This window comes from Amphiura filiformis, chromosome 16, assembly GCF_039555335.1.
Source record: "Amphiura filiformis chromosome 16, Afil_fr2py, whole genome shotgun sequence".
Taxonomy (NCBI): domain Eukaryota; kingdom Metazoa; phylum Echinodermata; class Ophiuroidea; order Amphilepidida; family Amphiuridae; genus Amphiura; species Amphiura filiformis.
The window spans coordinates 43,508,255-43,652,433 of record NC_092643.1 but is presented as its reverse complement, the minus strand read 5'-3'; the positions used below and the strand labels follow the sequence as shown (position 1 = coordinate 43,652,433).

At 37.6% G+C, this 144,179-nt stretch overlaps 5 protein-coding genes and 1 long non-coding RNA gene across 6 annotated transcripts; all 6 read left to right on the top strand.

The window, feature by feature from the left end:
- Positions 1 to 18,407: 18,407 nt before the first annotated feature.
- On the top strand, positions 18,408 to 28,608 carry LOC140172668 (uncharacterized). The gene is made up of 5 exons (XM_072195801.1): positions 18,408 to 18,474; positions 20,714 to 20,754; positions 24,594 to 24,857; positions 28,091 to 28,310; positions 28,559 to 28,608. The coding sequence occupies exons 1-5, from the start codon at positions 18,408 to 18,410 to the stop codon at positions 28,606 to 28,608; spliced, it is 642 nt and encodes a 213-aa protein (XP_072051902.1).
- An 11,527-nt stretch (positions 28,609 to 40,135) lies between these two features.
- Positions 40,136 to 45,806, top strand: LOC140136615 (2-hydroxyacylsphingosine 1-beta-galactosyltransferase-like). The gene is made up of 4 exons (XM_072158300.1): positions 40,136 to 40,387; positions 42,011 to 42,230; positions 43,642 to 43,861; positions 45,057 to 45,806. Exons 1-4 carry the CDS (start codon positions 40,178 to 40,180, stop codon positions 45,340 to 45,342), a joined length of 936 nt encoding a protein of 311 aa, XP_072014401.1. The 5' UTR covers positions 40,136 to 40,177; the 3' UTR covers positions 45,343 to 45,806.
- A 13,548-nt stretch (positions 45,807 to 59,354) lies between these two features.
- Positions 59,355 to 88,791, top strand: LOC140172667 (sialate O-acetylesterase-like). The gene is made up of 9 exons (XM_072195800.1): positions 59,355 to 59,379; positions 67,689 to 67,879; positions 80,365 to 80,512; positions 81,057 to 81,264; positions 81,891 to 82,015; positions 83,033 to 83,166; positions 84,016 to 84,176; positions 84,884 to 85,091; positions 87,779 to 88,791. Exons 1-9 carry the CDS (start codon positions 59,355 to 59,357, stop codon positions 88,058 to 88,060), a joined length of 1,482 nt encoding a protein of 493 aa, XP_072051901.1. The 3' UTR covers positions 88,061 to 88,791.
- A 139-nt stretch (positions 88,792 to 88,930) lies between these two features.
- Positions 88,931 to 124,580, top strand: LOC140136042 (uncharacterized). The gene is made up of 2 exons (XR_011856606.1): positions 88,931 to 89,642; positions 124,002 to 124,580. It is a non-coding gene; the product is annotated as an uncharacterized lncRNA (long non-coding RNA).
- LOC140136041 (sialate O-acetylesterase-like) lies at positions 98,537 to 124,580 on the top strand. Its single transcript, XM_072157743.1, has 10 exons — positions 98,537 to 98,702; positions 110,171 to 110,320; positions 111,081 to 111,270; positions 114,830 to 114,977; positions 116,252 to 116,459; positions 117,045 to 117,169; positions 118,179 to 118,312; positions 118,865 to 119,025; positions 119,929 to 120,136; positions 122,586 to 124,580. Exons 3-10 carry the CDS (start codon positions 111,106 to 111,108, stop codon positions 122,925 to 122,927), a joined length of 1,491 nt encoding a protein of 496 aa, XP_072013844.1. The 5' UTR covers positions 98,537 to 98,702; positions 110,171 to 110,320; positions 111,081 to 111,105; the 3' UTR covers positions 122,928 to 124,580.
- A 2,798-nt stretch (positions 124,581 to 127,378) lies between these two features.
- Positions 127,379 to 143,653, top strand: LOC140136040 (sialate O-acetylesterase-like). The gene is made up of 10 exons (XM_072157742.1): positions 127,379 to 127,580; positions 130,550 to 130,696; positions 131,898 to 132,088; positions 135,120 to 135,267; positions 137,021 to 137,228; positions 138,537 to 138,661; positions 139,218 to 139,348; positions 139,672 to 139,850; positions 140,633 to 140,840; positions 142,227 to 143,653. The coding sequence occupies exons 1-10, from the start codon at positions 127,505 to 127,507 to the stop codon at positions 142,557 to 142,559; spliced, it is 1,746 nt and encodes a 581-aa protein (XP_072013843.1). The 5' UTR covers positions 127,379 to 127,504; the 3' UTR covers positions 142,560 to 143,653.
- Positions 143,654 to 144,179: the final 526 nt, after the last annotated feature.

The following is a 144,179-nucleotide window of genomic DNA, read 5'->3' as shown; positions in this document are numbered from 1 at the left end:
ATGCCGTTTTGGGGAATTTTGCTAGCTGAATGTTTTTGATGAAAGTCAATCTTTGACAAGATGTAACTTTGCTACGGAAAGTGCTATGGAAAAAAAGTTTTCAGTTTTGGCTTTGTTTACTCAAGAGCTTTAATTTGATATATAAAATGATGCAGTTTGATGGCAAATTTGAATTCACCTAGCATACCTGCTTGATGAGAGAGTAGTCCAACTGATTCTTGTTTTGGTATCGTACATGGGCGATTTCATAAACGTTGCATCACGCCCACAACATAAGTAGCAACAAACCATCCGGTAGATTCTTGGCAGCCTGTTACTATGTTGCCAGCGAACAGCCACCGGGGCTCTGGCCGTTATGTGGGGTCGATTTTCAGGGAACATCCCAATAGTCCGCGAAGGGTCACTAGTTCGAAAATAAAGTTAGGGTTTAAGAAATTTTATGAAACTGCCAAGCGGCCTGATATTACGATCCATTCAGCCATCACCAAACATGTAGGTTAATCATCATAGAATTGACAATACCATCGGAGGAGAACGAGCCTAGCCAATGCGTACAAAAAGGAAAAATTGTAAATACGAAGACCTGGTAGCAGAATGTGAAAACAGTGGATGGGGTGTGTTTACTTCCCAGTAGAAGTGGGAAGTAGATCACTAACCATGTGTTTAGCTGCCTTAGGAGTCCCAAAGGGGACAAGAAAATCAATCCTAGACACTGCCTCCAAAACAGCTCTGAGAGCTAGCTACATCATCTGGCTATGCAGCAATAGAAAGGCATTCCAACATATAGAGTTTATACCAACACCATCAATATGCACTGGGGGAATGGGGAAGGTTGAGCTCATAAACCGGTTAACCCGCCAAAGTCTGCCTTACATCACCCCGGGTGGACCGTTGCAACGGTGTGGCACTTGCTAGTGTAACAAGCTGATTTTGTGTGTTTGTTAGTTAGATTGCAAAAAGGTGATTTTTCCAATTTTGTCATCTTCCAAGAGAGAACTACACTAGGAGTGCTCTTCTTAAGAAGGGTGAAATTAGACTCCGAAGATGACCGCGCTGGTGGTCTACCAATGAACTACCCCTACTGTGCTGCTTTGGAGGATGCCCTCACTGATTTTTTAAAATTCATTTTTATTACACGATTATATTGTACTTTATTAAACCAATATACCCTGCAAAAATCAAGACTCTAGGTGCTGTAGTTTTTCGAATAATACGATGGAACCGGCGTTTTCTTATTACGATGGAATTATTAGTCGAACGCATACACGATGTTCATAACACACAGTACGTACACGGCGTGCGGGACGGTGATCTACACAACAAAGGGTCGTGCCATAACATGACCGAAGGAGTGGCACGTATTGGCGACATATGCGCTGGTAGTAAATTCCAATTTTCTTTGCTTTGCCGTAGTTGTTCGGTTCAAAAATAAAAGGGATATATCTGACAGTAAAACTAATATTTTATGGCAAAGAAATGCTAATCTATTTTGTATGAAAATGTTATAATATGGCTTTAAGAGTGGGTGACTGTCATTAGACAGGTCGGGTTATTGTCGGCTCAAGATTTAGCAAAGAACTCATCAAAACAAACGTGTCAGTATGTCGGCAACTTCGTGACATCTTTTGTTCGACAGAAAATTATTACAGGCTGGAGAGCACGGTGTTACGTAGCACAATGTTCAAAATTTAGCCGGCAAACGCGTTATATCAAAATAGCTCCAGAAATGGACAACATCGTCCACACCAGGTAAATATTATTTCGTACAGGCAGTAAACGAACTGGTCTATAAAATACCCCACCTGCTGCTGAGAGTAGCTGCTAGTTACAAAGTAAGCTAAATTTATTTTCCACGAGTGGAGACCGATTGGTATCTGACCAATAAGGTAGCTCTTCTCTCCCGTACTTCTCTCTCATTGGCTAAAAACTAATCGCTATAGCTTAGCGATGTAATAAATTCAGCTATGAGTTGTCTTTCAAAATATCCAGGCAAAATCCTATTGTTGAATGTCGGACAATAAAGCTTGTATTTACACTGTCTCTACTGAGAACTGAAAACTCAGTGACAATAAGAGCCCACCCTTAAGCACATAATTGAGTGACCGCCACTTGAAATCATTTCTGGTATATATGCCTAGCTATAAGAAACAAGGTCTTCGGAAAAAAAATGTTCTTGCTGGCCTATGGGATGCAGTTACTTTAATAGGGAACACGTTAACAACATAGATAGAAAGCATTGTAAACATGTTTACTCGCTCCCGTTTACTCAGCTAGTGGGGGCCCGCAGGATGCGCGGGCATCCTGCTAGTAATATAAGACATCAAAGTTGCTCTAAAGCACTTGGCTGATTCCAAAGCGGGGATATCGATTAAGTGTAAGCCGGGGAAGAATGTAAGTTGGGACAATATACCAAAAAAATCAGGTTTGGAACCGATGCATTATGGTTGAATCTGTCCTATGATTTGATATGTACGCATAAAGAAAAACATTGCAGGGAAGACAGTGGCAAAACAAACGTGTTGTATGGATATAACCAAATAATAATAAATGACCGGCACACACACACACCTACTTGTAAAACGTGTACATCGGGGGGGTGGGGGGTGCGTGTGAACGGGTTCGCACGTCTGGGACTATCCAACTGCGACTTCGATATGTCGCTGTGCATGTGTGGAAATGTCCCAACTTTGCCGGTAAAAATCACATTTGTGTATCCCCAGTTAGATAGCATGGAGTCAGATTGGGTGTATTCGTCCGATTCTGTACTACCCAATAGGGGAGCTCACCCCCCTATGTCTAACTAATGCATTTAACGCCCTCTGGGGGTTTATATAGCCCCACTTGCATTGTGAGAAAATCGAGGATATCCCCGTTTGCAGGTGTATCCCCAATTTATCGCAATTGTACGTGAATGTATCCCCGTTTTACACCTTTTACAAAAGCACACACCCCACACACACCCCACACCCACACCCATAGGCTTAACAGAACAAGAGAGAGAAAAAATCAAAACACTACGGCAGGGGTTCGAACCTTCAACCTATGGCACTAAAAGCCCAGGCGTTTTACCACTACACCGTCACAACCACATTATACTCGCACTTTTTGCGGTGTTATTTCTCATTCAGCGTCTCACTCACCAATATTTTTTTAAAACTTGCTTGTACTTCAATCAAACAATGTGATACTACTTTTTATTGACTTAAATATTTTGTAAGACAAGGCACACAGTGTCATCACCCCGATATCTTCATGGCAGAAATCACCATGGTAGGTTGAATCCACCGCCACGCATGGCCATTTTGTTCCGACCTGTTTAATAGTTTTGAGTCGCATAATGGGCCGAAGGACATCTGACTAAGGCTACTGACACTAGCCCGGTGACCATGGGTGACTGACCTCGCTAGTGTGTGAGTGACCATGGTACGCCGTATGTCATCTGCTTTTAGACTACCTCCACGATTGGCCTATACACTGCGCTATATAGTCGGCACATATAATATCAGAATTATTGTCAGTTTTTGAGTTCAAGACGCAAGCTTGTTTCTCAAGACGCTAGCTAACGACTATCATATCTATTCAAAACATATATTCAAGTGCAAGGAACCACATCTGGCTTCTTTAGACGAAATCATTTACGGGAGATATTCATCATTTTCTACCCCGGTATCCAAAGATTTTCGTCTCATATCAAACTCGTGCATAGCACATTCACGTGTATCGATCCCGGGTATTGATTTTAGTATCTCTGATGTCGGTGTGAGGCAGTATTTTGCATGAATATATAAACATCATTTGACACTGGTCACCAATGGTCACGCACGATTACCCACGATTTTTTTTCCACCAATCATTTTCGCTGAAAATGTAATATGAGCTGAAGTAAGTTAATGTCTACCATTATAGAAAAGCAGACGGCCGGCGTTTGCTCGCAGTTGAAGATATGACATATTTTGGTGATCGTGACATCTACCGAAGGCTACTTCGCGCACAATGAACATTAATTTTGTCCATAATCACTTTTACACGTTGCTGTAAAACATATTTTATCTATGGGCTCAATACGGTAATTAAACGGGAAATGACTCGTGTATTCCATTTTTTTTTAGAGTTTTACAAAAAACCGTGTTTGACGGCTTATTATCAACATTTTTAACGTAACAGCAGAGGTCACGACGGTAAAAATTGCCGGATGTGAGCAAAGTTGCCGTGGTAATGGTGTGTATACACGGTCAAACTAAAGACTTAATATCCAGGTTATCTTTATGATCTTCGTCTTTGACGTACAATACGCTTTTAATAGCCCCTCAGGGCATGACGAGTCATAAATTATAGCAAAGAACACTTGTCTGATTTTATCATTCTCATTTGGAATAACATATTGAATATTCACATATCAATCGATGCGATTGTTATCATGCACACCCGCAGGCATAAAATCATACATGCATGTTGAATATCGCTGTATTTAAACTTTTGTCTGTATTTAAAAACTTTCTGTGTTATTACAACCCCTTTCTGTTCAGTCCTTTAAATGACATATCAAAGTTTTGATATGCTGATGATGGTGTTTGATTAGTTGTGAAGATATTGTTGATGACGAACCGGCCATCATCATGGTGTATCATATGAGAAGGTTTGGCATACTGCAGTTACTGTCCGTTTTCCTATACACAATACACAGTGCTCTTACCATTGACGCGTAACCTCTACAAATAGCGTATGTTAGAAGTATGGGTAATTGCCTAGTTAACGTCGCTGTGTGAAAAATAACCGGCCAATATTAAAACAACTCTTCTAAAATTCTAGAAAATATAGTTTTGTAGCATGTCCTAAATTTTTAGCTAATTTAGATGTTTGGAAATATTCGTACTTTCGTATGCACCTAATCATTTCCTTTTAAAATAACCAGAGGCCAATACGTAACAAATAAATTCCAAGTCTAGAGATAAAACACTGTCAAATATTTTGTTCTAGAAAGACTCAAAATGAGTTACTGGGTCAATATAAAGTACTTCTATAAAAACACATGCACATAATATCCATAATTTGCTTGAAAAATAACCGGAGCCCAATACGTAACAAAAATGTATAGAGCCCAATACGTAACAAAACCACTACAGAGGGAGGGGGTATGAATAAAGTAATTTTAATTAAATTTTAGTTTTGTTACGTATTGGGCGGGATGATTTATTTTTTGCCACTTTTTGTTCTAGGTAGAAGAGGTTGAGCCCAATACGTATCAAATTGTTACGTACTGGGATTTTGTTACGTATTGGGCTCTTACAAACGTCGCTGTGTGAAAAATAACCGGCCAATATTAAAAGTACTCTTCTAAAATTCTAGAAAATATAGTTTTGTAACATGTCCTAAATTTTAAGCTAATTTAGGTGTTTGGAAATATTCGTACTTTGGTGTTTTAGGAAGGATATGTAAACGACGTATAAAGATCTGAAATGGGATACTCATATAAATCACACCATCTCTAAAGAATTCCTGCTGATATTTTTCTTTATGCATTCCTTTTCCGAGAGTTACATCCATAGTACTTGGATGACTTCCGTGTCTGTATTTAACTTAGTTATTTGTTTGCTTTTCTTATTGAATATGTGAATTATTTATAATAATCTAATATAATGAACGTGTGAAACTGTGCAATGAGTTTATGTAATACTTATATGTGAATGAAGGCATTTTGCGCGACATGCCATGCATACTTGTCAAACAATTAAACAAACATTGTAAGGGAATACCCTCATCAAAATCACTTTTTCTTTAATAAAGGTGCTATGATCACCAAATTTGGTCTGTAGGACCTTTGGGTCAATTCTGTCGGTCCAACATCCGGGCTATCTCTAGTCTTGGGCCCAAGCTTCACGTGGCTCACGGTTTGTAATGAACGACATAAACCGGCTGAGAAGGAGACTAGTCGCTCCAGACTGGAGTGACAACATCGTCAATTTCGGAAAAAACAACACTCGACCATGGACTTTAATTGTCGGTTTGTCATTATATAAAACGATAAATCAAGTAAGTAACTTCCACTCTGAAAACTTAAAAACTTGTTTGATTCCACTGACTATTTGCGAAATATACACAACACCAATGACAGAATTCATCAAGAAAAAAATCGAACCAAGGACTTGTTTTCACTGAAATTTTCCATATTTAATTGGCGGCCATCTTGGATTTGAAGGTGTCAAATTTCGGGGCAGGCTATGGACCCAGGGAAATGAGCTAGGAACTTGATTTTTTTAGATGAAAGAAAGAGGTCATACCTAGAAAATGTTGGAGTTAGATTTTTTTCTAATTTTTTTTTGGCCAAAAACTCAAAAAATTCAAAAAACCCCGCATTTTGGGCCCAAAAATGGGCTCAGATATCCAAATTGAAAAATTAAAGATCTAATTCCAATATGTTTTGGCAAATGACTTGACACACATTCTGTGCGAATTTTATAGAAATCCATTAAAAAATGGGGTCCACAGAGTGTACCGAAGGTTAAAAATTATCATTTTTGGACAAATGTGTTTATATCTAGAAACACCTTTTATTTTTTTTAATGCAAATTAGATGAAAATTTATTGCATGCAACATGTAAAAAAAGGAGGCACTTGATTTATTACAATAATACTGTGAAGATAACATGATAAAAAAGCTTATTTGGTTTTTTACTATAAAAATATTATATATCGCCACTTGAAAAACAATAAAAATACATAGTAAATATCACTGCTTGAAAAACAATGAAATACATAAATAATACATTTGATCGGGCAAAATGCTTCACTTCAAATTGCAATTTCTCGGGAACCGTAATTGCGATTTTTGTGGAATGAGGGTCTTCCCATAAAGTGACCTTGGTCAGGGCTCCAACCAAGGACCTCGTCATGCTCTATGTATGGTGTCTGCCAAGCGAGGACAGAACCGGAATCGTGTATGCTTTGTACGAGTATGCTAAAGTAATAAACGCATCCCAAAAAGAAAGTATCCAGTTTGATATTGGTCCTTTTACAAGTCAAAGATGGGGTCATAAATCACGACCTACCAAAAGTATGTTACAGATGACTTTATTCCGCACAGTTTGATACCTACTTGTCCACATTACTCGATGATGGTCGATAGACGTCCCAATAAATCGGTCAGTTCTACAGCATAGATATCCATGGCTAACGATGGTTAACTATGGAAACATGTTAAAGGACATCAAGAAAATTTTCTAAGTTATTTATTTTGAGCTCTTTCGAGACGAGTAATGGATATATTCTGTAGATTTAGGTTTTGTCTGTGACTGCTAATGTGAGGCCGTCGTAGGTCGTACGGGGCTCAAACTCGGTGGGTGGGTGTTGTTCTGTCCTGGCAAGAAGAAGTTTATGTTCGTTAAGTTATCCGACCCCGGGGCCCCCTCCCAGGGGTCATTTGAGGTAAAATGACTAAAAACTGTCATATGGGCATGAAACTAAGTCGTACGGGGCTCAAACTTGGTGGGTGGGTGTAGTTCTGTCCTGTCAAGAAGATGTTTATGTTCGTTTTAAAAGTCATCTGACACCGGGGTTCGCTCCCAGGGGTCATCTGAGGTCAAATTACTAAAAAGTGTCGTATGGGCATGAAACTTGGTAGGTACAGTCAACATTTAAAACAACATTTTTTGAAGGTCATTTTGGGGTCATCCAGGGTCACCACGGGTCATCTGAGGTCAAATTAGTAAAAACTCATATATGGGCATGAAACTTGGTGGGTACAGTCAACATTTAGAGTTATAAGTTTAGATCATTTTGGGGTCATCCAAGGTCACCCAGGGGTCATCTGAGGTCAAATTACTAAAACTGTCGTATGGGCATGAAACTTGGTGGGTACAGTTAACATTTAGAGCCAAATTTTGGAAGGTCATTTTGGGGTCGCCAGGGGTCATCTGAGGTCAAATTAGTAAAAACTGTCATATGGGCATGTCACCATCAGCCTGGTATACGCGCCCAGAACCGCCAAATATGGTAACCGCCTAGTCTATTTTAAAACTGATGCATCAATGACTATGTTCATCATGTCATTATTGTATCATTCTCACATACATTAGGAAATTAATTTGGAGAATAGAGGCCTTGCATGTGACATATCATCCCGTAAATATGGCGGACTACTCAAATGCATTCAACAAAAGTATGATTGCAATCAAATAGGTTGATGACAACATTATGGACTGCACTCCGCCATAACTACGGTGAAGGACACCGGCTCAAATCCTTTGTTTGGAGCCAATCGATAATTTCATGCAGGGCCTCTATACTTTCTGTTAATAAAATACTATGCTGACCTCACACTCCAGTAAATTCAGATCATTGAGCTCAGTAATACATCAAAGAATGTCTTCCAATTCATGAAAACAAATAGATAATCTGCATATCGGATTAAAAGCTTGAGGCATTTCAATTGCAAGGCTCATTACTTATACACCAACAACAACATAGGCCTACAAGTGTATATAATGTAGCATGTGCATACATTATCATGTTGTGGATGGTGAATCAAGCTGCAGTGCCTACCCATTCCCAAATAAATGCAGTGACCAACCGGTGTTCACTCATGATTGACGTACTGATCATTATGTATGATTTAAACTCATAGGTTTTGGCAATTTGGGATGGGGTGGGTTCACAATGACCCCATAGGATTATACGGGGGTAAAAATTTCAAATTGCTCAAATACCCCTTTCAAATATATCAAATTATTTAAATAAATAAATAAATAAATAAATAAATGAAAAAGAATCGAACAAATTGTAGCGTAGCATTAAAATCATAATAACCATTGCTGGCAGGCGGATTCGAACCAACGATATTGACATTACCAGTCTGATGCTCTAGCACTGAGCTATGCCATCATCTATTAACGAGGGTCGAGTTTTTAGCGTATACAGTGTTTGTCTGTGATAATGCCGCCTTGTGAAATAAATAAATATAAAATCTCAATTTTTAATTTAAATTTATTTGGTAATTTTCTAACCTATATTTTCTTTAGAGCAGGGACAAATATTTCCCTTTTATCCAATTTGGCCGCTAAATAAGAATCTACTTCTTTTATTACTGATTCAATTCCGCGATTTGTTCCATTCAGCAATATCAAAGATTAATGTCAAGCATCTCACGACAGATATTTAGTTGGCTTAGTGGTTTTGCACAGTGCTTTTTAACCGGGAGGTAACGAGATCGATTCCCACCTCTGCCTGCAATTTTTTTTTCAAGACTGGGAAATAATAAGCTGACATTCGTACTGCAGAAGCGGGGTTGTAACTTGTTAAACTTTGCTCCTTCCGTAAAAGGGTACATTATGTTGGCACTACATTATTTCTTTTTTTCCACATTGCTGTACTGTAAATGGTCATAATTGGCAGTCACTTAAAATCATCGCCAACTGAACGAGGTTCAGGAATGTCCTCTCATTGTTAATTGTTGGTTAACCCACCACTTGAACAGGATTTAACCAAAGCAAACAAAGACTTAAGCTTTTTTACGAATGCTATACATAAGTATAAGCTTATTATCCTCTTCAACAATAGGATTAAAGATTGGTGCTTGACTGGAATTACGTGCTAGTGTCATTGTTACGTGCTAGTGTCATATAATTTTGTTGGTGTGTGGGAGGCTCGTGGATGTGTTTACATCGGTGAGTCTCTTACACACTCTACACAGGCATCTCCATCCTTGGATGGAGATGGTTGTGTATAGTTTATTGTGTGCTTTCATAATATGTGTAGTTTCATAATATGTGGTTCAAAGTGCAATTTAAATTGTGCAGTAGTCTCTCACCTCAATAATGTTTGTTATCAATTTTGTGTGTGGTATTTATTTGATGAGAATTAATAATGTATTATTTACTTTGGTTATTTTATTACATTGGTATTTATTATTTATTGAAATTGCATTGATTATATATGTTCAAGGGGCATGGGAGGCCCATGGATTTGCTCTTTACGCTACATCGGTGGGTCTCTCATGCTTCTTACACAGATAGCCTTGTTTTGCCATGTATTATTCAAGTTGCTGCTGTATATATATTTTTGTTAGTGTGTGGGAGGCTCATGGATGTTTACATCGATGAGTCTCTTACACACCAGGCTCTCCACAGGCATCTCCATCTTTGGATGGAGATGGTTGTGTATAGTTTATTTTGGTTTCAGGGTGCTTTTGCTATATGATATTAATAGTGTCATTTATTTGTCATGTAAAATTGTAGTTTCAAAATGTGTGGTATTTTATTTGATGAGAATAATGTATTATTTAGTGTGGTCATAATATTACATTGGTTATTTGTTTTTTTTTTGCATTGATTATGTTCAAGGGGCATGGGAGGCCCACGGATTGGCTCTTATGCTACATCGGTGGGTCTCTCATGCTTCTTGCATAGACATCCCCGCCCATCCTTTGGATGGAGTAGGTTTTGTTTTTGCTTGAGTTTAGATTGGTTATGCCATGTATTTCTGCTGTTGAGTATAATTTTGTTTGTGTGTGGGAGGCTCATGGATGTGTTTACATCGATGAGTCTCTCACACAGATCTACTAGCATCTCCATCTTTGGATGGAGATGGTTGTGTACCTTTTTTTTGATTATTAGTGTCATTTTATTATGTTAAACTGTATTTTTATCTTGTATATTGATGTATTGATGATGCCGGGTGCACCGACAGTCCCCCTGGGGATTTTGTCGGTGGGCCTCTCACTGGTGTTATTCTTGCCATTCTATTGTTGTTTGCTTGCAGCTGGTCTGCTGTTTTATGCATATTATTATTTGTATAATTCTTAAGTTAAAATCATTTTTTGTAAATTAAGTTTGGTAGTTTTTAAATCTGTAAAGCGCATTGAGGAATCTGAGATTCACAATGCGCTATATAAATGCTGTTTTATTATTATTATTATTATTATTATTGTTAAAAGGCAATAAGGTGTGTAATTGCAATATTTCCTCTGAATAGGAAAGACTCTCTACATCGAACCATGGATGCTGGATGGCCCGATCCTGACTCCACTTTGCAGCGGTATGCGATGCTGCGATGCTTTTCAAACATCTCAGCATCCCGCGATGAAATTAAAATGTACAGGTGGAGTCAGTATCGGGCTTTAGGAGAATGTATCTTCCAAACCCAATTCGAAATGATGCGCTTGAGAATTCAACAATATAAATAATGGTAGCTCTATTATAATACACATTAATGATTTAAGCAGATAAAATTCCAAAATATAATACGTTTTCTGTCTTTGCTTGTCACGTGGTAGGCCTATGTTGTAGTTGCGATTATATTTTTAAATAAGTTTCAAATGAAAAACAACAAGACAAGTGGCCGAGTGGTTTAAGGCGCTAGGCTCATAGTCATAGAGTACTAAGCCGTGCGCCGTGAGTTCGAACCCCGCCGCTGCCAAACTTTAAAAGAAGTAAATTAAAATTTTACTTTAATTTTAATTTCATATTTGGGAAATATGACTGGGAGAATTTATGTATGGCGTGGAGTGGTGTGATAGGGCATGTACTTTAACTGGCCGGCGCGGTCCGGTGACCATGTCTTTATTGGGCGTTTTATCGTAGGTCAACGAGTAATGAAATCGATGAAGAATTGATGACACAATGACCTTATAAATGCAAACACCTCAAAGTTGCAGTAATACCTATTGACTGTTTGACTCACTTCATGTGTTTTATTCAATACATACACTCTTTTACTCGTTCCTCAATGGTTTGACCTTCACTCTTCCCAGTTAATATCTGGTATGTCCTCCTGCTGCATCAATGACTGCCAGACATCTGCGGCACACAGTGACATCGCCCCGATACCTTCATGGTAGAAATCGCCATGGTAGGTTGAATCCACAGCCACCCATGCCCATTTTATTCGGACCTTATGAGATGCATAATTACCGAAGTGACCTGAATAAGGCTACTGACAATAGACGGGGTAATTGATTTCTCGCTGTGTGAGCAAGCTTGTATACGACATTGCGGTCAATGGTTATGGTCTCCACTTGAATGAGTGCCGCTATAGCCTGCTGCGCGCTGTAGTCCATACAGGACCAACGCAATATAAAATTAAGAGTTTTGGTCAAATTTTGAGTTCAAAGCGCACGGCCAATTTTCAAAGCGCACGCTAACGACTATCATATCTGTTCAACACGTATTTTCAAGTGTATGAGACCACATCTGGTTTCTTGAGAAAAATTCATTTACGGGAGATATTCATCATTTTCTAACCCAGTGATCCGAAGATTTTCGTCTGATATCAAAATCGTGCATAGCAATTCACGTGTATCGATCCCGTGTATTCCTTTTTAATGTCTCTGCTGCACCAAATAATTATTAGCCAGGCGATGTCGGTGTGCGGCACATGCTCTCAGTGAGACGTCTGATGCGACCTGGCCTTGATCTATCGATGCCCATGAGCAGCAGGACCAAATCATTAGGAATTACTGCAACTTGAGGTGATTGTATTCATAAGGTCACCGTGTACACAATTTTGCATTGATTTGGACAAATGAGATATTAGTCGAGTAGATGCCTCTCTCCTTCTGTGTAAAGTTGCGTATGGCTAACATCTTGTTTAAAGTTGACAGGTGCCCAGTGGGCAGCCATGAGCAATAAAAGAAATCTCTCAACCGCGACGGGGGCCGATACAAGTTACCCAGAGTGTACGTCCGGGTTTTGGGGTCAAGTGTCCAAAAGGTCACTGATCCCAAACTTGGGTTGCCAGTCTCCAGATGAAGGTCAAAGTTGTGACCGAAAATTTGAGGTACGTCTTAATTTTGTGTTGAGATCATAAGTTTAAATTTACATTTATAATTAAGAAATATGAGGTTAAAGATTATACAGGGGTTAAAACTCAAAATTTCCGAATTTGGTTAAAACCCCTTTATATTCCGCAGGTCACAAGGATTCAAAAGAAGTTCGACCTACCTCGATCAATCAGTTTGGAGTTTATATTAGCAAAAAGGTCAAAGGTTGAAATTTGGATTCAACATGGGTCAAACACAGAAAATTTATCAGATTTTGATCAAAACGGTCTCAAAATGTTTTTCTTGTAATAATAATAATAATAAAAGAAAGAAAAATAGTTTTAACTATGTGCGACATTTCGTTACCTGCTAACGCGGGAAAATACCTCAACATCAATTGAACTCAATGGGCAATAACACTTTTTGCTGTGTTGCCATGCTAACGAAACATCGTATGTAGTACAAACTATTTCGTTTCTAAATTATTACAACAAGGCAAGCATCTGGACCCCCAATCCCCCATAGAGCTCAAATTTTGACATTTGATCTTTTTGCTAATAACTCCTGACTGATTAGTCGAGGTATGTCAAACTATTTATTTTCTGAATCCATGTAACCTGAGGAATATGTTTTAACCAAATAGGAACAATTTTGAATTTTGACCCCTGTGTAAACTTTGACCACGGATTTCTCAGAATGCTCAAGGGTGCCCATTGGGGATCTGTTATTTTCTTATTCTATACACCTCAGATATCAATATTAAAGCATTAAAGCAAAAATGTTAGTCATACATGACTTCACACTCACAAGGAAGTTCTATCCGACTATATCAAACTGTGCGAAATAAATTTATCTGAACATACTTCAAGTAGGTCATACTGCAGTTACTGTTCATTTTCCTATACACAATACACAGTACTCTCACCATTGACGCGTGACCTCTACAAACATTGTAAGTTATAGGTATAGGGCATTGCCTAGTTAACGTCATTGTGTGAAAAATAACTGGCCAATATTTCAACTACTCTCTGAAATTCTAGAAAATATAGTTTTGTAACATGTCCTAAATTTTTAGCTATATAATTTAGGTGCTTGGAAATATTCGAACTTTTGTGTTTTAGGAAGGAAGGGCACGGCACGGCCTGCAAAATTTTCTGTGTAAATCGAATGCATCTTTTACTGACTATCACTCACTCGTGTACCACTCTCTTGCGAAGGGCATTAGAGCTAAACCACTTGACTGATATTTTTTGTACTTGATGTCAATCACGAATAATGAATACAAAAAACACTAGTGGCAAATGGTGGTCATAGACCACAAACCTAGCTGGGCGTGTTGGTGTTGTGGAGGTATCTGACCCCTACAAAATGTTCCAAAAATGTTCCCCTGGTCATGAGGTTTGTTGTCACCGTGTTTCAGTGTCATACTCCTTACAGATGTCCAGAAAATGCAATTTCAAGATTTGACCCCAGATGACCTTTGACCTGACCCCTGCAATATGTTGCAAAAATGTTCGCCTGGTCATCAAGTTTGTTGTCAACGAGTTTGAGCCCGTATCCCTTACAGATGTCCAGAAAATACGTTTCTAAGATTTGACCTCTGCATGACCTTTGACCTGACCCCTGCAAAATGCTCCCCTGGTCATGAAATTTATTGTCACTGATTTTGAGCCCCATACCCCTTTCAGATATCCAGAAAATGAAATTATAAGATTTGACCCCAGATAACCTTTGACCTGACCCCTGCAAAGTGTACCAACATGTTCCCCTGATCATTAAGTTTGTTGTCACCAAGTTTGAGCCCCGTACCCCTTACAGATGTCCAGGAAATGCGTTTCTAAAATTTGACCTCTGCATGACCTTTGACCTGACCCCCGCAAAATGTTCCCTGGTCATGAGATTTATTGTATCGAGTTTGAGCCCCATACTCCTTACAGATGTCCAGATAATGCAATTGTAAGATTTTACCTTAATGACCTTTGACCCCAATTCTGTGTGCAAGGTATGGGCACTGGGTAAAGCCGATGCACATGTGTAAGTGACGTCATTGTGCTATGTAATATGTGGCAGAAGAAGCATTTTGAAGGTGTTTGGTTATATACCGAAAATTCCCCTTTAATGACCTTTGATCCCAATTCTGTTTGCACCCTATGGGCACTGGATATAGCCGATACATATGTGCAAGTTACGTAATTATAGGGTGTAACATGTAGGAGGAGAAGCATTTTGAAATTACCTAGTTTTTGTTGCCAGAAGAAAGCAGAATCGGATAGCATTAGAATACCTAGCTGGGGGGTGTAAACCCCCCAGCTAGGTAAAGAAAGAGGAATAGGATAGAAAAACAGTACCTAGCTGGGGGTTGTGAACCCCCCAGCAAGGTAAAAAAACTGAGTAGGTTGGGCATCTGCAAATGGTCGGACCTCCCTGATATGTAAATGACAGATAACACAAAAAAATGAAGAATTTATTTCCAAACCGTGTTAAGTCTACAACCATTATGTTTCTCATTTTCAAGAATGCTGGTTAACAACATGCAGACTATTGTCTCATTTGGGAATCAAAGGCCCACACAGTATTGTTACCTTGCGTTTGCTTTATAATCGTTCACCCAACTGAAACTATAATACCAGCTCATTGCAATATCGCACAGGTAAAACAGAAACATGTGTAGCGTGGATTTAACCAGAGAAGATAGTTGAGATGTTTTCAATGAGTGTTATCTTGGTTTAAGAGCTTTTAATGGGGTTCAAGTCTTGCAAAGGTCGTGGTAAATTCTACTGTAGACATAACTGCATCATGTCTTGATTTTAGAGACCCCATCTTTAACGTATGGACCAAAATCAAAGTGGATACTTTCTTTTTTAGGATGCGTTTATATTATCGAAAGTGTTTTGGTAAGAAATGAAGGTGTTTTGGTATACTTCTTTGTACAACAATAACAGCAGCAACAACAACCAGCGGCACACAGTGGACCCTAATCGCCTCAAAGTGTGCCAAAATTATAAACGGACAATCAAAGGCATACAAACATGGTAAATTACTATATGAGGGTTTTTTGAGGCTGCAGAATTCAACGGAGGCATTTAAAAAAATGTATGAACGGTGATTGGTCGATTTTTTTTACATCAGTATTTCAAATGACATATTTTAAAATTGTACTTGAAAAAGCAAAATAGGGGTTCCAAGGGGTGCGAAATTCAATGATAACATTTTGGAAAGCGTATGACGTCATTAATATGCTGATCTGTGATTGGTCAATTATTCATCCCACAGTTATTCAAATGCCTGTGTAAGAATTATTATCAAAACTAGCAAATCGGGGGTTTTAAGGACTGAGTCGTGATTGGCCAATTACTCTTACAGTAGTAATTCCCAGGGGGGGGGCACTCCAATATGAAATGGATATATGTGTAGGGCTGGCACTTTCGCACTAAGGGGCATTCGGTGAGAGCAAAATGTAAAAAATATGGGGTCATTGGGTGAGAGCATGATTTTTGGCATTCGGTGAGAGCAAAATGTAAAAAATATGGGGTCATTGGGTGAGAACATGACCTTTTTTAAAATGGAATCTTTGGGTGAGAGCCGAAAAAGCGCCAGAGGAACCTCGAAAATCGAATTTCTAGTTCTAAATGGCTTTAAATTTCTTTGTTTTATCAAAATAAGTAACAAAATCAGTGATAAATGAAAGTTGCTGCTCAAATTGAACTTGTAAGGGTCTTTGGGCGACAGATCAAATGGAAAAATATGGGGTCTTCGGGTGACAGAGCATGTGTTCGTAAAAAAATATGGGGTCTTTGGGTGACAGCGATGCTGAAAAAGGGGGTCTTACATACGCGTCACCTCCAAAGTTGGAGTGCCCCCGGGAGTAATTCAAATGTCCGATTTGAAATGTATTATCAAATAGCATATTCAAAGTTATACGGATTGCAAAATTTACTGAGAGCGTTTTCTAATTACAAAGAGATTTCAATTGTTTAATAATAAGTATACAAAAAACCAGCCAGACAAGATGTTGGGGTGGGGAAGCGGGTTCTCTCCCAAAAATTTTACGTGATTGTTCCTGCCGGACTCCAAAACTCTCTTAAGGGATCTGGAATGAGCGTTTTAAGCGTTTCGACAGTATTTGTTGTGGGACATGTGAGCACATCAGATATATCAAATTGCATTCTGAATACGTAGAATGTCTTTCTGATATCAAATAATTTTCATTTTTTGAAATTCACGATATAATACAAATTTGATGACAAATTATTAAAATTTGATATTTTTCACATTTTTGATATATAACGGTCCTCGAAGTAAATTTTATAAATCTAATAATATCTTAAAGTGTGTGTAGCTAGGAGGAAAAGCCGACGATCAATTGAAAATTTTGACCTTTCATATTGAAGATATGGATCTTCAATACGAAAGTTTACTTCGAGTATTGTTTAATATCAAGAATGTCAATTTTTAATAATTTGCCATAAAATGTGTATTCAAAAAAATCAAAATTATTTTATATCAGAAGGACATTCTTCGTATTCATAATGCAATTCGATATATCTGATGTGCTCTAATGTCCCACAATAAATACTGTCCAAACGTTCATACCCCACCCTTAACGTAATTTTGGCCCTAATTTGCAACCCATCATATCAATGTACCAATTTCCTTGAAAACGCAAATACACAATGATACCGGCGTGCCATATGGCGGTGGAACGATTTTGAAAGTGTGGGGGCAGTTAGGGTGACGTAAAAAATAGTGGCCGCGAATGGCCAAACTTTTTTCAAACTGAAGTCCCAATTGAAGCCATTTGGTGGACCATTCTGGCACTATTATGGTGTACAATTTTAGTTGTATAAATTATTGCTTTTAGTGTTGGATGTCCAAAGCAGAAGCAAAAAGGGGAATTTGTTTATCCATCACATTGTGTATTAGCTCATGGGAGTTGGAAAATTTGCAAAATGAAGGTCCAATTGAAGCCATTTGGTGCATCGTTTTTACACTTTCTTTAAGCATGTTAATTGTCTTAAATGAAGATTTGATTATTTACACGTTCACCCAGACATATTGGTTTAAAGTGGGGGGGGGCAGACCCCGGCAGAAAAAGGGGAGGTGTTACTGGCCCCTACCCCCGGTTCCACCGCCGATGACAACAACAATAGGTTTTGAACCCTTTCCGATCCTATTGGCGTGGATAAAATTTGCGTTTAGCTGCGACAGACGGTGATTTAGATTCACCGTCGCGATTTTTGGTTCATTGCTGCAAGAAGGTTTTTGACTGCGAGCTTTTCTTCGGGGCCTGTTCTCTTTCTAGATGTTTTGGCATATATATATATATATATTTGCCTCGCATTTCAGCTGCGTCACAACAGAGAAACATGTCCGCAAGACGTTGGCCTATAATTATCTCAGCGACTACATCTGAATGTTGATAAGAAATCTACTTGGCGAGATAATTATCTTGCCATCTGAAAACCACTTGAAACACGTCCGGTAATAAAATGTAAATATTGTCTGAAATTAACTATTTAAAGAAAATAATAAGACTTCAACTTATCATTTATACTTAGGTACTTGGACTGACAATTGGAGACCAGCATATAATCGCGTAATTAGTTAAGCATCGAACCAGTGGCTGCAATACTTAAGTTATAGCACCAGAACAATGATGGCCGAAAGTTTGAAGCATCGTTTTTCTTGGAAGATGATGTTACTCTGGCTATTGATGACTCTTTGTAAGTATATTTACATTTTTAGTTAATATGCTGTGAAACGCTTGGTTACTCATTTATAAAAAATGATACAGGGTGTATCAAAATGATTGGTACCCATTAACTTTGTTGTCTAATGAAATGCCTGCTGCTTCCAACTTCATCATTAGATCCTCTTAAAATGAGTATTATTTTCTGTTTAAAGACCTTTTATAAGAAATATTTACAAATAAGGTGGGCGTTATACTCATGACTCATGACAATCCGGCGATCAACTAAACTGATATAAATGGCGTTGGCTCTTATGAAAGTGGTTCCTTGTTATGCAAATGAAGAGTCTTCCGCACGACTACACAGTGCGGAGATATGAGCTGAATTGTTAGTAAAAAATGTAATGAGTGCATTTTGATGTGGCATGCTCACTGGATACTGAAGGGTACCGATCATTTTGATACACCCTGTACAAAAGTGAGATCTGATGGCAATATTTTATTTGGAAAGTTGTTGTACAATGTACAAGATGTCCCATGAAAAGGTTACATAATGTAGAAAATGAACCCCATTTTATGATAATATAACAAAACAATGTAATTTTTTTTCTGTTATTTATTCATCCTTCTAGTAATCTGCTAAGTTTCAACTCTGTATCTAAAAAGCAACTTAACTTATGAGCGCAAAATGACAGGGGTGTCAAGGAGTGGCTAACCATCAAAATATTACAAATTGAAAGTTGAACACAAGTACACCTTTGCTTTTTATGTATTCTTTTAATTTTTCTCTGGCACCGAAAAAGTGCCAGTATAGGAGTATTCCAGAAATTAATGGCACCCCGTCTAAAGAAGACATGTAAGTTTGTACCATAAATTTTCGGGAATTCCCAGATCAAATTTTCCAACAAAAAAAGAGAATTCCCATTTTGACAATAAAATGATTAAAAAAATTGCGAATTCCCAGTGTCCCTAAAGATGTTTTTGGGGATTCCCAAGCCTAAAATAAAAAGATGTCTTTTTCCTAGGAATTCCCATGTCTTCTTTAGGGTTGTGAAAATAATGACCATTTTTGTTAGAATTCCCAGAGCAAAAAATAGTGAAAAAATTTGGGAATCCCATGTCTTCTTTAAAATAAATATGGTGAATCTTCACAATCAGATCGCATCATCTAGGCATTGTGCAGCCGGAATAGCGCAAACATATCCGCACTTAGATTGTAACATTCACCAATTATCTGTGCAGCTCCCCAAATTCCATTGGGTGAAGGAAGTGTTTGATAACCAAACAACTAATCACCGACTTTTTTGAAACCGGAGATCCTGGAGAAAACCTGCGAGAGCGAGCATGATATCGGGATAAACCAATTGCCCATGAGTCCTTGGGACGCGCCAGGGCTTGAACCCGGGATCTTAGTGGTACAAGGCGATGGAACAAACACTGCGCCAACTCACTCTCCCTAGCAGGGAGTGCCTTTAATTTCTGGAATAGCCCGTTTTTTCAGCACTCGATAAAACAGTATGTCACTCTCGTCTTTTGATGCACGATGAAAAACTAAATAATATGCTTAACCGAACTGGGACTGGGGAATGAGCAGTTGTAAAAAGCTATCCAACGAATATCATCTCCGTAATGAAAAGTAAAGTTCAGGTCAGTTGTAATTAATGTAGGTTATGGGTCTGGCGCCTTATGCTGCTGCTCATTTTTCTTATTTTGTATAATGCAGAAAATAATGAGCCACCAAATGTCGAGAATAAATGCACAATATCGGGTGTGTCTATATTCAAATCATACAATATTTGAACGCGTGCGTTTTCAAGATTTTGTTCGAGTTGCACTTTGGATTGAAGGAGTCCACAAAGTGTGCGAACGCGTAAATACGCGTGATTTGTGCGTTAAAGTAAACCCTGGTCGTAAATGTTGGTCGTAAATGTTAGTGGAATGCAACCACCTCACCACACGCAAATACGCGTGATTTGTGCGCTATAGTAAACCCTGTTCGTAAATGTTAGTGGAATGCAACCACCTCACTGCAGAGCGACTTTGAAAGGAATAATTATGTGTAAGTCGCAAGATGTAAGCTGTATATTGGGAAAGTCTAATTTAAACGCTAAACCTCCAGTTCTGTAGACGCCTCTCACATATTCTGCTAAAGTATTATTCGACCTTTGTTTCACTTGAATTATGTTGTTCAATGTTATCACTGTATTTACCTATCAAATAGTTATAATTCTATTCACTTGTTTGTATTCATCTATTATTTTATACATTTACAGTCGTGGATTGCGTAAATGGCGTTAGCACTGACAGCCCTGAGGCAAGTAAACATCTGAGAAGATGTTGTTAGATAAAAGTGTTTGGTTTGGTTTGTTTTATTGTTTGTTTTTCAAATATTTATTTTTAAAGGACGATGATATAAGTCATGCTTTATCCAGTGGAGGCATGCGCCGTTTTTAGCTATAGTGGGCCATTCCGGGCTGACTCTTTTGTCAAAATGTGCTTTAAAATTTGATGGGTTGCCATATTATGACATTTGGCCTAGATATAATCTTCAGAACCATGAAAGTTATAACATGTATATTGCATCTTAAAGGAGAAGGTTTACAGGTTTTATTTTCCCATTGCTATTTTATGGCCTTAATCAGATTCTCACTGGGAGTGGTATATGATTTGGGTCATCAATTTTGGTACTCATTATTGTTATTTCTATTACCTCCACACGACCCATTATTCAAAATCGTGCACTGTGATTTGTAGAAACGCGTCACGTGAAAGACCATTAATTAGCAATAAAGTGGCCAGGGCAACGAACTTTATGTTCTTCTCGCATCATGCAGCGCACAGCAAAGCGCGATGCAGTATTAGCGTCGTTACGCATTCTACGCGAAGCATTACGCTTGGTTACGCGTTCTGCAATACTCGCTATCACTTACGCTTTGGTTACGCGTAGGTGCTGCACCTTGAAGTAAACAACTTGAAATATTTGGGCAAAAATGTGATATTTTCTCTTTAAATCGCACTATTTTGTGGTAATAGAATAGAAATAAAGGGTGCAGCATTATCCTTTACACGCAAATAATGTGTCCGCGGCAGTAAAAAACGTTTAAATTATTTACGTTTTTACTGCCTCGGACACATTATTTGCTTGTAAAGGATAATGCATTACCCTTTATTTCTTAAATCATACCATACTTTACAATGATTACTCTACCAAATTGTAGGCAAACATTCTAGAATGACATTTTGGTTATTAAACTTTGATACATGAACCTCCGAAAAATAAAGTACAAGTTCTAGAAAGCGTACATTTTTGGCTGAACCTGAAGGACAAAATGTTCTTAAACTGTCTGGAACTCATTGCTTGTTTCATAATTTTGAAAAAAAAAAAACTTTACAAGACATCCTGACACGTTTCGATTCAAACACACGCAACATAATGCGGCAATATTATAAACCAATATTATTTGTCAGAATTGGTTGTTTTAGATACTCCGAATTCGGCATATTTGTGCTCCTTCCGTAAACGTGCATCGAGGTGTGTCAAAGGACAACTTTATTAAATTGTCGTAATTTTTGCACAGGATCAACCAAAATGGGAACATTGATTGTGTCCGTTGAAGTACATCGGCCTGTTCAAATCAACCAATGTTCCTTTCGAACCACCACCAGTAATTTCAAAAGTCTCGAAGCTCCTTTGTTGACAGGTTGCACTTTATAGCATCACAAAGAGTAGGTCATGAATATTAATGAGATTACGATGGGACACTTCGTTTTGGGTTTACTCAGGTTTCACCAGTGAGGTTGATCATTGGGGATAATAGGAATCATACGAAAAGGTTTGGTTACAAAAACGATTCTCTTATAAATACATCTACCCCTTACGCAGTCTATGATTATACTACACAGTTGAGCGCATAGCATCATAAGGGCTGTTCTCATTGTCTCATAATCTAAACATCACCGTGATGGACCCCAGTATAAAGCTAATTGTTGCCCTTACGAAATACTACAGGACGTAACTAGCTCAAAGATGGACTTCACAAGTCACGATTTTAAGCTATTTGTGTGCAATCAAGCAAATCAAGCACACTAACTATCACACGGCCTGGATTTATTTTTCAAGATTAGTAATGGCACTTTTGGTTCATATAAGGCCAATATGCCTTCAATCAATGGGAAAAGAAATTTTCCACCTCCACCCAAAAAAACCCCATATTTGCCTGCTATTATTCAACAATTTGTTACCCCAGTCACGGCAGAGGTCATACAGACTTCACGCATGTAATAATTAAATAAGCTAATTGCCATCTTACTGGTGTGACTAATACCGAATAATAATAAAAAAGAAAAAGAATTTCCGTGTTTTTGTTCTTAATTGTTGCTTTGTTTTGCTATATGCACGTAAAATCAGCCGTTTGTTTATTATTTGTTGGCATGATCTAGACTGCCCTTAGGCATATTCAGATGATCTGATAATATGCAAATATGTAGCGTTAAGAAACAGGTGCTATGTAGATAGTCATCTTAAAATAATGTTTTTTCTATGAATATTTTACGTAGAAGCTTTAAGTGCAATAGATTAAGATTAAGTGCGATAGTGTATCTTAGAGGAAATTTTAATATAAATGCCAAAGTTTTATTCTAAGCACTGGCAGCACACCCTTGGAAAATTGAGGGGTTCTCAACGCACACATAATACGAATTACATTTCCTTCTTTATTAGTCTAAATAAAAATAAAATTTACCCGTATTAGCTTTTAGGAAACAAAAACCCACATTGTTGGACGAGAGTTGAAAGTATGGGTTAAATAATGTGCAAATGGATATTTTCTTGAGATAACAATCCCGGCCACAACATAACAGTATGAAATTTTGAAGGTGTTATATATATTATAAACATCTCAAAAATAGTAACTAAGCCCTCTTGAAAAATGGCCATTATTCAAAAAGGGACTATTGTATTACAAATCTGTAAAATGCTTTGGAAGCAGAATTTATTTTGCGCATTTTGACACCACATTCGATATGATAGTCCAGAAAACAATAAAACACCGGTCAATTTACTGTAGTGAGGTCCAGATTTGAAAGTTGCACTTACATACAATTATTAACAATACAAAAACACTTAGCTATCATTACACACATTACCTTCCATTACACTGAATACAAAATCAATACAATTTACTGCAACTTTCAAATCTTGGGTTACATTGACTTAAACGTACGCTGTGACGTCAATATTTAGTCAATTGCTACAAATGAGGTGTCAAAATGTGCGGAAATAAATTGTGCTTCCAACGCATTTTACAGATTTTTCATACAATTGCCCGTTTTTGAAAAATGGTCATTATTTAAGGGGGGTTAGCTACTTTTTTTGAGATGTTTATATACAAATACAACATGTTTTAAGGGGAAGCAGTCAAAACTACTGGTCCCAAAGTGTTGGATGATTTGAATACTTCCCGACGCGTCAACGGAGGGGGGAAGTAGTCCAATGGAACATGTTGTATTTGATTAAAGAGTTTAACTTCAACACTACACTATTTTTCGCTCACCTGGAACGTTTTCACTAGTTCGACTAGCGTCTTCAGCAGATGGTGATGCTGTGATGATATCTTGTCTACGATCGGGATAACCTTCACTGATGACGTCATATGATTTGTATCGATTGGTCGGCATGACGCTCTGTACACTTCGGTGTGCACTGAGCATGCGCGAGAATCGCTTTTCTGTAAAAGCGATCGAGTGTAAATTTAGCTTTAGAGTGCCGATTGGTTTATAAAGAGCATCTTACGTGACATTACGCGTTTACGTACAGCACTGTCTGTGTCCGCGTGCACGTTAGAAACCATTGGTTACTGTTCCAAGCCTGAGCTCATACACCCGTTCCGAATTTTGATATGCCATAGACTTTGTGTTGTGATCATTTCGATCAGTGGTTCGTAACAAAGAAAGCGTGAGCCAGTTGACTTAGCAACGGTCATATTCTAACGTGCACTACGACAGCGAATTATCAAATTCTACTTCTACGTTTTGTGTGCGTTTTTATGTTGCGACAGTATGCGGTAACAACGTGCCGCAGCGACAAAACGTCAGTCAAGAAGCATGACCTAAAAGCAACTATTAACCTCCATTTTTTTGTTTTATTCCACTCAGGCAACGACAAGAGGTGATGGAGAAACTTTAGAAATATTAAGTCAACCCGAGTATATAGAAAGTGCAACATTGACGTCAAGTTTGGAAGATAATGGTACAACAGGTGCAATGGATTTGTTGTCTTTGATATCCGGAGGAGGAATACTCGGAGATAGGGTCGTGTTTGCTGAAACAGAGCCAACTCACGTTCCCATGTCTGCTCATGTTATATTTGCTGAAACAGAGCCAACTTACGTTCCCGTGTCTGCTCATCTTATAAAAAAGGTTAGATTCAGGTTTTGGTAGGGATGAGAGAGGGGACGATACTTAGATATTTTAACCAAATGTAAATTGGTTGTATCAAAAGAAAGTATACAGTTTGAAAAATGTCACTAGATTAAAGGTAGTTATGAGGTATTTTGGTCAAATGCTTTAGTTCATAGCTGAATCAACAGCTTGTCCCCAACAACTGTAAAATCACTGGCATGTGACAATTAATAAGGACAATTTTTGTGAGCTGTTAAAAATGCAGTTGCGCAAAGTCAATTAAAATGAAATGGAAATCACAGTTTCACCACTTTTTTTTTACAATAATTGACAGAACGCCTTGAAGAATAATTGTTTGGCAATCGTGTGATTGATTGCTTTGGAACACCAAGTGGAATGGCCCCTACGATCTCCTGGTCTTTTTGTGTTATATGAAATCAAAGGATTTCACAATACCTCCTGCAGATGAGTTCCACAGACACATAATTGCATAAGTTGACATCCCCAGGCAGAACAGACCTCTCATAAGACGTGGTGTGAATGCCATGTTGATGAAAGCTGACTTTATTGAATTTGTGCAACTGCATTTTTTCTCGAATCACAAAAAGCCACTGAGTCCTTATTAATGGCCATAATTATTTTACAGTTGTGGGCGGACAAGATGTTGATTCAGCTATCAACTAAAGAATTTTGACCAAATACTTTTTAACCTAGGGTCATTTTTTGAATACGCAAGAAAAGTAAACAAAAACAAACATCTCTGAGTTTGATTAACAGGTCAGACATCTTAATTCCGATAGTTTGTAGGTACAAGCGTGAGTGGATTCGATATTTGCATGGGCGTAGATCCGGGGTGGGGGGGTTAGGTTGTGGGGTAAATCCCCCCAATATTTTGCCAGGAGGGTCCATACAATCCTACCCCGGGCTCCCCAATGTTGATGCCTGTATGTGGCTTTCTGCCCAAATTAACCTCATATTTGGCCATTTTAGCCCCAAAGCTACGCGCGAATTTATTCCACTTTTGCACAATATTTCATCAGTTTAGCTTCGCGCGCATTTGTACAATACTCTTATTCTGTCGCCAAAAGGTGCTGGATCACTATACGAGGGCTGGTCAATAAGTTCCCGCAACTAAGGTGTATCTCCGCTCATCCATGACTTGGATGACTGTTACTTACGCTAAATTCAAGTTTGCACTTTTGTCTTTCAAAACGAATATGTATTAGCGATGTTGAATGCTTGATTACGTAATGACATTAGCATAAACACAATAGCGTATGGGCACTGCCTGATTTATGGTGAAAAGTAGTCAAGAAAATCTCGCGCCAAATTGAGGTATTGTTACATAATTCCAAATATCTCGAGAATAAAAGTATGGAATCTGGCCCGGTTTTTGCAGCTTTATAGACCGATAACATAGGCATGATGGTGGACTCTTTTTAGACATATACCATTTTTATTAAAGAAAAGAAATCGTGTTGAATATCTCCAATTTTGAGTAGGCTTTATCACCCATTGTTCTTTACATAATAATCGATGACAAAATTTAACCAATGGTACCTGGTTTGATTGGGGATCTACTGATTATTAAAAAGGGAGGTCCCAGTGGTGAAATCATAAACATTTCTTTCTTAATGAACCCTTGTTTTCATAAGGTCTTTTTTTTGTAATTAAAGTAGCACACCATAGAGAGGCTCGGATTGAATAAGAAATTTGAATTTCGAAAGGTGTGTCTAATTTTAGCATAAGACTTGGTATAGCGATTCACTCACACAGCTACTGTTCCGCAAACCTTGTATTAAACATATTTTTAGCGCTTTTTTGATGAAATTTTACGTTTTTCATACATTTTTGGTACATTCAATCATGCATACCATTAACGCATGCGCATATTTCCATTTTTTCCTGACTATGATCTCTAATACCATACCAATAACCATATTTGGTTTTGTTTTATTTTGGAGATAATTTGGATTCTTTCTTCTGCCGTGTGGGCTTTTTTTTTCGCGAGTTTCACACCATTTTTGCTTGTTGTTATAGGCCTATTTTTGGTAAAGTTCAAGGACGGTCCCTTTCCTCATCTGTTGACGGATACATTAATATTTTCTTCTTTCACAATTATCAATTGAATATACTCAGATTACCTCATACCAAAAATAAAGCTTGTAAAATGCTTTGGTCCTTACTTCTGCTTCTTTTTATTACACGTTCCTCAACGTCAATTCAAATTTCCCGCCAATGTTGACAATATTGTCAGTGTACATATAGCAATGACTTTATGCAAATGAGATTACGTAATTAAAGGTACTCTGATACTAATTGTAAGACAAAGGTACAAACTTTATTGATCGTAAGTAACAGTCATCTAAGTCATGCATGAGCGGAGGTTGCGGGATATTAGTGACCAACCCTCGTACTTCAAGAATTTTTTCAAACCACATCCCCCAATGTCCAAAAAGAAATCTACGCCACTGGATTTTTGAGTGTGTCAGGTGGAGGGTGTCGAGGAGTCAGGCTATTAGAAAAAACATGTTAAGAATATTGCATTTACCGGGAGTATTACAAATGGGTAGCATGAAATCCCGTTGGGCACATAAGTGTAAACAAAACATAAGTACATTTTCCTTGTTTTTATGTTACTTTATACTTATTGTAACATATTATACCATATTATAACATTTGCTGAGGATACCCTGCAAAAATCAAGACTTTAGGTTCCGTAGTTTTGTCAAAATCAGAGATTTGTAGTGCATGTAGCCAATACCAAGTGAAAAATTGAATATTTCCCTGATTAAGCAGTATTTTGTTTTATTATAAACCTCACTGGACTTTAACTATGAGGATGAGGTTTGTAGGAAATGGATGATAGTCAAAACTATCACATGAAGAAAAAAATTATCTTCATTTGAATAAATTGAAATGGTTAGCTTATTAAATATTTATGCATATTTATGATACGAATGAGAAAGGTAATCTTCAACTGCTAGTGAATGTTTTATTTATTTTGTTAGCAGATTGCCTTGCCATTTACGGCTTTATTACATATTATACAGTTTCAGTTTGTAAATGTATGCGTGTTCAAAAATTTAAATGAAATGACATAATATTTATTTATATTATTTGCGTCAACAAATAATAATATGGCGGCTTTGAACATATTTATTCTGTTCACTTTTCATTCATTTCAGTTTGTTTATTTTCTTTACTTTTGTTTTGTGTTCTCTTTATTCTGCGTCGTTGCCTAACTTCAGCGTTCCTTGGAACACATTCCACCAGTAAGTGCATGTGAAAGTGTCAATAAATGGGAGGAACTTCGATCCGCTCGTGGATTGGATGGAAGAAATGTCATCATCGCTACTCGCTTCAAAGGTAAAAATAACCGTCAACGCCAGTTCATCTACACTACTCGCTGCGTCAACGAGGATGAAGCTTGTACCGGGTTTGTTACCACACCATATAAAAGTTCCGCGTGTAAGCAGAAGCTTCAGTGGCATTTGGTGTTGGGTCGGCAGGAGGGTGACCGAAAAAGTCATTTGATACACGCGGCGGTACCCACCTGTTGTTTGTGCGCGGTGACCATCGATAGCACTTACGCTACATCAGCCCCAGGTGAAAACTAGAGCGATTATATTACGAATCTTTTAGTTACAATTGCTATAGATGCACAATTAACTATATTAAAATGCATGTACTACTATTCTTTCTTTTTGTTGTTGCAGTTGTTGGAGGCGTCCATGTCTTTAAGCTGGTCCCTGCATCAAGTATATAATATGTTGATGTCTAAATTTTTAACCTCTCCTCTTAAAAACCCCTCCCCCGTCATAATGGACATGGTTCCCACCCCATATATCAGATTCAAAACTTTTGGACTCAATTAACTGACACTGTTAAAACTTTTTGAACCCATCCTCTCCATAGGCTAAACTTTTTCGACTCCCTTGTTTATTCTGTAATTACGTTCACTCAAACAGTGCCGAAACTCCTCTGCAATTAGGAACCCTAAGTATAATCATATAAAACAAATTTCACAATTTTATGACAATTGACCATAACACTACTTTCAAAATTAAATATATTTTACCATAACGACACAATACAAACAACAATAATACACCCTGATCTGGGACCAGCTATACTACATGTAAATGCACCTAATCTTTCTTTTTTTGTACAGTGCTTTATTTACCTCTTTCAAAAGCTCGGTATTAATATCTAAATGTATGCATGTATATAGGGTGTATCAAAATGAAACTTGTTGTCTAATGAAATGCTTGCTTCCTTCAAATTCAACATAAGATCCTCTTGAATGACTAAAATGTTATGACCATTTTGATGGGGACAGTCTTATCCATCTTTACTGGATATTAAAGGGCACCGATCATTTTGATACATCCTGTATATGAACTATGTTGATGCAAACAAGTTGCACTCTTCGTTCACTTTTCTTCACTGAAAGTCATTGTGTAACACGAACTTAAAACATGTCACAAGTTTGATACTCTGATACTGTTAATTTAAAGTTAATTTGGGAAGTGTTTTTGATACTTTATTATTGGTAAAAGAATTCCATTGGGCTGGACCCTCTGTTTCGAATCGACACATAAGTAAGGATTTGTACAATTTTATAGTCTTGGGTGTGGTATTTATGCATTTCTGCATGTTTTTAGAAAAGTATTTATATATTCATTTATAACAGTATTATTTTCAGGTAGACTAACTTTGCAATTAAGAGTGCTCAATCCCATTACAGGAGAGCGTGTGTCAAAGTATAAACCTCTGGAAAGGCAACCGTTATTCTGTGTTTCATGGCATACCTTGTTCGATCATTGGGTACCCTACCAGCAGACGGATGATGATCGGGTCCCCTATGTTAGGGTATGCCGTGAAACTCAAAGTAACGATTGCATTTCCGAAGGTCTATACTTTGAAATTTGTTTATTTATATATTTATTTATATGTGTAACACGAACTAAAGACATGTCACAAGTTTGGTATTCTGATATAAACGGGAAATTTTAAGTCAATTAGGGAAGGGTTTTGATACTTGTATTATTGTTAAAAGAATTCCATTGGACTGGACCCTCTTTGTCGAATCGACACATAAGTAAGGATTTGTTCGAGTACAAATTTGTAGTTCTGTGTGTGTGTGTTACTTATACATTTCTACATATTTTTCTACAGTAAAGTATTTATATATTTATTTATTCATAACACGAACTAAAGACATGTCACAAGTTTGGTATTCTGATATAAACGGGCAATTTTAAGTCAATTAGGGAAGGGTTTTGATACTTGCATTATTGTTAAAAGAATTCCATTGGATTGGACCCTCTTTGTCGAATCGACACATGAGTAATGATTTGTTCAAGTACAATTTTTATAGTCATGGGTGTGGTATTTATGCCTTTCTACACTAATTATAATTCATCTATTTTAATGTACTTTAATCGATAATAATTTTACAAACGTCCTTGAATATTATATTCACACTATACCTCCTTTAAACAATATCCTGACTACTTTCACGTGTTTCAAATCCTAAACATTTAATGAAAATTAATGTAAACATCGTTAAACCAAAAATAACTAGAAAAAACAACTTAACTAATATTTCACAATTAGGCGTTGAATTAATCCAAACAAACTTGGATGATGTGTTAAACAGTAACTTTGCTAACGACTCTTACAATGATTTTAGTATTAAAATCATAATAAAACATATTAAGCCAACAGCAGGTAACTACGACCAATTCACTCATCTAGTTAGGAAGACTGCTAGAACATACATCCCACGATGTTGCAGAGTAAATTACATCCCTGGACTCTCAAAGGAAAGTTCTGAGCTTTAAGAGGAATATGTCACCATGTTTGAGACAGACCCCTTTTCTGACGAAACAACTCTTAAAGGAAAGAAAGTGATGGAAAGTATCTCTCAAGAGCGCCGCAAGACCTGGAATGCCCTGATAGAGTCAACAGACATGTCAAAGAATAGCAAGAAATCTTGGTCGACTATCCGCAAACTCAGAGGTGATCCTAAAGCAGCTCCGCCACACTCCAAAGTTACAGCAAACCAAGTCGCACACCAACTACTCCTGAATGGTAGAAGTGGAAAAAAACAGCAAAAGATCAAGCTTAATCGTAAAAAGTACAACAAGGACTGTGGTTTCACAAGACCTTTCACCATGGAGGAGCTAGAAGTAGGAATTTCCACTCTAAAACTAGGAAAAGCGATAGGTCTGGACAACATCTCAACTGAGTAGATCAAAAACGTTGGACCTGAAGCAAGGAAGTGGCTCCTACAGCTCTTCAACCAATGTCTTGTAACACACAAGCTCCCAAATATCTGGAAGAAAGCTCATGTGACAGCACTTCTGAAATCTGGAAAAGATCCATCAATTCCGAAGAACTATCGCCCAATATCACTTCATACATATAAGCTCTTTGAACGCCTAATACTTAACAGAGTCGCACCTGTCATCGATGAACGCCTCATCCCTGAGCAAGCCGGCTTCCGCCCTTGCAAGTCAACAACCAGCCAAGTTCTCAACCTCACCCAGTATATCGAAGAAGGTTACAAGAAAGGAATGGTATCAGGGGTTGTGTTCGTCGATCTATCATCAGCTTATGATACAGTCAACCATCGATGTCTTCTCCACAAGATCCAGGAGCTGACTAAAGATATACAGTTTACATAACTGATAGAAAGCATGCTTAAGGATAGACTCTTCTTTGTTGAGCTGGGTAGCAAGTAGAGCAGATGGCGTAGGTTCAAGAATGATCTTCCACAGGGAAGTATACTTGCCCCACTCCTCTTCAACATCTACACAAACGACCAACCAAGAAGTGAGAACACTGTTCGATTTATCTTTGCTGACGATCTGGGTATTGGAGCTCAAAATGTAGATTTCACAGTTGTGGAAGAACGCCTCTCTAAAGCTCTGGGTGAACTCACACCATACTATGAAGATAACCACCTGCGAGCTAACCCTTCAAAGACACAGGTGTGTGCCATTTACGCAACCGTGAAGCAAAGCGCCATCTCAAGGTCACCTGGTCAGGTACAGCGCTTGAACACTTGAACACCCTGTCTATCTTGAAGTTACTCTGGATAGGTGTCTCTCCTATAAGAATCATGTTGAGAAGACAAAGATGAAAGTCAGTACAAGAAACAACATCTTGAGTAAGCTCACCGGAACAAGCTGGGGTGCAAGTGTTCGCACTCTGAAGGCAACGGCTTTGGCTCTATGCTACTCAACAGCAGAGTATGCATGCCCTGTATGGGAGAGATCGCCTCATGCAAAGAAGGTAGATCCAGCCCTGAATGCTAGCTGTCGCCTGATAACAGGATGTCTACGAGCAACGCCAACTGAGAGCCTGTACACTCTAGCAGGTATAGCGCCACCAGATGTTAGACGTAACGTAGCAAGCATGAAAGAACGCCAGCGCCAAGTCACTGATGTAAGACATCCCCTGTTTGGGCATGTCCCCCCAGAAAGTCGTCTGAAGTCCAGAGATAGTTTCCTGAACAGTGTAACTCCACTTGAAACATCAGCCAACAGTAAAAAAATAGCAAAATGGGAGGAGAGATCTACCAATCACCCACCAACTTTGAATATTCATGCTGGCGAAGAACTACCACCTGGTGCAGATGCAAGTTGGGTTGAATGGAAATGCCTTAATAGGTTAAGGTCTGGTGTAGGAAGATGTAACGTCAACCTCAGCAAATGGGGATATCGAAAGAACACAGATGTAACCTGTGATTGTGGAACAGAACCACAAACAATGGATCACCTATTGTGTTGCCCTCAACTGGAGCAAATATGCACAACTGCTGACTTAGCAGTTTACAATGAGAATGCTGAAAAGTGTGTGCAGCACTGGCTGAAACACATTTAATCTTGTGCCGTGGACAAGCTAAGAAGAAGAAGAAGTATTAAGTTCTCAAATTTATACAATAAACATCTTCCAAAAATAAAGAAAAAGTCAATATGCAAAGAAACAAGCCATGCCATGAATCGCCGCAGGAATAATTAAATCCATCAAAACAAGAAATATAAATATTTAAACCATCCAAGTGAGGGTAATAAAACGGGTAATTTTAAGTCAATTAGGACATTTTTTTGATACTTGTATTTTTGTTAAAAGAAATTCATTCGGCTGGACCCTCTGTTTCGAATCGACTCAAGAGTATAAGGATTTGTTAGAGTACAATTTTATAAATCCGGGGTGTGGTATTTATGCATTTCTAGATGTTTTTATAAATATATAAAAATGTGTTCATTATTATAAATGCTTGCTCCTGAATATGTTATTACGTATGTGTAACACAAATTTATATTATGTATTTATATACGAATTTATATAAATATTTATAAATGTACTTATACACGAATTTATATATTTATATATGTGTGAACAAATCCTTACTTATGTTAACACTTATTTATATATGTGTAACACGAACCAAAGTTTAGTACTCTGATACAAACGGGTAATGTAAAGTCAATTGGGGAAGTTTTGACACTTGTATAAAGTTGTATTATTATAGTTAAAAGAATTTCATTGGGCTGGACCTCTGTTTCGAATCGATACATGAGTAAAGATCTGTTCGAGTATATTTTTTATAGTCCTGGTGTGGTATTTATGCATTTCTACATGTTTTTAGTATTGATAAAAAATGTGTTCATTGTATTATGTCAAAACAAAGTAAAAAGATATCAAATGTATGTACATACGAACTATGTTGATTTGAACAAGTATTGTCACCCTTCTTTCACTTTTCTTCACTCAAAGTCGCTGTGTGACACGCACAAAAGACATGTTCTAAGTTTGTCCATCTGATATAAAACGGATAATGTACAATCGGAAGTTGTTTTGATTCTTGTATTATTTTTAAAGAATTCAATTGGGATGGACCCTCTGGATGGATCATGGATCTGTGTTTCGATTCGACACCTGAGTAATAGTACATGGTGCTCTGTAGTAATATTTGAGTTAGCATTTATCTTGCTACACAAGTGGATCCAATGTTTTTTGGCATCCTTACACCTCAAATGCTTCCTTATTTAGGGGTCGAAGGTCACTGCATCGATTGCCACATTAAAGTACTCATACACTTAAGTCCAAAACTTAAAATTCGTTCTATCATGTTGTAATTCCTCAAATTGTTCCTCTCATTGATAGGAATAAAAAAAAAGTCAACTGGTATATTGCACTAGAATGCTTAGTTCAGGACTTATAAAGTAAACTAGGTCAAATGTCAATATCTCATGAACCGGGCCAAATTTTCAAAATGTACCAATTTAATGGCAACTTGTTTCAAAATTCTTCTCTCGGCAAACGAAATAGAAAAATTATTTGTTTGAGAAATGTATAACCTCAGAATCGGATGAAATCATAGGTCAAAGGTTATGCATGTATTTCTATTGGACTTGAGGTGCATTCACTCTGAAGGGGGACATGGCAATAAAATTGCACCAAAATGTGAATTGAGTATATGTTAAGAGGGGTAATTTGTGACCTCAGAATCGGATGAAATCGAACCAATTTTTAAAATTTGACCTCTGTGTATAAAAAAAAGTAGTAATTGAGCATAAGATGACAATAATATGGGGGATTAGCAGACGGCATGTTGTAGTGGTAAGTTACCGATTTGATTACGTGTTGTTTATGGTAATATTTTTATGTAAATTAACGATGCTTAAAGCGGTTTCTGAACTTAATATTTGGACTTTGTTGACGACAACTGAGGTGGGGCCAAGCTCTTCTGAATTTACTGGCCAATATCACCATTTTAAAATCAACACCCTCGGTGTTACTTTTAAGACCGACGTGTTTGCCAAACACTCTAAATTGACAAAGTTTGATATCAGTATATGAAATTTGGTGCATTTTCAAAAGTTGCAAATCAAAACGATGCACGCGATCGAAATTCCTTAGAGTGGCTCTGTGGTCAAGCTTGCTTGCCCACGATGGGCACCTGTCGACTATCCCAAGTGCGCGCTTTATTCAATTGTTAATATAAAACGCATGGATTGTTACATTGCTTTACTAATGTATACCAGGGCATGATGCGATCGATATGACCTAGCGGTTGTTTCCAAAGAGCTTTTAAATAGAAATAGAGTCGCAATAGATTATATAATCTTTTGTTCGTTTGATGCCGATTAGAAGTTGCGACAGGCTATTCATAAAAGTGGTACCATTGTTTCGAATAAAGGGGTTCCGCCATTAAATTGGTCACTGATCCGGCATCATATTAACGCTCTACACAACATGCGAGTATCAATTAGTGACCACACTACAGTCATGTGTAAGGGCAGTCATGTGTAAAGTGGTACCATTGTACTCATGTATCCCAAATGTGTGCTTGTGTGGGTCTGAAGACTATAAGGAGGCTTTAGCTGTCGATGCAATCATCTTTACCACCCACCTGACGATAGGTGTTTCATTTAAATAAATTGAATGCTCTTGGTGATCGATTACACATTAGAATGTATGAAGGCTGCCATTTCCAGTCCATATATCTATATTACACTATAATGATAATCGCTATACGTATACATGTAAGTATAAGTATAGGCCTATAAAGGTTGTTTTTAAGAAATTTCCATTTAATTTTATTTTAAGAAGGAGATTGAGGGGAGGGGGTTGGGGAGGGACAAATTCACCTCTGTGAGAAGTCTTGGGAGGGGGGAGGGAGGAAGAGGGGAGGAGGGGATATGGAGAATGAGAGAGGGCTGGAGGAAGGGATAATAAAGACAAATAAAGACAAGACAGGCCTAGGAAAGAATAAGTACAGAGAAGGGAAAAGAAAGGAATGATGAATACATTTAATAATAATTATTAGGCCTATATAATAACTAAACACATAACAGCACTGGGCAGCCATTCGACGATGCCAATGCCTTTATTCGTTACGTAATTAAAACGCCCAGTCAGATGTATTTCACACCTACCAAACACAACTCACCCAATTTCGCAAACTGGACGTTGAATGTACACTCTCATGAATATTGATTGGCAACATTTTCCAATATGTCAGCGCTCTAATCGGAAACAATAGAACAATAGACCCTGCAGAGCGTTGGTTGTTTCGGGCTATGTCAATGGTCGCGCTCTGCCATTCACCTCTACAGATCTGTGTGGTTCGTTTTTAATTTGCAACTTTTACAAATGCACCAAATTTCATCTTTGTCAATTTAGAGTGTTTGGTGGAACATTTGGTATCAAATTGGAGCTAACAGGATTAATTAGATCAGGTTTTGATGTAGGACGGGTATATAAGTGGGGACTTTCTTTATGTGAGTAGTTTATATGAAAAAAAATTGTCTGAACGAAGTTCATACAACATTAAGTAAAAGTTCACATTTTGCTGTTTACTCACTTTATACTCTTGACATACCTCATTGCGTTTATATAGTGCAATTTCACAGTCAAGGCTGAAAGTTCATACAAACCAAACACGAATGTTTCTATAGTCTATGCTCTCAGTATAATTATGGCGTACATGTGTAATATTTAAGTGTACGTTTTGTCTAAGATATTGTGGTTTTGACCAAAATAAACGGAGAACACGGTCACCTATTTCACCATGTCGACTCACGTGCTTCATTTGATTTCCCTCTCGTCACTTGTTCTTCTAATTGTTATAAGTGTAACAAAATGTGCACGGGTACTGATTCTACAAGGACCAGGAGAAGGTAGTCATTACTTCACAGCAACTGCCATTGTGGAAGTGCTCGTCAACCGTGGGCACCAAGTCACGATTTTACTAAGTGATCTATACGCATATCGAGCTAACGCTACAAAAGATGCACAGCTGTACAATTTCGAATTATATCAGTCATCAATGACTGCTGAAACTCGTGACGAATTATACACAGCGATGAACAGGGCAGCTTTTAAAGGTCAATTTATCAACTTTGTCATTGCAAATATGTCAAAAAATAATGAATTTGCATATGCAGAATGTGAGAATATACTGAAGGATGTGACTCTGTTATCGAAACTTACAATGATTGATTTTGACTTAATATTAGTTGATATGATATTCAACTGCCCGGTTTTAGTGGCACAGTATCTAGATAAACCATTTGTATATTTTGTAGCTAGTTCAATGGTACCCCATCCTTTTTCCTTTCGCTATCGTCTACCCATTAATCCAGCTTACATACCATAAATGCTCACAGGTTTCGACCATAGAATGTCGTTTATGAATAGACTTAAAAACACCATTAACACCGGAATTGGAATGATGTTATGCTACCTCGTACTAGATCCATATGAGCAATTAAAGAAGGTATACAAGATCAAACCTGAAGTATCTATGTATGATGCTTTGGCCGAAGCAGAACTGTGGTTTCTGCATACCAATTTTGCTCTTGATTTCCCTCGGCCATTAATGCCTAATGTGATACCAGTTGGTGGATTAACAACTAAACCTGCACAACCATTGAATCATGTAAGTACGGCCCATGTACATACATATCAACAATTGAATACCAGAATACAAATTCCACCCAAGTCCATGGAAAGTGATTTGGAGAAAACAAAAAACAAATGTGTGTCATACATGCTTGGTATATATAGGAGTGAGTACATGAAGGATTTCACATACTCAATAGACGTACATACGTAGAGGGTGGATTTGGGTTCAAATTTTATGCATATGATTTCAATTTCCCATGCTTAACCAGCATGTATTCATGTATTCAATTATTGTCTTGTGTTGCCATTAGAATAAAGTTGTCTTGCATTCCAATTTATATCAAGTCCATTCCTTGCTTCACACCATCTTATATCATATACGACCTAATTAATTCAATAATCGAATTTAGTTTTGACTAATACTAATACTATAGACTAGTTGACATGTCCAGCAGTATGCACGCAATTTCCATTGTTCTTTGCCCTGCAGTGTGCGTACGCATCGTAGTTTGCTCAGGGCACGTACATTTTAAATCGCCCATCACATTTTATATAGTACAATAAAGCCATTTGAACACTGTAGCGGTTCATTCAAGCATATCGATACACCACCGGTCCCTCGCCTTTGTTGACAAACAATGATGTCAATTGGTCTGTATCCCAGCAGAAAGCAAGTACCAGGGGCGTAGCAAGCAGGTGGACATCTCCTAATGATATTGCATAACTTTTTGGCAAGGAATACAAAAAAAAAATTGACCGAAATTGTATATTAACACTACTATTATTAAAATTAACCGTGGTAAAAGGAGCCACGTACGTGCGAGTATACGTGGGATGTTATTACAACTTTTCCTTATTTCAATGTCAAATATTTTCTATATAATATGTAATTTGTTGACATGGAATGATTTATATTACTAGGATTTATATATCCATTATTTTTTCAATGGTTTCCATGACTACTTGATTCATGAGAAGACACATGAATAATTTTCGTAATGATCAAATGACCCGTGAATTCTGTACAGCTAAGAATCAAGTTCATTGCACATGTTACAGGTAGACTTAGGAATGACTTGACAATTATGACTGTTTGATATTATATTGCCAGCAATATGGAAAAAGAGACACATGTAGAAACCGAAAAAGCTACCATTTTGTTGAAGGAGCAAAGTTCAACTTCAACTGTAACCCGCTTCTGGATATCGTTTGAAGTCAAATGATATACCATTTTAAAGCTTATGCTGTATATTTTCTAAACACGAAATAAAACAAAATTGACCGGGGAGGAATTTACGGTTCAATGTACAGTCACATATGCTCCAGTCACATATGCTCGGGCAAAAATCGGTTATTCCTTCATGTAATTTTACACGAAATTAGGGTTAAGGTTAGGGTTAGGGTTAGTTTAGGGTTAGGATTAGGGTTAGGGTTAGGGTTAGTTTAGGGTTAGGATTAGGGTTAGGGTTAGGGTTAGGGTTAGGATTATGGTTATGATTAGGATTAGGCTTAGGGTTAGGGTTAGGATTAGGGTTATAGTTAGGATTAGCTTACACGAAATAATAATATTACATGAAGGATCGACCCAAAAGTCTCACAAGGTGATCACAGTTTCAACAGTGTAAATATAAGAAATCATTTCGTTTTATGCAGGAATTGGCAAGGTTCATAGACACTTCCGATGATCATGGCGTCATCTTATTCTCTATGGGAACTTACGTGATGTCGATGGATAATGATGTAGCGAGTATGTTTGCGAAAGCTTTTCGGGCATTACCTCAGAAGGTGATCTGGAAGTTAGGAGGAAATCTTGCGCAGGAACTACCTGACAACGTCAAAGTAATGGAATGGATTCCACAAAATGATATTTTGGGTAAGCAAAGGTTTTCCAATTGTTGAGCTAATAACGGCATGTAGAGTTTTGTATGAAGCAAATGTGTGCCATCATTTGGGCAGTTCAAAAATACGGCATACGTGGACCTACTTTTCAGTGGGTCACGGATTTCCTCAGCCACCGTTCACAGCAAATCCGGGTTGATAGACAAATCAACACTCAGCCAATGTGGATTCTGGCGTACCACAAGGCAGTGTCCTGGGACCGTTGCTCGACCTACCAGACTGCGTAAATAGCTCCAAAATTCCCATCTCGACTGTGTGTTGTACAAGTGGATATAGTGTGTTGTACTTCTAAATAATCTGAATACTTTGCCAAAGAGGGAACACGTGGCTCATATAATATCATCCATCAAAATGCCCGGAGGTGCGTGTCACAAAGAAGAGGAAACCAATTCCTTTCTTCATGGTATCACTCTTGAAGAAGTCAAGTCTGCCAAATATCTTGGTCTCCACATAGATAACAAGCTGGTTACTAGACGAAATTTTGGATGAGAAAACGGACATTTTGATGAGAAACGGCCAAAATGGAAAGAATTTAAATTTTCTCATTCTTTTGGATGAGAAAATAATAATAATTCTCACCAGTTTTAATAAGACAATAATGATTGACGCACACACCACGAAGTTTCTCATCCAAAAGAATAAGAAAATTTAAATTCTTTCCATTTTGGCCGTTTCTCACCAAAATGTCCCTTTTCTCATTAAAAAAATAATGAATTTGCATATGCAGAATGTGAGAATATACTGAAGGATGTGACTCTGTTATCGAAACTTACAATGATTGATTTTGACTTAATATTAGTTGATATGATATTCAACTGCCCGGTTTTAGTGGCACAGTATCTAGATAAACCATTTGTATATTTTGTAGCTAGTTCAATGGTACCCCATCCTTTTTCCTTTCGCTATCGTCTACCCATTAATCCAGCTTACATACCATAAATGCTCACAGGTTTCGACCATAGAATGTCGTTTATGAATAGACTTAAAACACCATTAACACCGGAATTGGAATGATGTTATGCTACCTCGTACTAGATCCATATGAGCAATTAAAGAAGGTATACAAGATCAAACCTGAAGTATCTATGTATGATGCTTTGGCCGAAGCAGAACTGTGGTTTCTGCATACCAATTTTGCTCTTGATTTCCCTCGGCCATTAATGCCTAATGTGATACCAGTTGGTGGATTAACAACTAAACCTGCACAACCATTGAATCATGTAAGTACGGCCCATGTACATACATATCAACAATTGAATACCAGAATACAAATTCCACCCAAGTCCATGGAAAGTGATTTGGAGAAAACAAAAAACAAATGTGTGTCATACATGCTTGGTATACATAGGAGTGAGTACATGAAGGATTTCACATACTCAATAGACGTACATACGTAGAGGGTGGATTTGGGTTCAAATTTTATGCATATGATTTCAATTTCCCATGCTTAACCAGCATGTATTCATGTATTCAATTATTGTCTTGTGTTGCCATTAGAATAAAGTTGTCTTGCATTCCAATTTATATCAAGTCCATTCCTTGCTTCACACCATCTTATATCATATACGACCTAATTAATTCAATAATCGAATTTAGTTTTGACTAATACTAATACTATAGACTAGTTGACATGTCCAGCAGTATGCACGCAATTTCCATTGTTCTTTGCCCTGCAGTGTGCGTACGCATCGTAGTTTGCTCAGGGCACGTACATTTTAAATCGCCCATCACATTTTATATAGTACAATAAAGCCATTTGAACACTGTAGCGGTTCATTCAAGCATATCGATACACCACCGGTCCCTCGCCTTTGTTGACAAACAATGATGTCAATTGGTCTGTATCCCAGCAGAAAGCAAGTACCAGGGGCGTAGCAAGCAGGTGGACATCTCCTAATGATATTGCATAACTTTTTGGCAAGGAATACAAAAAAAAAATGACCGAAATTGTATATTAACACTACTATTATTAAAATTAACCGTGGTAAAAGGGGCCACGTACGTGCGAGTATACGTGGGATGTTATTACAACTTTTCCTTATTTCAATGTCAAATATTTTCTATATAATATGTAATTTGTTGACATGGAATGATTTATATTACTAGGATTTATATATCCATTATTTTTCAATGGTTTCCATGACTACTTGATTCATGAGAAGACACATGAATAATTTTCGTAATGATCAAATGACCCGTGAATTCTGTACAGCTAAGAATCAAGTTCATTGCACATGTTACAGGTAGACTTAGGAATGACTTGACAATTATGACTGTTTGATATTATATTGCCAGCAATATGGAAAAAGAGACACATGTAGAAACCGAAAAAGCTACCATTTTGTTGAAGGAGCAAAGTTCAACTTCAACTGTAACCCGCTTCTGGATATCGTTTGAAGTCAAATGATATACCATTTTAAAGCTTATGCTGTATATTTTCTAAACACGAAATAAAACAAAATTGACCGGGGAGGAATTTACGGTTCAATGTACAGTCACATATGTTCCAGTCACATATGCTCGGGCAAAAATCGGTTATTCCTTCATGTAATTTTACACGAAATTAGGGTTAAGGTTAAGGTTAGGGTTAGTTTAGGGTTAGGATTAGGGTTAGGGTTAGGGTTAGTTTAGGGTTAGGATTAGGGTTAGGGTTAGGGTTAGGATTAGGGTTAGGATTATGGTTATGATTAGGATTAGGCTTAGGGTTAGGGTTAGGATTAGGGTTATAGTTAGGATTAGCTTACACGAAATAATAATATTACATGAAGGATCGACCCAAAAGTCTCACAAGGTGATCACAGTTTCAACAGTGTAAATATAAGAAATCATTTCGTTTTATGCAGGAATTGGCAAGGTTCATAGACACTTCCGATGATCATGGCGTCATCTTATTCTCTATGGGAACTTACGTGATGTCGATGGATAATGATGTAGCGAGTATGTTTGCGAAAGCTTTTCGGGCATTACCTCAGAAGGTGATCTGGAAGTTAGGAGGAAATCTTGCGCAGGAACTACCTGACAACGTCAAAGTAATGGAATGGATTCCACAAAATGATATTTTGGGTAAGCAAAGGTTTTCCAATTGTTGAGCTAATAACGGCATGTAGAGTTTTGTATGAAGCAAATGTGTGCCATCATTTGGGCAGTTCAAAATACGGCATACGTGGACCTACTTTTCAGTGGGTCACGGATTTCCTCAGCCACCGTTCACAGCAAATCCGGGTTGATAGACAAATCAACACTCAGCCAATGTGGATTCTGGCGTACCACAAGGCAGTGTCCTGGGACCGTTGCTCGACCTACCAGACTGCGTAAATAGCTCCAAAATTCCCATCTCGACTGTGTGTTGTACAAGTGGATATAGTGTGTTGTACTTCTAAATAATCTGAATACTTTGCCAAAGAGGGAACACGTGGCTCATATAAGATCATCCATCAAAATGCCCGGAGGTGCGTGTCACAAAGAAGAGGAAACCAATTCCTTTCTTCATGGTATCACTCTTGAAGAAGTCAAGTCTGCCAAATATCTTGGTCGCCACATAGATAACAAGCTGGTTACTAGACGAAATTTTGGATGAGAAAACGGACATTTTGATGAGAAACGGCCAAAATGGAAAGAATTTAAATTTTCTCATTCTTTTGGATGAGAAAATAATAATAATTCTCACCAGTTTTAATAAGACAATAATGATTGACGCACACACCACGAAGTTTCTCATCCAAAAGAATAAGAAAATTTAAATTCTTTCCATTTTGGCCGTTTCTCACCAAAATGTCCCTTTTCTCATTAAAACTTCCTCTAGTGCCTCCAGCACAACTTCTACCTTTATAGCACTCGAAGGATTAAGAAGGCTACGTACACGACTTAATATGTAAGACTAAGTACTGAATATGCTGCTGCAATATGGGGCCCACATACACACACAGACACCAAGAACAGTGCCAAATATATTTACCTATGACCGCAGATCAAGTATTACCCCCTGCTGAGTGAGCTCCAGTGGCCTTTCTACAAAGTAAATGTCGCCAAAATCGACCAGATGCTCTATTTTGATCTGGTTGACATCAGTTGAGGTATGACATCTGGTACTAGATGTTACCGTAACATGATAAACATCTAACACCAGATGTCATAACTCTCGTATCTACCGCATCATTTTTATCAGCACTTTACTGTATATTTTTTTGCACATGTGATTTCTTGTCTGCGTCGTATGTATGCGAGCATACCACTCTGCAGTGTGAAATCTTCCTTTCAAGAAGCCTGCATTGTAGCTGGAATACCATAAACCCATTCGCACGTGACTTGACCTTTATTTTCATGTTTTTGCCGTTAATAAAAGGCAGTATAGACGTCTTTACCACTAAAAGTCTTGTAAATAGGCAAACAACGCTTAACACAAATAGCGCCCTCAATTTTCATATGTTACGAGTGTTACATAACCATTTTATTAATGTTTCATATTTTTGGACAGGTCACAAGAAGGTAAAAGCATTTGTCATGCATTGTGGAATTAATGGAGTATACGAGGCGTTATACCATGCAGTGCCTCTCGTATGTCTACCGTTATTTGGGGATCAGTTTGATATCGCAGCCAGGGTGGCTTCAAAGGAAATTGGAATTCAACTCGACGTGTCTACTTTGGAGAGTTCTGTACTGGCTACAAATATCCGTGATGTTATTGAAGATCAAAGGTAAAGTCATGTAGGAAGTGGTTACACTTTTCCTGGATACACAGACCCATATAAAGTGTTGGAACTAGATAAAAAAAGTGAAAGTGAAACACAACCCACACTCCCACACACAACCGATCATAATTAAATAAACGGGACCAATTTATTAAAGTCTGCGCACAGTTGTTTGATGGCGTGTAGAGCTGTGTTCATTTTAAAGCAAATTTGAACACTAATGGCGCTATTTATATTAAATCCTGTTTGCATCTTCAAGTGGTACGTACGAAATGAACGTGGCGACAACGTTGAAAATCCACACAATTTGTCCATTTAACATTGACAGTCAAGGATATTGAACATACGAGGTCCGAATATTGATATAATTATTTTTGTTTGTAAGAAATAATTATAATAAAGCAAGAGTGAGGTGTGATTAGCCGTATAAAAATTAGATTGCGATTTGCCTTTTTGATATAAACACACGGTATAATACACAGTAGTGACGCTGAAATTGACATTTTGTACGCCGCGGCGTCACGACGGTTTAAGCAACGCGCCTAATTTTCACACCGAAAAAGCCTCATTTTGAAAGTAAAGTCCTGATATAGATATAGTGGTCTTGAGTATTCCAAACTATTTGTTCATTTTTTTGTCAATCATAATATTTGGGAAGCACTGAAATGCAGGTAATTTTAAGCAGCATGCGCATGTTAACCTTGGTTTTTAGTCAAAATCAAAAGCACGCTGCATATTGAAGTAGACATAAGACCTGGTGACCACTAAATTTCAAGCGCTTCGCCCTCTAGTGACCATATCAGATATTAGTCTTTGTTCCAGCACCCTTGTTCTCCTTCGTGACGTAGGAGCACAATCCAGCTTGGAAACGAGACTAGCAAAATGTACGCACGTTTTGAAAGCCCTATAAACTCAAGGACCACACAGCACGTATGGAACATCGCAATCTCTCTTGTATTCGTTTAGAAGTACAGGGTGTCCCTTAAAGAACTGTATCATCGGGAACTGATTTGTTTGGGTATTTTAATGCATAAACCAAACATAATATTTTTTTTAATTTATTTGAAACCAAAAGGAAACAGAAGAAAAGAGGAACGGCTATAGATTAAAAACTTACATCATATGAAGGTATAAAAATGAAAAATTACCATGCCAATGACATCTTTTTCTTCTTTATTTTTTATCTTATTTATATCTGTAGGTTTAAAGACAACATGAATAAGTTTTCGTATATATTTCGCGATGCACAGCAACATCCAGCGGAAGTGGGTGCTGATTGGCTGGAGTATGTATTACGTCACGGTGGAGCGAGCCATCTACGATCTGCTGCACTTGATCTTGATACCTATCAATATCTCTTGATAGACGTTTTGATAACTGTCTGTATAGGTTCAATAATTGTTTTGTTTATTTTGATTGCCTTATGCAAATTTTGTTTGCGAAAATGTATGAGTTCATGTGCAGGAAGTAAAAGCAAAAGGGATTAAAGATTTGGGGGGTGACAATAATTTGTGTTGAATAAATGTCCACATAGTGCAGTTATGTCCACGGCAAATTCACCGTGACCTTTCCAGCCATAAACCCGCGTAGTGAAGATTAAACCGAGATATGCAGTATTAAACCATTATAGTAATCGATTGTCCAATGCAAATGTATTACCACGTGATAATATTAATCCAATGAGCAATCGAATTGTCCGCTACGGTCGACTAATCCAATTGATAATGACTCTATTGACATGTACGGGCGGAGCTCCACTGACCGAGTTTTGGGGTATTTTTCAAAGGTTTGCTGTCATTTACTCATCAAGGCGGTCCCTAGTTATTATAAGAACTATGCTAATGATTTAAAGATTGACATGTAGAGAATAAACCATACTTGATTGACAGAAAGTACTAAATTTGTACCTATTACGGTGTCGTGACACCCCTCTTCCAAATGCGACCAAGCCAGGGCGGCCCGGTGAAGTGCATTGGAATAACACGGGAGTTTTGATATAACGGTAGGATTTCTTTCTCATACAAATGTATGGTCCCCCCTTTTAAAGATTGTACCGGGTTGAAAAGAATAAGTAATTAAAACATTGTACCGGGTTGAAAAGAATAAGTAATTAAAACATAGAGCAAGTACTAAAATCATAACTTTTATACTTTTTGATATATGATGCTAACTAGTTCATCTCCTATATCTACAACACAGCCCTACCAGTAGGGGTCAATTGCCTATTGTGAGTGGCCCTGTGTTGTGTGCATACATGTAGGTAACAATAACTGCATGATGATCTTTTTCTTAGTGTTTGGGCCAAACTCCTTCTTATAATTTGCTGAGGCTGGTGAACCCCATTCCCACACAAGGAGTCTATTACATATCATTCAAATGTTTCACCTTTTCACGTTAACCGATTCAATGCAGCTGCTCAATGGCGTAACGTGAGTCATCCCCTGGGAGGGGGACGACTACGATGGGAGGGGCCACCGGGTCTCTCAAGTACACAAGCCGTTCTTCTGCAATTGTCTTATGGGATTTTCTAAATTTCAGTCGATTGGAGGCACACACCCCTCTCGTGCCCCTGTGATGTTCGCCACTGTACCTGTTCGTGGCGAAAAAGAATTACGTATGCTAAGAGCCAATGGTCGATCCCACAAATGGTTGTTTAAAAATGATTCAGGCCCTTATTAGGGATTGTGCAATGATTATCAGCCCACAGGGGTAAAGTTTCCAAACGGCATATATCCAAAATTGCTTGTCCCCTTCTCGGCCCGCCATAAATCGTTCCCACCCCCTTTGGCCTGCCTCTTGGCTTGTCACACCCCCCCCGCCCCACCCTCTTGACTGGCCAATCGCCATAGGGATTCACAGCGAACTGTTAATCGCTCCTATAAACATCTGAAATTGTCATGGGGAATGATTGTTAATACTGTATCTGTGGGAAGACGTCTATATATCCATACAAGACACTGAAAATTGATTGAGAAAATTTCTAAACATGTCTAAAATGAAAGAAAACTTTTATTTCGGGGGTTTAGAACCAGAAAGCCTTTAGTTAACTAACTCACTATGACCAGATCTCACAAAATGAGCATAAAGTTGGCTCCTTGCTTTGGACTTTTGAAATCAATATTTCCTCCGCAATGTCTTTTCTTTTCTATTGAATTTTGTCACGATTAATGGACTGTATCTTCTATAGTGTCCTAGCGACTTTATGCTTATTTTGTGGGAGCAGGTGATTGTGAGTTGAGGCTTCCTGGCTCTCAACCCTCGATATATTGGTTGGTAAGGCTGCGATCACATAGAAGTATACGGTATACGGTATTCGCTATTCGCTATACGAAATACGCTCATTCGATCAGGCTGAGTTCACATAGTATACTCCTATGTGAACTCAGCCTGATCGAATGAGCGTATTTCGTATAGCGAATAGCGAATACCGTATACCGTATACTTTCTATGTGATCGCAGCCTAATGGTAGCATCATGAAAATTTACTATGGTTGAAAAAGTTTTAGATATCCAACCTACGTTATGTGAAAAAATATCAATGTAGAGAGAAATTGTGTAATTTGTGTAAGCTAAGCTAAATTAAGAAATACATATTCGAGAGGTAAAACTACTAATTAACCAAATTTAAGTCCTTACACTTTCAAAATCATAAGAAAAGTAATAGGCTCAAACGATATGTAAAATCATAATACCGCCCTCAAAAATTTACCACATGATAATCCTGATAGTGGCGTCATGGACTGTATAAGATGGCGTTGAGGTAAAGATTTTGACCGCGCAGAGCTAGTGTATCAGTGTGTGGGACTTAAGGGATTAGATAGCGACAATATTTTTGTGGGACCTGAGAGCACATCAGGTCTTTTGGGGGGAAATGCATATCATACGCATTAGCGGCCGTTTTATGCAAATTAGCATTTTTTCTTTTCCCTTTTTTTTTCCTTTTTGGATATGTTGTTGGTGATCTTTATTTTAGAAATAAACTCCTCAACGAAAGTTTGGAAAGTATTTTTAAGCATCTATATCTCAGATGATTTGCAGGGGCGGATTTAGAGGGGGCGCATCCGGCGCACGCCCTCTAATTTTTGCAGAACGGCGCCTAGCGCCTGACTTAACGTATTTTTGCAGAGCGGCGCCTGACTTTGTGTGGGCGCCGAGCCGCCGGCAGCGGCGGTGGCTCGGCGCCCCGCTATTGAAAATTCCTGAATCCACCCTGGCGACATTTATACCCCTTAAAAATGACACCAGATTTGAAACAATCACATTTTTCATGGCTGAGTACACGTCTTGTGAATGTAGAGGGGTCTCAAACAGAATGTGCCAAATAACTCCAAGTTGTCCATTATTCTGTGCTCAAACAACACTAGTCACTAACCTCAATATCGAGTGGATAAACCATACGCAGCCACAACTGCCAGACAACACATCCTCATGCTGCTCAACAGCCTGGTCACATGATGCTATGGGGTGGCATTCCATTCTTCAACCAGGATTCATCGCAGGTCATTCAATTCAATTCAAGCTGGTCAAGCTGGTGTTCAATAGAGTTGAGGTCTGGGAGCTTCTGGGCTGATGGCAGGCCATTCCATTCTCCGTTGACTACCCTGTCATCTTGAAGGATTGCATTAGGGTCCAGATTGCCGTGAAGATATGGGATTACAGCTTGCAGCATAGAATGATTAATTTGGCACACTCTGTTTGAGGCCCCACTACATTCACAAGACGTGTACTCAGGCGTGAAAAAGGTGATTGTTTCAAATGTGGTGTCATTGTAAAGGGGGATTAAGTAGCTATACATTGATATGCAACACGATATGAACATGTCACATGGTTTGTGGGATAGGCTTTTACGACGGGAATTCATAAAACCATGTGACAATTAGTGGGTTTTAGCGGGTTCACCGTCGGACAAGGGTCCGAACCCGCTAAAAACCCACTAAATGTCACATGGTTTTATTTTCGTGGATGAAGATCACCCGCGAAAATATTTCCAAGTGATGTCATCAGCCCTACAACAAAAGGCGAGCAAAGTCCCACTGCTAATTTTTTAACGGAAATGGTTCCGAATTTGACATTTGATTTTTTGCAGAATCAATTATCTCAAAATTATTTTTGTGGATTTTATAGCTTCATTTCCATTGCTAGATTATTTATTTACCTAATCACATATTATTGTAAAGATGGTCTAAATTCAACAAAACATCCAGCTTTCACAATAAACTCGCTTTTTTAAATTTCTGTCTCATACTTGTCGTTAAAATCAATCCTAAATATTTAAATTATCTAGATAAATCATATATACATAAAAACATTATTTTGGAATTTTTGGAGTGTTATGACGTAAGAAAATAAAGTCCAATTTAGTGAAAATAAAAAAGGCGGTGAACAAGGACGAAATTCCAAGATGGCCGCCCATAGAACCATGCGTTGATAATTTGTGTCAAAGTAGACGTAAATAAATAAAAGCATAATGATAGTGTGCATGTCATTTCCTACAAAGAAATGATCATATTTCAAGGACAAATATTCCCAACATTCTATTTAGTGAACTTGAGGTAAATCTAAAATTCTACCCAAAAATACGAGAAAATAGTCAGTTGTGTAAGTTCATACGTGCAGGAAGTAAACAAGAAGTAAAAAGATTAAAACTTTCAACTGCACTCACCAGGTTATTTTCCCAAATATTTCAGAACCAACTGGTTCTTTCCTCAGTGGGTGATGGTGTGTGAGATGCTGCTGAGATCAGTGTTTCTAGAAGATCTTCTACTTGAGTTGCCACGCTGCGTAAGAATCTGGTAGCACCTACCTAAGGACCGTGCTGAAAAAGAAGATCAAACAGGAGTTATATACCACATTCCATGCACGGATTGTAGCTCTGTTTACATTGGTGAAACCGGAAGGAAACTCAAGTTCAGACTTAAGGAGCATAAATCAGTTGCTCCAAGTGCCAATTCTTCTGTATCTGCTCATACTAAGTCCGGTCATAATATTGACTGGGACGGAGTTACCATTTTGGAAAAGGACAGCAGGAACGATACAAGGAAAATTCGCGAAGTGATCCACATTAGGAGAGACCCACAGCCCAAACTATCTCCAGTTTACAACAGCTTGCTGAAATCAGTGAAACCAACTGGCAACTCTAGTAGAAGATCTTCTAGAAACACTGATCTCAGCAGCATCTAACACACCATCACCCACTGAGGAAGGAACCAGTTGGTTCTGAAATATTTGGGAAAATAACCTGGTGAGTGCAGTTGAAAGTTTTAATCTTTTTACTTCGAGAAAATAGACGTTTTTTACGACGTAAAGTGAGGCTACTTTTTGAAGCTTCTGGCAAGTTTGGTGCCGAATATCGGAGATTTTGACGTGTATTCACTGTTATGAAAGCTATAAAAAATACACCTTGTTAACTAACAAATTCCCATTTAAAGTCCCACTCCTAATTCACACCTTTTTTTCACTTTCAAAACCGGTGGGGCTATTATGACTATACTCGCATCAGTAACTAGTAATTCCGTAAAAAACCCGCGAAAATGTCATTGATACTTCCAACCGCGAAAATATCTGTCCGCGAATATTTCCACTTATACTACATGATAATACGACGTAGGGAGGAGTGCATTACATTTGCTTCTGCCAGTCAGATGCAGTATCCTCATGCTACACATACCATGCCAATATAGGATACCGGTATACTTGTCTCCAACATATGTTGATATATTGGATCCGTGTACAGAAAAACTTCATTGACAAAATGATTAGCAGCAATTTTTGGATATTTATTTTCATGTTCATCTGGTGTTCTATGAATGTTATTGAATGTTCAGGTAAGCCGCAAGTTATATAATTACCATGATTACAGGGCTAATATTGCATGAGTTCAAATTATTATTATAAGTCACTGGGCTAAAATATAAATAAAATGGTGCATAAATTTATATATGTACCCCGGGGTGGTGAATTATAGGGGGTAGGGCAAAGATTTTTAGACAGGCAAAAAAAAAAAAAAAAAAAAAAAAAAAAGGTGGAGGCGTTTTTGGCAGGTCGAAAGGGCCGGGGGCAAACAATTTTTGACACAGATATTTTCGGCTCCATTTCTATATCCCCCCTTAAAGGTATAGGAAAACGTTAGGAACACGTTCAAATATGGAAAATTTCCTGCTCACTGGGCTCGCATTATACAGACTTGACATTTAATATGGAATATTTCTTCACGAAGTGCCAACATTGATCTGAAAGGGGTCTGTACAAACCGCACGGGTTAAATATTTATTGGCATGTGCCGGGAGATATGGTGTCAAATATTTTTAATAGAAAATGTGCTTCCCATGAGTTTATATAATAATGGTGCTTATAATGCAGTGCATTTGCCTAAAATGGCGGACTTAAGCAGGCTGAATTTGAGCTTCCTGGGGGACACATTTTCGGCAACAAATTTAGTTGGGTTTGAGATGATATTGCCTAGACTTTGTTAGCAATTCGTCGTCCGTATTCCATAGTGGCGTATAGTGGGGCGCGGCGAATAAACAACATTTCGAGAAAATCGGGTTTGAAGAAATGCCAATTTAAAATCGAGTTGTGTAAATCAGACATTCATTATATTTTGTAAATGATGTGAAATTTCTGTAGTAAACTAAATAGATTTTATTGTTATATATTTTCAAAATAAATAAATAAATACTATTGCTGGCAAACTGACAATAAAACTATACGTCACTATGGAAAACGAACAAAACGCAATACCCTAACCTTACGTTAACCGTACGCCACCTCGGTCGCCGTGTAATCCCTATGGCGTTACTTTTCGTCGTTCGTATTCCATAGTGGCGTATAGGTCCGATACGCGTACGCCACTATGACATACGATGTTTTTCATTTTGCCGATATTTCATAATTATAAAATGTGTATAAAAAAGTGGCGTATGGTCGATACGCCACTATGGAATACAAAAATGTCACTTTGTAACTATACGCCACATTTAATTAATTAATTACTAATTAATTAGCTAATTATGACTGATGAGACTTAGAAAAATGAAAGAGAACATCATTAAAAACATATGTGCCAATTTTCAAAAAAATGACCAAAAATCACTATACGCCACTATGGAATACAGCCGACGAATTGGCATTTGTCACAGCTGAATGCACTTGTTATGTACCATTTTTTGGAAAATGGGAGGAGCTTAAAAATATAGCTTTTCAAAGTGATACTCAGAAAGTTTGAATGTCCCCCATTGGGGTTAAATGTTATAAACTTACGGTACAAAAACTAACTGCGCGGATTCCTGTTTGTCCAGTGAACTCGCGCTGTTTATTTATGTACAGTTAGTTTATAACACTTGGCCCCAGGAGGCATTCAAATTTTCTGAGTACGTACGACTTTGAAGAGCCATTTTTTCAAAAGCTCCTCCCACATTCAAAACTGGTACATTACAAGTGCATTCAGTTGTGACAAATGCAAATTGCTGACAAAGTTCGGGAAATATCACCACAAACCCCAATAGATTTGATAATAACATAACAATGTTGCATAAAGTACGAATTTGTGTCCCCCACAAAGCTCAAATTCAGCCTCCCTAAATCCGCCATTTTAGGCAAATGCACTACATTATGAGCACACTGATGTTAACTCACGGAAAGCACATTTTCTATCAAGAACTATTTGATAACATCTCCCGACACACCCCAATAAATATTTAACCCGTACGGTTTATGCAGACCCGCTCAGATAAGTCTTGGCACTTCGTGAAGAAATATTCCATACTACATGTCAAGTCTGTATGATAAGACAATTTAAGGTTAGCAACAATTTTAAACTGTTGTGATTTGGTAGTTCATAACATAAAATATGTTATTTTTCAATAATATATTGATTTTGGCACGTCAAAAGGGGTGCAATAGTTTTTTGGCACCTCAAAAGGGGGGGGGGCAAAATAAAAAAAATTTGGCACGGCCAAAGGAGAGAGGATTCTGTTTTTTACACAATAGTAATGAAGTTTATTAAACTAACATATATCGTGCAAAAATCAAGTCAATGAAGAGGGAATTAAAAAAAAAGATGGCAAGACCAAGAAAAAAACAACACCATCACAGCAACAGACAAACAAACAAAACATTAAAACATACATACGAAAACCATACCAATAGGTCAGAACCTCAGGATTTTTTGAGTTCTAACCGGTAAGCCGCAAATCATCTGGTATGGTTACTCCATCAAAAGTTAAATATTTCATATTTATTTATTTATTTATATTTATTTATTTATTTATTGGAACATACACTTTTGTATCAGTGGCACACGCCTAACCAGCGGTGCGTTCAAAAACAACATTATAATACAAGAAACAAATTAAAAAGACGAAAGCAAAAGAAACTGTCTGTCTTAACCCAAGTTGGTTTGAAATGGGTCGTTAGCAGGAAATAAAACAAAATGTAGAAAATGAAAATATAAAATTAAATTACATACTGGCATGACATGACAATTAATGGACATTAAATATTCTTCAAGACAGAGGATCTCAAAGACCATGCACGTTTTAAATAACTTTTGCAAGACATATCAAAACAATTGTTGACTCTATTCTCACAGTCCCAGGGGGTTCCCAACATAAGGCACAGTTTTACATCTAAGTCCCCCGCCATAAAAAAAAATGCCAGAACATCTCTAAATTCTGGTCCGAAAGATTACGCTCTAGCTTGGAGAATTCTTCAGTACGTATATCATTCAGGGCGGTGCATGTAAAGAGGAAATGGCGAAGATCTTCTGTACCATTTTTGCACAAAGGACAATTTTCGTCCATGCCTACAGTCCAGGAATGAATTCTACCATTAAGGGGAAGAGTGTTAGACCGTGCCTTAAATTTGAAACTTGCTCCGTGGAAATCGGTTTTTTCCAAAAGATACTTCTCCATTCTAAGTTCTTTCTTATACAAAACATAGTCATTAAGAGAAGATTTAGCTTTGGCGTTATCATACCAATTACTCTCGTACATTTGTTTGTTGGCTTCCTTAAATTAAAAAAAAACGTTTTTGCCCAGCGTATGGATTTGCTGTTGAATCGTACCCAAAAATATAGTCTAAATCAATCGCATTTATTAAGAGCGGATCGGACAGAAGACAGCCATTTAAATCTAATTGTTCGATATTACAGTCAAGACTTAATAATGCATTGAACAGTAATTTGGGCCATCGATGCATGTCCATACAATTAAGGCGCGCATAGAAATTTACCTTGATGCGATCTTGAATAGTAGCAATTGACTCCCAGCCCAAGTCCCCATAAAGAGCAGCGATAGGGGTATTACGAGAAGCCTTCAGGATGGATCGCGCCATTTGCAGATTTTCAATACTTTTGGTATCCGCTACATTGCAAATCCACACCGCGCTAGCATAATTAATACACGGAAGGGCTAGAGAGCGCCATAGAATATCCCCGTAATAAACTCTATTGAAATCATCTTGACCATCAAGAATTGACTTAATATACCCAATAATTCTATTACCCTTTTTAATAACTTCCGAAACATGTGCGTGATCGGTCAAATTGTTGTTTATGTGGACACCAAGATATTTATATGAATCACAAGTAGAGATGGTGCTTTCTCCTAATTTCCAGAGCATGTTTTTTCCCTTCCTATTGGATTCTTTACCTATGATCATAACATTCGATTTGTCATAATTAAAACCAAGCCGCCAGGTGCGCGAAATGACGAGGCGACGTCAAGCATAGCAAGTGACATTTGAAAAACATGGTTCATGATCAGCCACAGTTCACTCTGAAAGATAATGCATTTCACATGTTTAAACAGTTTATAAAAGTCATTCAGATAAAATGAGTTAGGGACTCCATACCTTCTCGCACTCAGAGAAAATGTCCCAAGCCCTGGATTACACCAGAAATGCACAGACTCATAACTCGTAAACATGCCCTTTTTCACAAGGCGAAGTCTTCTCAATCACAAACTGATTGGGCTGCATTTAAAAAAACTCGTAACAGGGTATCCAATGGTATAAAAGCTGCTTACAGTAACTACCTTCATTCTCTCCTCACTGGTCTTTTGGTCTTTTGTTCGTGGTCGCAAAAAAGAACCCGATGTTAAATCATTTGTTGTCAACGGCAAACTGTGCTCTGACCCGGCCGTTATTGCTGACAATTTTAACCAAACTTTTGCTAGCTACTTTACTGCCCCCACCTCTCCAGCTTTGATATCACATCCCCCTTATTACCTGTGACCCCCTTATGCTCCCTCCAAATAACCATAGACCAAGTTATACACCGCATCAAAAAACTTAAAACTGATGGTGCTGTTGGTCCCGATGGTTTGTCAGCGAGGATGCTTAAGCTCTGCATGTACCAGGTTGCTCCAATTCTCACCAAATTATTTAATCTTTCTCTTAGTTCTGGTCACCTTCCTAGCGGCTGGAAACAAGCCAATATTGTCCCTGTTTATAAAAAGGGGGACCGCTCAAATGTTGCCAATTACAGGCCCATCGCTCTGACTAGTATTGTCTGTAAAATGCTTGAACGCATCGTGGCTGACAACCTTCGTGTCCATCTAGGTAACAACAATCGCTTATCATTAAGTCAACATGGCTTTAAGCCTGGTTTATCATGCTGTACACTATTACTTGATAAAACAAATGAACTCTTGGAATTAATAGACAGTAAATCTACTCAAGTTGACCTCATTTCTCTAGACTACAGCAAAGCATTTGACTGTATATCACATAACATTCTGATTTCTAAACTTGAAAAAACTTATGGTATCAGAGGTCAACTGCTTGCCTGGATCAGTTCCTTTGTCTTAGGTCGTGTTCAGAGGGTTACTTTTAGAGGGCAGAGTGCTGATTGGGTCTCGGTCCTTTCTGGAATTCCTCAGGGCTCTGTTCTTGGCCCCCTGCTCTTCACCATTTATGCCAATGATCTAGGCCAGCACTTGACCTCTGGTATCGGGCAATTTGCTGATGATACATTTCTTTATCGTGCTATTTACAATGCTAATGATGTAAGGGATTTACAAATGGATCTTGACAAGCTTTCGGTATGGTCGTCTCGTAATTCACTTCAATTGAATCCTACCAAATGTAAATTTATATCTATCACTCGTAAACGTACTTCATATCCATCAGTGTATAGTATTAACAACATCGATCTTGATCAGGTAAATAATCTTCCCCTCTTGGGTGTCATCATCTCAGATAAGCTTAATTGGGATGCTCATGTTAAGGATGTTATAGCAAGAAGCAACAAACTTCTTGGTTTTATTCGCCATGTGGCCGGGGAATCTCCCCCAGAGGTTCTCCTCCAATTATATCGGACCATGGTCTTGCCCATCCTCGATTATTGCTCCCCTGTCTGGATGCCCCACACAAAGCGTCTCAAAAATGCTCTTGAACGCGTTCAAAGGACAGCCACCAGGGCTATTCTCCATCAGAAGCGTCGCGATGAGGAGTACAATGTTCGTTTGGCGCGTCTTGACCTCAGTTATTTGTCCCAAAGACGTGAATACATGTCCATTTCACTTGTTTCCAAATGCCTCCTCAATGTTGACTGCTGCAATGATATGCCTGCTTTAAATAAAATCCGTCCAAATAGTAGGCATCCCGATCACCTTATTTTTCACCATCTCAAAGCCAAAACTGATGCTTTTCTTTATCATTCCATCAAACGCTTCCCCAAAAGATGGTCTGACCTCCCCCGTCACATCACTGATATTTATTTGTGCAATAGCTTTAACTGCTTCAAATCCCACTTGAGAGACTACTTTCAGTCCATTCAAGAAATTTAATCCTTGGTGCCATCTTTGTTTTGTTGTGGCGATAGGGTGGGAGGGGGGGCATTATCTCATTATGTTGTGGTGTGTTTTTTCCTGCTTGGCTAAGTGCAACATATTGTGTCTCTTGTATCTTGGGGCTTCATGCTTCTAGTTTTAACATAGTGCTGTTTTTAAAAAATGTTTGTACTTTTAATGTGTTAATAATCTTTGTAATTTTATGTGTATTTATAGTGCAATACTTTGTTTATTTTCATGACCAGCTTGTAAGGGTGGGGTCCACTCATCTTTTAGATGTCAGTGCTTTATTTGCCACTTTTGTTGGGCCCTGGCAGCCCTTGCTTGCTGGTCTAATTTTGCTGTATATTTTTGTTGAAATGCGTAATGAATAATAAAAAAATTTAAAAAAATGTCAATCTTTGGATAATGGACTCACTGTAATCAGTTCATAAAAGTCCAAATTTGAAATAAAAAATAATAAAAAAATCAGTGATAATTTATTTCCAGGAATTCAGGAATGCATTGACTTGACAAAATGCATAATTAATTTTGGAAAAAGAAAACAAGGAATGGATGTGACCACAAAAATGATGCAGCATAGTGCCATGCAACAGCATTTATTAGGCACTGTGGAATGTTTCTTTTTTCCATCACAATTTAAATTGAAAAGTAAAATGTTTTGAATACAGGGTGTATCAGAATGGGGTGTGGATAATGTGCGAGTTGTGAGTGCAAGTTGCGAGTTGCGAGTTGTGAATTACGATTGCGAGTTGCGAGTTCGAGTTGCGAGTTGCTAGATGCGAGTTGAAATCTACGAGTTGGGAGTTGCAATTTGCGAGTTGTCAAAGGAAGTTGCGAGTTGGTTTACGAGTTAACATTTGCGAGTTGAAATTTAACAGCCACATTATTTTTTTTAACTCATAAAAGGTTATTAAACAATCAGTTATAGTCATCTAAAGAGGATCTAAATGTGTGAATGTGAAAGGAGCAGACGTTTAATTAGAAAACAAAGCAAATGGGTACCAATCATTTTGATATACTGCCGGTATGGATAAAAATAAATAGAAAATAAACTATTTTGTGTTTTCCTTTCACATTATATCTGAGCAAAGCATTGAATGAACAAGAGCGGTTATTACATCGCAAACTGGTGGACCGAGCTAAGTGCATGCTTCACTTTTAGGGGTACTAGACCCTGCCCATCAACAACCTGAGATTGCTGATGATATTATTTTACTGAACGACTTTGAAATTAACCTCCAAACTCTAGTCGACAAAGTACACAATGAAAGCAAGAAGTTTGGTCTGACCATAAACCAATACCGAAGTCCAGGTGATTGGTAAAGAAACAGCAAAAGCCACCATATCCATTGGAAATGCCAACCTTGAGCAAGTGAAATCATTCATCTATCTAGGTGGAGTGATCACTGAAAAAGCAAGCAGCGAGAAGGACATCAACTCAACCCCATCTGGAAATCCAAACAAATATCCACCCTAACAAAATTGGAATTGTACAAAGTACTGGTGCTTTCTATAGCAACCTATGCCTGGACAATAAAAAAAAATGAAATGGCTTGTCTCTGAAAATCCTGGGTGCTACTAGAAGAGACTAGAGACAGGATTATGAACACCTCAATCAGAGACGCTCTTGATTACCAGTGCACTGTGATGAACAAGATCCGTGCAAAACAGCTGTCCTACTATGCCATGTGAAAAGAATGCCTCCATCCAGATACCCAAAAATCGTATTGGAAGGAAGGATCCCAGGGAAACGACCTAAAGGAAGACCCCCAATGCGCTGGACGGATAACAATAACATCAAAGCAAACTGCAGTGCAGTTGGAATCCAATCCGTAGTAGAAGCGGGTCGGATGGCAAATAACAGAGCTGAGTGGCGAAGCATAGTGGCTAGGCAGCTATCTCCAGGACCTACCTGTGTCATGGGAGGAAAGCTTTAAGTCAAGTCAAGACCCTGCTTTTCATTTAATTGTATTCCCTTTTTAAGTATAATTTGAAAGCTTTAAGTAAGTCAAGTCAAGACCCTGCTTTTCATTTAATTGTATTCCTTTTTAAGTATAATTTAAAATTAAACTAATTAGTATTAATTTACTAATACAATTAATATTAATTAACATGATTAAAATAAATTAAATGTTTATCCCTTTCCTAATAATAATCTGCAAACTAACAACTTAGCGCTGAATTAAAAACCTCGCGTCGAGGTTTTCCAAAGTTTAAAAAATAACGGTTAGTTAATGAAAAAAGAAGAAGTGAAATTTAGCAACGCGACAAGGTTTATTTGCCCGTAATAGAGTTCTATTGTATTCGCTATTGTATCCGCTATTGTATTCTATTCATAAAAACTACTGCAAGAATCGGGGCATACACAGTTCTTGCTGGTCACTACCGCCGGCGTTTCGCATTTCGGATACTCTTACAATTATAGACTTATACCCGCTTTTTATATAATATTAACAAATTGCAATTATGAAAACTAAAAACTTTTAAAGTTAAATATATTTACCATCTAAAATATATCATACTTAATTGTATTTAATCTATATTGAACCCTGAAGTGCCCAATTATATCAAATGGAAATTCATACCACCACCTATGGGCATCTGTCGACAAATAACAATATTAATCTTTCGTTCATGCTTCACACCTAACTCGTTTATTTACACACTGCACGCAAGAAGCATATTGGAAAGGCTAGCATCGAGCGATGGCAATAGCGGCGGTAGATGCAAGTATGAAGAACATCATTCAAGCGTTTAATCCCTTATAACCTTTAGGTCCGAGAAGTGTGAAAGTTTGTGAATGATGTTCTCTATACGCTAGCGAAGTTACGTAATAAATCCGATTAACTACCATAGCAATAGGTGAAAACAATTTTGAACATATCGCGCTGCACTACAAGCAGATTGAACTGATCACCTGTGTATGTCTGCAATCATTGATTGAACACAATACTGGTCTTTTCAAAGATACTAATCTTACAGGTGCAAGCGATCAGCATGATATGGTTCAATGCAGAGGTACCGCGTGAACGTATCAGTGCAGCGCGGTATATTCAAAGATTGTTTTCACCTATTGCTATGGTAGTTAATCCGATTATTACGTAACTTCGCCAGCGTATACGTCAGTGTAGAATCATCGTATGCAATTTCAACCGCAGTAGGCATATTATGACACAATGGTTGTTGGTTGGTGGTTGTGTAAATATTTTCTAAACACTATAAAAAGACAGCTTTGTACTATACCAGAGAAGATGTAATTCTGTTCTCCCTGCTTTTCTTACATCTTCTCTTGCAAACTGGAATGTGTATGTGGAGAATTGTAATTTTAATATCCGATGCTAAGGAAACAAGCAGGTATGACTATAATATTAATCAAAATCAAGAATAATATCAAACAAATCCTCCTACTCTCTCAGTACACTTGATTTAGGCCTGCATTATGATTATAGGCCTACGGTAATAAATACTTGAGCTAAATTTGAGCTAAACAAGAAACCTTTCGTGCTTGGCTGATCCTTACTGGATGAAGGTCATATAGAGGCCTTGCATGCTTTTATCGATTGGCTCTAAACAAAGGATTTGAACCGGTGTCCTTCACTAAATCATAGTGCAGTGCAGTCATTTCAATCAAATGTTGTCATCAACCTATTTGATCGTAGTGCATTTGTTATGTGTACGAGCGTGTTTATAGTGGGAGCAGATGTGCGGTACATTACGGTAAATTTCTATCCGGTCAGAAATTATCTGGATAAACACTAGCAGTATATGTATGTAGGGTAGATCGATATCCTTCTCAACCGAAGGATATTGTATTTGCACTATAAACACACCAGTATAAATTGTGTGCGGTATTACCGGAAGTAGGAGCTTCGTCATGATGGGTAGAGACTAGTATTTTGATAAGTAAAATAGCTGGATGAGGTATGTAGCTGGTTGGGGTGGTTACGGGTCGCTAAAACCACTAACCGCGAAATATGGATATCCAACTAGTTTGCCCCGTATGGCTACAAAGAATCACTAACCGCGCAATGTGGATATCCAACTGTTTTGGCCCGCAGTTTAAAAAAAAATTGTGAAGCTTTTCACCCTTTTCTAACTTGGTCCCATTTATCACACTAACCGCGAAATGTGGATATCAAACTAGTTTGCCCCACAAGGCTTCAAAATATCACTAACCGTGATATATGGATATCCAACTAGTTTGCCCGCAGGGCTAAAGAACCACTAACCGCGAAATATGGATATCCAGCTAGTTTTCCCCAGAGCTTCAAAAACCACTTACCGCGAAATATGGATATCCAAGTAGTTTGCCCCGCAGGGCTACAAAGAACCAATAATCGCGATAATGGATATCCAACTAGTTTGCCTCGCATGGCTACAAAGAACCACTAACCGCACAATATGGATATCCAACTCAAAAAAAAGTATCAATATCTACCAAAAAACGTTTTAAAACGCAAAAAGGGGCCAAAGTTAAAAAAATCTTTCCTGTGTGGCTTTTCACCCTTTTTTAAACTTGGTCCAATTTATGAAAATTTCTAAAGACCCATACAGAGTCATCTATACCTGTTGGTTTTCTTAGTTGTCAGTGTTTATTTCGTAGAGTAAATGAATTAATGTTCGTGCGTGATTGAAGTATTTCCGTATAGACGTTATAATGTATTTTGATTTAAGAAAAAGTAGCAAATACTAACTTTCTTACATTTTTTATCGTCATGTTGGATTCTGTGCCTTATGTAGAGATGTAGGGCCTATATGCAGCAGGTTGACATACAGTCGATTTGCTAAGTATAATACTCCACTACTCTTTATATAAACACACAATATAATAAAATATACACCTTCTATAAGTTTAAAAAAGGGTGAAAAGCCACACAGGAAAGATTTTTTAAACTTTGGCCCCTTTTTGCGTTTTAAAACGTTTTTTGGTAGATTATAATATATTGTAGTATTAAAAGAAAAGGTTCTATATACCGCATATTACCCCAATATCTGTGATATTATGGGTGTAAAATATCACAGTATACTACTGATCTGTGGCTGCTGTCAGATTCCAAGACTCTGGTCAACAAGTTCAGGCTAGTCACAATGTGCCCCAATGACCCACTTCTCAATACAAAGCATATCGACCAGAAGGACTTAACTTCCCCCATATACGAGTCACTTAATCTTTTGCCATGGGAGGAGGTAGTAAGTATTAGGAGTTGATGCCCGGTTATTACTTTATTCTCCTTCATTTGAAACCACTTGGGGGATTATACCTTCAAGACAGTAGCGTAGCCAGTGGGGGGGGGGGGGGCAGGGGGCAGAGTGCCCCCCTGACAAAAAAAAATTGAATGAAAAAGTGCCCTCTGACAAAAAATGAAAGAGAAAATCAGGAGGGCAAAGGAAAAGAAAAAGGGCAAGGAGCCCCTTTTCTAGCAAAATCATTCAGGGCCAAAATAGTGTCAAATACAAAATTTTTCCGCGCTACGCGCGCACATTGTATCAATAAAGCCCTTTTTTAGCCGGATAATGGGCGAAAATAGTGTAAAATACCATTTTTTGGCGCTATGCGCGCACATCACCCCCATAATGCCCTTTTCGGGAAGCTCGAAGACATACAGTCTCTATGTATTGTATGATGCCACCCCCCCCCCTGACCAAGAAAGCTGACTACGCCCCTGCTTCAAGATATGCACATGTAAGACCAAAAGGTTAGTCAGAAAGTTAATAAACAAGTAACATGTCTACACTTCTAAAGGGTGTGCCTGCGGCCCACCAAAAACAGAAGGACCAGCAGTATTCAGAGCATCAAAGTTTAATGTCCGTCAATCCAAACTTAAATAAAGTTCAGGCACAAATTCAGAAGTTGACAAGCAAATGGAATAGTTTGGTCCCACTGCATTGGTAGGGTCATCAAGGTCAGTCTAGCCTTTTATCATCTGAATTACCAAGAGCAGGATGCTACCCCGGAGGTTGCTACTCTTGATCTTAGACCTGAACTTCTTCTGCATTCTTGTACTAATAATTTCACAGACACTACATGTAGGACCTATCTGGTGTGCAGCAGATTGCCTGGCTGGTAGCAAGGCTACCATAGGACATTAGCCCAAGAGACCAGGATTCAAATCTATCAAGGATGAGAGGAACTTGGAAAACTATTCCTTCTTCTTCAGAATCACTTAAAGTGTTAGGCTCAGTAAATGTTAGCCAATAACTATGGAAAATGGAAGATACTAATGTGAAAGAATCATCCTGAATTTATCCCGGGGAATTAATCCCCATACAATGCTTGTTTTTGATGACTAGAGTATATGGACAAAGCGCATGTCATTCAACAATTTTTGAGAACTTTAAATCCCATTAAGCCACTAGTTAGATTCAAGTGACTTTTAACACCCAATCCTTATTTGTGTTGACAGCATGTGTTAACTTGGGTCTATTAGTATTGGTATAGCAAATGGTGGAACCTTCAACACAGAACTGGGCTTTTACACACGCCCACACGCCAATGGCGTGTACTTTTGCTGTTGGGCGTGTAACTTTTTAAAAGTACAAGCCCGACTGGCGTGTGGCATTTCTAGCCTGAAAAGTGCCAATTGCATGTGCTCTTTTATTTTATATTGTTTTGTGAGGCGGTCAACTTTAGGAGAGAGTAACACAACTTTATGTTATGTTTCCTATTATTTTGTGAGTGGATTTCTTTTGTTATATATTGTTTTTGTGAGGCCATATATCATTTGAGGGGAAAGAGTTTTGCCTCACTCACATTCACGTCCTCTACTGACACCATACGTATACATTTGTATGTTTGATATTGTTTTGTGAGTGGATTTCTTTTGCTTTATATTCTTTTGTGAGGTGGTCATTTTTAGGAGAGAGTAAAATGCTTTGTATTATTACATAACATAAAGGATTTTTTACGTGTGAGTGTGAGATTTTGCCTCAACAAGTTTATATATATTTTATATGGGGTTTTTATGTCTTTTAATGTAAACAATGCAAATGTAATATTTCATGTAATTTGCCCTACGAGCCACGAATTTGAAATAAATTAAATCTGAATCTGAATCTGAATCTGAATCTGATTTCAAAATTGCGTTACAACTCATACCAAGAAACCGAACAGTAACAGCAAAATAGGTCCCATTCAGGCCTATTGACCTTAACCTATTTTGAGGAATTACCTGGTTAACGAAACATCCTGTTGTGCAAATCTATTTTTATTTGAATTGTTATATCATAACTGATTTTTAAAAAGTACCAATCCCAAAGCAATACTAAATAAAACACTTGAACCAGCCCAGTTTAAACATGTACCGTTTTGTTTCATTGCAGTCACATGTAAACCAGCCTATATCTATGCTGACCATATGGTGTTGCAACGTGAGCCGCATGGGGCAGTGTTATGGGGTTAGACTGACCCAGGGTTCTCAGTAAATGTCACATTCAAGGGAGTCAACCATGTATCTGAAGGAAAACCAGGTAATGATAATAGTGTTAACAGCGACTAAAAACACATTGAACCCTGAAGTTGAATTTATACTCCATCGCAAAGCGACGACGAATGGTATCTAACCAATCAGTGTAGCTTGTTTTTTGTTGCGTTGGGAAAACGCGATACCTCATTGGTCATTAATACCAATCGCTCGTCGCTCAGCGATGAAGTATAAATTCAGCTTAACAGCAGTTTTCACAAAAGGGGGCTCTATTCGGGGACTTTAATCCTGGCCCAGTTTACATATTAAGATATGGTGATGGTCATGTGACAACTGATTTAATTGCCGTAATTTTCAAGGTCATTTGACCGTTTGATCTCTAATCAAGACATGGCTACCAATATCTTGTAATCTGCAAATACATCTTATTTGCAAGAACAATTCGAAAGGGTTTCTGAGGTGCGTCGGTACGGTGCGAGACGCAGCTAGCATTTTAGGGTTCCAATATCAAAGGTGTTGCTGATTCCACATTTTTAATCTTGGCCCAGTTTACATATTAAGATATGGTGATGGTCATGTGACAACTGATTTAATTGCCGTAATTTTCAAGGCCAAAAAGACCAAAATTAATGGGGTAATGCTCCATAATGATACCTCCAACCTTAATTTAGCAACTCCAATGTCATCAATATTTGAAGAGCTTATTTCCAAATCGTGTTAAGTCCACTATCCCATGTTTCTGATTTCCCTGTGCGATATTGCAATGTGTTGTGATGCTGGGTATTATAATATCAGTTGGATGCACCATTACAAAGCAAACAGTGGATGGACGCACAGTAAAAATACTGTGTGAGGCTTTTGTCTCCCAAATGAGAACAATAGTCTGCATAGTGCAGCAATGTTATGGTAAATAATAGCTTGTTGATGGTACAACTCATTGTTGCTAATGTCAAACTTGTCAAAGTATTTATGATTGTATCTCACAAGTAAAATTAATGAGACACATGGGGTTGTGGAAACACGGTTTGGAAATAAGCTCTTCATTTTAAAACTACATACCTGTCTTGAGCAAAAGCAAATGGTAACCAATTTGAGACTGATTCTATCTGGAGGCTACAAACAAAATACCCAAATGTGTTTAATATGATGCCATCTGAATGCCTACTTTTCCCAGGTTGTTCCAACTGATTTCTCTATTATTTATAGAATTATACAGTAAGAAATAGCATGCGCGTATTTTTTTTTTTGGGGGGGCTTTGGGGCGCCAGCCCCAGGGGTAAAAGCAGGGGCGGCCAAAATGCAGGGGCAGCGGAAGAAGAAGGGGCGGCAAAAACAGGGGCGGCAAAAACGTAGGGGACGGCAAAAAGAATTAGTAAATAAAAAAAGAGCGGAAAAATTTGATAAGGCATATTTTTTTTAAAAATAAATGGTACTACATCAAAATGTGCTGCTTTTAGGGCAACCCCCGGGGTTGGGGCGGCCACGGTACGCCACTGAATAGCAAATAAGTAGGGATTTTGTGAAAATGTACTACCTGGGCGAAACATGTTTCAATCTTACTGATATTTCTGCATAGTAGTAAGCCTATATAATAATACATCCAAGTAAAATTCCTGATAATTCCAAGTCGATCCGAGAAAAAAGTGGTTTTTGCCAAACTCTAATGGTTATATTGTGTTCATGACAATGCTGAAATTATTCCTATCAAATTTGGGTATATGGTTCCCAAATAATGATAATTTTAATTTTTGACTAACAACAATAAAATAAAAAACCAATATTGTACCATTCTTTTAAACAAATCTCATTAATATTTTTATTCAAATATGGCTCATTTAAGGGATATAAAATGAGCGTTTATTGCTTTTGACAGTATTTTTTGTGGGACATGAGAGCACCTCAGACCTATCGAATTGCATTCTGAATACGAAGCATGTCTTTCTGATATCAAATAATTTTCATTTTTGAAAATCATAATATAATACAAATTTTATGACAAATTATAAAAAATTTATATTTTTCAAATTTTTGATATATAACAGTCCTCGAAGTAAATTATATAAATCTAATGATATATTCTTAAAGTGTATGTAGCAGGGAGGAAAAGCCGACGGTCAAATGAAAATTTTGACCTTTCATATTGAAGATATGGATTTTTTTCCCAAAAAGACCTAATTTTTTGGGTGTTTTGGGAAAAAAATCCATATCTTCTATACGAAAGGTCAAAATTTTCAATTGATCGTCGGCTTTTCATACCACCTACATACACTTTAAGTATAAATCATCAGATTTATAAAGTTTACTTCAAGTACTGATAAATATCAAAATATCAATTTTAATGATTTGCCATAAAATGTGTATTAAATTGCGAATTTCAAAAATCAAAATTATTTGATATCAGAATGACATTCTTCGTATTCAGAATGCAATTCGATATGTCTGATGTGCTCTAATGTCCCACAATAAATACTGTCCAAATGTTCATACCCCACCCCTTAAGCTTGATCAGCTTTTATACTGGTTTTGCTGATACTAACGATGACAAAAACACTTACTTGATTAATTGACAAAATATTCAATAAAATGCACTAGCCTTGACAATGATAATGATAATGGGATTTGTGTAAAAGAAGGGTACAACAATTGCTTTTGTATTTTATTATTTCCATTACATGTCATTTGTAAAATAAGCTATTCCCCTGTGGAAGATTTTGGAAATATTTTCCACAGGGGGAGTATGAATTTCAAACATAATAAGCATGTCCATTTTAATTTCATACACCCTCTGAGAAAGTTTCAACCTGCATCTTCCACAGAGGGAGGGTGATTTTCAAATAGAGTTGGTTAATGAGCTAACTCCATTTGAAATTCATACACCATCTATGGAATATATTTCCAAAATCTTCCACGGGGGGAGTGTGGACTTTCAACGGATCAGCCCAATGTTTCCAAATGATTGTTTTGTAAGTGGTGAAGATAGGGGTAAATATATCACCAGGATCCACAACATGCTCATCTATTAGGACACATTTCTTTAACCCCAATACATTTGTATATTCATTGAATGAAATTTGAAAATTTGGGTACAAAAATTCATACTCTACCACTTGAGGTCAAATTTGGCATTATGATTGTTTAATTGAATTTATTGAACTATGGCATTGGGATGAGGCCGATCCATATTGTATCTGTTTATGGCAGGCTCCTGGAGTTATATATATTATCTATATAAAATTCATCTTATTTGCAAGAACAATTTGAAAGGGTTTCTGAGGTGCATCGGTACGGTGCAAGACGCAGCTAGCATTTTAGGGTTTCAATATCAAAGGTGTTGCTGCTTCCACATTTTTATATACAGGGTGGTCCAAAAACAGCTTTACTCAATTTCTCTTCTCTTTTCATTATTATTTTCTTGTTTTTATTTTAAACCCGGGGCGCGCGTCTGTTTAAAAAAGGGCTGCATATACGCTACTGTATTTCGGCCGCCTCACTCTGGAGCTGCATGGGGAATTGAATGTATTAATTAATGAAAAATCTCAAAAGTGCTGTGTAGTCTTACAAATAGAACGAATTTGACTGCAAAGAGTTGATCGCAAATTTATTCTGAATAATTTTTAGATCCATGTGAACCAAATGTTGGTGTATGGAAGGTAGTGTTACCCCCTCAACCAGCTGGTGGGCCGTTCACAATTGACATCACTTGTTTTGATGGACAAGACAACTGGTCCAGCATTCAACTCCAAGATATCTTGTTTGGTGATGTATGGCTTTGTAGTGGCCAGAGTAACATGGCAATGGCTGTCAGTCAGGTATGTTTGATTCCCAGAGCTCAGATTTAGTTAAATTTGGTGTAAGTCGGTAAACATAACAAATATGCCAGAAACAATCAGGCTTGGAAAAAAATGACCAAACTCATTTTAAGGACTCGGATAGCGACGTTTCACGCATTTTTTTGTTGTTGTTGGGCCTGATAGCACATCAGAAATATTGAATTGCATTTTTAAAACTAGGAATGTCCTTCTGATATCAAATAATTTTAATTACATATTAAATACACATTTTATGGCAAATGATTAAAAATTGATATTTTTGAAATTTAACAGTCCTCGAAGTAAATTGCATAAATCAAAGGATGGGATAAAAGCCGACGTTCAATTGATCGAAAAGATATAGATTTTTTCCCAAAAAGCTAAAAAAATTTAGTTTTTTTACCATTGAAAACATGAAAGAAGATCGTGATTTGTAGTACAGATACATTGTTTCCAAAAACGTATTCCCAGTATAATATATGCCTTATTTCTTTTACAGTTTGTCAAATATTAGGGTGGCACTATCAGCAACTACACACATTTACTGTTGTATTTGTTGATAACAAACTAAATACTAACATGGTCCACAATGAATTCGCCTTTTTAAAGCCTTTAGCCTTTGACCTCTGGGGATGCGGCTAATATAGAATACATCTAGGGTCATGGGTCATCATTGTACAAAGTATGATCCCTGAGGACGCTAAAGTTCTTGAGCTAGATCCGTTTGAAATTTTACACATATTGCTCACTGTAGCCCATGAGCTTTGACCTCTGGGGTCGATGTTACTGCAGAAAATATCTAAGGGTCATGGGCCATCATTGTACCAAGTATGAACCCTGAGGGTGGTATAGTTCTTGAGCTAAGCGGTTTTAAAAATTTACACATATTGCTCCCTGTAGCCTGTGACCTTTGACCTCTGGGGTCGTGGCTACCATAAGTTACTTCTAGGGGTCATGGGCCATCATTATACTAAGTATGAACTCTGAGGGCGCTATAGTTCTTGAGCTAGAGATGCTTCAAATATTACACATATTGCCCCCTGTAGCCCATGCCCATTGACCTCTGGGGTCGAGGCTACACCAGGAAATTTTTAGGGGTCATGGGTCATTATTATACCAAGTATGTGTCCCGATGCTACTTTAGTTCTTGAGCTAGAGGAGAGCAAAGGTGTGGTCGTAAGGAGAAGGAGAACTAGATGCCACAGTAATGTGTTTTACCAAACACGAATATCTATGCCCGTGACCACACCTAACCCCCTTCCCCTATTCACAAACGAACATGTAATGCTCATAACACTGAACTGGCCCACACTCTCTCTAATACCCTACCAAGCCTTCACTCTCATTTATACCCCCATCAGACCATCACTCTCTCTAAAACACCACAAGACTGGATCACACTCTCTCTAAGACCTCACCAGACCCTCACTCTCTCTTATACTCCACCAGACACTCTCTCGCTCTAAAACACCACCAGACTGACACACACTTATCTAATACCCTACCAAGCCTTCGCTCTCTCTTATACCCCATCATACCCTCACTCTCTCTCTAAAACACTACCAGACTGGACCACTCTCTCTCTAATACCCCACCCCTTAACCCACCACACCCCTAGGCTTGTCCCATCATGACAACCTTTTGAGGTGGTCCAAACGAGAGCCAAGGAACCAAAATCAAAATGCCTACACATTGTTTTTGTCAAGTGATCAGTTTCCTTGACGTGCGATTCAGACCTTTATCATTGCAAACACAGGTAGCCAACAAAATACTACCTATTGCGCTACACTGTGTTAATAGGTCGTACCTATTTTGCTCTCTAAAGCCTTCAGACTTTGACCTCTGGGGATGCGGCTAATATAGAATACATCAAGGGTCATGGGTCATAATTGTACCAAGTATGGACCTTGAGGGTGCTGTAGCTCTTGAGCAAGAGCTGTTAAAAATTTTACACATATTGCTAACTGTAGCCCATGACCTTTGACCCAGTCTGAGGTCGATGTTACTGCAGGAAATATCTAAGGGTCATGGGCCATCATTGTACCAAGCATGAACCCTGAGAGCGCTATAGTTCTTGAGCTAAAGTAATTTTAAAAAATTACACATATTGCCCCCTGTAGCCCACAGTTGTTTGATGGGATCATTTATTAGTTTTTCAAACAAAACATCATGTACAACCACATTTTAAGCTTAAACAGCTAAAAGTGATATCATGCTAGTGTACACAGATGCTTTTGAGTCATTCTCAACTTATATTTCCACTCTTTTACAAAGTTATTCACTTTTATAGCATTTTTTAAAGCTTTTTCCAGATACAAATTTATCTATTAATGACAAAATTGGTGGCGCTATTTAGTAACTGAAAATTACTATTTCAAGCGTTTAATACAAACAATTCCTTTCATTGTTTGATAAAATATGTTTACAAAATTTCCTTGTTGGTTGTTTCACCTATTCCAGCTGTTTTAATGGCAGTATTAATCACATACCCCTTGTAAATAAAGAAATATGATTTAGGACAAATAGCGCCATCTATAGTTTGCATTTAGTTAATAATGAAGCCTATTCTATATACATCAAACAACCGTGAGCCTGTGACATTTGACCTCTGGGGTCATGGCTACCATAAGTTACTTCTAGGGGTCATGGGCCATCATTATACTAAGTATGAACCCTGAGGACGCTATAGTTCTTGGGCTAGAGATGCTTCAAATTTTACACATATTGCCCCCTGTAGCCCATGACCTTTGACCTCCGGGGTCGAGGCTACCCTACAACATTTCTAGGGGTCATGGGCCATTATTGTACCAAGTATGGGCCCCAAGGCTACTTTGGTTCTGGAGTTAGAGGGGCGTAAAGAAGTGGTCTTAAGAAGATATAGGAGGAGAAGAAGTCGAAGACTAAACACAACAAATACAATATCTATGCCCCGTTGCACGGGCATAGATAAACACAACAAATACAATATATATGCCCCGTTGCACGGGCATAGATAACTAGATGCCACAGTAATGTGTTTTACCAAACACGAATATCTATGCCCGGGACCACACCTAACCCCCTTCCCCTATTCACAAACGAAAACTTGGTGAGCACCACGTGAAATCACTTGTTTTAAGCTTTCATTTGATATACATGTAATGCTCATAACACTGGACTAGCCCACACTCTCTCTAATACCCTACTAAGCCTTCTCTCTCTTTTATACCCCCATCAGACGATCACTCTCTCTAAAACACCACCAGACTGGACCACACTCTCTCTAATATCCACACCTCCGTAACCAAACACACCCCTTGTCCCATCATGACAACCTTTTGAGGTGGTCCAAACGAGGGCCAAGGAACCAAAATCAAAATGCCTACACATTCCCTTTTCAGGGAGTTTTTGTCAAGTGATGAGTTTCCTTGACGTACGATTCAAACCTTTATCATGGCAAACACAGGTAGCTAACAAAATTCTACCTATTGCGCTACACTGTGTTAATATGTCGTACCTAGTTTGCTTTTTAAAGCCTTTAGACTTTGACCTCTGGGGATGAGGCTAACATAGAATACATCTATGGTCATGGGTCATCATTGTAACAAGTATGAACCCTGAGGGTGCTGTAGTTCCTGAGCTAGAGCTGTTTGAAATTTTACACATATTGACCCCGGTAGCCCATGACCTTTGACCTCTGGGGTCGATGTTACTGCAGAAAATATCTAAGGGTCATGGGCCATCGTTGTAGTCTCCACGGCAGCCAGTTTGGTTCCGCTCCCTCCACACAAACAGTCTGCCAAAGGCCACTTATAACGCCGTTTCTGATTGGCTACACAAATGTAGCTGCAGAGCTGTACATACGGGAACTTGATTGACCTCAACCTCAGCTGGCGAGATGGCGGGTCAAAATTGCTCCTGAATAATTAAGTAGCCGTCTAGCCGATCGACCAATTGAAAGCTTTGTTTGACGTCAAGCTGGATGACGTCGTCAGAAAACCGTTAGCCAATTAAAAAGGACCAGTTCGTCATCATTGGCAGACTGTTTGTGTGTGGAGGGAGCGTAACCAAACTGGCTGCGTAGGAGACTACCATCGTTGTACCAAGTATGAACCCTGAGGGCGCTATAGTTCTTGAGCTAAAGCTGTTTTAAAAGTTTACACATATTGCTCCCTGTAGCCTATGACCTTTGACCTATGGGGTCGTGGCTACCATATGTTACATTTAGGGGTCATGGGTCATCATTATGCTAAGTATGAACCCTGAGGGCGCTATAGTTCTTGAGCTAGAGCTGTTTGAAATTTTACACATATTTCCCCCTGTAGCCCATGACCTTTGACCTCTGGGGTCGGGGTACCCTAGGAAATTTTTGGGGGTCATGGGCCATCATTATACCAAGTATGGGCCCCGAGGCTACTTTAGTTCTTTAGCTAGAGGAGGGCAAAGCTATGGTCGTAAGGAGAAGAAGGCGAAGACGAAGGAGAAGACTAAACGCAACAAATACAATATCTATGCCCCGTTGCACGGGCATAGATAAGGAGGAGGAGAAGAAGCCGAAGACTAGATGGCACAGTTGTGTTTGACCAAACACGAATATCTATGCCCGTGACCACACCTAACCCCCGTTCCCCTATTCACAAAGGTAAACTTGGTGAGCACCATGTGAAAGCCCTTGTTTTAAGCTTTCCTTTGATATACATGTAATGCTCATAACACTAGACTGGCCCACACTCTCTCTAACACCCTACCAAGCCTTCACTCTCTTTTACACCCCATCAGACCACCACTCTCTCCAAAACACCACTAGACTGGACCACACTCTCTCTAATACCCCACCAGACTCTCTCTTATACTCCACCAGACCATCACTCTCTCTAAAACATCACCAGACTGGACCACACTCTCTCTAATACCCCACTGACCCTCACTCTCTCTTATACTCCATCAGACACTCACTCGCTCTAAAACATCACCAGGCTGACCCATACTCTCTCTAATACCCCACCAAGCCTTCACTATCTCTCTCTCTCTCTCCCTCTCTCTTATACACCACTATAAACTCACTCTCTCTAAAACACCACCAGACTGGCCCACACTCTCTCTAATACTCTACCAAGCCTCTACTCTCTCTCTTATGCCCCAGCAGACCATCAATCTCTCAAAAACACCACCAGACTGGACCTCACTCTCTCTAATACCCCACCCCTTAACCAACCACACCCCTTGTCCCATCATGACAACCTTTCGAGGTGGTCCAAGGAACCAAAATAAAATGCCTACACATTCCCTTTTAAGGGAGTTTTTGTCAAGTGATCAGTTTCTCGACTTGATTCAGACCTTTATCATTGCAAACACATGTAGCTAACAAAATACTACCTATTGCGCCACACTGTGTTAATAGGCCGTACCTGTTTTACTTTTTAAAGCCTTTAAACTTTGACCTCTGGGGATGCGGCTACCACAGAATACATCTAGGGTCATGTGTCATCATTGTACCAGGTATGAACCCTGAGGACGCTGTAGTTCTTGAGCTAGAGCTGTTTGAAATTTTACACATATTGCTCACTGTAGCCCATGACCTTTGACCTCTGGGGTCGATGCTACTGCAGGAAATATCTAAGGGTCATGGGCCATTATTGTACTAAGCATGAACACTGAGGGCGCTATAGTTCTTGAGATAAAGCGGTTTTACCAATTTACACATATTGCTCCCTGTAGCCTATGACCTTTGACCTCTGGGATCAAGGCTACCATAAGTTACTTCTAGGGGTTGTGGGCTATCATTATACTAAGTATGAACCCTGAGGGCGCTATAGTTCTTGGGCTAGAGCTGTTTGAAATTTTACACGTATTGGCCCCTGTAGCCCATGGCCTTTGACCTTTGGGGTCGAGGCTACCCTACGAAATTTTCTGGGGCCATGGGTCATCATTATACCAAGTATGGGCCCCGAGGCTACTTTAGTTATTGAGATAGAGGAGTGCAAAGAAGTGGTCTTAAGATGATGAAGGAGAAGGAGAAGGCGAAGGAGAAGGAGAAGGAGAAGACTAAACACAACAAATACAATATCTATGCCCCGTTGCACGGGCATAGATAACTAAACGCAACAAATACAATATCTATGCCCCGTTGCACGGGCATAGATAACAATACCGGAATTGTAATCACACCATGTGCGACGGTCATTATGAAACTTAATTAAGTTTGATGTGATTAAACTTATCACGGATGCAAAGCAACAATTTTTTTTTCAATCACACGATGTTAAAACTGATCATTTCAGCATGTCAGGTGCATGCGATTATCACTGCAAATTAGTTGGTAAACGTTACCTGCTAAATGACACATGTGATTAAACATATCACGGATGCAAAGCAACATTTTTTTTTATCAATCACACGATGTTAAAATTGATCATTTCAGCATGTCAGGTGCATGCGATTATCACTGCAAATTAGTTGGAAAACGTTACCTGTCAAATGACACGTATACAGAATAAAACATACAATATCATGATAACTTTGTCGATAGAGTTGAGTTATTAATATCAGTTTTATATATCAAAAAGAAACTAGCATGGTTTTAGGAAACAATCAAGTATAGTTGAATCATTTTCTTACGATCCGTGACCATTCACGTGGATTTGACTAGATGGACATATTTTAAGAAAAAAATGGCTCCTATGTCCCTCCCAAAAATGGCGGGAAAATCTATTTTTAGCTCATTTTTTTTAACTCATCAAGTTACTATTTTCGCATGTTTTTTTTTTTTTTTTTTTTCATTCGGTGGTAAATTATGGTGAACTATAACTTTGCTAGAGAGCACTTACAAATTAACATGGGTGGTATAGATTCTGAATTAGTATAGGTCTCACAGATATAGAAAACACTAAAAGCCATTGTGTGTGTACCTTTGGGTTTTCAGCTTATTAACCAGACTAGTAGCCAAAATGACTTTTCAGTAAAACGGCTCATGTGAACGAATGAAAGGATACAATAAAGCAAACAAATGAACAAAATTATAAAATGAAAAATAAACAAAATAGAAAAACTAGATGCCACAGTAACGTGTTTTACCAAACACGACTCTATGCCCGGGACCACACCTAACCTTCTTCCCCTATTCACAAACGAAAACTTGGTGAGCACCACGTGAAAGCACTTGTTTTAAGCTTTCATTTGATATACATGTAATGCTCATAACACTGGACTAGCCCACACTCTCTCTAATACCCTAGCAAGCCTTCACTTTTTAGGGGTCCCCGAGGCTACTTTAGTTCTTGAGCTAGAGGAGAGCAAAGGTGTGGTCGTAAGGAGAAGGAGAAGGAGGAGGAGAAGAAGCCGAAGACTAAACGCAACAAATACAAAATCTATTGCACAGGCATAGATAACTAGATGCCACAGTAATGTGTTTGACCAAACACGAATATCTATGCCCGTGACCACACCTAACCCCCTTCCCCTATTCACAAGCGAAAACTTGGTGAGCACTGTAGCCTATGACCTTTGACCTCTGGGGTCGATGTTACTGCAGAAAATATCTAAGGGTCATGGGCCATCGTTGTACCAAGTATGAACCCTGAGGGCGCTATAGGGCGCTTGAGCTAAAGCTGTTTTAAAAGTTTACACATATCGCTCCCTGTAGCCTATGACCTTTGACCTCTGGGGTCGTGGCTACCATAGGTTACTTTTAGGGGTCATGGGTCATCATTATTCTAAGTATGAACCCTGAGGGCGCTATAGTTCTTGAGCTAGAGCTGTTTGAAATTTTACACATATTGTCCCCTGTAGCCCATGACCTTTGACCTCTGGGGTCGGGGGTACCCTAGCAAATTTTTAGGGGTCATGGGCCATCATTATACCAAGTATGGGCCCCGAGGCTACTTTCGTTCTTGAGCTAGAGGAGTGCAAAGGACTGGTCTTAAGAAGGAGAAGAAGGCGAAGACGAACTAGATGCCACAATAATGTGTTTTACCAAACACGAATATCTATACCCGTGACCACACCTAACCCCCTTCCCCTATTCACAAACGAAAACTTGTTGAGCACCATGTGAAAGCACTTGTTTTAAGCTTTCATTTGATATACATGTAATGCTCATAACACTGGACTGGCCCCAACTCTCTCTAATACCCTACCAAGCATTCACTCTCTTTTATACCCCCATCAGACCACCACTCTCTCTCTAAAACACCACCAGACTGGACCACACTCTCTCTTATACCCCATCAGACCCTCACTCTCTGTTATACTCCACCAGACCATCACTCTCTCTGAAACACCACAAGACTGGACCACACTCTCTCTAATACCCCACCAGACCCTCACTCTCTCTAATACCCCACCAGACCCTCACTCTCTCTTATACTCCAACAGACACTCTGTCGCTCTAAAACATCACCAGACTTACCCATACTCTCTCTAATACCACACCAAGCCTTCACTCTCTCGTATACTCCATCAGACCCTCACTCTCTCTTATACTCCATCAGACACTCACTCGCTCTAAAACATCACCAGACTTACCCATACTCTCTCTAATACCACACCAAGCCTTCACTCTCTCGTATACTCCATCAGACCCTCACTCTCTCTTATACTCCATCAGACACTCACTTGCTCTAAAACATCACCTGGCTGACCCATACTCTCTCTAATACCCCACCAAGCTTTCACTCTCTCTTATTCTCCACTATACACTCACTCTCTCTAAAACACCACCAGACTGGTCCATACTCTTTCTATTACCCTACCAAACCTTAACTCTCTCTTATACTCCACCAGACCATCAATCTCTCTAAAACACCACCAGACTGGCCCATACTCTCTCTAATACCCTCACTCTCTCTTATACTCCACCAGACACTCACTCGCTCCATAAGGCTGACCCATACTCTCTCTAATACCCCACCAAGCCTTCACTCTCTCTTATACTCCACTATACACTCACTATCTCTAAAACACCACCAGACTGGCCTACACTCTCTCTCTAATACCCTACCAAGCCTTCGCTCTCTTTTATACCCCCTCAGACCATCACTCTCTCTAAACCACCACCAGACTGGACCACACTCTCTAATACCCCACCAGACCATCACTCTCTCTTATACTCCACCAGACCATCACTCTCTCTAAAACACCACCAGACTGGACTATACTCTCTCTAATACCCCACCAGACCCTCACTCTCTCTTATACTCCACCAGACACTCACTCGCTCTAAAACACCACCAGGCTGACCCATACTCTCTCTAATACCCCACCAAGCCTTCACTCTCTCTTATACTCCACTATACACTCACTTTCTCTAAAACACCACCAGACTGGCCCACACTCTGTCTCTCTCTCTCTCTCTCTCTCTCTAATACCCTACCAAGCCTCCACTCTCTCTTATACCCCATCAGACCATCAATCTCTAAAACACCACCAGACTGGACCATACTCTCTCTAATACCCCACCAGACCCTCCTCTCTCTCTCTCTCTCTCTATACTCCACCAGACACTCACTCGCTCTAAAACACCACCAGACTGGCCCACTCTCTCTAATACCCTACCAAGCCTTCACTCTCTCTTATACCCCATCAGACCCTCACTCTCTCTAAAATACCACCAGACTGGACCACAGTCTCTATAATACCCTACCTCTTAGCCAACCACACCCCTTATCCCATCATGACAACCTTTTTTTGTCAAGTGATCAGTTTCCTTGACGTACGATTCAGGCCGTTATCATTGCAAACACAGGTAGCTAACAAAATACTACCTATTGCGCTACACTGTGTTAATAGGTCGTACCTATTTTGCTATTTGAAGCATTTTAAAACTTTGACCTCCGGGGAGGCGGCTAATATAGAATACATCAAGGGTCATGGGTCATCATTGTACCAAATATGAACCCTGAGGGCGCTGTAGTTCTTGAGCTAGAGCTGTTTGAAATTTTACACATATTGCTCACTGTAGCCCATGACCTTTGACCTCTGGGGTCGATGTTACTGCAGGAAATATCTAAGGGTCATGGGCCATCATTGTAAAAAGCATGAACCCTGAGGGCGCTATAGTTCTTGAGCTAAAGTGGTTTTAAAAATTTACACATATTGCCCCCTGTAGCCTGTGACCTTTGACCTCTGGGGCCGTGGCTACCATAAGTTACTTCTGGAGGTCATGGGCCATCATTATACTAAGTATGAACCCTGAGGGCGCTATAGTTCTTGGGCTAGAGATGCTTCAAATTGTACACATATTGCCCCCTGTAGCCCATGACCTTTGACCTCTGGGGTCGAGGCTACACCAGGAAATTTCTAGGGGCCATGGGCCATCATTATACCAAGTATGGGCCCCGAGGCTACTTTAGTTCTTGAGCTAGAGGAGTGCAAAGAAGTGGTCTAAAGGAGAAGGAGAAGACGGAGGAGAAGACTAAACACAACAAATACAATATCTATGCCCCGTTGCACGGGCAAAGATAAGAAGGCGAAGACGAAGGAGAAGACTAAACACAACAAATACAATATCTATGCCCCGTTGCACGGGCATAGATAACTAAACGCAACAAATACAATATATATGCCCCGTTGCACGGGCATAGATAACTAAATTACTACACTGATCATTTATAAACATCTCAAAAAAAGTAACTAACCCCCTTAAATAATGGCAATTATTCACAATGGCCTATTGCATTACAAATCTGTAAAATGCGTTGGAAGCAGAATTTATTTCTGCGCATTTTGACACCTCATTTGATAAGATAAGAAAACAATAAAACACCAGTCAATTTAATGCAGTGAGGTCCAGATCTGAAAGTTGCACTTGCAACAATACAAAAACACTCAGATATCATTACACAGAAAGCATATTCCAATCACTTCAGTGGGACAAAAAGGGTGTCAATATCAATCGAGAGGAGTTCAACTATCTCAGATTTACGGATGATGTAATCATCATAACAGAGCTAGAGCCTGGAAAATATTGAAACCGTGCTCAGAGAGCTTGCTTAAGCTAGTAAAGAATGTGTCCTCAAGAAGAAAGTGCAGAAGACAAAAATATTGGCAGGCCCATGTCCAGCAAACAATAGTCAGTCAATAGTCAATGAGTGCAACAAAAGAAGTCAATGTTGGGACAGCAGTTCCATCAGTTTGACGGAAAAAGTACAAGAGCAGGAAGTAAAGAGAAGAATTAAGCTTAGATGGAGGAAATATGACAAACCTAGTAACATCATGAGAGGAGATATACCAACTTGCTTGAAAAGAAAAATTGCTCAATCAATGTATCCCAAACTATTACATATGGAACTGAGACGTGGACGCCTACAGCAAAAATGGAAAGGAGCTATACAAGCGGTACATCACAACATGGAACATAAACACGTAAGCGATCTCCTACCAAGGCAAGGAGACAAACAAATGGGTTAGAGAACAAATAAAGATTCAAGACATCTTGGAACCGGCTAAACACAGGAAATAGAATTGAGCAGGTCACATGAAGCTACATGAGTAGCAGAACAGACAACAGATGGAAAACAGCAATTACTGTATGGAGACCTATGGTGGGAAACAGGACCGGCCAAAACAATACAAGAGATGGAGAGACGAGATAGACCAATACTGGGGAACAGTATTGGTTCAACATCGCTAGAAACAGAGCTACCTGATGCTTTCGTACAGCAGTAGACCGACAATGGCTGATGATAATGATGTCATTTTGAAATTCTATCTTTATATTAATGCAAATTTTCATTTATTGATCACATGTAAATTGCCATCGGTATAACTACAGGTATTTTATTAAATTTAAAAAAAATATTGTAAGCAATTCATAATTCGTCGGCTGTATTCCATAGTGGCGTATAGTGATTTTTGAAAATTGGCACATATGTTTTGAATGATGTTCTCTTTCATTTTTTCTAAGTCTCATCAGTCATAATTAGCTAATTAATTAGTAATTAATTAATTAAATGTGGCGTATAGTTACAAAGTGACATTTGTTGTATTCCATAGTGGCGTATCGACCATACGCCACTTTTTATACACATTTTATAATTATGAAATATCGGCAAAATGAAAAACATCGTATGTCATAGTGGCGTACGCGTATCGGACCTATACGCCACTATGGAATACGAACGACGAAAAGTAACGCCATAGGGATTACACGGCGACCGAGGTGGCGTACGGTTAACGTAAGGTTAGGGTATTGCGTTTTGTTCGTTTTCCATAGTGACGTATAGTTTTATTGTCAGTTTGCCAGCAAAGGTATGTATTTATTTCTTTTGAAAAATATATAACAATAAAATCTATTTAGTTTACTACAGAAATTTCACATCATTTACAAAATATAATGAATGTCTGATTTACACAACTCGATTTTAAATTGGCATTTCTTCAAACCCGATTTTCTCGAAAAGTTGTTTATTCGCGGCGCCCCACTATACGCCACTATGGAATACGGACGACGAATTTTGCACCTGTCGTACTATAAAATCTCATTTGCATATATTTGCATACTATTTCAGGCAATGAATGGAACAGCAGAATTGGCTGCATCTGTCAATTATCCCAACGTGAGGGTGTTATCAGTCAAAGAAAAAGTGTCATATACACCATACTATGATTTAAAATCAGCAGCATCATTATATCATTCATGGGCAAAACCAGATCCAGGTACGAGTAACTGAATTTTTATTAATTTTGGACATTGTTCCTCCTTTATCAGAATGTTAAATGGAAAAAATTACGAGACTATTTCTCCCCTGCAACAGAATGTTTCATGTTACCCGCCCTACCAGCCTGCAGGGTTTGTAGGATCCATGGCGGTTAGGGTTGATGCCCATGCTAACGGGGAGCGTTGCTGTAGTGCGCAACTGCCCGTTCGTCGTGGTTGTGGCAAAAAAGAGAGGGCTAACGCGGCAGGCGTGTTGAGGAGACCAGGAGGCGCTGGAAGCTAGGACAGGGCTGCTGGTTTATATCCCAAAGACTTTATACACCCATTCCATAAGGGGTGGCTAAATTTCTTTGACCATATGGGCCTGACCGGGGCCTGACCAACCCTAATGCCCTGGGGTGGCCGGAGGTAACCTACGTGTTGCCCACTGAAGAGGAAGCACACAGTCTGTAGAGTTTGACAGGATTCAGAGCGGTTATGGTTCGAGTTACACACAAACTATGAAGAATTCTAAGATTATTCCTGACTTTTCCTTGTACACAGATTCACTAGGAGTCAATGCCATCGAAAATTTTACCTACTTTTCTGCTGTGTGCTGGTTCTATGGACGAGACTTATATGACACATACAAGGTCCCAATGGGAATGATCTCCATTAACTGGGGTAACACTCCAATACAACCGTGGTCCTCACCAGATGTGATAAATTCTTGTGTGGAAAATGCTGCAAAGGCGGATGTTACAAAAAGCAGGTGAGAATACTCATGGCAAACATATAGTTTATTGTACATATAGTAGGCCTATATTTAAAACAACAGTCACAAGCCTTATTATTAATTTGCAGAGCTTGGTAGCTTGCGAAGTACATCTACATGATCTTCAGGTCTTCTTTAGTCACTACAGAGATTGTTACACTTATTTTGATATTGATAGGTTTTGGTAAAGTGACAAAATCTTGTTGAAGATCATGGCGTCCGGTCTCTGTCCAAGCCGGCTTTGTGCTCCCTCGTCACTAAACAAACTGTGTGTCTGTCTGTCAGGGTGTCTGTCGGGGTGTAGGGGTGTCGGGGTGGGTGTGTGTGTGTGTGTGTGTCTGTCTGAATTTTATTCAGGAATTAATGTTTTTGTACGTTTTGGTTAAAATTCCATCTCATAGAAGAGCCCTTAGCCGGTTGAGTTTGAGGTGTTCGAGTCACTCACGAAAAGCAACATACATCATTCTTGCCGCGAGGCTGTAGCGAGGCCGTAGCGGGGCTGTACTGCGCGGGGTTTGCCCACACATCCCGTCACACATATACCACCATAACTAACACTCTGCTTCTTGTTGTGATGAATTTCGACGTTTCGCTACAAGTATTTTATTTTTTTGTTTGGACAGATGTGCATCTGAAACGGAGAAAGAATTTGAATATAAACCATATTTTAAAAATGACACTGTTTTGTGGAATGCGATGATTCATCCATTTGTCAACATGACCATCAAAGGTGCTATATGGTACCAAGGTGAGTGGTCACTTATTTGCTTCTCATGTTTGGCTTCGTTTATTTGATTGTTGAGGTTCTATAATATGTGGCAGCAACAGATCCTTGAGAGCATTATGCATGCTTACTATTTAGTGATAGTAGGCCTTTGAATCTTGAATCTTTATTTCCATAATAAAAAACAACAAAATACACATCAAAACATAAAAATACAAAGACAATTATGGAGGAGATGATTGAAAGGCCAATAGGCCGGGGTACTCTCTTGCGATTCCATCTGGAGCAATAGACCGCCCCCCCCCCTCATGAGGAGTAAATTCGCATACTATCCTGATCATAAACTAAAGAGATACAGACCAATCACCAACAGGCAAAGTCCCCGTAGCATCACTCGTAAATAGGAGGGCCAATTGTTTCATGGTCTTTCGCGTAACGCGAAGATACACAACGCTCTATCGCTTAGGGGCGGCACGTTAAGAAATCTGATACGATATCCGTTTTCGGCAGTTTAAAGTCTGCAGTCACTGCAGATATGAAGCTCCCGAACTGCATATTTTGGAGACAATTTTGTAACTGCAGTATCATAAAATCGGATAGCAAGTAGCAGATTTGACTTCAAAACGGCAATTGATCGAGTTATCACTCCTTCAAGTATCGACTTATCGAAATACTTCGAGTGCCACTTACAAAACGCGAAGGCATATAGGCACACAATACGTAGCCTAGTGATTTATTAGACATATTGTAAATCGAACCATCGGCCTTCATGAATATCATCGAGAATTCTCAGCATTCAAATCACGGGACTTTGCCAGTTGGTGAATTGATCCCGATACTTACAGCAGATATCCAGATAGTATTATGTCCATTTATACATGGGCAACAAATTTGCATGTGCAACATAATCCCAGTACTATCCAGATACTAGTATCAGAACCCCGCTATTGGTATCGGATAGTATTACAACACCTAAAATATTTTGCTATGATAAAATTGTAAAATTTCTCTACTTATTCTTGATGTTGTTGCTCATTGTAGGTGAATCCAACACTTTGATAGGTACAGACACTTATAGCTGTTTTTTTCAAGCTATGATAAGTGACTGGAGACAGAAGTGGTATGCAGGATCCTCACAACAAACCAACCCATTATTTCCTTTTGGATTTGTACAGGTATGCTGATAGAAAATGCCGGATTGTGTTCATGAAGATGATAAGTGTAAATCTTAACATAAGAGTCAAAGGGGACCAATTCATTATTATAGGCAATAGAGCCCAAATGTCTTCGATCTTTCGATCGACCAGTGATGCTTGGTCGACCATCGATCCTTATCATTTAGCCTATACTAAATCGATAGATTCACTATTACATGATGATATGAATACCTGAATACAATAATGACCAAGTACAGTTTGGAAATTTGTCGTCATCATTTGAAACGAAACCAAAGATGACGATTCTTTTAAAGCAAACCACTAGTACAGTATATTATAACCAAATATCTGACTATGACATTCTAGTAGTTTCTTTTAGAAGAAACATCATCTTCGGCTTCATTTGAAACGACAAATACAAATTTCCAAAATGAACTTTGGCAATTCGTCATTGTTGTATTCAGGTATTGTGATGCACCCTTTATAATCATGTATCTTGAAATAGGGAAAGCTTCCTTATAATGATTAAGCTGGTTACGCAGGGAGTATTACAAAGTATGGCGATGGAGATTTCCTACAGTGCTACAAGTTCAGATTTTGAGTGAAGAAGAACTGGATGGATCTCGCCGAGCGCGGATGTCATGGTTTTTGTGGGTCACGACAGAAGAGCTGATGCCGTTGTGACAGAAATTTGGAAAATTGGAATATTGCAACGTCTCAAATCTGAACAGAATTCTCAAAGCAGGGCATGATACGGTAATCCATGCCTGAGAGTGGTCTACAGGGTGAATTTTAGAATGAGATTGCTGTAGTTCTAAATATTAAATATGGGACTTTTACTTATAAAACAAAATATTCTCTCTGTAGATAAGTACATCATGGGTACCAAAGTTTGGGGTGATCAACAACTATCCAGTCATCAGGTGGCATCAGACAAACGATGTAGGTTATGTACCTAATGCTGGAATGCCTAATGTCTTCATGGCTGTAGCATTAGATCTCTCAGATCCAGAATCACCCTATGGAGCGTAAGTATGTTATTATTCTTTAGCGTGGTTTTCACATAAGACTCAAGAATATTTGAAAGAAATTGTAGGTAGATATCACTGTCATCATGGACACTAAACACTCGTTTTACCACAAGGGGGAGTTGACGAGTTGTACCAACCCTCTCCCCGACAGATTTTTATCCCGGTGTACTAAAATGCTCAGTCAAATAAACTAAACCCTGAAACGGCTTGCGCTAATCGTAAGTTCATCCATTGAGCTTATTTTAAAGAACACATTTTAGTCCACACCTTGCCCGGGGGTAGAGTAGAGGGTTTTATGCGATATTCAGAGTGATAATGAGTTTAAACTGATATATAGATTAGAATGGCAATTGCCTTTCATATTTAGCCAAAAATCTGGTAATTTCTGGTAAGTCATAAAACATTTTTGAAGGGTATTAGAGAACTAGGACCCCGGAGGCACTCAACACAAATGACCGTACGGATATGCTCTCCTGAAAGACCCCTGTTGCTAATTCAGCACGATTCAGGCAATTTTCAAGCAGAGAGCCAAGAAAGACCCTTGAATTTGACTTTTTACAACTCCAAAAGACCCCCTCTTTTACCGGTACGCCGTCAGCTCCCAAAGACCCACCACCCCAGACCTGTACGATTACTACCTATTTCCGCCATACCAAAGCCACATTATGAACTGAAACTTGTATAAACATAATTTGTTTGAACAGAATCCATCCACGACATAAACAAGATGTAGCAGCACGTCTTGTCCAAGCTGCTAGGGCCGTAGCATACCAGGAGAAAGGACTGATATACCAAGGACCATTCCCAACTAAATTCAATGTAGACAGTCAAGAAGAAACCATTGATGTGCAATATAATAATAAGGGTAGTGGACCCATTCGTCTAGTAGGACCCCTCAACAACACATTTGAGGTAACTAACTTTGAAGAATAACTAATGTGTTATTAATTTTGTAACGTTTTTTAATGAGTTCTCTTTTCTTATTCATACATGCACGTGTAATCTGTGTCTAATAAAGCGCATATTATATGATAGGGCCAAAAATAGTATATCTCGAAATTGCCATGCGCAAACTATTTGCGGGCGCATTTGTCTCGTCCGTTCCCCATTTTTTTAACGAAAAAAAAGTCGATAGATTATGTTTTAAAAGTATTTGTTTGAAGAATTGTGTAATTAACACTTTAAATCTGTGAAAATATTTCATTATGTGTTTATGAATGTAAAAGTTCGGAGCAAAAAAGAACAGGAAACTGCATTCCTCATTGGATTTAGAAATACCCCAATCTAAATGCAGACAGCTTCTTTGATGAGAGCACCTATGTTCAAGCCAGGATTGTAGCTTAATGATGACGTTAGTTTAAACACATATTGTGGACATTTCCTTAAAATTTCTTTAAAATGTTCCCGCGAATAGCCAGTAAAAGGGGAACTAAGTTTTTCCCCTGATCTTATATTCACATACCACTTTCAGCAGACGAGCTCCAAACCCGGGCTCCAACCAAGCCATGTATAATAACCCTTGCCCTTCTTCCCCTGAACCTCGTGCCTCTGGTACATACATTTGGTATGTGGTAAAATTCCATTGTGGCATCTCATCCCGCCATATCATGCTTTAATCGGGGCTTTAATGCAGGGGTTAATTTCTTATCAAGAAAGCTTTATTAACCTTTAATCTTTATAGTAACAATTTTAAGTCATAAGGGTATGAGTGTCTGGTCACTCATACACACCGACATCGCCCGGTTAATAATTACATTATACAGCAGAGACACTGAAATGAATACCCGAGATTGATATACGTGAATGTGCTATGCACGATTTGATATTATACAATAAATCTTTGGATACAGGGGGAGAAAATGATTATTATGATTTAGTCTAAAGAAGCCAGATTTGGTTCCTTGCACTTGAATATACGTGTTCGTTAGCTAGCGTCTTGAGAAAGAAGCGTGCGTCTTGAACTCAAAAACTGACAAAAATATTCTGATTTTTATATGTGCCGAACTATAGTGCAGCATAGGCTAGCTGCACTCACTCGTGCAAGCAGTCTAAAAGCATATGACCATTGACCTCGTAATGGCGTATACATGCTCACTCACACACAGAGAGGTCATCCCGGCTGTTGTCAGTAGCCTTAGTCAGATGTCCCTCGGCTCATTATGCGTCTCAAAGGTCGGAACAAAATGGCCATGCGTGGCTGTGGATTCAACCTACCATGGTGATTTCTGCCATGAAGATATCTGGGCGATGACACTGTGTCATAACGTCTAGTCTTAATGGTCTTCCCAGCAAACACAAAACGTTTTCGACATCATTCACAAAAGGTTATAAAAGGTTGTCAGAAAACGTTCAAATGTCGGGTAATATAAAGGGTATAAAACGTTTTCATAACTTTAAAAAATATTGTTTGATAATCTACTGCCCAGCAAACACAAAATGTTTTACAGAAAACGTTTAAATGTCGGGTTATATAAAGGGTATAAAAAACGTTTTAATAACATTCCAAAAACATTTTTGAAAACTTGATACAAAACATTCTAAACAGAATGTTATTTTGGAGTTGAAAAAATATTTTGAGAAATGTTTGCCCAAAATATTTGTTTGTATGACCTTTTTATAACCCAACATTTAAATGTTATTAAAACGTTTAAAAAAACATTTTAAGAACATTTATGTGTTTGCTGGGTGCAAATATTTTAACATAATGTTATTTAAGTGTTGACAAAATATTTGGCAAAAAATGTTTGCAAAAATAATTGACAATAACATTTTGAACACATTTTAAAAATATTGTTGTAGTGTGTTTCCATGACCTTTATATAACCCGACATTTTAATGCTATTGTAAAACGTTTTTGTGTTTGCTGGGCCCAGCAAACACAAAAAACGTTTTAAAAACGTTTTAAATAAGTTATATGGCTTTTGGTTTAGGTAAAAACGTTTTAATAACATTAAAATGTCGGGGTATATAAAGGTCATGATAACGTTTTAAAACGTTTTGTATGAAAACACACTTCAACAATATTTTGAAATGTTTTCAAAAAATGTTATTGTAAACTATTTTTGCAAACATTTTTGCCAAATATATTATGTTGAAATATTTGAACCCAGCAAACACAGAAATGTTCTTAAAATGTTTTTTCAAACCTTTTAATAACCTTTAAATGTCGGGTTATATAAAGGTCATGAAAACGTTTTTAAAACGTTATTGAAAATATTTTGAGCAAACATTTTTCGCAAAATATTTTTTCAACCCCAAAATAACATTCTATTTGGAAAGTTTTGTATCAAGTTTTCAAGAATGTTTTTGGAATGTTATTAAAACGTTTTTATACCATTTATATAACCCGACATTTAAACGTTTTCTGTAAAACATTTTTGTTTGCTGAGCAGTAGATTATCAAAAAATGTTTTTTTAAGGTTATGAAAACGTTTCATACTCTTAATATACCCTTTATATAACCCGACATTTAAACGTTTTCTGACAACCTTTTATAACCTTTTGCGAATGATGTCGAAAACGTTTTGTGTTTGCTGGGATATTACTAAAGTTGATAAAACTTATTGTTTTACATTTTTTGTTGAATTTCATTCTTCCAGGTATGTTGTTCTAATTATACTGAATGCCAAGAAAATGATACCTGGATGGATACTACTGTGACAGCTCTGACTGGTCTGCATTCCATAAGGATGAACTATACCTGCGAAGACCTTGATGCTGTTGCTATCCGCTATCTATGGAGGGAATATCCGTGTACTTTTAAGAATTGTCCAGTGTATAACCAAGATGGATTCTTACCTGCACCACCATTTTGGTTACCATTGGACTATTCCGTTTCCATCGGAAATTCGGCCGTAAACTTTGGGGTCTCAAATTTCTAATTTGTTTCTGCCACGTGTTTCTTTTTGCATGTTTTTACTTTCCGTTGGGAAGATATTAAAACAGGTACAAAATGTCTTTATCTATAGTATAATAGCATCTTCACCGCGAAATATAGCACTTTTTGTTCAATATGTGACATTACCGTAAAGTTGGGCATGACAAGTGTGGGTATGACTAATAATGTTGTTGCTTTATTTGACGTATAATTATGATATGTTGCCCAGTGGGCATCCTTCGGCATTCCGAGAATTCAAGGGTCGAAGTCTACACAGAAGTCAAAATTTAATTGAAGAAATTTCATATTTCTAGTCCAATAAATCAGTACTCACTGTGGACGTTTTAAAGTCTAGCAGAATTCTTTCTCAACACTATTGTTGTTGTGACGATCTTCTGTTTACCGCAGATGATACTGGTTGATCACCAAGGCGGTTCCGACTTTGTTTTCCAAGACAAGAAGTTCGTCAAATGCGTGACTAAGATTGTATTGCCCCTCGTCCCTGTTCATGATGTTGTCTTATTGCTTCATTTATCGATTATTTATATCTGTCGTCTATTTGACGAACTTCTTGGAAAACGAACTGGCAATTAAGTTGTTCAGTTGAATTTGCCATGTCAGAAAACATAACATAACATAACTAGACACCAAATCATTGAAATTGGACAATCTTAACCGTATTAGTAAAATTGCACCCAGCCGAAAGTGTGTTGACTCTTGTCAGATTTCTGCCCGTAGCGTTGAGCGTCGTGAATAAAGGTCGCAGATAATTATAGCAAACAATACAGTTTTAGGTTCCTTATGACCAGACTAGTAATTAGCTATATTTTAAAAAAGAATTGGGATATTTTATAATTTTGACTTCTGTTTGACCTTAAAGCCATATTATAACATTTGCTGAGGAGAACGCCCTCACAAAAATTTTAAATTCAGGTTTTTACACGATTGTAATGTACTTTAGTAAACAAAGATTCTCTGCAAAAATCAAGACTTTAGGTGCTGTAGTTTTGTCAAAATCCGAGATTTTGAATAAACCGACTGAATCAGCCTTTTATTATTACGATAGAAATATTAGTCGAACGCGTATGCGATGTCAACACAGTACTACGTACACGGCGTGCGGGACACATACACACACGCCAGAGGGTCGTACCATATTACAACCGCCGGCGTGACATGCATTGGCGCTAGTTGTAAATTCCGATTTTCTTTCCTTTACCTCACTTGTCCGGCTCAAAATTAAAAGGGGACATATCAGACAGTAAATGCTAATATTTTATTGAAAATTAATACTAATCTATTTTTAAAGAAATGTTATAATATGGCTTTAATTGACCCCTACCAAAAATGCCCGACATTTTGAAGAGGGTAGCCCAAGCCAAATGTGTTCAATATCCTTTAGATATACCAAAAACACTTTCAAACCTTTGTTCCAAAGATTTGGTCACCAAACATCTCTTACCTTTGATTAGCACATTAAAGTACAACTTTTGATTTCGTTCCTTCCTTAGGTTTTAGATCACAGTTTTTTAAATTCTCAACCAATTTCAACAAATGAGGTCTTAAATCAGAGCTAAAGGGTGCAGGTACTGGCTGCTTATTTTAAAATTTACATATTTGTCTTTGTTTGGGGTATACGGGGGGTAATTATAACTGGAACCTTAATTATTTCGCGGTCTGTATAATATGTGAGTGGACACTACGAATGAGCCGTAAATGAGCGGCAAATTGTATTCTGAGATACAGTGCAAAATGTGCATGCAGGTCGTATTCATAAGTGTCTCAATTAGGCGCGACATGTTTCTCATTTGATAGCGTTTAAACCAATCAATAATCCTATCGCTGAAGAGGATTATCTAATCATTAAATAGCTCTAGTCTTTGTTTGCTCTGGCTAAATCCTGTTCAAGTGGTGGGTTACAATTGCATTGTATTTTGTCTAGGTATGTATAAACAATAATAACAATGAGAGGACATTCCTGAACCTCGTTGACTTGGTGATGATTTGAAATGACCGCCAATTATGACTTTATTACCAGCAATGTGGAAAAAGAGACACACGTAGAACCTAAAAAGGTTACCATTTTGTTGAAGGAGCAGAGTTCAACAAACCACAACCCCGCTTCTGGATATCGTTTTAAGTCAAATGATATACTATTTTAAAGCTTATGATATATATTTTCTAAACACGAAATAAAACAAAATTCGTAGTGTCCAGTCACATATATTAATTATATACCTGGGACAACGATGGATAATCATTTATAGACTGGTGTACTGATTGGATGGAGTATGTATTACGTCACGGTGGAGCGCGCCATCTACGATCTGCTGCACTTGATCTTGATACCTATCAATATCTCTTGATAGACGTTTTGATAACTGTCTGTATAGGTTCAATAATTGTTTTGTTTATTTTGATTACCTTATGCAAATTTTGTTTGCGAAAATGTATGAGTTCATGTGCAGGAACTAAAAGCAAAAGGGATCTACCAAAAAACGTTTCAAAACGTAAAAAGGGGCCAAGTTTAAAAATTCTTTCCTGTGTGGCTTTTCACCCTTTTTTAAACTTGGTCCCATTCAGTAAAGTAGTACCGTAATAACATGAAGAATGAGTTCTACATGCAACAATTAGGTTTAAGACTGTTCGAAAGCGGTGCAATATGACGTAGGCTATGTATTATCAAAAACATTTGAAGGTTTAAGTTTCATTATATTGCGTGTTTTTGCCGTGTTCATAAAGAGTAGCAGAGTATTATATATACTTAGCAAATTGACTGTCTGTCAACCTGCTACATATAGGCCATACATCTGTACATAAGGCGCAGAATCGCACAAGACGATGAAGAATTTAACAAAGTGAGTATTTGCTACTTTTGCTTAAATCAAAATACATTATAACGTCTTTACGGAAAAACTTCAATCAAGCACGAACATTAATTAATTTACTCTACAAAATGAACACCGACAACTAAGAAAACAAACAAGTAGCCTAAAGATGACTTCGTATGGGTCTTTAGAAACTTTCATAAATGGGACCAAGTTTAAAAAAGGGTGAAAAGCCACACAGGAAAGAATTTTTAAACTTGGCCCCTTTTACGTTTTGAAACGTTTTTGGTAGATATTAATTCTTTTTGAGGTAAAAATATTGCGCGGTAAGTGGTTCTTTGTAACCATGCGAGGCGAACTAGTTGGATATCCATATTTCGCGGTTAATGGTTCTTTGTAGCCCTGCGAGGCAAACTAGTTGGATATCCATATTTCGCGATGAGTAGTTTTTTGTAGCCCTGCGGGGCAAACTAGTTGGATATCCATATTTCGCGGTTAGCAGTTTTTTGTAGCCCTGCGGGGCAAACTAGTTCGATATCCTCATTTCGCGTTCAGTGGTTTTAACGACCCGTAACCACCCCAATCAGCTGCATAGGGTAAAAGATTTATTTAAAAATTAATAGCTGAACCCAATACTTTAGTAGTTCAGCCAGGGACTGGAAACGACATATTGATGACTATATATAGAGTGTATTCAATAAACCCAAGCGGAACGAGAGCTGCTAAGTAACCGCTATCCGAACCATAAACACATGCATGATCAGACAACGAGTGTTCAATTTCCTCATAGCATCCCACGTTGTACACACGTCAGTGGAATTTGGAAGTGTTGGTTTGTTAGCCCTCCAAGTTATAACATTGTTCAATTTGTGTTGAACATTGTATGTGGGCCTCACTGTAATAACATAAAGATCAGTCTGATCAGTGATATCATTTCAAGAGGTCACTTCACATGATTAAGCTAAACAGCCTAATTCGGCCCTGATTTGGTAAAATGATCTAACTTGAAATTAAAATTGCTGTTTCGAGAAAAAGAGCTTTAAAGTTTGAACACTTGACGTTTTTCTTTTTGAATAAAATAAATTATTAAACAGATCTAATGTCTTAGAAAATATATAAATCTCATTATTTGGTGCAGAAAAAAGTCCCACGTAACATCGCATGGTAAAAAGTGAAAAGTAATTGAACAAAATGGTGTTGTTCAACGATGTTTTAATACAAAATTATACACTGACGTTTCGTACAAAAATACTTTATCAACGCGCCACTACAACGAGATTTCCCATATTCCGTCTGATCTTAGAGTCACTGGCCTTCTTAAACCTCAGGTTCAGATCACTAGCGTTGGTTGAAGGAACAACATACTATATACCATTACGGCACCCTTGCTGGCCCTGATAGCATCGGACTTAATGTCCAATTTTCTGCAAACTTTAATTTCCTTTTGGTCACGCCCGCCCATTTGGTAGATCTTCATTCTCTCCATTATAGCAGTTTTTTGTATTAATTTCCTGTGTTTTCTCATTTTCTTTTTTCCTTCTTTCTTTCATTCTCTCCTTCTTTCTTTCTCTCTTTCTTTCTTTCCTCCTTTCTTTTTTTTCTTTCTTTCTTTCATTCTCTCCTTCTTTCTTTCTCTCTTTCTTTCTTTCCTCCTTTCTTTCGTTTTTCTTTCTTTCTTGATTGGTAGTTGAGGCTTTCTGGCTCTCAACACTCGGTATATTGGTTGGTAATGGTAGCATTATGAAAAATTTACTATGGTTGAAAAAGTTTTGGATATCTTACCTATGTTATGTGAAAAATATCAATGTAAAGAGAAATTGAAGTTATTTGAAACAATATTTGTATTTTATTACAAAGAGTGGGCTAAAAGAGGTATAATATGTATTTCAGATTTGTATGATCAAAACGGTGTCTTTCATTCACTAGATGAAATTAAAAGTAGATTCCCACAGCCAGCCAGTGTTTGTATACAATATTTAGCTCTTAAACAAGCAATTTTAACTACATGCAAAAATAAACATCAAAATGTTACTAGCAAGGATATATTCTTTTATAATGGAAACATTTTTGTTGCATTAATGAATTGCTCCACGCAATTATATAGGAAAGCTATGATATCAAATGTATCGTTTAAACCAACATGTCAAACCTTTTTGGAAAATAAATTCAAAAACATGAAATTCAATTGGAGCAAAATTTGGAAAAATATTCGTGTAACAAAAGAACCTAGGTTAATGACATTAAATTGGAAAATAACCAGTAATATTTATGCAACAAAAGTCTTTCTTAACAAAATAGGAAAAGAAAATAGTAATGTATGTGAAATTTGTAACGAAGTAGACTATATTGAACATTTTATTTTTGGTTGCAAAAAAATATGAAGTGAAGTGGACAAAATAATTTTACAATACTATAATGTTAAAATTAAAACCACACAAGCAGATGTTATCTTTGGTTATTACCATTCAGGAAAATGTAATACTACGTCGTATTATTAATACAATAATAAGTGTTTGTAAACTGTCAATTAGTAAATATCGATATGGGAAATATCCCGATTTGATCAGTCTATTACATTCTGAATTAAGAATCAGAAAGCTTATGTAGTAATTGTAGTAATTAGTAAAGCCAGAAAGTAGTAAAGTAAGATCAAATGATTAAAGAGTTTAACTTCAACACTACACTATTTTTCGCTCACCTGGAACGTTTTCACTAGTTCGACTAGCGTCTTCAGCAGATGGTGATGCTGTGATGATATCTTGTCTACAATCAGGATATCGAGCGAAAAATAATGTAGTGTTGAAGTTAAACTCTTTATTCATTTTATCTACCACTACGTATGAATATCCACTCGTATGAGATCAAATGAGTTATGTAAAAATCTAATGTGATGAAATCAACGAAGGAAATAAAATAAAAGATTTAAAAAAAATGTAAAGATAAATTGTGTAATTTGTGTAAGCTAAGCTAAATTAACAAATACATAATCGAGAGGGAAAACTACTACCAAATTTAAGTCCTTACACTTTCAGATAAAATCATAAGCAAAGTAATAGGCTTAATTTGCTTAAGGTCGTGTTTTTTTTTATACTGGGCACCTAAAAAGGGTGGCTTTGTTGCGTTCTTACTCATCAAAATGTGTTTACATGCATGTAGCTTGTTTATTTGATATTTATTATGAGCTTGTTTAGTACTATTATTTTCCTTAGACATTGGTCTTTCAATTTCTGAAACAAAATTAATGATTTTCATTTGTACTAATTACTGTAACTTGTTAAGTCTAATTAGTCAGGGGTGGCTCATGTGGCGGAGGATCATGTGGCGGAGGATCACAATGCTGTACAATGGTGATCATGTGGCGGAGGATCACAATGATGTACAATGGATTTCTACTTGTTTCTGTACTTAATCTCAGCCAAGTGATATCATGCTTAGCATTCATTGCCTCAGTATTTGTTAATTAGATAATTAGAAATTACTAATTACTTGTTTCTTCATTAATAAAGTTCGTTGACCTCTATGTATTTGAATAGGGATTTAATGTAGGCAACATTCAAAAGGGTGCCACGGACAAATGAAACATGATAAATGGCTCAAATTTCTTAAGCAGACCTTGGTTGTGATCCTCTTTACTTCAGTTAACTAAAAACTAGTAAAACATAGAAAGTTTGCGACAAATCTGAAAGAGCGCCCTCATGCTCAATTTTGATCCTAAAAGTCCATTTTACGAAAACGCTTTGTCGAATTCTCTTTTAACTTTCAAAACTGGATTGTTGAGCTTATTTTACATCTAGTTAGATGCCTCAATCATGAAAATTTGCATCTCCACTGCCAGATAAGGGGTGTTTTGAAGAAATTCATATAAATATTGATAGATTTTTGACCACCCTGTATCTACATAATTGAAGTACTTGACCGCTAAAAGTTCCATATGGCTGGGTGGGCAATTAAGTTAACTATATTAAACATGTGTCAAAACTTTACATTTTCAATGTACGTCGAGGGTGACACCCCTAACTGAATTAATATTTTCATCCTTATTTTGCTTTTTACACCCTGTATATTATATGGGTCACCCTGTATAATGACTCCCATTGTATGGTTTCTGAAATCGTCTGAGTATATGCTCTCAGAATATATATACTTTTATTGGATTCTAATGTAAACTTTGAAGTTATAGTACCAAACCTGTAAAAAGCATGTGATTTGTTTGAAAAATACACATGCAACGTAACTGGTGCCCAACATAAAAAAACATGACCTTAAGGGATCCAAAATGAGCATTTATTGCGTTTCGACAGTATTTTTGGTGGGACATGAGAGCACCTCAGACCTATCGAATTGCATTCTGAATACGAAGCATGTCTTTCTGATATCAAATAATTTTCATTTTTTTAAAATCACAATATAATACAAATGTTATGACAAATTATAAAAATTTGATATTTTTCAAATTTTTGATATATAACAGTCCTTGAAGTAAATTATATAAATCTAATGATATATTTTTAAAGTGTATGTAGTAGGAAAAGCCGACGGTCAATTGAAAATTTTGACCTTTCATATTGAAGATATGGATTTTTCCCCAAAAGACCTAATTTTTTTGTTGGTGTTTTGGGAAAAAATCCATATCTTTAATACAAAAGGTCAAAATTTTCAATTGATCGTCGGCTTTTCATCCCACCTACATACACTTTAAGTATAAATCATCAGATTTATAAAGTTTACTTCAAGTACTGTTAAATATCAAAAATATCAATTTTAATGATTTGCCATAAAATGTGTATTAAATTGCGAATTTCAAAAATCAAAATTATTTGATATCGGAATGACATTCTTCATATTCAGAATGCAATTGATATGTCTGATGTGCTCTAATGTCCCAAAATAAATACTGTCCAAACGTTCATACCCCAGCCCTTAAACGTTTGTGTACAAATGTGAATACGATATGTAAAATCATAATACCGCCCTCCAAAATTTACCACACGCTAATGCTGATACTGGCGTCATGGACTGTAGAAGATGGCGTAGAGGTGAAGATTTTGACCGTGCAGATCTAGTGTATCAGTGTGTTGGATTTAAAAGGGCATTTCGTGATCCACAGCATCATCCCCCTACTTTTCTTCAAAAAAGTTGAGATTTTTATATCACTGGAAACCTCTGGCTACATAATATTTATGTACAAAATATTTCTTGCAGATTAATTCGTTTAGCAAAGATATCGTGAAATTTGAATTTCGTTCTGGTATACCAGAACGAAATTACAACACATTGTCTATGGAGCAGTGTAATACACATAATGATGCATAACTCGCAAACGCAAAATCGGAATCAACTGAAATATTGGAAATAAGCTTTTTTGGTGAATATATACTGAAAAAAGTCATAAAAAGAGGATGCTAGGATCACGAAATACTCCTTTAAGGGATTAGATAGCGACAATATTTTTGTGGGACCTGAGAGCACATCAGGTCTTTTGGGGGGAAATGCATATCATAAGCATGAGCGGCCGTTTTATGCAAATTAGCATTTTTTCCTTTCCCTTTTTTGTCCTTTTTGGATATGTTGTTGGTGATCTCTTTTAGAAAATAGAAAGTATTTTCAAGCATCTATACCTCAGATTATCTGCAGGGGCGGATTTAGAGAGGGCGCATCCGGCGCGCGCCCCCTCTAATTTTTGTAGAACGGCGCCTGACGTAATGTATTTTTGTAGAGCGGCGCCTGACTTTGTGGGCAAGCCGCCGCGGCAGCGGCGGTGGCTCGGCGCCCGCTATTGAAAATTCCTGGATCCGCCCTGGGAACATGTTCATATCGTGTTGCATATCAATGGATAGCTACTTTATACCCCTTAAAAATGACACCAGGTTTGAAACAATCACATTTTTCACGGCTGAGTACACGTCTTGTGAATGTAGAGGGGTCCCAAAAAGAATGTGCCAAGTTGTCCATTATTCTGTGCTAAACAACAAAAGTCACTAACCTCAATATCGGGTGGATAAACCATACGCAGCCACAACTGCCAGACACCACATCCTCATGCTGCTCATCAGCCTGCTGGTCACATGTTGATATGGGATGGCATTCCAGTCTTCAACCAGGATTCATCTCAGGTCATTCAATTCAATTCAAGCTGGTCCGACAAGTGTTCAATAGGGTTAAGGTCTGGGCTGATGGCAGGCCATTCCATTCTCTCTACACCCTGAATCTGTAGGTGGTCGTTGACTACCCTGTCATCTTGGAGGATTGCATTAGGGTCCAGATTGCCGTGAAGATATGGGATTACAGCTTGCAGCACAGAATAATGGTTAATATGGCACACTCTGTTTGAGGCCCCACTACATTCACAAGACGCGGACTCAGGCGTGAAAAAGGTGATTGTTTCAAATGTGGTGTAAAGGGGGATTAAGTAGCTATCCATTGATATGCAACACGATATGAACATGTCACATGGTTTGTGGGATAGGCTTTTACGACGGGAATTCATAACAATTAGTGGGTTTTTAGCGGGTTCGCCGTCGGACAAGGGTCCGAACCCGCTAAAAACCCGCTAAATGTCACATGGTTTTATTTTCGCGGATGAAGATCACCCGCGAAGACATTATTAAGTGATGTCATCAGCCCTACAACAAAAGGCGAGTAAAGTCCCACTGCTAATTTTTTTAACGGAAATGGTTCCGAATTTGACAACCCAAATCATGCAAGTTATTTTTGTGGATTATATAGCTTCATTTCTATTGCTAGATTATTTATTTACCTAATCACATATTATTGTAAAGATGATCTAAATTGAACAAAATATCCAGCTTTCACAATAAACTCGCTGGAAAAGTTGGGCATAAATCAGCTGAAAGGGTTACTTTTGTTTATACATACAGTGCATAGAAAATAATTACAACTGATTTTTTTAAATTTTTGTCTCATACTTGTCGTTAAAATCAATCCTAAATATTTAAATTATCTAGATAAATCATATAATACATAAAAACATTATTTTGGAATTTTTGGAGTGTTATGACGTGAGAAAATAAAGTCCAATTTAGTGAAAATAAAAAAGGCGGTGAACAAGGACGAAATTCCAAGATGGCCGCTCATAGAAACATGCGTTGATATTTTGTGTCAAAGTAGACGTAAATAAATAAAAACATAATGATAGTGTGCATGTCATTTCCTACAAAGAAATGATCATATTTCAAGGACTAATATTCCCAACATTCTATTTAGTGAACTTGAGGTAAATCTAAAATTCTACCCAAAAATACGAGAAAATAGACGTTTTTTACGACGTAAAGTGAGGCTACTTTTTGAAGCTTATGGCATGTTTGATACCGAATATCGGAGACTTTGACGTGTATTCACTGTTATGAAAGCCATAAAAATGCACCTTGTTAACTAACAAATTCCCATTTAAAGTCCCACTCCTAATTCACACCTTTTTTCACTTTCAAAACCGGTGGGACTATCATGACTATACTCGCATCAGTACGGTACTAGTAATTCCTTAAATACCTCGCGAAAATGTCATTGATACTTCCAACCGCGAAAATATCTGTCCGCGAATATTTCCACTTATACTACATGATAATACGACGTAGGGAGGAGTGCATTACATTTGTTTCTGCCAGTCAGATGTAGCATCCTCATGCTACACATACCATGCCAATATAGGATACCGGTATACTTGTCTCCAACATACATGTATGTTGATATATTGGATCCGTGTACAGAAAAACTTCATTGACAAAATGATTAGCAGCAATTTTTGGATATTTATTTTCATGTTCATCTGGTGTTTTATGAATGTTGTTGAATGTTCAGGTAAGCCGCAAGTTATATAATTAATACCATGATTACAGGTCGAACATTGCAAGTCACCGGGCTAAAATATAAATAAAATGGTGCAATAATTTATAGGTGTACCCCCAGGGTGATGAATTATAGGGGGTAGGGCAAAGATTTTAGACAGGCCAAAAAAGGGGTGGGCGTTTTTGGCAGGTCGAAAGGGCCGGGGGCAAACAGTTTTTGGCACAGATATTTTCGGCACCGTTTCTATATAGCTATATCCCCCCTTAAAGGTACAGGAAAACATTAGGAACACGTTCAAATATGGAAAATTTCCTGCTCACTGGGCTCGCACTATACATGTATGATAAGACAATTTTAAACTGTTAAAAGATAATGAAAATCGAAGGGGCAAAGTTTTTTTGGCACGTCAAAAGGGGTACAATAGACGGCCAAAGGAGAGAGGATTATGTTTTTACACGAATATAACACGATAGTAATGAAGTTTATTAAACTAACATATGCCCTGCAAAAATCAAGACTTTAGGTGCTGTAGTTTTGTCACAATTTGAGATTTTGAATAAAACGCAGGAACCGTCGTTTTATTATTACGATGGAACTATTAGTCGAACGCGTTTACACAATGTTTGCAACACACTGCGGTGGTAGCTTTCTTTGCTTTACATCAGTTACCCGGCTCAAAATGAAAAGGGGTCAATATCTTCAGTTTCAGTTTCAGTTTCAATTGACAGTAATATCTGACAGTAAAAGCTAACATTTTATGGAAAAGAAATACTAATCTATTTTTATGGAAATGTTACAACATGGCTTTAAGTAAAAAAATTAAGTGAAAACCAACAAATCCAAAATATTATGTATACTCTCAGGATCCTTAATAACTTTGTTTGTAGTGACTGAGATGAAAGATTTGATTGAAATTCCGACACCCCTGCTGTTAGATGCAAAACTGAAAAACCACGAGTGTCCACCCCATTTCTTGTCTGTCAAAGAAGAATGGGTTTCCTGTAGAAAAACAATGTCAACATTACGTTTATGAAAATAACTGAAAATTTCTTACGTTTAAAATTATCTTGAATCCTTCTGAAATGAAATGTGCTAAATTTTAAAGCCATGTTTGAGCATTATACAAAAGACAAAATGTTGACAAGTCATTGAAGAGGGGGAAAGATGGTAAGACCAAGAAAAAAACAATACCATCACAGCCACAGACAAACAAACAAAACATTAAAACATACATACGAAAACCATACCAATAGGTCAGAACCTTGGGATTTTTTGAGTTCTAACCGGTAAGCAGAAAAGTATGTGGTATGGTTATTCCATCAAAAGTTAAATGTTTCATAGCAAGTGACATTTGAAAAACATGGTACACGATCAGTCACAGTTCACTCCAGCTTTTACTGGTTTGAAAAATTGGGAAAGATAATGCATTTAACATGTTTAAGGGATGGGGTATGAACGTGTGGACAGTATTTATTGTGGGACATTAGAGCACATCAGACATATTTGTTGAAATTCGTAATGTAATACACATTTTATGGCAAATGATTAAAAATTGATATTTTTGATATTTAAAAGTATTCGAAGTAAACTTGATAAATCTGATGATTTATACTTAAGTGTATGTAGGTGGGATGAAAAGCTGACGATCAATTGAAAATTTTGACATTTCGTATTGAAGATATGGATTTTTTTTCCCAAAAAAAAAAAAAAAAAATAGGTCTTTTTGGGAAAAAAATCCATATCTTTAATATGAAAGGTCAAAATTGATCGTCGGATTGTCCTCCCAGCTACATACACTTTTAGATTTATAAAATGTATAAAATTAGATTTATAAAATTTACTTCGAGGACTGTTATATATCTAAATATGTGAAAAATATCAAATTTTAATAATTTGTCATAAAATTTGTATTATATCGTGAATTTCAAAAAATGAAAATTATTTGATATCAGAAAGACATTCTTCGTATTCAGAATGCAATTCGATATGTCTGATGTGCTCTCATGTCCCACAAAAATATTGTCGAAACGCTCAAAACGCTCATTCCAGACCCCTTAAATAAAAGTGGTAAAGAATGGTAAGGAATGTCACATAGTTCCCACAAAATTGGAAAAGATAATCGACTCACTGTAATCAGTTCATAAAAGTCCAAATTTGAAATAAAAAAATTAAAAATCAGTGATAATTTCCAGGAATTCAGGAATGCATTGACTTGACAAAATGCATATTATTAATTTTGGAAAAAGAAAACAAGGAATGGATGTGAGCACAAAAATGATGCATCATTTATCAGGCACTGTGCAATGTATCTTTTTTCCACCACAATTTAAATTGAAAAGGGAAATGTTTTGAATACAGGGTGTATCAAAATGGGGTGTGGATAATGTGCGAGTTGCGAGTGTGAGTTGTGAGTTGGGAGTGCGAGTTGAAATCTACGAGTAGCGAGTTGAATTTTGCGAGTTGTCAAAGGAAGTTGCGAGTTGGCTTGAGAGTTGCGAGTTAACATTTGCGAGTTGCGAGTCAAAATTTGCGAGTTGCGGGTTGAAATATTGTGAGTTGCAAGTTGAAATTTTGTGAGTTGCTATGAAGAGTTGCGAGTTGAGTTGATTTGCGAGTTGTTCACAAATTCAACACACATCAACATGATATTCTTCACATTCTGAATGTTCTGAACTTCCAAAGCCATAATGTGTGATTTGCTCACAGCTCACAGTTTATTAACAGAATTAATATTAATTAACTTAATTAATATAAATTAAATGTTTATCTTTTCCTAATATTAATCTTCAAACTAACCATGATGCAGTCATGTGTACAGTAGAATTAACCACGAACTTTGCAGGACTTAAACCCCATTAAAAGCTATTAAACCAAGATAACACTCATTGAAAATAGCTCAAATGATTAAATCAGATCTTCTCTGGTTGTGCACATGTGCCTGTTTTATATGTGCGGTATCGCAATGAGCTGGTATGATAGCTTCAGTTGGGTAACCGATTATAAAGAGAACGCAAGGAAACAATGGTATGTGGACCTTTGTTCACGAAATGAGACAATGGTCTGCTTTTTGTTAACCAGCATTCTTGAAAATGAGCAACATAATGATTTTTGACTTAACACGGTTTGGAAATAATTTCTTCATATTTTTGGTGTTATCTGTCGTTAACATATCCTTTCTAAAACACCAAAGTGCGCATATTTCCAAACATCTAAATTAGCTAAAAATTTAGGACATGTTACAAAAGGCTAAATTTTCTAGAATTTTAGAAGAGTACTTTTAATATTGGCCGGTTATTTTTCACACAGCGACGTTAACTAGGCAATGTACTATTACCTATAACATACACTAAAACACCAAAGTACGAATATTTCCAAACATCTAAATTAGCTAAAAATTTAGGACATGTTACAAAACTATATTTTCTAGAATTTTAGAAGAGTACTTTTAATATTGGCCGGTTATTTTCACACAGCGACGTTAACTAGGCAAATCCCCATACTTCTAACGTACGCTATTTGTAGAGGTCACGCGTCAATGGTAAGAGCACTGTGTATTGTGTATAGGAAAACGGACAGTAACTGCAGTATGCAACTTAGCGCTAAATTATACTATAATGTAGTATTAAAAGAAAAAAGTTCTATACAGCATATTACCCCAATATATGCTACTGATCTGATTCCAAGACCCTGGACAACAAATTCAGGCTACAATGTGCCCCAATGACCCACTTCTCAATGCAAAGCATATACACCAGAAGGAATTAACTTCCCCCATATACGAGTCAATTACATCTTTTGCCATGGGAGGGGGTAGTAAGTATTAGGAGTAGAACCCCGGTATTTTTTATTGTATTCAGTGTTACTTTGTTCTCCTTCATTTTAAACCACTAGGGATGATTATACCTTCGTTGCATTTCATGATATGCCCATTTAAGAGCAAAAGGTTAGTCAGTAAGTTAGCAAGCAAGTAACATATACTTCTATAGGGCGTGCCTGCGGATCACCAAAAACAGAAGAACCAGGCAGTATTCAGAGTATCAAAGTTTAATGTCCGTCAATCCAAACTTGGTTAAATTCAAACAGTCAAAAAAAGTTCAGGCACAAATTCAGAAGTTAACAAGCAGATTGAATAGGTAGGCCCCACTGCATTAGTGGGGTCATCAAGGTCAGTCTAGCCTATTATCATCTGAATTACCAAGAGCATGAAGAGCAACTTGCTACTCTTGATCTTAGCCCTGAACTTCTACATTCTTGAACTATTTTTCACATGCACTAGGATCCACAACATGCTCATCTATCAGGGCACATTTCTTTAACCCCAATGCAGTTGCACATTCATTGTTTGACCTTTGAAAATTTGGGTACAAAAACTCATACTATGCCACTGGGATGAGGCCATTGTGGTCCATAGTGATGTAGGACCTATCATGTCTGCAGCAGATTGTCTGACTGGTTGGCTGGTTCTATGACATTAGCCCAAGAGACCAGGAATCAAATCTAGGGCTGAGAAGAGGAAAACTATTTCTTATTCTTCAGAATCACTTTAGGCTGTTAGGCTCAGTAAAATGTTTGCCTGCACAACACATAAAGCCAATGGAAAATGGAAGATACTTCTGAAAGAAACGTCCTGAATTTATCCCGGTAATTAATCCCCATGTTTGTTTTGTATTCCTTCTGTACTGATTACCTTTTCTAGATGTCTGTTAAGGGATGGGGTATGAACGTTTGGACAGTATTTATTGTGGGACATTAGAGCACATCATACATCTCGAATTGCATTCTGAATACGAAGAATGTCCTTCTGATATCAAATAATTTTGATTTTTTGAAATTCGCAATGTAATACACATTTTATGGCAAATCATTAAAAATTGATATTTTTGATATTTAACAGTGCTCGAAGTAAACTTTATAAATCTGATGATTTATACTTGAAGTGTATGTAGGTGGGATGAAAAGCCGACGATCAATTGAAAATGTTGACCTTTCGTATTGAAGATATGGATTTTTTCCCCAAAACACAAAAACAATTTAGGTCTTTTGGGGAAAAAAATCCATATCTTCAATATGATAAGTCAAAATTTTCAATTGATCGTCGGCTTTTCCTCCCAGCTACATACACTTTAAGAATATATCATTAGATTTATAAAATTTATTTCGAGGACTGTTATGTCAAAAATGTCAAAAATATCAAATTTTAATAATTTGTCATAAAATTTGTATTATATCGTGAATTTCATAAAATGAAAATTATTTGATATCAGAAAACATTCTGCGTATTCAGAATGCAATTCGATGTCTGATGTGCTCTCATGTCCAACAAAAAATACTGTCGAAACGCTTAAAACGCTTTATTCCAGATCCCTTAAAGCTACAAATAATTTTATAAAATTATAATAAGATAGAATAATCAAAATTTAATTTTATAATACTTATTACTTGCTAGGGTTTCCTAAAGCTTATTTTAATGCTGTCATGTTTGTTGTTTGAAGGTAGTACTTTGAAATTTTATGCACTTTTGTTCAAAATATTGTGGGTACATGAGTACCTACTGCAATCTCGCACCCTAAAAAGTATCACAATCCGTTTACAACATCAATAGGTCACCTTACAGCCTACAGGGTCATATTTGGACCAAGCACATGTCATTCAACAATTTTTGAGAACTTTAAATCCCATTAAGCCACTAGTTAGATTCAAGTGACTTTTAACACCCAATCCTTAATTGTGTTGACAGCCAGTGTTAACTTGGTTAATATGTCTATTGGTAAAGTAAAGCAAATGGTGGAACTTCCAACACAGGACTGGCCTTGTACACACGCCCACACGCCAATGGCGTGAACTTTTGCTTTTGGGCGTGTAACTTTTGAAAAGTACAGGCCCGACATGCGTGTGGCATTTTTAGCCTGAAAAGTGCCAATTGCATGCGTTCTTTTATTTTGTATTGTTTTGTGAAGCGGTCAATTTTAGGAGAGAGTAAAAACACGTTATGTTATGTTTCTTATTATTTTGTGAGTGGATTTGTTTTGTTATACAGTAAGCAAAAGAATTAAGGTTCACCCCTGTATATTCTAAATAAAGACAAATGTGTCAAAATTAAAACATGCAGCCGATGCCTGTACTCCTTAGGTCTGATTTAAGACCTTATTTGTTGAAATTGGTTGAGAATTAAAGAAACGGTGATCCAAAACCTAATGAAGATACGAAATAAAAAGTTGCACTTTTGTGTTCTAATCAATAAAAGCACGATGGTAGTTTTTCGTGCTAATCAATGAAGGCATGGCGCAAGTTCTCTTGTTCGCGAAAGCTTTGTGTACAAATCAATAGGAGATACAATGTGGCAAACTGCAACTTTTATATTTCCATCTTCCTTTGGTTTTTTGATCGTCGTGTCTTTGTTTCTTGAACAATTTCAACAAATGTGGTCTTAAATTTGAGCTAAAAGATGCAGCTCTTGGCTGTTATTATGACAATTATTCCAATTATGACACATCTGCCTTTGTTTAGGATATACAGGGGGTGAACATTACTGGTACCTTAATTATTTGGCTTACTGTATATTGTTTTGTGAGGCCATCATTTGGGGGGAAAGAGTTTTGCCTCACTCACATTCACGTCCTCTACTGACTCTATACGTATGTACGTTTTTATGTTTGATATTGTGTTGTGAGTGGATTTCTTTTATTTTATATTCTTTTTTGAGGTGGTCATTTTTAGGAGAGAGTAAAATGCTTTGTATTATTACATAAAGGTTTTTTACGTGTGAGTGTGATTGTGAGATTTTGCCTCAACAAGTGGAATTAATTTCTTTGAGCAATTTTATTGTGATTTTACATATATTTTATATGGGTTTTTTTTATGTCTTTTAATGTATTCAAATGTAGTAATTTGGCCTACGGGCCGCGAATTTGAAATATATAAATTTAATCTAAATCTGAATCTGATTTCAAACTTGCTAAAATTGGCAAATTTCGTTACAATCATACCAAGAAACCGAACCGTAAGAGCAAAATAGGTCCCGTATTGACCGTAATCTATTTTGATGAATTACCTGGGTAACGAAACATCCTAAAGTGTGCAAATCTATTTTTATTTGAATTGTTGTATCAAAACTGATGAAAAAGTACCTCTTACAAATTCCAAAACCAATACTAAACTAGAGGCAAATGGTGGTCTTAGACCACAAACCTAGCTGGGGCATGTTGGTGTTTTGGAGGTATCTGACCCCTGCAAAATGGTCCAAGAATGTTCCCCTTTGTTGTCACCGAGTTTGAGTCCCGTACTCCTTACATATGTCCAGAAAATGAAATTCCAAGAGATGACCCCAGATAACCTTTGACCTGACACATGCACAGTGTTCCCCTAGTCAGTAAGTTTGTTGTCACGGAGTTTGAACCCCGTACCCCTTACAGATGTCCAGAAAATGCATTTCGAAAATTTGACCTCTGCATGACCTTTGACCTGACCCCTGCAAAATGTTCCCTGGTCATGATTGAGATTTGTTTTCACTGAGTTTGATCACATACCCCTTACAAATATCCAGAAAAAGAAATTATAAGATTTGACCCCGGTTAACCTTTGACCTGAACCCTGTAAAGTGTTCTAAAATGTTCCCTTGATCCTTAAGTTTGTTGTCACCAAGTTTGAGCCCCATGTACCCCTTACAGTTGTCTAGGAAAAGCATGTCTAAAATTTGACCTCTGCATGACCTTTGACCTGACCCCTGCAAAATGTTCCCTGGTCATGAGCAGACCCTGGTCATGAGATTTGTTGTCACCAAGTTTGAGCCCCATACCCGTTACAGATATGCAATTGTAAGATTGTAGGATGTTGCTTGTGGCAGAAGAAGCATTTAATTTATTGACAGAAAGAAGAAAGAAAGAACGGATAGAAAAACAGTACCTAGCTCGGGGTGGGGGGTTGGCAGAAATTAAGTGGGTCATGGTCAGGGGAGTGAGTTGGCAGAAAATATGGCTAAGTGGGTTATAAAGGTCAGGGGAGTGAAACTAAAACAATTCATGCAGGACCTATACTTCTATGTTCAACTGCAGTAGTATTTTGTTTATCCGTATCAAGTTACTATACACACAAATATTTTCACTGGCCATAGACATACCCGAGGCATCCAATAGCATAAGAGGACTGTTCAGTGAGGACGCCGCCCCGCTAAAAATTGTACAGTTTGGGGTGACAAAAAGGACATGCCACCTTATATCATGCTTATGTTGGTCGGTTAGTATACCCGGGGCCACTCCCATTGTGGCCTGTACACCATCCGCGATAATCAACTTTTGAAAAGCACCCTAAACAAGGATTTAACCCTTGGCTAAAACGACACCCTAAACAGGGATTTCATTCCTAACATCAAATTTCATACCCTAAATTTCATTTCCGCGTATTTAGAAATTGCAATTTTGCTACCCTTTTTTCCAATTTTTCATGTTTTTGACACCCTAAACGCGATACGCGCGTATCGTGCCTACCCACTAAAAACGACCCTTTTTACGCGTTTTTACGCCTTTTTACGCGATTTCATTATCGCGGATGGTGTACAGGCCACAATGGGAGTGACCCCCGTTGTATAGCATCTGCATTTTCAATTACTTGTCAGTATACCTACTTTGGGCAATTTCACTGGTGCTTATTTGACCCACCACTTGATGTTTAAAACAATAATTCATACAATAACAGTGAAGAAAGTGGCTCCACCAAATGCCTTCAATTAGGTCTTTACTTTACAAAATTTTCTCACTTCTATCTGAGCCCCCTCAGACAACCACTGGCGTGCGCAGCTTTATGGGTACATAATTATAAAACAATGCACAATAAAAGTCAACATATCCACAAATGGCTTCAATTTGGCTTGTCTTTTCGCAAATTTTAGGCTTTTTCAAATTGAAATTTTACACAATAATAGTGACAAAATGGTCAACCAAATGCCTTCAATTGGGTCTTCATTTTCCAAAAGTTCCTAACTTCTGAGGGGGGGGCACATCAGACACCCCCTGCATCGCACAGTAAACAAGGATTTAACCCTTGCCTAAAATCAATACCCTATACAAACAGGTAACACACGCTTGTTTTCAAAACCATAAACAGGGGTTTCATTCCTTCAAATTCCATCAAATTTCATACCCTAGTAAATTTCATTACCGTGTATTAGCAATTGCAAGTTTGCCACCCTTTTTTCGAATTTGACATGTTTTGGACACCCTAAACACGGTACGCGCGTATCATACCTACCCACGAAAAACTACCCTTTTTACGCGTTTCTATTATCGCGGAAAGGCCACAATGGGAGTACCCCCGGGGTAAGGCTAACCATGTCTTCAACCTACATTTATTCAACTAACTTAATAAGGGACTTCACTTACCAATAATAAATAATTATCAACCCGGGTATCAACCCCCGGTATCAACCTTGCTCATCATTGGAGAGAGTTCGTCCGATATCATTTGGATATTGTGCCACGATATTACAAAAGACAGTGACCACGAAAGACAGGTGACTGCTACATACAATGTATTGTACAATGTATACAAGTGTATTACTTACCTTCAAACGCAATCCACTTTAAAATCTTAAATTATAAACTGATATATAAAACCAGGACACAACAAAATGACCAACTCCAACAAATTCTAGGTCAAATTCTATACAAGTATCCAAATTCACAGTCCTCACATAGATGTCTAAGACCTTGGTAGTTTTCCTGGATTGCTCACAGCATCAAGACTTTATTTCTGCTCTGGCGGTGGGCGGTAACCTTCTGAAGAGAAAATCTTCACAACCTGGTGTTCACCATTTAAAATGCTCACAACAAGATTTTCCACAAAACAGGTGCTATCCAATTTCACCTTGATTCATACTAGGGCTACTACATTTATAAAAAGGAGGTAAAGTTCCCCTCCTATACATTAGGCCAAATAAAAAAAAAATTCAAAAACCCGGACATAAACATGTTTTTTATTTTATTTGGCCTTATACAAAACATGCAAAATGATACTACATTTTAAAGTTCCCTACAATGAAAATAGCAAGACCACTACTTTACACACTTCAATACCACTGCAGATGTCACTAACTATTATTAAAGTGATATTTTAATTGTCCTTGCCATATTCAGGTCATGGTTTCAAAAAGTCCAGCACAATTTATACTCCAACCACTGTGTACTCCAACCAACAAACACTATAAACCAGCCGGCAGCCCCTACCTAATTATATGTGACATACTACATCAAATGTAAGGTGATACCACAGTGCTCCGGCACCGAATTACCTAAATGTATCATCAGGGAAGTACTCCTGCACTTTTCCAACAGACATATATACTACATCAAATGTATTAAGGTGATACCACAGTGCTGCTGCACCGAATTACCCAGTAGATATTCCAATTACTACAGTTTTAAAGGCTTTCATACTATTGGCTTTCATACTATTTCCACCAACCTGATATTAAACAAACAAACAAAATAGGCCAAATTAATCCATTTCCCCCCTCCAGGGAAGCCCCCCCCCCGTTTAACCCTAGTCCATTTGAAAGCTATTTTTGTGTTATAACCATGTTTGATAAAATTGTAAAATACACGAACACTAATTGTTAATGTTTTTAAACCACACAAATCAGGAACTGTGAAGCAAATATAAAACTAAATGTCACATGTTTTCAATCAAACAAAATAAGGTACATAGCCTACTCTAAGATATACATGTACGTATAAAACAATAGTTTCATATAATTATACTGGTACTAACATTGCAATTACTAATCAGCCCAAAAACACCTTCATTACAAAGAAAGAGACAAGAAAACACTACAAGAACATTTTAAACCTGCCACATTAATCAACTGTTTCCAAACATACAAAGCAAGCAATACTTCCAATCATGAACTTCAAATAGTAAACACAATGTTAAATCCAGAAATTTCCACTACAATTACTGTGAAGTAGAGCCTTTAACACACCTGGTTCATATCAAACATCACATTCCTATTACAAAGCCCCTATATAAATATGCCTTTACTGCTTCTCATATTCTGTCACAGTTTCAATACATAAACAAACTCTGTGTATCCATACCTTCAGCCTCACTCACAGGAAACAGACACATCATTTATCGGTATAACATTTTCGTATTGGTGCTGCCCTATCTATCTACCTATTGTGCAGAGCTACTATGGTATGGGTTCCTCGTACTAACTAAGGGGCAAAACAGACACATCATTTATCGGTATGACATTTTCGTATTGGTGCTGCCCTATCTATCTACCTATTGTGCAGAGCTACTACGGTATGGGTTCCTCGTACTAACTTTGTTGCCAGCGGAAGAAAACGAGAAGATTACAGTGGTTTGTTGCCAGCGGAAGAACCCGACCGATTACAATACCTAGCTGGGGGGTGTAAACCCCCCAGCTAGGTAATAAAACCTTGAACCAACCCAGTTTAAACATGTACCGTTTTGTATCATTGCAGCAGTCACATGTAAACCAGCCTATATCTATGCTGACCATATGGTGTTGCAGCGTGAGCCGCATGGGGCAGTGTTATGGGGTTACACTGACCCGGGGTTCTCTGTTAATGTCACATTGAAGGGAGTCAACCATGTATCTAAAGGAAAAGCAGGTAATGATAATAGTGTTAACAGCGACTAAAAACACATTGAACTCTGAAGTTGAATTTATACTCCATCGCAGAGCGATGACGATTGGTATCTAACCAATGAGTGTAGCTTGTTTTTTGCTGCGTTGGAAAAACACGCTACCTCATTGGTCAAATACCAATCACTTGTCGCTCAGCGATGAAGTATAAATTCAGCTTAACAGCAGTTTTCACAAAAGGGGGCTCTATTCGGGGACTTTAATCCTGGCCCAGTTTACATATTAAGATATGGTGATGGTCATGTGACAACTGATTTAATTGCCGTAATTTTCAAGGTCATTTGACCGTTTGATCTCTAATCAAGACATGGCTACCAATATCTTGTAATCTGCAAATACATCTTATTTGCAAGAACAATTTGCCGGGACAATTTGAAAGGGTTTCTGAGGTGCGTCGGTACGGTGCGAGACGCAGCTAGCATTTTAGGGTTCCAATATCAAAGGTGTTGCTGATTCCACATTTTTATATACAGGGTGGTCCAAAAACATCTTTACTTAATTTCTCTTTTCTTTTCATTATTATTTTCTCTGGTTTTTTAAACCCGGGGGAGCGCACCTGTTTAAAAAGAGTTGCATATACGCTACTGTATTTCGACCGCTTCACTCTGGAGCCGCATGGGGAATTTAATGTATTAATTAATGGAAAATCTCAAAATTGCTTCTTACAAACAGAACGAATTTGGCTGCAAAGAATTGATCGCAAATTTATTCTGAAATTTTTTTAGATCCATGTGAACCAAATGTTGGTATATGGAAGGTAGTGTTACCCCTCAACCAGCTGGTGGGCCGTTCACAATTGACATCACTTGTTTTGATGGACAAGGCAACTGGTCCAGTATTCAACTCCAAGATATCTTGTTTGGTGATGTATGGCTTTGTAGTGGCCAGAGTAACATGGCAATGGCTGTCAGTCAGGTATGTTTTATTCCCAGAGCTCAGATTTAGTTATATAAATTTGGTTAAATCCAAATACTGTAGGTGTAAGTCGGGAAACATAATGCCCCCCCCCCCAAAAAAAAATCCGGTTTAGAAAAAAATGACCAAACTCATTTTAAGGGCTCGGATAGCGACGGGCTCAGATAGCGACACATCAGACATATTAAATTGCACTTTTAAAACTAGGAATGTCCTTCTGATACCAAATGATTTAATCACATATTAAATACATACTTCATGGCAAATGACTAAAAATTGATCATTTTTAAATTTAAAAGTCCTCGAAGTAAATTGCATAAATCGAATCATAGTGTACTGTACGTGTATACTCAGTACATGTAGCTGGGATAAAAGCCGACGATCAACTGATTGAAAAGACATAGATTTTTCCCAAAATACCTAAAATTTTCAGGGTTTTTACCATTGAAAACATGAAAGAAGATCGTGATTTGTAGTAAACAGATACACTTTCCGAACATTACAGGGTTGAATGTGCCCAAATAGGTGATTTATTGGTCTTGACAACAGAACATAAGACTGAAAACACACATTTAAATATCTGTTATTTATTTTTGTATAGCATAATGTGTAATATAACAAGAAATATCTGGTTTTAAAAGATGTTGCAATACTAGTGTGTGTAGTTTATCAATCCCATGTTACATAACACAGAATAGGCTACACAATGAACTACAGGTGTTGCTTAAAATTAATTAGTCTATTCGCTTCCAGGTGCGACATTTAATTAAATGAATATGATCAATTGATGAAAATCAGTAATATGAAAATACTAATATTAAGAAATAAAACGTAGTCATTCAAGACACATTCAAGAGAAAAGTGTGGCCATAAACCTATTCCTGTATATATGCCTTATTCTTTTACCGTTTGTCAAATATTAGGGTGGCACTACCAGCAACTACACACATTTACAGTTTTATTTGTTGATAACATACTAACATGGTCCACACTATAGTCTTGTATACTATAGTCAGCTAGTCTCCTTAGACCCCAACGTCAACCAAATATCTGCACTGATCATTTATATTTCGCACCACTGGTGAGGGAAAACTGAGCACTCAGGGCCATTAAGCTTTGTTCCAAAGCCAACCTATTTTCCATCCAATAGAAAGAAACAATGAAAAACTATTCAATATCCTGTTTCCTGCCGCTGGGCCTTAACAACCCCCCAACAATGTTTGTCATAACAAGTTTATATTAAAATGATAATAGCCCATTATAGATCTATTATAAAAATCCAAAGGATGAATGGCATTTAATTATAAATAATACAGAACAAACTTAAAAATACTATTACATATACACAACATTTCATTTTAAAAGGTGACTGACAATTCACAAATCACACTAGCAATAAAAAGCATTATCCTTGTTTAAATATAATTATAGTACAAACTTAAACTATAATTACCCAAGCACATTATTTAAAAGTGACTGAACACAATGCAAAGCCTCTCAAACCCACACACCTCTGTAAGATGGAAGAACAAAATGTTTACTTAAAGCCATAATGTGTGATTTGCTTCACAGCGACGCCCTCAATTCTCATTTCTACTTTTGCATAATTATAATGCCAAGTGGTATACTAAAATACCACGTAAAAGACTAAGTCTGAAGGGCTTTAATAACAGTAAAATTTAACTTTTTGTATTAAAACCGGGTCGACCCGGTTTTATTCAGAGTTCAACGATCGAGTACTTGCTAACATGTATCGTGGATGTCAGCTTGTATGTACACACGTCGAGCGCGATGCTTCGTGCAGTTACATGTAATACGATCGGCGAGCGTAGTACACGCATTGTAGACGTTGGAATGAATCGTAATTTTCTTCGTTATACCTCATTTGTTTGGCTCGAAATTAAAAGGGGATAATGTGATCAGTGAAAACAAACATTAAAATAAGAATCTATTCTTTATGCAAATCACACATTATTGCTTTAAGAGTAGAATAGCTTCATGCATTATATCAGGGACACACAATCTCGCCAACGTTATTTACAGCATGCCTAGAAAGCATTTTCCAATCACTTCCGTGGGACGAAAAGGGTGTCAAAATCAATCGAGAGAAGTTCAACTATCTCAGATTTGCGGATGATGTAATAATCATAACAGAGCTAGAGCCTGGAAAATATTGAATCCATGCTCAGAGAGTTCGCTTAACATGCTTAAGCTAGTAAAGAATGTGTCCTCAAGATGAAAGTGCAGAAGACAAAAATATTGCAGGCCCCTCGTTCAGCAACCAATAGTCAGTCAATAGTCAATGGATGCAACAGTTAAGAATGATCAATGATTATAATACCTGGGACAGCAGTTTCATCAGTCTGACGGACAAAGTACAAGAGCAGGAAGTAATAAAGAGAAGATTTAAGCTTGGATGGAGGAAATATGACAAACCTAGTAATATCATGATAGGGGATATACCAACTTGCCTGAAAAGAAAAAGTGCTCAATCAATGTAATTATTATCAGGGTCTTGTGGGAGACCAGTTTTTGTAAACTGAATGAAATACCCTGAATAAAGATTGTTATCTTATCTAATGTATCATCCCAAACTATTACATATGGGACTGAGACTGTGACGCTTACCATTACTCGGTGGTCACTCGATAGTTGGCCCAACAATAACTTGTTCTAGATCCTTCACACAGCTCAAAGAGTTTGCCATGTTTTGCCATGGATAAGTTCTGATAAATCCATTGACTAAGGTAAGTGACCATTATTGAGGAGAAGGCCCATGGAGTACATTGTATAATCAATATTTTTGACAAAAGGAGTTGTCCTTGTCAATTTGTAGCCATGTGCTTTTGATTATTTACATAGCTTCTCCAAATCACTGTGTATACATCCATCCCAAAATCTGATTGCTATTATTATATGGGTGAATGGACAACAAAAGAATTGCTTTCTCTACAGGGCCTGTAATTAACCAATTTTTGAACTGGCCGACTGATCTTTATTGAGCGAAGTATCGTGTGTCCACCAGTAAATGCAGCAAAAATGGAAAGGAGCTATACAAGCGGCACAGCACATGGAACACAACATGGAACGAAACACGTTAGGGATCACTTACCAAGACAATTAGACAAACAAATGGGTTAGAGAACAAATAAAGATTCAAGACATCTTGGAAACAGCTAAACACAGGAAATAGAATTGAGCAGGTCACATCAGTAGCAGAACAGACAACAGATGGAAAACAGCAATTACTGTATGGAGACCTATGTTGGGTATAAACAGGACCGGCAAAAACAATACAAGAGATGGAGAGACGAAATAGACCAATACTGGGGAACAGTATTGGGTCAACATCGCTAGAAACAGAGCTACCTGTGGCTTTCGTACAGCAGTAGACTGAAAATGGCTGATGATGATGTCATTTTGAAATTTGATCTTTACTCATGCAAACTATCATTTTATATTGATCACATGTCAATTGCCATCGGTATTTCATAATTCCTAAGCAATTCATAATCTTCCACCTGTCGTACTATAAAATCTCATTTACGTTCTATTCCAGGCATTGAATGGAACAGCAGAATTGGCGGCATCTGTCAATTATCCCAACGTCAGGGTGTTATCAGTCAAAGCAGAAGTGTCATATACACCATACTATGATTTAAACTCAACAGCATCATTATATCATCCATGGGCAAAACCAGATCCAGGTACGAGTAACTGAATTTTTATTAACTTTGGACATTGTTCCTCCTTTATCAGAATGCTAAATGGAAAAGATTACGAGACTATTTCTCCCCTGCAACAGAATGTTTCATGTTACCCACCCCACCAGCCTGCAGGGTTTGTAGGATCCATGGCGGTTAGGGTTAATGCCCATGCTAACGGGGAGCGTTGCTGTAGTGCGCAACTGCCCGTTCGTCGTGGTTGTGGCAAAGGGCAAAAAAGAGAGGGCTAACGCGGCAGGCGTGTTGAGGAGACCAGGAGGCGCTGGAAGCTGGGACAGGGCTGCTGGTTTATATCCCAAACACTTTATACACCCATTCCATAGGGGGTGGCTAAATTTCTGGTTGTCACCTTTTGACCATATGGGCCTGACCAACCCTAATGCCCTGGGGTGGCCGGAGGTGACCTACGTGTTGCCCACTGAAGGGGAAGCACCCAGTCTGTAGAGTTTGATTCAGAACGGTTATGGTTCGATTTACACACATGCTATGAAGAATTCTAAGATTATAAGCCAAATCGGCATTGGAAGTTTGCAATGCATTGTGGGACGATTTTTGCAGTTTTGGGACACTTTGCCCTCTGACCTATTTTGAAAATTCAGACAAATTGCTTTTTTGTGGGTACAAAATATAATCTAAAATGTTTTACAAGAATGAAAACAAACCCAAAAAACATCATTATTGAATAAATAAATTATTTAGATATATTTAATGATAACATTATGACAGTAATAAATTATTTAATAATAATTACAATAATTTCCCCGATATGTCAGAGGTCAAAGTGTCCCAATAGTGCTCTCAAAAACCAACTTCACCAAAAATATTTGAAATTTGGGCGAAAATCAGGCTTTTTATGATTTTTTGAAAATTTTGCATTTTTTACCATTTTTGGTGCAAATTTCTCAAAGTTGGTCAAAATTCCAAAAAATAAAAAAACGGTCCCTAGATATTTTTATCTAGTTTTTAAAAATTAATAAAAAAAAATGTTTTGGGCAAACAATTTTTTGTTACGTTGCACGAAAAAATTTGGGCCAAAAAACCCGTTTTTTGGATTTTCTCCAAAAATGAGCATTTTGGCCCAAATTGGACCTCACAGATGAATTCATCAAGTCATTTCCATTCTAAAAATGTATACTTTTATATTCTTTAGACTAATAATTTAGCAGTTATGAGGCCCGAAAGTTTTCATAATTCCAGGGTTCAGACCAACCTTAAAATGGCGATTGGTCTTATTCCTGACCTTTCCTTGTACACAGATTCACTAGGAGTCAATGCCGTCGAAAATTACACCTACTTTTCTGCTGTGTGCTGGTTCTATGGTCGAGACTTATATGACACATATAAGGTCCCAATGGGAATGATCTCCACTAACTGGGGTAGCACTCCTATACAACCGTGGTCCTCACCAGATGTGTTCAATTCTTGTGTGGAAAATGCTACAAAGGCGGATGTTACAAAAAGCAGGTGAGGATACTCATGGCAAACATATACTTTATAGTACATATAGTAGGCCTATATTTAAAACAACAGTCACAAGCCTTATTATTTGCAGCGCTTGGTAGCTTGGTACATCTACATGATCTACAGGTCTTCTTTAGTCACTGAAGAGATTGTTCGACTTATTTTGATATTGATAGGTTTTGGGAAAGTGACAGTCTCTGTCCAAGCCGGCTTTGTGCTCCCTCGTCACTAAACAAACTGTGTGTCTGTCTGTCAGGGTGTCTGTCGGGGTGTAGGGGGGTGTATGGGTGTGTGTCTGTCTGTCTGTCTGAATTTTATTCAGGAATTAATGTTTTTGTACGTTTTGGTTAAAATTCCATCTCATAGAAGAGCCCTTAGCCGGTTGAGTTTGAGGTGTTCGAGTCACTCACGAAAAGCAACATACATCATTCTTGCAGCGAGGCTGTAGCGAGGCCGTAGCGGGGCTGTACCGCGAGGGGTTTGCCCACACATCCCGCCACACATATACCACCATAACTAACACTCTGCTTCTTGTTGTGATGAATTACGACGTTTCACTACAAGTAGTTTATTTTTTTGTTTGGACAGATGTGCATCTGAAACGGAGAAAGAATTTGAATATAAACCATATTTTAAAAATGACACTGTTTTGTGGAATGCGATGATTCATCCATTTGTCAACATGACCATCAAAGGTGCTATATGGTACCAAGGTGAGTGGTCACTTATTTGCTTCTCATGTTTGGCTTCGTTTGTTTGATATTGATTGTTGAGGTTCTATAATATGTGGCAACAACAGATCATTGAGAGCATTATGCATGCTTACTATTTAGTGATAGTAGGCCTTTGAATCTTGAATCTTTATTTCCATAATAAAAACAAAACAAAATGCATTGTAATTACACATCAAAACATAAAAATACAAAGACAATTATGGAGGAGATGATTGAAAGGCCAATAGGCCGGGGGTACTCTCTTGCGATCCCATCTGGAGCAATAGACCGCCCCCCCCCCTCATGAGGAGAAAATTCGCATACTATCCTGATCATAAACTAAAGAGATACAGACCAATCACCAACAGGCAAAGTCCCCGTAGCATCACGCGTAAATAGGAGGGCCAATTGTTTCATGGTCTTTCGCGTAACGCGAAGATACACAACGCACGTTAAGATATCTGATACGATATCCGTTTTCGGCCGTTTAAAGTCTGCAGTCACTGCAGATATGAAGCTCCCGCACTGCAGATTTTGGAGACAATTTTGTAACTGCAGTATCATAAATTCGGATAGCAAGTTGCAGATTTGACTTCAAAACGGCAATTGATCGAGTTATCACTCCTTCAAGTATCGACTTATCGAAATACTTCGAGTGCCACTTACAAAACGCGAAGGCATATAGGCACGCAATGCGTAGCCTAGTGATTTGGTACACATGGTAAATCGAACGATCGGCCTTCATGAATATCATCGGGAATTCTCAGCATTCAAAGCACGGAGACTTTTCCAGTTGGTGAATTGATCCCGATACTTATATCCAGATAGTATTATGTCCATTTATACATGGGCAACAAATTTGCATGTGCAACACAATCCCAGTGCTATCCAGATACCAGTATCAAAACCCCGCTATTGGTATCGGATAGTATTACAACGCCTAAAATATTTTGCTATGATAAAATTGTAAAATTTCTCTACTTATTCTTGATGTTGTTGCCCATTGTAGGTGAATCCAACACTTTTTTAGGGACAGATACTTATAGCTGTTTTTTTCAAGCTATGATAAGTGACTGGAGACAGAAGTGGTATGCAGGATCCTCACAACAAACCAATCCATTATTTCCTTTTGGATTTGTACAGGTATGTTTTTAACATAAATTTTAACATAAGAGACCATTTCACTATTATAGGCAATAGAGTCTAAATTCGATATTCGATATTTCGATCGACCAGTGATGCTTGGTCGACTACCAATTTCCAAAATGAACTTTGGCAAAGGGTTATTGTTGTATTCAGGTATTGTGATGTACCCTGTATAATCCTGTATCTTGAAATAGGGGAAGTTACCTTATAATAATTAAGCTGGTTACTCAGGGAGTATTACAAAGTATGGCAATGGAGATTTCGTACAGTGCTACAAGTTCAGATATTGTGTGAAGAAGAACTGGATGGATCTCGCCGAGCGCAGATGTCATGGTTTATGTGAGTCACGACAGAAGAGCTGATGCCGTTGTGACAGGAAAATTGGAATATTGCAACGTCTCAAATCTGAGCAGAATTGTCAAAGTAGGGCATGATATGTTAATCCATGCCTGATAGTGGTCTACAGGGTCAATTTTAGAATGAGATTGCTATAGTTCCAAATATTAAATATGGGACTTTTACTTATAAAACAAAATATTCTCTCTGTAGATAAGTACATCATGGGTACCACAGTTTGGGGTGATCAACAACTATCCAGTCATCAGGTGGCATCAGACAAACGATGTGGGTTATGTACCTAATGCTGGCATGCCTAATGTCTTCATGGCTGTAGCATTAGATCTCTCAGATCCAGAATCACCCTATGGAGCGTAAGTATGTTATTATTCTTTAGCGTGGTTTCCACATAAGACTCAAGAATATTTGAAAGAAATTGTAGGTAGATATCACTGTCATCATGGACACTAAACACTCGTTTTACCACAAGGGGGAGTTGTACCAACCCTCTCCCCGACAGATTTTTATCCCGGTGTACTAAAATGCTCAGTCAAATAAACTAAACCATCCATAAGTTCATCCATTGAGCTTATTTTAAAGAACAAATTTTAGTCCACACCTTACCTGGGAGTAGAGTAGAGGGTTTTTTGGGGGTTTTTTTTGCGCCTACAAAAATATTCAGAGTGCAATATGAGTTTAAATTGATATATAGATTAGAATGGCAATTGCCTTTCATATTTAGCCAAAAATCTGGTGACATTTTTTTAAAGCCATAAAACATTTTTGGTCTATGTGTAGGGTATTAGCGAAATAGGACCCGGGGGCACTCAACACAAACGACAGTACGGATATGTTTCCTTGAAAGACCCCTGTTTTTGGACAGCGCATCTCCGAAAGACCCCTAAATTTTACCAAAATAGAGCATTAAAAGACCCTTGATTTTGATAGTTTTAGTTCTAAACAGCTAAAAGACCCCTAAATTGCTAATTCCTCACATTTTTAAAGGCTTTTTCAGGCGATTTACAACTAGAAAACCAAGAAAGACCCTTGATTTTAACTTTTTGCAGCTCCAAAAGACCCATCTTTTACCGGTACGCCGTTAGCTCCCAAAGACACACCACTTCAAATTTCCGTGGAGAATACCCACCAAAAATGCACAATGTCCCCCCCTCGCTTTGAACTAGCGGATACAGAACTGTACGATTACAACCTATTTCTGTCATACAAAGGCCCTATTATGAACTTAAAATTGTATAAACATAATTTTGTTTGAACAGAATCCATCCACGATATAAACAAGATGTAGCAGCACGTCTTGTCCAAGCTGCCAGGGTCGTAGCGTACCAGGAGAAAGGAGTGATATACCAAGGACCATTCCCAACTAAATTCAATGTAGACAGTCAAGAAGAGACCATTGATGTGCAATATAATAATAAGGGTAGTGGACCCATTCGTCTAGTAGGACCCCTCAACAACACATTTGAGGTAACTAACTTTGAAGAATAACTAATGTGTCATTAATTTTGTAACTTTTTTAATGAGTTCTCTTCTCATATTCATACATGAACGTGTAACCTGTGTCTAATAAAGGACCCTTGGAACCTAGATTTTGTTTTAGACAAAACCAATGCAAGGATGATTCATAACGCCAAAGATAGTATGTCTAAATATTGACATGCGCAAACCTTTTGCGGGGCGCATTTGTCTCGTCCGTCCCCCATTTTTTAACAAAAAAAAGTCGATAGATTATGTTTTAAAAGTATTTGTTTGAAAAATTGTGTTATTAACACTTTAAATCAGTGAATAAATTTCATTATGTGTTTATGAATGTAAAAGTTCGGAGCAAAAAAGAAAAGGAAATAAGTGCATTCCTCATTGGATTTAATACCCCAATCCAAATGCAGAAAGCTTCTTTTATGAGAGCACCTATATGTTAAAACCAGGGTTGTAGCTCAATGATGCCGTTAGTTTAAACACATACTATGGATATTTCCTTTAAATTTCTTTAAAATTTTACCGCGAATAGCCAGTAAAAGGGGTACTAAATTTCCCCCAGATCTTATATTCACATACCACTGTCAGCAGTAGAGATCCAAACCCGGGGCTCCAACCAAGCCATGTATAATAAACCCTTGCCCTTCTTCCCTTGAACCTCGCGCCACCGGTACATACATTTGGTATGTGGTAAAATCCCACATTGGCATCTCATTCCGGCATCTCATGCTGTAATCGGGGTTTTAATGCAGGGGTCAATTTCTTATCAAGAAAGCTTTATTAACCTTTATTCTTTATAGTACCTTAGTAATGTTAAATCATGACGAATTCTTGAGCATTGGTGCCTGCTTCATGGATGGAGTTTATGCCAGGCCATGGATAGACTGTCTGAGGGTATGAGTGTCTGGTCACTCATAGCGTCTAGTCTTAATGGTCTTCCCAGCAAACACTAAAACGTTTTCGACATCATTCGCAAAAGGTTATAAAATGTTTTACAGAAAACGTTTTAATGTCGGGTAATATAAAGGGTATAAAACGTTTTCATAACATTAAAAAACATTTTTTGATAATCTACTGCCCAGCAAACACAAAATGTTTTACTGAAAATGTTTAAATGTCGGGTTATATAAAGGGTATTAAAACGTTTTAATAACATTCCAAAAACATTTTTGATAAAAACTTGATACAAAACATTCTAAACAGATTATTTTAGAGTTGAAAAAATAGTTTGAGAAAAATGTTTGCGCAAAATATTTGCAATAACGTTGTAAAATGACCTTTATATAACCCAACATTTAAATGTTATTAAAACGTTTTGAGAAAAACATTTTAAGAACATTTATGTGTTTGCTGAGTACAAATATTTTAACATAATGTTATTTAAGTGTTGACAACCCGGGTTGACAAAATATTTGGCAAAAATGTTTGCAAAAATAATTTATAATAATCATTTTGAACACTTTTTAAAAATATTGTTGTAGTGTGTTTCCATGACCTTTATATAACCCGACATTTTAATGCTATTAAAACGTTTTTACCTAAACCAAAATATAATTTATTTGAAACGTTTTTAAAACGTTTTTGTGTTTGCTGGGCTTACTCTACCATGCACTGAGCACTGATATTTTATCCCATTTGATATTTACTTATTTTCACTTCATAACTGGTCAATAATGACATATGGTATGAATACATCAGGAGAAATTATAGCTGACAACTTTTCAAAAGGTTATGTCCACGAAATGAAACAAAATGCTGCGCCACCTTTGCTGTTGGGATCAACTAAAGCAAACGAAGGTCCCTTGACAGAAATTCATATCATATCAATGTGTGGCAATTTGGGCCATTGGCAATTGAATATATGAATACAAAACCCACCAAGTCCATACTTTGGCCCAATTGAGTTTTGAGCATAGGAAATTGTTGCTATACACAGCCCTGTCATATGTATGAAAGAACAACTCAAATTCATACTGTGTCTATTGAGCATGTGAAAAATAGCATGTATGAAATAACCACCCAAATCCAGGATTTGAGTCTTGTAACACATTGATTGAAATCCATCCATTATGTATAAAAGTCCACTTGTAATACATTCATCATGTTCATTGCTGGAGAGTGATTTTTGAAAAAAACATTACTAGAGGTAATCTCATTCCAACATGGTTGTCTTTGTATCAAAAAAAACACCCAAGTCCAGCATTTAAAATGAACCCCCACGAAGTCCCTGAAATGCTAATCGTCATACCTAATACAGTTTAACCCACTCATTTGCACGATATTGACCAGGTAAATCTAACTGAAGGAATTAAAATGATACACATGTTTTTTTCTCAAAATCACTTCCCATGGACTTGGGTGGGTTTTGAATTCATGTATTCAATTGCTAAAGTTGATCAAACTTATTTTTGACATTTCTTGTTGAATTTCATTCTTCCAGGTATGTTGTTCTAATTATACTGAATGCCAAGAAAATGATACCTGGATTGATACTACTGTGACAGCTCTGACTGGTCTGTATTCCATAAGGATGAACTATACCTGCGAAGACCTTGATGCTGTTGCTATCCGCTATCTATGGAGTGATTATCCGTGTACTTTTAAGAATTGTCCAGTGTATAACCAAGATGGCTTCTTACCTGCACCACCATTTTGGTTACCATTGGACTATTCCGTTTCCATTGGCAATTCGGCCGTAAAGTTTGGGGGTTTCAAATTTCTAATTTGCTTCTGCCATGTGTTTCTTTTTGCATGTTTTTACTTTCCGTTGGGAAGATATTAAAACAGGTGCAAAATGTCTTTATCTATAGTATAATATCATCGTCACCGCAAAGTATAGCACTTTTTTTGTTCAATGTGTGACATTTTTTGACGGTTATAATAATAATCAAGTACACTTGGTCGTTACCGTAAAGTTGGACATGACAAGTGTGGGTATGAGTAATTATGTTGTTGCTTTATTTGACGTATAATTACGATGTGTTGCCCAGTGGGTATCCTTCGGCATTCCGAGAATTCAAGGGTCGAAGTCTTCACAGAAATCAAAATTTAAATGAAGAAATTTCATATTTCTAGTCCAATAAATCAGTACTCACTGTGGACGTTTCAAAGTCTAGCAGAATTCTTTCTCAACACTATTGTTGTTGTGATGATCTTCTGTTTACCGCAGACGATACTGGTTGCTCAGTAACGTGGTTGCCACTTCGTTTTCCAAGAAGTCCGTCAAATGCGTGACTAAGATTGTATTGCCCCTCATCCCTGTTCATGACGTTGTCTTGTTTCTTGATCTGTATTGCTTCTTTTATTCATCATTTATATCTGTCGTCTATTTGACGAACTTCTTGGAAAACGAGCTGGCAACCGCGTTGCTGAGCAAGTTACTAAGTTGTTGAATTTGCCATGTCAGAAAACATAACATAACATAACTAGAATAACAATCATTTAAATTGGACAATGTTAACTGTATTAGTAAAATTGCAAGTGCGTTGACTTTTGTCAGATTTCTGCCCGTAGCGTAACTATACATTTTTGGGTTCCTTATGACCAGACGAGTAATTAGTTATATTTAAAAAAATGGCAAATTTTATAATTTTGACTTCTGTTTGACCTACCAAAATGCCCGACATTTTGTAGAGGGCAGCCTAAGCCAAATGTGTTCAATATCCTTCAGGTATGCCAAAAACACTTTCAATTCACCTTTGGTCCAAAGATTTGGTCACCAAACATCTCTTACCATAGCGGCGTGCTTCCTTATCACATTAAAGTACAACTTTTGATTTCGTTCCTTCCTTAGGTTTTAGATCACAGTTTTTTAAATTCTCAACCAATTTCAACAAATCAGAGCTAAAGGGTGCAGGTACTGGCTGCTTGTTTTAAGTTTTACATATTTGTCTTTGTTTGGGATATACGGGGGTAAGTATAACTGGAATCTGTATTATATATTAATTATATACCTGGGACAACAATAGATAATCGTTTATAGACTGGTGTACTAGAAGTGTGTTTTAAGATGATACTGCATGTTATAATCATATAAATTCTTGTGACCATTTGCATTAATAGATAAAATTAATATTCTACACTCTAATTTTTTACTATTCATTTTTATGTAATAGAACCTACTGATCTAGTATTTGTTTTGATGAGATACACTGTTCATTTTGATTAGGTATATTATCACTTTGAACCGACAATAGTTTTATTTTAAGAAGTAGCTATACAAATTGACAAGATCTCAAACTCATTATTTGACAAGATTACCCAAATCATTTCGAGAAGATTGTGTTATTTACCTCTCGGAAAAGACCAACAATTCAAATTTGATTTTGTTGGTCATTTGTGAGAAGAATTTGTTCATTTTTATAAAAATGTCAAGGCAATCTTATTAAATTTGATGAGTTTCTTGTCATTTTGATGAGACTACCCTCACCCCCCCCCCCCAAAAAAAAAAACAATATCCTGGCGCCGCCATTGTCCGTAAGTAGCGCATAGGGTCTAGGATTCAAATAAATGGGCCTTGCCATATTGACAGGATTCTGTTATATCCCCTCGGAATAGTCATACTTGTCAAATTTGAATAGATTAATTTTGTTTGGATTTTTAAATAAATGGTAAATGTAAAATATTTAAGGTTGTGATGTATCACTTTCATGTGTCATTTGCATACATTAAAGGAACATTCCGGCAATCACAACATTTTGCCTTAACTCATATTGACCCCCGGGTATTGACCATAAAAACGAATAAAAACAGCCGGCTCTCAACACGCGATATTCAAAAATCCCGCGGAAAATATAAGGCATAATGTTGTCATTGCCGGAGACTTCCTTTAACAGTAGCGTTTCTTATCCGATATACAAATTTTGTTTGCAGGAAGTAAAAGCAAAAGGGGTTAAAATATTGGGTTGAATTCAGAGTCCATCTCTCTCCATCTTTTTCTTGGTGTATGGACCAATCCCGCGGGGACTTGGTACCGAAAAAAGCGAGACTAGCGTATACTCTCGAGACTCCTAATAGGGGTATCAAATCCCAAAAAATGACTTTCTCTAGTAATAGCATATTCCAAAAGTCTATGCTAGTCCTGCTAGGGATATCAAATTCACCTCTTCTAGTCTCCAAAGGGGTATAAATTTTCTTATTTTTGGGAATTGTTGATAAACATATAGAATAAAGTGTGACTTTTTGACTTTCAAAAGTCATTTCTGGTCATAGTTGTGCACTTGATCTTACAGGGGGAAATTTCACCGAAATTCGCGCCGAGAACTAGTCCTGTTATAGGCCTAGGAGTATGTTTTTATAGAAATCTGGTCCCGCTATAAGGGCGTCTTTTTATACAAAGTTTGTCCCGCTCGGGGTATATTTGTACTGAATACTAGTCAGCTAGTAAGTTAAAATTGTTGCAAGAAGATTTCTGTTGTTTCCAGGCATGGGAAAAACAGTGGGGTATGTCATTCAATCCTGACAAATGTGATGTCCTGCGTATAACCAATAAGTGATCTCCCATCACACCACTTATTCACTACATGGCCAACATCATTATAACTAATTCCAAATACCTGGGAGTAACTATCAGCTCTGACTTAATCCCGAATGTTCACATCAACACCATAACCAAAAATGCTAACCAGACACTTGGTTTCCTGCGGCGGTAAATGTCAGTAAATGTCCTACTGACATTAAGACCAAGCGCTACGAGAGCTCTGTTCGCCCAGTTCTCGAGTATTCATCATCTAGGATGTTTTGTAACACATTGAAATAGGTCAAGTACTATTGAGGACTATATTGACCTTGAACTAAATTTGAAGCATTACGTATGCAACGATAACGAAACATCCTGTTACGAGCCGTAATGACACAAGGCCAAAATCACCCAAAATTTACCCAAATTCACACGAATGCACTACAATAATACACTGTTTGATTCCGTTATTCTCTGAGTTAATACAATCTAAGGGTCGTTTATTAGTCTACCGTAAAACCCCGTCTACAAGCATATATAGTGTTTTTTTTATAAAAGCGTAATTAATTCGAAGCAAGCGTTAATATACCAATACAATAGATCGGTCTTAAAATAATACTTGTTTGTATATGCTTGGATCCGTAATTTATTTGCTCAAACTCCATAATGGCGACTGGATTAATGTAGCTTTCATCAGAAGCACACTATATGCTTGTAGACGGGGTTTTACGGTATTGGTCGAATACGAAAACGCTGACTTCATTGTTAACTTTGAAGTACCAATCAGCTTATTTCAATAGAGGTGAATGTCTGTGACAATAAAGGCTGGAGAGGCAAGATTATGGAACACCGATGTTTTTAATGGTCTAGCGCCATCTCGTCTTTGATGTTGTTAAATTGATATGACAAAATACCAATACGAATGAAAAGGTGCACTTTTGTCTGTAAAAACCTTGCAAATAAGCCCTTCAATCTCAAAAGGTCCGCTTATGAGCCAGTGGCACCCCAATAAATCCTGGCTACGGGCCTATGCAGAGCCGCAGTGTCGCCCTTCCATCGTATCAATGTCTATCTCCCTATTTTGCTTCCTCCCCCCTCCGAATGATCAGTCTCTCCGCTCCCTCCCCGGTCCCTTCTCTCTCCTCTCGAGTTCTTTTCTTTCTAGTCTTTCAGTCTCTCCCTCTGCTCTCTTTCTTACTCGCCCCCTCCCACTCTCACTTATTCAGTCTCAAGTATCCCCCTCCCTCTTTGCGAAATTTATCAGCTCTGCAAAAATAAACATTTAAAATAAACACGAGTCTTGCATATAGGCACAACCAATGCACGTATGTGCTGTGACTTTCTATGGCGTAGCGACGGTGGGGGTGGCACGGGGGGGGCACTGGGTGCCACCCTTAGGAGGCGCCGAATTGACCAATTCTGCATCGATTCTGCGCTCCCTCCAAGCGATTAAAGTCAAATTTTCGCGCGATTCACGCACATTTCGGCACAAAATCAATCGAAAGACCAATTTTAGATCGATATTTAACTTCACCATGACCAAAATTAAAGAGTGATAGGCCCTATTTGTGCAACCTTTCGTGCACTTGTTTCAAGAATTGGGGGAGGGGTGCCATTATGTGTCCTTAGCCCTGGGCGACTCTACGCCACTGCCTTCCAATTACGAATTACACCTTTAAAATGCTGTTTCATATAAGCCGCACACGAAATAGATAACAATTACGTCACGAGGAAGCCATTTTTGCCCTGAGCGTAACCTACTACATTACGTATCCCTCCGGTCAGATGTAGTACCATCTTCATACTGCACATACCATGCTTATACAGGCTACCGGTATTATACTAGTCGCAGGCATTTAGTAATATCGTGGATCCGCGTGCGGAAGAACTACATTGATAAAATGACTTGGAGCAATTTTTTGATATTCATTTTCATGTTCATCTGGTGTTTTATGAATGTTGTTGAATGTTATCCAGGTAAGCGTTAAGCTATTAAGTTACAAGGGGAACACTGCATGAGTTCAAATGACTAAATCACCGGGAAAAAATAATTTAAATCAAGAAATTAATTTATTTTTGTCTTTTTTTAAACAAAAAGGCAAAAATAAAACTCAAAATTCCTATTTGATTTCAAGTCTTCAACAAGTTTGGACACAGATATGAATTTGTAGCAGAGACTTATCTACTACCGTAAAACCCCGTCTACAAGCATATATGTGACCGTACACGGCGAATGAGCCGTAAATTCCTCCCCCGGTCAATTTTGTTTTATTTCGTGTTTAAAAAATAAACATCATAAACTTAAAAATGGTATATCATTTGACTTCAAACGATATTCAGAAGCGGGGTTATGGTTTGTTAAACTTTGCTCCTTCAACAAAATTATATCTTTTTACGTTTTTACATGTGTCTCTTTTTCCACATTGTTGGCAATAAATATCAAACAGTCATAATTGGCGGTCATTTCAAATCATCCCCAAGTCAACGAGGTTTAAGAAAGTTCTCTCATTGTTAATTGTTGGTTATGCATACCTGTACAAAATACAATGCCTGGTAACCCACCACTTGAACAGGATTTAGCAATATAAGCAAACAAAGACCAGAGCTATTAAAAGTTCTATAGCCATCTAAGGTAGAAGCTTATTATCCACTTCAACAATAGGATTATTGATTAGTTTTTGACTATCGAAATGAGACGATGTCGGGCCAGCTTAAGTTACCGATGAATATGACCTTCGTACACATTTTACACCGTAACTCAGAATACAATTTAGGGAATTTACGGCTCATTTGTGCTGCCGGGTCACATATAGTGTTTTTTTTTATAAAAGCTTAATTAATTCGAAGCAAGCGTTAATATACCAATACAATAGATCGGTCTTAAAATAATACTTGTTTGTATATGCTTGGATCCGTAATTTATTTGCTCAAACTCCATAATGGCGACTGGATTAATGTAGCTTTCATCAGAAGCACACTATATGCTTGTAGACGGGGTTTTACGGTATTGCAACATTTGCAATGATCATTGGATGCTTTCTGAAAGCCTGTGCTGGCACATTTAAAAAAAACCGCATTCCGTATTAGGTTATCAATTCTCACAAGCTTTGAGACTCAGCATTTAATTCAGGGGGCCGTAACTGTGTATTATTCGTCATTAGTGGTATCAGGGATCGGTACCACCAACTTAGCTTAAATAGCTAACTTTTTCTCAATTTTCTCGCGGTATTTCCAGATTGAGGTGGGGGGGGGGGGGCAACAGGCTTTTAGAAAGCATCCAAACCAATCCCCAATGGTGAAAAGAAATCTACGCCACTAGGTCTACCTTTCGGCGTAGTGGTAAAAGCCTAACAATTCCCGCCGACCACGAGCTGCTCAAACTATAAGCGGTCTTTACCTCCTGGATGGACCTTGATGGCTCTTTTTGTCGTCTATGTATCTCCTAATCTACCTGAGGGGCTGTGCAATAATTATGAGCCCTGTGGGAGGGCAAAATTAGGGGGAGGGGGGCAAACGATTTTTGGCACACATTCATGGGGCGCCTTTTAAATAAAACGCTTAAGGCTTAGGAAAACAGTATACCTGGTCTCATGTACCCATACACAGTGTATGGGTACATGGTGTAATGAATCACTCAACCAGCCACGGATCGAGCTGTCAAAGAGTGTATATTTCAAAACATGATAACTGCACCAGTTATAAAACTTCCCACACACATACCACTTTCAAAATGCACTCAAAGTCCTTATTCCATATCTGACAAATATATATGATCCCCAATTGGTAAATGACAAATTCAGCTGTACATGTCCATTGTATATGTTCACAACATGACCCATAAACGTAACCTTTCAGACCTTTGACACATGCACAATGCCTTGATAGCAGTGACATGTGCAGTCAATGGCCCAATGTATGCTGAACAAGAGACTGGTTGAGAGTCCACATGTTCATTGACCTGCACATGCTTCAACATTTAGTCTTGGCATTTAGCAATGTCATGATATGCATGTCTCTGTTCTGTGGGGTATTGGTAGAATAACACATGTCTCTATGAAAGGTCAAAAGTTAAGGGATTGTTTTGTCAGACATTTTGAGAGCCAGATTTGATCAACACCATTTGAAGCATGTTGTAACTTACAAGCAGGACACATAATTTCAGGATATTGACTACAAATTCGGACCAATAAATTTCCAGAGACATAATACAACCAAGGAAGCTTACTTCAGTGACATGGTAATTGAAATAGTCAGGGAAGAATACCTTGGTGTACATTTGAAATGTAATTTCTGGTATTTGTACATGGACTTGATGTCTCCCTATTCCACACGCATAGGAAAACAGTACGAAAACACTTTAATATGCAAGTTTTCCTGCTTGCTGTACTCACAACATATAGCTAGACCATTTAAGGTTTGCAAATTGGGATCCCAAAAATTTGGCATGTGTAAAGGGGGGGGGGGGCAAAGATTTTTTGGCGGGCCGAGAGTGGGGGCAAGCGATTTTTGGCTCATAATTATTGCACAGCCCCTGACTGCTTTGGAAAACACTGGGACGCATCAAGTTTTGATTAAATTAATTTAAACTCGCATATTATATCGGGCCGTTTCGCAAACGTTAGGTTTCCTAATCGGTAATTCCATTCATGGTACCGCCACTGATGGTGTGTGAGCTAAACCCCCTCAAATGGCGGAAGAGGGTGGTGACATTTATGGGGAAAGATGCACCGCTACCAGAGAGACTGACCTCATGTTGTACACAAAAGTGCATATTGATCCGAAGTATAGCTTTTGGCGGGAAAAGATCATTAAACTTTACACAGGGGTCAAATTTCAAACTTGCTAAAATTGTGTTACAGCAAAATAGGTCGCATTGATGCCTATTGACACTTTACTAACACTTGAACCAGCCCAGTTTAAACATGTACCGTTTTGTTACATTGCAGTCACATGTAAACCAGCCTATATCTATGCTGACCATATGGTGTTGCAACGTAAGCCGCACGGGGCAGTGTTATGGGGTTACACTGACCCAGGGTTCTCTGTAAATGTCACATTCAAGGGAGTCAACCATGTATCTAAAGGAATGCCAGGTAATGATATTAAATAGTGCAGCAACTAAACAAGCTTAAACACACATTGAACATTAAAACAAAAGGGAGACTTTATCGGACTTCTAAGTTATTCCTTGCCCAGTTTACATAAGGATATGGTGCTTATCCAATCGATACAGTTTACTTTCTATTTGCCAACTTTGTTTGTATAAGGCCATAATATAGGGGAAAAGATTAGCATGTAGGCCTATATAAAAAAGATCAGCACAGGTCAGGTATCACTAGTAGAAATTAAAATTAGAATTCGTTCAAAAACGATGAGAATTGAACAAAACAATAAGAAAGAATTATAATTGATATTCATTTTCATGTTCTATCTTTACTAATAATATGGTTTTATTTAAGAGAAACTCATATTGACCATAAATAATAATATAAAAAAACAGCCGTCTCTCAACACGCGATATTTAAAATTCCTGCACACCGAAATTATATATTTGGGGCCATGACGTCCCAGTAATACAATGAAGGCTGTCGACAATTGAGCACAAATAACCATGACGTTATTGCCTTGGACAGTTTTGGCACGGGAATTTTGAATATCGCGTGTTGACATGATTAGCTATGATTTTTATGGCATTAACACATTTCACTAAGCGAATGAAAAACACATCAAATTTTATGCTAAAGAACACACCTAGGTTTCATTATCATTGAGGTATAGGACTTTTCTTTTTGGAGAAGAGCAGGTAGGGCAACTACTTGCTTATATTTCTAAATGTTCTTACTTTACTACCCTGGAAATATCAGAAAAAAATATTGGTCGTTTTATTTTAAATTGCATTTTTGTTACTAAAATGGAGGTTATAGCGCCCTCAACGGGCACTCTCTCCATTATAACTACATGTAAAGACCAGTTATAGAAAAACGGCCCTAAAATAAAAACGCCTCATTTTTTCCCTAAAATTTTGCATATGATGTAGATTTAACATCTGGAATGTATGTAAGTGGTGTCGTTGCTGCTCTTCAAAATTAATTTATAAAATGTTCGCCCCAGACCACCGGCCCAGACCAAGGTGTTAACAATAATACTTCGGTATTCATTTCCTTACAAATTTATTTGTCCATCTAATTTCATCGTTCTTTCTTTACCATTTCTTTTGTTTTATAGGAAAATTTCCCAATGATTTCTATAAGGTATGGGTATAATCTGCATGGAACTTATTCTAAATAATTTTAGGTGCATTTGGACCTGACATTGGTGTATGGAAGGTGGTGTTACCCCCTCAACCAGCTGGTGGGCCGTTCGTAATTGACATCACTTGTTTTGATGGACAAGGCAACTGGTCCAACATTCAACTCCAAGATATCTTGTTTGGTGATGTATGGATTTGTAGTGGCCAGAGTAACATGGCAATGGCTGTAAGGCAGGTATGTTTTATTCCCAGATTTAATTAGAATCACATAATTACAAATATTTGTACCTCTTTGGAAAGCTTGGAGTTTAGTTAAACGGAATATGCTTTCGCAGGTTATTTCTTGGGTGACCAAATGTTTTAGGTGGTACAGGAGAGACAGAAGTTTGAGTCAATTTTTATGACCTTGGGTCGAAAATATCTATGACCTCCCCTTCTGTATTCACAGACTGAAGACAAATTTTTCATTGACGGAACCAAAGCGCGGAATGCGCAAAAACTTTAAAAGTCTGAAGAAAGTGCGCGGAGCGCATTAAATTTTTTGATCGTAAGTGTAAATAAACTGAGCGCGAGGAGCGCACAAAAATGTTGCCCTATATAACTAAAGATTGTACGAACTTTTTGATCGTAAGTTAAAAGAATGCACGCACAGCGAGCTAAAATTTATTTTGTGTAGCATTTTGTGCAATAATTACAAAAAAACATGGTTTTAAAAGAAACCCTCTATTTTGGGGATGTTGCAATACTAGTGGGTATAGTCCAACAATCCCATTTAGAATTTTACATAACACAGTTACGCTTTGCAATGCACGTGTTGCTTAAAATTTAATTAGCATGTTCGCTCACAGGTGCACGTTTATTGAAATGAATATGATTGATTGATGAAAATCAGTAATATGAAAATACTCATTCAAGACACATAAAGACTTTATGTGGACACAAATTATAACTTATTCCCTTTATATGCTCTTTTACCGTTGTCAAATATTGGGGTGTCACTACCAGCAACCACACACGTTTACTGTTTTTCTGTTGTCAAACGATATGTGACTCCTCTATCCAGTGATAACAACATAAACATGGTCCATAATTTTTTGCGCTTTATTGTCATAATGTGAGTGCTTCCTGTGGCAACAGCCAATATCGTTAGCAAAAACAGACAATGTGACTGGCAACACTGCCTGGACTTTTTTTTTATTGTTTTTTTTTTCTTTTTTTTTGGACGCAATATTTTCCCCCGATGTGCTCTATTTGCCCCGTTACAGAAAAAAAAGTGAACAAAATATATTTCTCAGTACAATGTATACATTTTCACTTATCATAATTAAAAATAAACCATTTTGGGATTAAAGATTAATGGGGAAAATAAAAAATAATGAGGGAGCCAACACTATAATCAAAGACTGAATTAAAAAAAAAACTAACTACTTTGCGTCTGACGTCAGGGTAAAGGCACGAGGTGATTGGTTGCTGACCAGCGCAGTACGGCATCTGGTTGACAGGACGTCAGACGCAATTTAGTCTTTTTAATTTAGTCTTGAGTTACATATATAATCCAGCTTTCTAAATGTTACAACTACGCAAAAATTACTTTATAGTGAGGGAAACAATGAAGTCTACGGCAATCCACAACATTAGGTCTTATATGTTAGGACAATTATCACGAATCACATAGTTTTATTTTAAATAAACACATTTTGACTATAAAAAGGAATAAAACAGCCGTGTCTCAACACATGATATTCAAAATTCCCGAGCGACGAAATTGTCCAGTGCAATGGAATTCATATATATCAGTAGCAGAAAAGACAACAGATAGACAACGGCAATTACTGTATGAAAACCTACGGTGGGCAATAGGAACCGGTGAAAACAATGCAAGAGATGAAAAGACGAGATATAGACCAATACTGGGGAACAGTAAATTTGTTCAGAAACAGAGCTACCAGGCGAAGATCTGCTGAGGCTTTCCTACAACAGTAGACTGACAAAGGCTGATGATTATTATGTCATTTTAAAATCTTATCTTTATTCATGCAAAGAAATGGTCGTATATTGATCAAATATCAATCGCCATCTGTGGAACTACGAGTATTTAATTAAATTAAGAAAAGTATCCTTACACTTGGAAAAAAAATTCATAATTTTAAAGCAAAACCATATTTGGGTAAATTAATTTTTTTAAATAGATTCACTATCTATTCCTGCACATTATGACACCCCATTGAATCCAATGTGACCTCCAGAAGTAAAGTTACAAGCATTTGAATACATGAATCCAAAACCCACCCAAGTCCATGGGAAGTGATTTTGAGAAAAAACCTGTGTATCATTTTAATTCCTTCAGTTAGATTTACCTGGTCAATATGGTATAAAGTTGTACGTGCAAATGGGTGGGTTAAACTGTATTAGGTATTTCAGGGACTTCGTGGGGTTCATTTTAAATTCTGGACTTGGGTGGTTTTTTTAATCATATACTAAGACAATAATGTTGGAATGAGATTACCACTAGTAAGATAATACAAGATAAAGCACACAGTTATGTATCATTTTGATAAGCATTCTGCCATGTAATATAAACCATACACTTTCCTTGATTAAACCCATTTTTTGTCAAAAGTCACTCTCCAGCAATGAATGTGTTACAAGTGGACTTTTATACATACTGGATTTTAATCAATGTGTTACAAGACTCAAATCATGGACTTGGGTTGATTCTTTCATACATGCTATTTTTCACTTGCTCAATAGACACAGAGGATGAATTTGAGTTGTTCTTTCATACATATGACAGGCCTATGTATAGCAACACTTTCCCATGCTTAACTCCATTTGGCCAAAGTATGGACTTGGGTGGCTTTTGTATTCATATGTTCATTTGATTAGACAAAGGTCCAGTTTTAAAAGTGACAAACTACGCTATACACGCCTGATAGGAGCATGCGACGACAATGTACAGACATTATGGACAATAACGATGGCCACACAACATATTGATGGGATCAAAAAACTGAAACAAAAGAACTGAAAATTAAAATAAAAGTTGTGAAAAGTACAGAGAGGAAAAAAATGACATAAAAACTGAAGAAACCGTGTTGTTTCTTTGTTGCGCTTGTTGGAATCTTTTCACCTTGTATATAGGCCGGTTTGTCACTTTGAAACTGGACCATCCTCCCCTCAAATGCTTGTAACTTACAAATGCTTGTAAACTATGGTTTAGTTTTAAATTTTGTTATATATTGCATCTCATTTACGTTCTTTTCCAGGCAATGAATGCAACAGCAGAATTGGCTGCATCTGTCAATTATCCCAACGTGAGGGTGTTATCAGTCAAACAAGCAGAGTCGTATACACCATACTATGATTTCAATTCAACATCATCATTATATCATCCATGGGCAAAAGCAGATCCAGGTACGAGTAACTAAATATTTGGTAATTTGTTCCTCCTTTATCAGAATTTTGAATGGAAAAATTTGAGACTATTCCTCCCCTGCAACAGAATGTTTCATATTGCCCACCCCACCCACTTAAGGGGTACTACACCCATTGATTTGTTTTTACATTTTTTTGCATTTGGTGAAGAAATTACAAAAACAAATTGGACAAAGTGGTATGCAAAATGAAGGGGCAAATCTTCTCGTTTTAGTGGTGGCATCGGTATCAATGTAGCTTACATGCTTTTGAAGATAGAAGCCAAAAGGAGGTACATCACTGATGATTTAAATTCACTTCATTTTGGAAAGCTTACTATCAACGGATTTCGTTAAAATTTTGGATATGTGTTGCTAACACATTAGGGAAATATGTTGATATGTAAAATGGGAATAAGTGGTCCCTGATTTCTTTTATGACTTCATGAACTTGGTGCTCCACAACTATCAAAAAACAAACCGGTTAAAATGCTTCTATTTTCAATGTCGAGCTATATTTTGTATTTTGAACTTGCAACACTATGTCACTGAAACTTAATTAAGCCAACAGGTTACCACAACCACACTACAGCAATGTTGAAAAAGATTGTATTTTTTGTCACCTATACCACCATATTAGGTAGTTTTCCGTAAGCTTCATTTTTGTGATTTTGGTAACTATTTTATATTTATTTGCCCAATCCAACTCCACTAGGCAATCTAAATTGTACTCACCATTTACATCCCAAGGTATTTTAGTATATCCACCTCACACATTTCCATTATATATCCAGTAACAGACAAAATATCAAAATTGATGCCTCATTATGACATGTATGATATCACAGACTATCACATGTATTCAAAATTGATGCCTGAATTTGACCTTTGATGACCTTATAGCCTTTTTTAATCTCTTTTCCTAGCAACATATTATAGAAGATACATACATGGTGTAGTATTAAATTGTCTATGTGGAAGAGATTATTTAGGCCTATTTAATTTATTCAGTGTTATAATCAGTGAGTATATTTCTATAGATAGTATAACAAAGGATTTAATGTATTCTAATCATGTATTCTACTTGGACATGTTCAATAGAATAAATTATGGTTTGTTATGAAACACACATCTCAGTTACCAAGATACAGTAAACAAAAAATATATAGAGCTAAAATGATTTTCTAAAATGGTTTAAAACCACTTTGTATGTAGAGATATTTTATAAGTTCAGGACATGAGATGATGAACATATTTATATACTTTATAAATTTGCAACAAAAAAAAGAAGATGGGTACTGATGAAAATCAGGGTATTAAATTGCCTTAAGAAAACACACCAGCCTGCTGGGTTTGTAGGATTCAATGCGGTTTGGGTTAATGCCCATGCTGACGGGGAGCGTTGTTGTTGTGTGCGCACCTGCCCATTCGTCATGGTTGTGGCAAAGGGGCAAAAAAGAGAGGACCAACGCGGCAGGCGTGTTGAGGGGACCGGGAGGCGCCAGGAGCCAGGACAAGGTTGCTGGTTTATAGCCCAAATACTTTATACACGCATTTCCGGTGGTCACCTTTTAACCATAATGTATGGGCCTGACCAATCCTAACGCCCTGGGTGGCCGGAAGTGAGCTACGTGTTTCCCAATGAAGGAGAAGGACCAAGTCTGTAGAGTTTTGTAGTATTCAGTGGGGTTTGGGTTCGAGTTATGAAGCTATGAAGAATTTTAAAATTATTCCTGACCTTTCTTTTTACACAGAATCACTAGGAGCCAATGCCATCGGCAATTACACCTACTTTTCTGCTGTGTGCTGGTTCTATGGTCGAGACTTATATGACACATATAAGGTCCCAGTGGGAATGATCTCCACTAACTGGGGTGCCACTCCTGTAGAAGCCTGGTCTTCACCAGATGTGATAAATTCTTGTGCGGAAAGTGTTAAAAAGGCGAATGTTACAAAAAGCAGGTGAGGATACTCATGTCAAGCATATAATTGTGTATACAGTATATTTAAATAACGGTCACAAGCCTTATTTTTTTCAGAGCTGTAGTAGCTTGCGACCTGAATCTACAGGTCTTCGTTAGCCACTGACGAGATTATTACACTTGAATTGCCACTTGATTACCAGATATTGAGTTCATGGCGCCCTGTCCCAGCAAGCTTGTGATCCATTTTCACTAAACAAGCTGTCTGGCGTCAAACTCGACATATCAATCGCCCCTGATTGTATAACGGTTTTTCAATGTGACAATGTTATGTGCTACAAAAATATTCCATTCACAGATGTTGGCCCTGATCATTTATTCGTATATCCGCCATTTTGGATTTTTGTCATTTTGTGCATTTTGAAACCAAAGACGAAAAGTCCCCAATTAACCTGTATGCAATTACCTATCATGTGAGACATGTTAATGGCTTGGCTTCGATTTAGTTTTCTTCTTCTGACAATTTTCACTTTACGGCCGCCATCTTGGATTTTGAGCTGAATTTTCATAAATTTTCAAGTTTTATCGGATTTTTAAGCCGAAGGCGATTTTTTTCTTCAAATTTTGAAGTCGCCAAGTAATCCTTGCACAATTATCGTTCATATAGTACATGCAAATTGGTTGGCTTCGACTTAGTTATCTTTTTTTGAACTTTTTTGAACAAGTGATCGAGCGGTCTATGTACATCAACCCATTATTTAAAAAAAAATTATGTATTTTGTCATTAGACATAATGTTTCACGAGTTCTGATATGTATCTCCATTTGTTTGTACACGTACACGAAATATTCTAGAAATTAACTGGAAAAGGCTAGTGATAAAGTGAACAAGAAATTCATGTTTAGTTGGATGTAGTTGGAAAAGTGGTGGCGCTATTAATGTAACCATCTATACAGATTAATTATTCTGACTGGCTTGTGTTGCGGTAATGAGCTATATTTAGAAATATGTAATATGCTATAATATGCTTTAATTAGTGATGATTATTTTAAAATGGTAACAAGTCCCCGTAGCATCACTCGTAAAGGAAAGCCAATCGTTTTATGCTCGTTCGCATAACACGAAGATACAGAATAGTCTAACGCTTAAATGTGTAAATTGTTTACTTAAAGCATACCAGGGTGTGTCGCGGGCGGGCGGAGGGGCTGTTTAATTAAGAAAAAGCAAAATCCGTAGACTATAGCGGAGTTTGTCCACACATATACCACCATAACTAACACTCTGTTTCTTGTTGGGATGAATTACGACGTTCCAATACATATTTTATTTTATTATTTTGTGTGCACAGATGTGCATCTGAAACGGTGAAAAACCCGATTGAAGTACAATATTTCAAAAATGATAGTGTTTTGTGGAATGCGATGATATATCCATTTGTCAACATGACCATCAAAGGTGCTATATGGTCCCAAGGTGAGTGTTCACTTGCTTCTCATGTTTGGCTTCGTTTGTTTGATTTTGATTACTTTGGTTCTATAATATGTGGCAGCGACAGAAGATTACGCATCGAGAATCCTGAACAAGTTCAAAGCACGGGGACTTTGCCAGTTGTCTAATGTCAATGCATGTGTGAAAGTGGCGTCACTCTGCTATATTTTTATGCTAATAACAATGCTAATATTTTTTTAAATTTAAAAGAAAGAAAGAAAGAAAGAAAGAAAGAAAGAAAGAAAGAAAGAAAGAAAGAAAGAAAGAAAGAAAGAAAGAAAGAAAGAAAGAAAGAAAGAAAGAAAAGAAAGAAAGAAAGAAAGAAAGAAAGAAAGAAAGAAAGAAAGAAAGAAAGAAAGAAAGAAAGAAAGAAAGAAAGAAAGAAAGAAAGAAAGAAAGAAAGAAAGAAAGAAAGAAAGAAAGAAAGAAAGAAAGAAAGAAAGAAAGAAAGAAAGAAAAAACAAAAACAAAAACAATACAAGCCGTTCTAAAGGCCGGCTTGTAATTCACTACTTATTTTTGATGTTGTTGCCCATTGCAGGGGAATCCAACGCTAGAGATCCAGACACTTATAGATGTCATTTTCAAGCTATGATAAGTGACTGGAGGCAGAAGTGGTACACAGGATCATCGCAACAAACCAACCCATTATTTCCTTTTGGATTTGTACAGGTATGCTGATAATTTTTATTATTGTTTTCACGAAGATGATATGGACGAAGTCCATTTTGGACTTCGTCATTTGAAACGAAACCAAAGATGACGAGTCTTTTAAAGCAAAACACTTGTAGCAATGTAGCATATATCATAAAAAAATATCTGACTATAGAACTCTCAAAGGAGTGCATGATATATAGTAGTCCATGCCTGTTAGTGGCTTACTGGCGAAATTCACCATTTCGATCAGAACATTTCCCCCACTTTGATATTTACGTTCAGAAAGTTGGTTCCTAAGTTTCCTAACTTATATATAGAATAAAATATTCTCTCTGTAGATAGGTACATCATGGTTACCACAGCTTGGGGTGCTCCGCGACAGATATCCTGTCAACTACTATAAAAACATCAGATGGCACCAGACAAACGATGTAGGTTATGTACCCAATGCTGGCATGCCTAATGTCTTCATGGCTGTGGCAATAGATCTCACTGATTTTGAGTCGCCATGGAATCCGTAAGTATGATTAGTGTAAACGGTCAAATTCTTAGCGTGGAACCACACATTATAAGAGTCAAGAACATTTGAAAGAAATTGTAGGCAGATTGAACAACATTGGGAGTATCGTAGTTTACTGTCACCATGGACACTTGACAATCGTCTTATCACAAGGGGGAGTTGACGAGTTGTAACAACCCTCTGACAGATTTTTATCTCGGTGTACTAAAATGCTCAGCCAAATAATAAACTAAGCCCCCAAACTGCGCTTATTTTAGCCAACGCATTTTAGGGAATAGGGTATGTTGAGACTAATTTGAATTTTTGCTCTTACAAAAAAAAAAAAATTCTAAGCCATAAAACATTTCCCCCTACGCTATTAGCTAACTAGGACCGCGACACTCGACACAAATGACCATACGGGGATGCTCCCCCAGAAAGACCCCTATTTTTGTTCCGCGCAGCTTCGAAAGACCCTGAATTTGACCAAAACAGACCCTTGATTTTGATCATTTCAACTGTAACCCCCCCTTAATTACTAGTTACTCACATTTATGGTGGTTTTTTGTTTTTGCGATTTTCAACCAGAAAGCCAAGAAAGACCCTCGATTTTGATTTTTTGCAGCTCCAAAAGACCCATCACCTCAAAATTCCGGGGAGCATACACACCAAAAATGTATGATATGCCCCTCCCCCGGCTTATGGGACTAGCGGATGTCCACCTGTACGATTACTACCTGTTTCCATACAAAGGCCATATTATGAACTTAAACTTGTTTAAACATTTTAATTTTTAACAGAATCCATCCGCGATATAAACAAGATGTAGCAGCTCGTCTTGTCCAAGCTGCCAGGGTCGTAGCGTACCAGGAGAAAGTACTGATATACCAAGGACCATTCCCAACTAAATTCACTGTGGACAGTCAAGCAGGGACTATTAAAGTGAAATATAACAACAAGGGTAGTGAACCTGTTCGTCTAGTGGGACCCCGCAACAACACATTTGAGGTAACTGACGTTGAAGAATGACTGTAATAACTATTTGTAACGATTTTAAGGGATCTGGAATGAGCGTTTTGAGCGTTTCGACAGTATTTTTTGTGGGACATGAGAGCACATCAGACATATCGAATTGCATTCCGAATACGAAGAATGTCTTTCTAATATCAAATAATTTTGATTTTTTGAAATTCACGATAGAAATATAGAATACAAATTTTATGACAAATTATTAAAATTGATATTTGTTCACATTTTTGATATAACAGTCCTCGAAGTAAATTTTATAAATCTAATGACATATTCTTAAAGTGTATGTAAATGGGAGGAAAAGCCGACGATCAATTGAAAATTTTGACCTTTCATATTGAAGATATGGATTTTTTTCCCAGAAAGACCTAATTTTTTGTGTGTTTTGGGAAAAAATTCCATATCTTCAATACGAAAGGTCAAAATTTTCAATTGATCGTCGGCTTTTCATCCCACCTACATACACTTTTTAAGTATAAATCATCAGATTTATAAAATTTACTTCGAATACTGTTAAATATCAAAAATATCAATTTTTAATGATTTGCCATAAAATGTGTATTACATTGCAAATTTAAAAAAATCAAAATTATTTGATATCAGAAGGACATTCTTCGTATTCAGAGTGCAATTCGATATGTCTGATGTCCTCTAATGTCCCAAAATAAATACTGTCCAAACGTTCATACCCCACCCCTTAATGCGTTCAGTTTTCTTATTCATACATGTAATATTTGTCTAAAGGTCCCTTGGAACCAGGAGCACTTGATTATTATCAATGGAGAAAGCAGAGCGAAATGGTCAGAAATTGTTTTTAGACAAACCAATGCATGGATGATTCTACATGATATTAAAGGGAAAGAGTTGTGGGTTTTGGGTTTTTTCCCAACATGATGTCATATTCACTTGGGGGTTTCCCAATCGTGGGGATTTTCCCGATTGTGCAACACAATGAACATTCTAGAAATGGAGATTTCCAACTATCCAAAATTATAAACGATTCAATTTGTTTTTGATCAACTTGATGCATGAGAGGGGTTTCCAAAATTGTCATCGCTCATGAAATAGTTTAAATTGTAAACAAAGATAAATAATCAACTTTGAATTAAATTAATCAGGGCACATCACACAGCCCATGCCTCCTACTGCTAGTACTCATTATATATACGCAAACTCCAATGGTCAAATTTTGTCGCCATTTTTAAATTTTGCTCATTTGTGGGCTGATCTTCATGATTTTATCCTCATGTCTCTGTATTATGTATATAAATTATATCATAAAGGTATACAATGATAATGGCAATTTGGGCCACTTTGACAATTTCTAAAGGTGTAAAAATTTCTTGTTGAATTTTATTTTTTCAGGTATGTTGTTCTAATTGTACTGTATGCCAAGACGGTGATACATGGATTGGTACTACTGGAATAGCTGTGACTAGTTTGCATTCCATAAGGATGAACTATACCTGCAAAGACCTTGAACCTGTTGCTATCCGCTATCTATGGAGGGACTATCCGTGTACTTATAAGAAGTGTCTAGTGTATAACCAAGATGGCTTCTTACCTGCGCCACCGTTCGTGTTACCATTGGACTATACTTTCAATTCGGCCGTACACTTTGGGGGTCTCAAATTTCTAATTTGCTTCTGCCATGTTATTCTTTTTGTATGTTTTTACTTTCCGTTGGGAAAATATTAAAACAGCTACAGCGTAAAATTTCTTTATCTAGCATATTAGCTTTTTCACGGGGCCAAAGGAATAACTCGATTTTGTTCAATTTAATATCATTGTGCGACTTTTTTTAAATGTTATTATAAATAGTCAGGTACGGGTACACTTAGCCGGTACCGTAAAGTTGGATGTGACTACCATTCAGTTGCTTTATGTTGACGTATATGACGTGTTACCCAGTGGGCATCCTTCGATAGGACTTTGGTATGCATTACATTTTGTTACCTGGAGAGATTTGATCATGTCTCACCTCCTTTTCAACCAAATCGACGGTAATAACTCTTGTAGTGAGGGATCAACATTGAACTACATATTGCCTCTGGCAAAACTCACATCCTGGGAACCAAATACCACACACGGTCACTTTTATGTAACTCATTGACCCATATGTGCCATATACAGCCTGGTGATGTGGTCAACTCATTGACAGATACCAACCTCAGGAGGGAATTCAATTTTTGATCAATTCTCTTCAGGTAGTGAAACGTAATGTAGACGTTTATTGGGTTGAGGTTCTATAAAGAACCTTAGATAGTTCTATAAAGAACCTTAAAGATTATTTAAAAATAGGCCTAGGAACTTTCGAATTCATGGTTAATTCAGGGACTCATTGCAAAGTTAAGAAAATTGAAAAAATGGAGTATTATACGGTAACCCTTTTAGTTCTAAAAATCATATTCATAGCTAGACATGCTGAAGAACCCCTTGAATGAAGGGTTCTTTATTTATTAAGGGTTTCTTAAAGGTACTTCAAGGTTCTACAAAAACATTTTCTGGGCTAAAGAACCATTTTTTTGTTCTACAAAGAACCCCACGGAGAACCAAAAATATAGCCAAGAAAATTGTTCTTTGTAGCCTGATCGTACACTTATGGATTCCTTAATAAAGAAATAAAGAACCATTCAGAGAGCAACTTCTACGTCTTCCAAGTATGCCGCGTTTGGTACGTGGAAAATGAGGAATGTGTTCGAAAACGTTTATTTTTGTGTGCTATATAATTGCAGTGTTTTGTAAATTATGTGGCGTAAGCTTGTATAGGGAAACGTTATTTCATTCGTCAAATACGTGCGGCTTAAACGTTAATAAAACATTTTCTTTTGATTGTCTAGCGTGTTGTCTAGATTCTTTGTTAAGCCTTTATTATTATTGAATTCGTGAGTTCTGACTCATAAACGTACGTATAGGTTGTAAAATATCTAACCCCTCATAATCTTGAAGAAGGGCCTCATCATTCTCGTTACAGATGCTGAAAACTAATAGCAATTTTACGTGAAAATTGCTGTATTTTGTCAATTTAGCACACACACAAAAAAAACCTCCCTCCTTCCTTACCTTTTCAAAACGGTGGGGACGTGAAACATCTTATGTGGGATAATGTGGCCTTATATTTTATCATGTAAATCCTTGTGACATTTGCATCATTCGTTAGTTAAGTATTCTAGTTAAATTTTTAAATAAATTGTACATAAAATAGTTAAAAGGAGCTGTAGCCTATGTAGGTAAATTCAAATTTGGCCTGAGCTTGCGATCCTAGCAGGATCTTTATCAAAGACAGACAGTGTTGTCAAAACTTCTGAGCGCCAAGGC

What these genes read in the sequence shown, in the direction of transcription:
- LOC140172668 (XM_072195801.1), top strand. Translation starts at nt 18,408, where the DNA reads ATGGCCGAAAGTTTGAAGCATCGTTTTTCTTGGAAGATGATGTTACTC. An exon ending in CTGGCTATTGATGACTCTTT is followed by an intron (nt 18,475 to 20,713) that starts GTAAGTATATTT and finishes ATACATTTACAG; the next exon opens with TCGTGGATTGCGTAAATGGC. An exon ending in CTGCTCATCTTATAAAAAAG is followed by an intron (nt 24,858 to 28,090) that starts GTTAGATTCAGG and finishes GCCTAACTTCAG; the next exon opens with CGTTCCTTGGAACACATTCC.
- LOC140136615 (XM_072158300.1), top strand. Translation starts at nt 40,178, where the DNA reads ATGATGTTATGCTACCTCGTACTAGATCCATATGAGCAATTAAAGAAG. An exon ending in CTGCACAACCATTGAATCAT is followed by an intron (nt 40,388 to 42,010) that starts GTAAGTACGGCC and finishes CGTTTTATGCAG; the next exon opens with GAATTGGCAAGGTTCATAGA. An exon ending in TCCACAAAATGATATTTTGG is followed by an intron (nt 42,231 to 43,641) that starts GTAAGCAAAGGT and finishes ATTTTTGGACAG; the next exon opens with GTCACAAGAAGGTAAAAGCA.
- LOC140172667 (XM_072195800.1), top strand. Translation starts at nt 59,355, where the DNA reads ATGGCAATAGCGGCGGTAGATGCAA. An exon ending in ATGGGCAAAACCAGATCCAG is followed by an intron (nt 80,513 to 81,056) that starts GTACGAGTAACT and finishes CCTTGTACACAG; the next exon opens with ATTCACTAGGAGTCAATGCC. An exon ending in CCCTCAACAACACATTTGAG is followed by an intron (nt 85,092 to 87,778) that starts GTAACTAACTTT and finishes TCATTCTTCCAG; the next exon opens with GTATGTTGTTCTAATTATAC.
- LOC140136041 (XM_072157743.1), top strand. Translation starts at nt 111,106, where the DNA reads ATGGAAGGTAGTGTTACCCCTCAACCAGCTGGTGGGCCGTTCACAATT. An exon ending in ATGGGCAAAACCAGATCCAG is followed by an intron (nt 114,978 to 116,251) that starts GTACGAGTAACT and finishes CCTTGTACACAG; the next exon opens with ATTCACTAGGAGTCAATGCC. An exon ending in AGGTGCTATATGGTACCAAG is followed by an intron (nt 117,170 to 118,178) that starts GTGAGTGGTCAC and finishes TGCCCATTGTAG; the next exon opens with GTGAATCCAACACTTTTTTA.
- LOC140136040 (XM_072157742.1), top strand. Translation starts at nt 127,505, where the DNA reads ATGACTTGGAGCAATTTTTTGATATTCATTTTCATGTTCATCTGGTGT. An exon ending in TGGCAATGGCTGTAAGGCAG is followed by an intron (nt 132,089 to 135,119) that starts GTATGTTTTATT and finishes GTTCTTTTCCAG; the next exon opens with GCAATGAATGCAACAGCAGA. An exon ending in TTCCTTTTGGATTTGTACAG is followed by an intron (nt 139,349 to 139,671) that starts GTATGCTGATAA and finishes TTCTCTCTGTAG; the next exon opens with ATAGGTACATCATGGTTACC.